This window comes from Crassostrea angulata, chromosome 2, assembly GCF_025612915.1.
Source record: "Crassostrea angulata isolate pt1a10 chromosome 2, ASM2561291v2, whole genome shotgun sequence".
Taxonomy (NCBI): domain Eukaryota; kingdom Metazoa; phylum Mollusca; class Bivalvia; order Ostreida; family Ostreidae; genus Magallana; species Magallana angulata.
Window position 1 is genome coordinate 60,204,198 of NC_069112.1, and position 139,466 is coordinate 60,343,663.

Genomic DNA, 139,466 nt, shown 5'->3' on the forward strand with positions numbered 1-139,466 from the left:
TAAAAAAAATCACATTAATCCTACTGAACTGCATGTAATTTAACATCTTTACCTTTATGTAGACATATACATTTAGTTTTAAGAAAGTAAGATGTTCATCAGAAATACTCGTAAGGATTTAATGACCGACAGATGAAATTTAATGAAATTATTAGATCGAGCCCATAGGGAATTTACTTACAAGTAACAATGCACAGATAAACCATATTAGGTCAACTACAAACTATGTTACAATTATATCCTATTGACTGCCTTTGCAAAGAAGAATGGAATATATATATATATATATATATATATATATATATATATATATATATATATGTGGTCTCCACATGACACCTGTTTCTTTACAAATTAGCAGGAGGTAATTACAAATAAGCAAGAGTTTAAAATAAACAACATCAATCAACCAGACTTGATATTGAATTATTAGGACCCGACACTCTAAACAACACCTGATTGTTGCATCATGATAATATTGAAGAAATACATGTAGTTATAATGGTAGTTGTAGAGTGTTTCGGCGGTAAAGTAAGCCTCATCATGGTGGCATAGGAGCATTGTGAAAAATGTACTGTCTTAAAAAAACCTCCAAGAGCAATTTCATTTTTAAGGTACTAGTAACCCCATGTTCAGTTACAACTTTCTTTATGTAATCGGAAAGCCGTTAATCCATTGGCTGGAGGATACTGGATGCCTGGTTAATAAAATTAGGGCAGAGGATTATTTTTTTTAAAAATCAAAATTTCAAAAAATCAAAGAAGTCGGGCCATTAATTAAAAAAAAGTTGGGCACAAATTAGATCTTTAATTCACATGAAAAACTTAAATGCAGAATAAAAGCCATAGCAGGGATATATTTTATTATTTTTAATAGTCACAATAGTACATGTATATAGATAGAAATTTTACAGTTAAGCTTTAACAATCACTAAAAAAAACCGAATTGTTGATACTCAATGCTCTTAAGAGGGCTCCATGGACGCTGCCATTTTTGGAATATTTTAATCTCCTTAATATTAACATAGAAGAGCTCTATACAAAGATAGAGGATATTGATTTTAACAGATAAATTATTTAGAAAGTTTCTTAAGCAAATGATAGTTTATAGCTAAACAAATCATATCTTAAGACTTAATGAAGATCTGATGGTTTTTTTGTTAACCCAGCCTCCTTAAATATGCATTCCAAATAAAAGTACCAATTTGTTGGCTTACCTCTCCTTTCAGGTGGTTTCTATGGTCTTTAACCTCTGGAAACTGAACATAAAAACGATGTTCTATATTCTTTAAAGGCCTGATCCTTAAATCTTCTTTAAGATTTGCTACAATTTTCTTTTGATGGTGAGGAGTGCATGTTGTGTTTTCTTCTCCTGTAAGCTTTTAATAAAATTGTACATTGTATTCCTGTCAAAAGTTGCGCATTTCCCCCAGAGCTTACAACCTTTCTTGAACCCTGCACGAACTGTAATGTGATTTTTCTCCTCTGGCTATAAGGTGATGTAAGTATGTCTGTGTACTAGAATGAAATGCATGTATGTTTATTTAATGGAATTTATGGATCTCTGACAAAAACTGTGTCTATATACTGCAAGAACAGTTATATGGGTGTTAAATTAAGGCCATATATAATTAATATTTAGATTCTCATCCTGATTTGCAAAAAATATGGGGCCTATGGGCGGATTTTACCCTTTTCACTGTTCATGATCTATAAATAAAACTGTTCTATTCTTTTAAGTTGTTGATACTACTTTGAGTACACAAACCCAGTTATAATCTTTTATTTTCATTTTATTTCTACTTAACTGTTAATACATGAAGATATTTGTATCCTTATGATAACAAACATGACTGGAATCCAAACGATTATTCTATATGGTCAAATACCAAATAACTTGCCATTCACCACAGCTTGAATGACTTGTTCAGGTGTAAGTTGACTTTGACCTGTTGACAATTTTCTCGAGATTACAATTTTTCAACTGAAGGTTGGTGCGAATACTGTAGCGAAAAGTGCATTTGATTCGCGCATTCGAGCTGAAAGCTCAAGTGAGCTATTCTGATCACATTTTGTCTGTCGTCCGTCTGTCTGTCTGTCCCCGTCTGTCTGTAAACTTTTCACATTTTCAACATCTTCTCAAGAACCACTGGGCCAATTTCAACCAAACTTGGCCCAAAGCATCCTTAGCCTCAGGGAATTCAAAGTGTGAAAATTTTGCAAAGGGAGATAATTAGGAATTTATGAAAATTTTCGAGAAATTTTCAAAAATCTTCTTATGAACCATAAGACCAGGAAAGCTAAAACTTGTGTGAAAGCATCCTCAGGTAGTGCAGATACAAAATTGTGAAATTCATGACCCCCGGGGGTAGGGTGGGGCCACAATGGGGGGTCGAAGTTTTACATAGGAATATAAAGAGTAATTCTATAAAAATCTTCTTCTCAGAAACAAATCGGCCAGAAAAGCTGAAACTAGTGTGAAATCCTCCTCAGGTAGTGTAGATTCAATGTTGTGAAAATCATAACCCCCAGGGGTAGGGTGGGGCCACAATGGGTGGTCGAAGTTTTACATAGAGATATATATCTTCTTCACATAAACTGATCAGCCAGAAAAGCTGACACTTGTATGGAAGCATCCTCAGGTAGTACAGATACAAAATTGTGAAAATCATGACCCCCGGGGGAGGGGTGGGGCCACAGTTGGGGGTTGAAGTTTAACATATGAATATATAGAGTAATTCTTTAAAGATCTTTTTCTCAGACACTAATTAGCCAGGAAAGCTGACACTTGTGTGAGAGCATCCTCAGGTAGTGTAGATTCAAAGTTGTGAAAATCATGCCCCCCGGGGGTAGGTTTGGGCCACAGTGGGGGGTTGAAGTTTAACATATGAATATATAGAGTAAATCTTTAAAACTCTTCTTCTCAGAAACTAATCAGTCAGGAAAGCTGAAACTTGTGTGAAAGCATTCTCAGGTAGTGTAAATACAATGTTGTAAAAATCATGACTCCCGGGGGTAGGTTTGGGCCACAATGGGGGGTCGAAGTTTAACATATGAATATAGAGTAAATCTTTAAAAATCTTCTTCTCAGAAACTAATCAGCCAGGAAAACTGAAACTTGTGTGAAAGCATCCTCAGGTAGTGTAGATACAATGTTGTGAAAATCATGACCCCGGGGGTAGGTTTGGGCCACAATGGGGGCTCGAAGTTTAACATATGAATATAGAGTAAATCTTTAAAAATCTTCTTCTCAGAAACTAATCAGCCAGGAAAGGTGACATTTGTGTGAAAGCATCCTCAAGTAATGTAGATTCAAAGTTGTGAAAATCATGCCCCTGGGGTGGAGGGTGGGGCCACAATGTGGGGTCGAAGTTTAAGATATGAATATATAAAGTAAATCTTTAAAAATCTTCTTCTCAGAAACTAATCAGCCAGATTATTCTTTATAATTGTTAAGACTTTGGCCCCAGGACAATTCTTTGGCCTCACAAGAAGGTTCAGAGTTTGATGTAGGTTTATATCCCATATATAAACTATTGTGAAGGATTTTTTTGAGAACTGCAATACTCAACATATGATATGACTATAAAATCATCCTGTTAGAAATGGGACTTGTTTATAAACATAAGGATATCTAGGGGAAAATGTATTTTATTTATACAGGATCTACATGTATTGTACATTATCTAGATAGTTTGTATTATGACTCCATTAAGCTGATTTTATCATACCTATTGTTCCTCAGGTGAGCGATGTGGCCCATGGGCCTCTTGTTTTCCGCTCATTTCGCTCCTTTTGTCAGTTAGCGAATTGTTAGCACTTGACAAATTCTAATGTCTCATTTTATCTTTCTTTTACCACACATTGTTGGAGCGAATTGAAGACAAGGCAAAACTATAAGTACAAGCAAAAATATTACGTGGCGAAAATAATACACTACATACTAGTGGCAAAGCATGTAAACTGGAACCGATGAATCTTGCATTGATAGTAAAACGTTGCAAGATAACATAGTCACCTTGAGCAACATTCTCATGGTCGTACAACAAATTTATTAAAACAATTTAATAAGAATATGTGCTTTTAAGTACCATTAAAACTTAGGGTCCTGTCCAGATTTACCTATGACTGTAAACCACTGGCTACGGAAGCGTATTAGTGCCAATATATATATATATATATATATATATATATATATATATATATATTAAATTCCAACTTTATAGTTGGAGTTTCAAACTTTAATCTTGGAATTTCCACCTTTAATTTTGGAATTTATGAATTCAAAACAATTAGTAAATGAGACAAAAAAGATTAATGAGATACAAAAAGAACATGGTATGAGTTAATAAAAAGTTTAAAGGTCCAGTTGCTGATGAAAACACCCTAAATAAGGTCACGTGCTAAGAGTTACAATGAGAAAGCCGAGAGTGGACATGTTGACAATGCTACTAAAAAAAACTTAATATATGGTTATTCTGAAGCTTGTGCCGATGTCCAGCTTACCGTGTCAGTATTGCTGGCCACGAGAACTTGCCAGTCGGGACCATCGATGTGTGCAGATGATCGGACCGACGTTAGCGTCCAACATTCAGGACATACGCGTTTATGCATGTGAAGTCCGAATGCTTATGATAAACTTAAAAGGTCCGTCAAGGAATAGAATGTACATTTTCTGAAGTCTGTAAACATTGGTAAACAGATACAGAAAGAAGACTTGTTTCTTGAAGGTTTTACAACATTAAATTTGAATATAAATCTTTTGTTATTTACACTTTCATCCTTCTTAAAAAGTGTTGCTTGTGAACTTGTGAAAGTGAGGGTTGAGGATCCCAGTAGAGATTGGGATGTTGATCCTAGTATTGATTGGGATGGGCGTTATGCGCCCCCTGGTGATGTGTTTGTTGATAGTCCAGCTAAGTGATGTGGACGGAGCGGGCCCACTAGTGAGTGTGGGCCGAGTCCCTTGAAAGAAAACGGAGGGGAATGTAGTGTTTGTCGACTCCTTTGGTGGACGACTTGACCATGATGACGGGCTGTGACGTCACCTCGCAGGAGCCCGTGGTGAAACCCCATCACTTAGACGGAAAGCCTGGACCAAGCCAGTAGTTTTAAGAGAGTCAGAGACCAAGCTATGAATCGGTAAGTTCAGGGGAACCCATATTCAATAATATCAGTGTAAAAACACTATATTGTCGCCCAACGTGGGACCCGAACCCACGACCCCGACAAACACTACACTTCAGCCATCGTGACAGTGACAAAAGTATCAGGATAACTATTATTTAATAGACAAACAAATGCTAAAAAATATCCTGATAAAACTATTTAAACATATAATTTCGTCTTGTACCAACTTGAAAAAGTATGAACCATAGAATTGTGAGCCTACTAATACATTCTAAAATGATTCATCTTTCTCATTGACCATGTTGACCTGAAAAATTTGTACACCCCCTGTTTTATGAATTCACTTTAAATTCAATTTATACATTAATGTGTTGTTGCCCGCTCTGGGAACAATAAAAATTAAAACAAAATAAAAAGACAAGCATAATTATAATATCAAAAAACAAAACTACAAATCTCTTAGTCTAACTTATTTAAATATATAAGTTTAGAAATTATTAAGTATTATTGTCAACGAAGATGGTAACCAATTGAGATAACGTTTGTAAACTGCATATTGGAGTAAATTTTATTCAGATTTAAAAACAAAATACATGTAATTCTTGTAGGAAAAAAATCCTGCTGTTGATACTCTTAAGAAGAAAACCTCCATGTCAACTTTTCATGTATGGGTGAAAATACTTTACAATAATATTGTATCTCCATTTCACATAAGATTATGGACACTTCAAAAGACAGCCAAGTCACAGAGGACATGATGCAGTTGCACCTCAAACTCGCTGTTATTTCAATTGCAGAAATCAAAGGGAGAAAAAGTGTCTGTAAGAGGACTAATGGACAACATAATTTAATTGCAAATTCTGCTGTACAGCACTATCATCCTAAAAACGTTATTTCCACTCATAATTTAGCAAACCTTAGCTTATATGATCACTATCTGACAATTGTCTGTCTATTTGTAAATAACTTTAACATTTACTTAATCAACTCCAACATAAAACTAACAGCAGAGTGTTTGTAGAAGCTTCTCTGAAGAATGTAGCACGAGAAAAAGATGCGCAAGAACGTTTAGGCTATCGTGACACTAAAAGAGCTGATTTTATGCCTCTGTGATAACAATGACGATACACTTTTCCTAGTAGGAAAAATTTGCTGTCGGGGAGAAAAAAAAGATCTTTTTTGTAATTTCATTTTTTTTCTCTAAAAACTCAGAAAACCGAGGGGCGGGTTTGTAAACCTAAAAATAAAATAATGCTGGCCATAATCCTTTAAAACTATTTAAAAAAAAACAACATTGTGCTTTGAACTCTTCCTACATTTTCAAGAGTACACAAAACATACCTTGGAAAATGCTTTTGATTGTCATATAGATGTGCAATAACTTCCAGAAATTTCAATTTTTTCCCTGATTTACATGCGCAGAAATCAAATCCAAATTTTATATAAACGGCCGCACGTGTATAATATACAATACAATATCCATGGAATATGAAATTCAGAAATATAAATCTCCTCTCAAGGAAAAGGAGAAAGAGCTTCATGATGTAAAGAAAAAAACCTAAAGAAGCGGAGAGAGAGAGAGAAGAGAGAGAGTTTGAAACTTTAAAGTCTACTTCATATACCTGTACATCAAGCCAACCTGGTAAGGAGTGTTTTAAATGGTTATAATTCTTATCTATAGCAATGACTTCTTTTTCATCTTTAAATCATATCTTCATATTCACAAATTATAAAATACATAATTTTAAAATATTGTGAACTTTTCATTTTCATAACATTCAATCAACAATTTAAAAAAAGTTTTTAAATTAATTGTTTTTAAACTTAGATCACACCCTCGATTTCAAAACACCAGTAGAAATCATTGATATGTTCCAAAGCATTTGTCAATGAAGATTCCTAAATTCCAATTATATTGTATATTAGTTTCTTGAAGGAGAATGGTAAACGCAAAAGGATGGCCTTACCAGAGCTAGTTTCATTCCAAAAGATTTGGCTGAAAGAGAGGTGCAAGTATTTTGTTGGTTAATTTCACATTTTTGCTCTACTCATGTTCAAAAATAAATGTAATGCTGAATTGAAAAAGGTGATAAACTCATTATCATATGCTAAGAAATAATCTCTGTGTTTTTTGTAACCAGATGATGAAGCGTATGCCAAACAGTGGTGTTTTTGTTTTTCCTGGTGTTTGTTTTTTCCAAAAGACATCAGGTTAGCTGGAAAGAAGGGAATTGGAACGGCATTTCCTCGATACCTAATGTCTGTTTTTTACACAAATCAAGAGTTGGTCACGAGGGGCAATCTCATGTGAATGAATGGAGAGGACGGTGTAAACCAACAGATAGTGAACACCATCATTGAAATGTATCTGTTCACTCTCTCTTTCCCAAATTTGTTATTTACCTGCGTAGAGCAATGGGTTGGAGAGTTCACTACGGACCTGTAAGTCATGAGTTCGAATCCCCCTGGGATTTTAAAATGTTTACTGTTCCAACAATTTAAAAGCTTATTTATCGTTTAATATAATGAGATTTGAAACTTCTAAACCAGTTAAAGTATTTTAAAGCAATACAAGCTGCCAAAATTATTATTTTGGTGTCCATAAAATTCAATCGAGAATTTGATAAAATGTTTCTTATACATTATCTTATCAATTAAACTTAAGTTATGATGTATTTTATGCATTAAAATTAAAAATTGTTAGACAATATGAAATTAGGTCTTCCCGTACTTTATTTCTCCGACATAATTTCCGTATGCAATGACCTTTGAGTTGAACTCATTCGGCAAATCAAATGCGCAAGCGCATATTTCCGGTAAACAGAAAAGATGTCGGACACGACAGGTTTGAAGCGAGGTAGAAAGCCGACTTTGACTGATTCGGGAAGAAAAAGACGACGGACGGAAATAAATGCAAAAAATAATAAGAACAGAATTTACATCGGTAACCAGTACGATCACTGGATGGAAGTAAAGTGTGCGCTTCGTCTTCAATCTAACGCTGAAGTGGCAAAGATACTGCTTGATAAGTAAGTTTGATCGTTGTCTTTACACTGATATTTTGTCATTATTTCTATCTTAATCGTATTTCGTGGTACACAGCAAGTAAATGAATATTTCAAGTCCAGACGTTAACAATAAACCAAGTAGAATTCCGCGTTGTGCATTTTTTGGGTGCAGTTCAATCTTTAAACTATGAGGCCCTCGGAGGGATAATCATGGTACATGGTAAACGGAATATTGTCATTTCATACTTTGCTATGAGGATTAAGCTATTGATCCACATGTAACATTATTTTTAAAACATCAAGAAACGAATTTCAAAATAAACTTATAGAAATGAAAATTAATATGTTCTTATAATTTTATTTACTATACACGAAGGCCTAGCCTATACGTATGAAGACATACACCATTATTGATAAACATGTAATTTGAAACGAATTTATTTGTTGTTTAAATTACTATATTACATAGAACTGATAGCATAAACAGAATATGTTACGAAAAATTATCATGATAGTATGATTAAAAAAAATTAATACAGGCAGTGTTGACGTTTCAGTTTATGAAGAAAAAAAGGGTTTGCACGTTTATAAATGTCAAATTTTACCGTTAAATTTTACAAAGGTTTGAACAACCAACCAGCCCTGCATCTACTCATGAAATTTCTGGGAAGACTTCCAACAACTTGATAACATCAACCCCTGGGCCAATTAAATCTACAATAATGATTAAGCCTCTCCATTTATCTGGTGTGTCTGAAATATCGTCATCAGAAAGCGAACTTGGAAGAAACTCTGTGTAAGTCCTAAAATATGTCATACTCAAATTAGGTAGGAGGGAGATGACAGTATACTTATATAACATAGGCGTCAGAACGGTTGAATCCCCCCCCCCCCCTTTTTTTTTTTTGCAAAGTTAGACCTAACCATCAGGCACATACATGTAGCATTATGGAGGGACCAGCCCGCCGCCCCCCCCCCCCCCCCTTTAATGCAACAAACATTTATGATTTTGTGACATACTAGAAGCCATTTTATTTTTTTTGCTCGTCAGTATTTCTAATGATTAGTCTAGCCCCCTCAGCTTCTGACGCCACTGTATAATCTGTACAGATATGGTGTGAATTACCATTCATGAAAAAATTAATGCATTATTTGAACTTTTAAAATGAAAATTTAAAAATGACATCCTTATTCAGCACTTCGGTTTTATTGATCAAAGCACTTGTACAAATTCTAATTACTTGTGATCATTTTAGAATCATGTTAATTAAAATTTTCAGGGATGAGACCCATATGTCTGGGATAGAGGAAATATGTAAAAAAGGAGAGTCTTTGGTGGAAAATACACAAAGCAGCTTTATAAATCCATTTGAGTAAGCATGAAAATAAACTATGATTAGTTTGAAATCCTTGGTTAAATTAATTGTTTTACCTTTTGTTTGATTTCAAACGTACCGGTACATTTTTGAAATTGGAAAAGGTGTTAATAAATAAAAAATTATATGCTGGATAAAATTAAGGCATGTTGATTGTTTTGGTAGTTCCTAAATAACTTACTGCATTATTTATGTTTTAATGAGAGACAAAGGTGATAGGGCTTAGTTTATTTAATCAGACTTCTAATCATCGTTTTTTTGTATTGTGTACAGCCTTACCATTTCTGAGGGTAATCATGAATCAGAAGATGACGATAATTATTCTTATGCAGACTTTTTTGTTTTGATTTGACTTATAGGTAATTTAGATATAATGGTAGTTGGTGGGGGTTTTTTTCCATTGACTTCACATAATGAATTTTTTTTAATTAGTTTTCATCTAAAATTCGCTTTAGCAAAAGAAATGTTGACAAATTGGTGTTGGGACAGCCTATAGTCTGGGACAGCTAGACTACTCAGCTATGTTAAGGGCGTCCATACAAAAATAGCGATATTTATCACATAAAATGTTAGCCTTTGAACAATCTTAGTATTCTACTCCAAACATTTGTTAAACAAAGTGATATTTTATCGATTATACATTTTAAATAATTTGTTATCGGATGAGCAATTTTTGAGTCTCTTGGGAATACCCTGTCACGTGGTACTGCTAAAAATAGATGAACCAGGAATAATACGAAAAAATGCAAAGTGCAAGGGCATAACATAAACAAATATAGTTATTTCTGTTTCTAACTTGTAAAATGAACCTTCAAAATTTCGAAAAGTGCTGGGAGCTTAAACTATTCAAGTAAGAACAATTATTAAATTCAATGTAAACAGTGTATGAACAGCAATTTACTGGGATTTCCCGCAATTAACGCTTATTTATATGAAATGCGTAGCGACTTCATACAGCTCCCAGCACTTCTTGATATGATAGGGATACAATTGTAATACATGGAAATTTTCAATATATTTGATCAAATGTATGCCCTTGCACTACTGCATTTTATCTGACCCACTTTACTTTCAGCGTCATTCGCGTGAAATTCAAACGCAACACTTACTAAGATAATGATTTTAATTTTTATTCTTAAAATAATTTAACGCTGTGAATTTCACTAAAATAATGTTAAAATGTTGTTTCTGTTCACACCAATCATCATTATAAAATTGTTGAAATTGGAAAAAAATAATTTCATCAGTTGCCTTTATGGGGGGGGGGGGGGGGGGGGGGGGTGTAAGTGTTGAGTTTGTAATTTACACATTTATGTTTCATAATAATTTATGTTACTATGCTAGTGAATAAATTCTTTTAATGTATTATCAGATTTACTTTTAATCATAATTGATATTTTAGTACTAATTAAAGAAAGCAAGAAGAAACAATATATCAATATTATCAAGAATTTATTTTGATAATCAACTTTACAAATACTATAGATTGCTTTTCTGTGACAAACTGTTCAACAAGATTAGTGTTTTCTGAATTTTAGTATTTTTCTGTCATAATGTGTAATTTATGGAAATTGACAATTCTTCTTGCACACTACATGTTCTTCTCTTCTGTCTTTTTGATATTAGGAGGTAGTCCAGTTGATAAGAAAACCAATACCTGAAATGATGAATATATATCAATTTCAAATTTCATTTCAATAAATATCAATGCAAATTATTATAATAGGTTACACAAGTATCATTATCAATATGATATTAAAAAACAACAAACTATGCATGAAGTTGAAGTTAGTGAGTAAAAGAAATATTTATATACATTTGTAGTACCTACTTTTTATCAACATCCCAAGAATTAAGTGTTTTCAGTGGACCATCTACTGCCTAAGTAACCCTGAAAATGAATAATGTGTCATAATTAGCAAGCTATTGTGTTAAAGATAACATGAAAATGAAACATTACACTATTATTGGACATATTAATGGCGGTTTCAATTTCAGTGATATTACAACAGGCATAATCAAATGTTTACTTGGAAATTCAGTTTGAACACACTTTAATTTTGTCTTAAATAATATTAATTAGATTTTCATAAAAGAAGGCTGAATAAAATAATACATTTCCATTTACTTAAACAACTTTACAATCTTGTCTATAATCATTCCAGATACTCACAGTAATCTTTGTAGTGCTAGCACATACAGTGTTTGGCCATGGCCTTTTTATTGTGTACTTTGAACATGGAGGAAATGCGATCTAATATTATCGCGATATGAGACCAGTAAAAAGCTACAATGAGCTTCAATGCTCTTTATGATCAAAACTAGCGAAACGTAGAACAATTACTTTGCCTGACTGAGTCACCAAACTGATGTTTGAACACAATATTACATGAAAAACAAATGTATACAAAATCGAAGCCGAGGAATTTCACCTCGTTTCCGTTCCATCCAACGATATTAAATAATATAAAACAATATCTAGGGGAAGTACAGATAAATCCTACCTTGTTCAGTTGAATCCTATGCCGATTTCTGTCCACGCTGGTTGTAAACGAGTTAAATTCCGAGATATATCACTGAAGTCCACATGTTTATTCTGATCACAGCTGCAAGCGTCGATGTGACGTAGTCAGCCTCGACACGTCATCAGACGACTTAGGAATTTCATGATTTCGCGAGATATAAAGAATAGTTTATGATTTTATTTCAGTACACCTTTCTTGAACCATTCAAACCCAATAATTAATCATTTTCATTTTGTTAGATGTTTGTTAATTACCGAAATACCCATAGCTCGTGAAATCTCATGAATAAGGGGCGGGGCTTATGCACATCTTTCTAAATCACACGTGGTAGAATTCTTAGACCTTCCTTAACATATCTGAGTGTAGGTCTTAACCTCAATCACTCTACGAATTAAGGGAATGTCCGTATGGTATCTGGTCACATGGACCACACTGACCGAAACAGAACTCATCTTTAATAATTCCAACAGAATCTAGCAAACGAATGAGAGCTGGACGGAAATGCGCTGCAATTTATCAACTTGGTACCTAAATGACCGCTGTTGCCTAGTTTCGGCAGCTAGATATGACGTCATTTTCAGTTATGACGTCAGAATCTTGTACTTGAGTCCGCGCTAAGAGTTAAGCTAGGCTCTTCTAGCCAGGCTACCATGACAAACGGGTTTAAGCAATGCTAACTTCATATAGAGTCTTATAGAGTGCAAAACATTTATTCGTTTTTTTTAAATGGTAGAAATAAAAAAAAAAAACAAGGGCACCGCTAAGCGGAGCATCCCCTTGCGTCATGAGTTATTGTGTAATAAGACGGGTACCCCAAGAGGGGGATAAACCCTGCTCCTGGGACAGTCGGGTACGGGGGTGACTACCAATTATCCCTAATTGCTGATTAGTAGTCAGCAAAAAAAAATGAAGTCAACAAAGATCAAAGTTTTAAATTGATAACAAATTTATTTGCAAAAGATGAATGTAGATGAGAAACTGGTACCTCCAGTTAAACAAATCAATGAAAAATATGTATGAAAATGTGACAAAAATTAACCATGAAAATATTACAAATTTTACTTTAGAGTTTAAATAAGAAACATGAAAATTTTCCTACACGTTTTTATTATAATTTAAATCGGGCTCGAAATTCAAAATATTAAAATAAACTATGGCGCCTAGTCTGAAGAAGATAAACTTCTGAGAGAAAAGAGTTAGCTTTTATTGAACACTGCCTTACCATCATTTATACCGAAGTCGGTATAAAGTGCTTCGAACGGGAGGATGAGCTTACCCGAGAAGTAGGCTGCTATAAGCAGTGGACGCAAGGCGAGCAGTCCGCCGAACTACTCGAAACACGCCTTTATATAGTGTGAGTACACGAAAGAAACGATCAGCCAACCATGAAATGTAACCATACCCCTTATTGGATAAAATTACAGGTGATAAACTTATCAGGTAAACCCTAGTGAAATCCGTTTTGAAATAGGGACCAATATGGCTGACCTGTATAAACAAAATAGCACTTGAACCGTAATGTAAGTGTAAAATAGCTTATTACAAGAATTGAAGTTACTATTTAAGTATCTTATATTGAATCTTATATTGAATTATCCCTAGCTTAGTTAATTGTTTATGCAATTTATGATTTTTAATAAAAAAAAAACATATGGTATAGGATGAGTTTTATCACATTCCTCCCCCCTTCAGACAATAACAATATATTTATTTTGTCAAAACAAAACATAATGTAAAACTCATAATAAAAAGTCAATCTATGAGCAATTCATCGTAATAGCCTCAAACGTTGTGCATTGCCATTTACATCGAACACCATCACTTTATCACGATTCACAGTTGCGTTTGTTCTGGTAGCCCTTTTTTCATCAAACAAGGGATTTCTCTCACACTCCTCTAGCAATCGTTTCCTCTTTTCTTTTCCTCTTCTCTCTTTCTTGACCTTTTCTCTGTCTGTGCCATTTTCCTCGGAAGGGGTGTGTCTCCAGATGAAATATAGGAACGGTTCTGTACCATGATGTCTACCAATAGACCGTCCACATTATTCTCTCGATGAGTGGCGCTTATGTGTTTTCTGGCTGATGCTTTTGTTCTAAAACATTTCTTGCACGATTTGCATTTGGCTAACTTTCTCTTCTCCTTGTGGATATCTATCCAGTGGTCAAGGAGTTGGCCGTATCTCCTGAAGTGAGTACTGTTTGGACACTCCTCCACTGGACATGTCATTCCAAGGGGAGGGAATAATGGACGCTGCTTCTCCTCAAAAGTCTTCAATTCACTTTGGAATTCATTCAAGTCGAATTCAAACTTCATGGCTAAAAATAATATATATAATCAAATATCGATGTCTTAGAACAATCGAATTTATATTTGATTCTTATTTTTAATATTGATTAAATCTCTTTATTTACAACATATAAATATCTAAAGTTTATCGGGGTTAAACATTTTATTTTTCCGGAAATTTTTATTCAGCGTTCTGGGTTTAAAAAATAACGAAAAGATCATGGTGAAAATAAGTCGTACCAAAAATATTCGATTTTTGTTGAGTCGTACTTAGACACATTCGGAATTTTTTTCTTAAGTCGTTCTTAAAATTGTTAAGGTTTTAGTGAATTCGTACTAAAAGCCATCCGCATTTTGTTAAGTCGTACCAAGATTTATTCCATTTTTTTTAAAATTTTTGAATTAGTTACTCTTGCATTTGGTTTAAGAACTCTGCCTTTTACAGGAACATCTAGTTTTACTCTCGAAATGAACGGAAGACCCACTCGTTGTTTTGCAACTAGCTTTGCTCTAGGTATTCTTTTTTTTTTCTTACCGATTTTGTGCAGACGATTTCTCGAAGATTGTTGAGTCGATTTCGTTCTAATTTTTAATATTAACGTGTTTTTATCTAAAGCTGATACATTGTTTTTAATTTTTGAAAATACACTTCCGGTCAGAAGTTATTGTGCGTTTACGATTTTAAAAAGTCAATTTTGTCTGTCAGGTTTCTCAAAAACGAGTAAAGATATAGGGCTGAAATTTTCAGAGATGATAGAACTACCGTTTTTCTGGTGCACCTCGGTCAAGAGAATGTCCGCCGTTACTTCCGGTCGTCATCGGAAGGAAATTTGAAAACAAATGAATGTTCGACTTTTTTTATTTTTTAATATTTTCTTTGAAATTTTTACACCTTATAGTGACCCTTTTACTAGTTCTGAATATGTTATATGTTGAAAAATCAATCAAGGCATTCTCGAGAAATTAAGCGTCAAAGTTCTGAAGCGAGAGTCCGAGTAGCTCAGTCGATAGATTCGTGGACATGGCTCAGGCGACCCGGGTTCAAGCCCCGAGTGCCGCAATTTTTTTTTTTTTTTACTTTTTTTGCTTAGATCTACGATTTTATCTTTAAATTGATAAGTTTAACCCATTTTTTTCAAAAAATCGGACGGAAGACCCACTCGTTGTTTGCAACGAGATCGTGTCTAGTTATATATATCTTTATAATTTAATTCTGGTTGTAATGCGGCATTTCATTGGATAAAAAAATTTAGTTAAATTTGTATAACCTGGATTGCACGTCACAATGCACCAACGTCAAAAAAAAATACTAATCCGCTTGACGTTACGTTTGAATTTTGAACAGATTAATATCATTTTCTAAAGTAAAACGGACTCAATTTGTACAGCAAATTACAGAAAATTAAATGATATGTAATGAACTCAATATCTACCCAAGTTTTACTCGTATAACCTGGGTTGGAGCAATTTACACTTTTTTATAATCCGCTTCGCTTCGTAAATTGCCCCAACCCAGGTTATACTCGTATAACTTGGGTAGACACCGAGTTCATTTCTTAAATATACTAACATTATATAATATGCACAAGATACCTATAACTCTGAATATAGGTGAAATATAAACGAATTTTAGTTGTTGGACAATACTAATAAAATCACTCAGAGTCCAGATCGAGTAAGAGACTCTGCACTTCCCTTTGAAACAATCATGAATAAAAGGACAGGATGTTTTAATATCTTTGGCTGGTATATATTCGTACGCAGTGGTAAAAAGATGCAATGCACAGCCAAGGGAACTTTCTTCCTTTTTCAAGTCTTGAGATTTCTGAACCCTTGCAAATGTTAACACTCCATCAATTTTTACTGCACCCTTGAATACACCATAGCATGACTCCTAAAAAGAAAATAAACACAGTTTATTGTAGAAATATATATGTACACAAGAGATTGCATCCTCGATATGTCATATATGCCCATCATTAGCTTGACGTAAATGGCAAATACTGTATATCCAGTTTTCACTTTTTCCGCAGTCATTTTTAGATCGCAAAATATGCAACACACAGAAATATTACCCGTATTGATTGCTGCAGGAAGATTTTAAATAGCAAACAATGATTGGTGCAAATTTTAAATAGTTACACATTTTTCCAATTTTAGCAAATTTTGGGACTTTTGTGACACACAAAAAAAAATCCTGGATTTACGGTAATGTACCTGAAGATATACAAAGGAACTCACATTATGCACTTTCTTGAACCATTTAGATGAATAATTATTGTTTAATTCTGCTTTGTTGGTGAATTTTATTAAATGTGCATTTTATGACATATGACCTCAGTACTTACACCACTGCTGTTAAGGCCGCGGGCAACAGTTTGCGAGCCGGTCTGACAGATCAACTGTTGCCCGAGACACAGTCAACAACTGTGTTGTTATACCCCTTTTAATCAATAACACGTTTTCGCGGAATGTGACGTCACCGGTCGACAGTCTTTGCTAATTGGACAGTGGACCCTCATCCTTGCGAGCCAAGGGTTTTCACTTGTCTCTGCCTCCAAAAGTAATAGATTTGGACCAAAAACTCTTTGATGACAACATGAACAGAGATGATTAACCCCTATCTTCTTAAAAAAAGTTTTTACATGATAACAAAGGTGTATGCCAGATATCCTGTAGAATCATTATTGTTCTGGGGAGATCAATGTTTGGGGATTTCATGGGTAACCGTTGCCAACGATTTAACATCACCACAAAAATAAACACAACCATTTGATTAATACTTTTCATAATAACCCCGATTACACTACCCAGTAAATTTCATTTTGGCTATCCACGAACATTGACTCCCACGAATAAAAATGATTCCACATTCCACAGAAAACTGTTTCTTTCTTTTTGCCATACATCCACCTTTTCCACGTTTTAAGGCATTTTGAAACTAAACTGATCACGTGTGAGGGAGCGGTGTTCGTCTAATCCGCGAAGTCCGAACAACTTGTAGTTATAATAGAAAACTGTATTTAACAAAGAATTTAAAGTTGCACCCCCTAACAAATCTTTTTCCCACAATAACTATTTGTCACCAGCCGAAATATTATCTGCTTGTTTTCTCTTGAGATCGATTCCTTTCGACGATATTTCTTTCATTCTCGCATCGAGTGTTTGTAAAATCTTTTATCATTATTATCCAAAAAATTCATGTTGGTAACCCCGTTGTTTAACATTTATCTCAAAATGCCCGCACAAATTTGGTACAAAGTAGCAGCTGGATTTTCAGACCCGACCTTCAGTCTACATTGTAACACAGAACACGACAAAAAATATCTGATTTCAACAATGCAATACAAACAATAAATCATATCAAAGATTCAATCACAGTCCATCCAGTTACACTATCACAACCAAACTTTTACTCGAACGAAGCAGCAGAAATAGATCAATAAATTTTCAAGTACGATTTCCGTAGCCATATAACGGTATAACTGCTACTTCTGGAATTCTCCGCTGTGTCATGTGGCTGGTTCTCGCGCCCTAGATCGAATGCAACAATCCTTGATTTTTATGATATCAGCCGCGCTCAGAGAAAGAGGATTAGCTGGTAGAATGAAAATAAACTCTTATCTTTGAGTTATTCTGTGGTACCTGTAAACCCTGTAAAATATACATTTATTATAAGAAATGAAGATTGAAATCGTGCTTAATATATGTTCATTACATACACATATCTAATAAACACGAATTTCTCTTCATTTTATGTAGTTCTACATCGTCATATGTTTTAATGGCGAACAGGTAAACACTCAAGGACTCGGGACTGTAATGTATGACAACTGGTCTATATCGCTGCTAGATTACTGGCCAAGTACGTAGAGGAAAAGCTTCTCAACCATAGCTTGAACATCTGCTGATGGGCGTTCTGGGAACTTGGTTCTGTATTCTTCATCTGTGATGAAGGAGGCAGTATCATACAGCGTGCTGACCATGATGGAGATGTTCATGTGGTTCAGTATGTCCGAATGGTTATGCCAATTCTTGAGATATCTTGTATGGATTTCATTGGTCTCTGTTTCCCGTTGATGGTCTTTGTGCATTTCTCTCATCAGTTGAATGATTTTTGTCTGTGGGGTCTTTCTCATATACACTGTGTTGTCTAATTCAGTTAGTATTCCTGATTTGTCATTTCTGTTGGTTTTGAACATTTTGGGTGCTATTTTTTCTCTAGTATAGAGTTCTCCGTTTTCAGGTTTATTATGCACCTCCTCCCTTAAAGGGACTTTGACACGATTTTAGATCAACAATTATGTTTATTTTTTATGTATAAAATGGTTTATATGTGCATTTCAAATTGTTTTCCAAAATATTGAATGTTAAAGACAAGTTACAAGCGAAATACAGAGGTAAGAATTGATTGTTATGTAAACTAAGCTCGAGTCTTTCTTTTATTACCACCGAAACAAGCCATATACGTTTCACAGCTACCTGGTGACAATAAAACTTCTAAAATTCATGAGTTACGTGAATTAAAAATGTTAATGATTTAACATGATTAATTTTATAAACAGCTAAATATGTACAGTATTCAAACGCTTTTGTCACCACCATTTTTTCTTATTTGAAATGAGCAAATGTTAAACGTTAAAAATATCTGATGACAATAAAAATATGCAACGCAGTTGCCGTTATTTGCAAATGTATTAAACATTCATTATTGCCTTTTAGTTAACGCATTCATTTGCTACCGTGAAACATTCCTGTATTGATTGCCAAATTTATATCTATAGGAGTATAAAACTTTCCAAAATACTAAAGTATAACTTACTGTTAAACACTGAACAACATTTATCAAGCCATTTATTTCTTGCATACAAAATTAAATTTTGCTGTACAGTGGACATCGACCCAGCCAACGTATTGGACATGTATAGCAGCACAGTGCTCAATGCCACCACCATTGTTGGGTTCCGTTTTATGCCAGTTGTTGTAGCCCAGTTCCTCTGCATTGGACATAGAAACATAACGACCTTCCTTCTGAATGTCACTGTATCCCAACCAGACACCTTGAGTATAACCTGGAATCAAACAGAGAACGGTAATTGTATTTTCCTTAAGTTTTCCATACATGTAATACAATTCATAACGTAGCCCTCTCCCGTTGAGGGGGTAAATTATCGAATATTCAGCAGTGAAGTTTTCTATGTCATATGTAATGTAATGAAATGTAATGTTTTAAACGCCCTTCATTAGCGCAAACCATGAGGTATATAAATCTCTAAAATACGATTTGATACATATTATTCATTTCACTTGCCATTTAATTTTTTTTTATAGTTCCTGTATATAATATACAAATAAATATTAAAAAACATTTTCAGCATGTCAGATGATTGTCAACAATAAATATGATCCTTAAATTTTATATTACCTCTATGTTTGATTTGTAAATCCACCCATGTCTCTTCTATTTTGTTTTGGAATTCCAGCAGACCAGCACCAATGGAGATACAGGATATCTGTTTATAAAATAATAAACTACTAGTTTACTTTGATTTCAGTTGAAAAATTTAGAAACATTAGGTCGCGCAGGTACACATTCTACTTAATGAACGAACTATATATAATGCATAATAAAATACTCATTCTCACCATGGCGTCTTTAAATGTTGCGTCCCCGGATGAAAAATAATAGCAGCTGTTCTTAAATTGTGCCCATCCTTTTTGACAAACTTTACCTTTAAATACAAATTATATTTATTTTGTTCAATATCGGTAATGAAAACTGACATTCAAATAAGGCAAATGAAACTGAAATATTAAGTATATGAACGCATTATGGTACGTGTTTTAAAATTCCGTAAAGAAATTTTTGTTACATTTCATTGATGCATTACATGTGCTTCCTTAAAGACCTTGCTAAAAGTAGAAGTGTCTAGTGAGCAAAAAAGAAAGGTTTAGGATAAACAAATTCAAAGACCATTTAAAACTATTTTACAATTTAAACACTTCATTAGATTCATATTTTGCATACGTGTTGAATAGAACGTGTCAGCAAATAAATACCTGCTGTAGTTTTCGCTAGGGCAATGGTGAACACAAATAACAAATGTCGTGAAATATCCATTCTGTAGATCTGTCACACTCTGTGAATTTCAGTCACTGATCGCACTAAGACAAGTCCTGTAGGTTATACATGTAAATGTATATAGGTCGCGTGTCTGGATGAACATTTTGGTTTTATATTACCAATAAATTGAGTACCATAGTAACACGTTTTTGGGTTATATTACTATATTTTCTGCAGACCTGCGGTTAATACGGGGATATCGTTTTGCAAATATCAAAGTAGAAATATTATTATCAAATTAGACAAGGATCAATTATAACAAAATATTTCGCTAAAGTTATTTCATCATAATATAACTTTGATATTAAAGCTGACATGAATTCATAAATACGCATTATTTCCCTTTTATCTCCGACTACCGCCATTTTAGTTGTCGATTTCTATTGTTCTGCTTATCGCTACACACCCCCTATAAAAGGCCGAGAGCCCTCGTCTTGCTTCACCGCATTCAGGAATTTCATACACCCGAACACGTTACCTTGGACGAAAAGACTTGTAAAAACGGTTTGAACAAAAATAATATGACAACCACTTCACTGGCAAGATATATCCAATAAACGACGAAACAAGGCGCAGATACTTAAAAAAATCCTCGATAATTGTAGACCGTTTCCCTGTGTATGTTATAACATCGCACATACGCAAGCCACACACTGTGGCAGATCGAGCAATGTCAATTATCGCATGGATTTTATAAACGGGGAATTTTTGTAGGAACGGATGGAAACGTTATTACTTTCTTGGATTTACTATCATTTATCTACTGTGTTGGACGTAGTGTCGCCAGGGTTTTCGAGAAGATGCAGACGTTATGCACTCTGTATGAACGACACACGTGTTCGATGTGCATGCGAAGTATAAGGCAGCACTGTCTGTGCAAAATAAAACGAATACCTTGGACATTCTTTCAAAGAATAAGTATATTTGTATTTCATTGATTGTTGTTTTCTTTATTCTTTATTACTACATTTTACTACAATGTGTAGTTCATGCATTTAGAAGTCCGTGCAACGTGAATGCCTCGATCGGAAAGCAACAGACCGTAACTTTCTCAACCGGTATATATACCCCAGTGGCAAGAGGAGCGATCGAAACTAATATGGCGACCAAATGCTTTTCTGAATTCATGTCAGCTTTAAATGACACGGTGGCTAAATGCCAATTAGTGTGGTCCCCTGAATTGACAGTCACATGATATGTCTTGATAGTTTTCCCGAATTGAGACCATAAACATATTATAAACATAATGTATTTTTTGTCGTTATCTAGAGTCTTTATATATATTACAATACATAAAAAATTTGAAAACAATGTTTTATTTAAAAAGAATCTAATGCGCAGAATTTAAATAAACAAAAACCCCGATATGATTTGAACACCCTTTCAACCGGGAGATACTGTTTAAAGTGCTCCGCCTATCACACTTAGCTACGTTGACACATGTACCGATCAGTGTGAATAACTTTAATAAATACATTTTTGAAGTTCTGTGAAAAATTCGAATGTTGACGTCATGTGGCTTTATTTAGAAACCTGTTTGCGAAAACACTTTTATGAACATTCGAACAAGTTCTTTTTTATTGATTCAAATGAGAGATGTGTATTGTCCCCCACAATCCTTTATCGATATATAAATAATATAAAAAATCATATTAAAACATAAAAACAAATTAAAGTAATATTTCTTGAAATAAAACATTTCATAAATTAACATTATTTGAGGTCTATTATTCACCTTTTGTTTTATTTCATCAACATAATGGCCGTCAATGGTGTAGGACAGCGAGGTGCAAGGAAATGACATGTAAGGTGCGTCGTTGTGGGGATAGGCATTATGCCTCACTGTCAACATACAGGAAACACTGGAGGAGGTGCCATGTGAGAAAAATGTTAATGTTCCATTGTGATTTGTGCAACCATCGGGAAATAGAGAATAATTTCAAAAGTTTTGCTGACTAACATAAAGTCAATGTTATCTATAATAGAATAAAACAAGATATAACATTGAAATGAATTTGTGATTGAATATGAATTTACATATTAAGTGATGAAAGAAAGAAGTATTATAAACAGACATCAAAGGCATATGCCAACCACGAAACATACCTGTCAATAATAATAGATGTCATGGACTAAAACAAAACATACCTGCGACACTTTCTATACAATGGAAAGTCCCTATCTAATATGTGGAAACTTCGTTTAAACCTATTGGAAGTCATTATTCATGGATAGGTAAACATAAATGTCGCACATTATGACATTCTTTTGTTGCCCTAATGTCTTTGTAAGATGACATCGTTTGAAAGTGTTACAAGATTCCTCCTAACTAAGTCAAGTTTCAGGCTTAATAACACAGAAGTAAAGTAGAGACTAGATTCGCGTAAAAGATTTTAAAAAAAAACCCATCTACTTTATAATGTTGTGACATATTCTTCCAATGGTCCCATGGTAGCAACCTTACAATATATGTCTGTTGCAATGTTTTCTGATGCTAGACACACTTCCAGATACATTGTATTTGCAAATGGACAATTGTCCTGGACAGAACAAAAATCGGTTGTTTTAAACTACACCAGAATAAATAAAATGACGAATTAATAAATAATTTCGTCTGATTTTTTCACATTATGATACATATGTAAGTCTATGCTGGTATAGTTCTAAAATTTTTGTGATCGGCTTCTGCCGATCACTGTTGTGTCCATATGAGGCATCCAGCAAATGCTTTAACGTGCGCACACATTCCGCTTCCATAAGTAATTCTTATAAAAACTTGAAGTTTGGTTTAGTATTTATGTAACATTTTACTCAGTTTTATTTCAATTCATTTATCTTAAGGGATGCAAACATACATAAAACACAGTTCGACCTGTTAATTCAAGAATGCACATTTTGTCTCACACGTAAGAATTTCGATCGAAAGATTCATTCAGTAATACAGTTGACCTCGATGAACTGACCTCAATCATAAGAATATGCTCCATGAACTGACCTCGATCTATTGATGTTGCATAATAGTTGCTAGGAAGACGGTTTGATTTATAAACAAGGTTACGTTATAATGCGACCGCAATAGCAAGTTATGATAGCATTCAATGTTTTTCAGTCGCATTAAATAATCTTAATACAACTCTTTCTTTGTATACGTGCTAATGCTCTTTTAAGAACCCTACTTAGTATTCTGAAGAAGAAGAAGAAGATACATTAACATTTAATAAGTACGTTAAAAATATAAAACTAGACAAGGAGTTCAAGAACGGCTTTCCCAAAATTTATTTCAAAATTAAATTTGTTGACGGTTTATAATGATGAAATTATGGTTTACAGATTCAAAATATTCTATATTTTGTAAAAATCAATACTTTTTTAATTATTTTACATCAAACTGATCATGTTGATTGCTTCTACCAATCAATATATAATTATTGCCGATCATTCCTTTAAAAGGAATACTTGTTTAATGATAATATTGGTGTACTTTAGTCAATGAAGATTGCGAATCTATCTATGTTTATGCAGGACATCATTACCATATTTATTGCAAGTAATAGTTTTTGTGGAGAGCCAGTCAAATTCTTAAGAATTCCATGCAAAAGTTTCAGATTATAACGAATCAGAATCCCATTATATACCAATCTTGGCAGTTAATGTTCCGCGGTCTCTAAAGTCTAATTCTAAAATTGACTTCATCCATCTAGATGTGTTCGTATACAGATAAATAAATTTGCATTATATTGACTGTGTCTGCTTAACGACGCCGTTAAGACATGAGACAACGGACGGACTCTCATTGGAAAATTAAATTCTCTTTGAGAAGTCAGTAACTTGCTTAAAATTCAAAGAATACTGCTGACTAACAAAACTAAATGTTACTTTTATAGGATAAAACAGGAAAAGCAAAAAAGAAATAAATAAGTGATTATGTACATAAATTTACACTTTTAGTGATGAAAGAAAAAAGTATTATAAACATGCATCTAAAGCAAAGGACAACCTAGAGAAATACCTGTCGATAATATAATACTATTTCTCAGCTATAGTTTTGGGTCATATACTTTTATTCCATGCATTTTTAGGAATAAGAACAGACAGAGTTTACAACGTTTCAGAGGCGTTGGACCTTGAAAATATATCAGGGCATTCAAAGCCACATGTTTTCAAAATTATAAGGGAAGAGGGGAAAACAACAATATTTTGGAAGAAATGGTCGACCGATCGGGTATGTGTGAAGATCAAAGCTACAGTTTTCAGCTGTTGCATAGATATGATTAAAATAACAAGAAAAAAGAACTATGATCATGAGTCTAAACAAATGATTACTATTAACTACAAGTGATATATAGTCAATTGCCTTGATACTTAAAATTGAGAGAATATTCTCCGCCACATGATTTTTTTTTTGGATAAAATTTCAGATCTGCCAAAAATCTGAAGGAAATCTTCTAAAAAGTTATAAATTAATCTTCAACAAAATTAGTCCATGTGTGGAGGACATTGACTTGGGGAGACTTGAGCGGGATGTGGGGGCTCATTTAAATATTTTGCCAAAAATGAGGACAAACAGTGGTTGGAAAAAATTTTTGCCGAAGGTATTCAGTGTAATTGATTTTAAACCACCAGATACATTAACTAAGCTTTCACATTATGATGATATATTTTAAAACTTTATTTTATGATTAAAAACAGAATTTATAAACAATCAAAAATGTTTCCAAAAGAGCCTTGCCTTTTTTAAGAGATGTGACTGTATTTAATGTAAACACCCGTCAGGTGGATGGGGAAGTGTATGGTTGTGGTGTTGTATTACGAGAGAGAGAGAGAGAGAGAGAGAGAGAGAGAGAGAGAGAGAGATAATCGTAATTGTTTTTAGTTGTCAATATTCGGTTGCATGATATAATGCATGGGCTGATCATGAATGCATAATTTCTACATGAAGTCCATGCTCATATAATTTTGAAGAAATTGAATTAAAATATTGATATAATTCAGTCGATGTAGATTAAGAAAATTCTGACGATGAAGATGAAGAGATTCAAAATCGGCTGTTACATAAAAAACGCCAAAACTCGTCAAACATAGAAGAAGATATAGAACTCGACATTTCAGACACAGAGGACCCTATATGAGTATTTCTCTCATATACTTGAAATGTTTGAACATATCATCAAAGATTCCTCCCAGAATTGATATAAATAAATTCTAATTTGATGCGTTCTACCTTAAATCTGACATAGAGTCATAAACATGCATTATTCCCATTACCTTTCGACTACTGTAAATTACTTAATATTTTACAAGAGTACTTAATTCTGCGATTCCGTTGTTTTGTATAAAATTACATGTATCTATATTTGAAAAAAAAATGAAGAATTTGTTGATACTTCATTTATTAAATATAACCCATCCCAATGTAGACATTTTACTCTGATTAATGGCATATACTTAGCTAGGATTAAGAGATTTTTAATAAAGCATACTTATACTGTTTTAGCAGAAAACGACATTTCGGCAACAGGACAACCGATTATCACTGTATGTTCCGAAAGATATACAATCTTAACCCCAAATAACATATATAATTTATTTATTATATGCCTATATTTATATTTATTTTGAATATGGTAGGTGGTCATTGGACGGAAGCAGTTCCCCCTACCATGGTTGGGATGATGGCATTGATGGATGTCCCTCGCTACGCCGGAGAATGGCCGCAGATAGGCCAGATACTATCCCATCAGGGAGAGGAGGTCACCATCCATTGGTATGGCGGGAGTAAAACATCTGCGTGGAAACCGTGTTAAAGAAGCTTGCGGAAGAGCGAGGAAGAACAGACTGGGTGGAAAAATGTTTAATGCCACAAATTATATCTACTTTCAAACTTACAGGATCTGGAAACATTCCATAAAATATCAAAGAAATTGTTGAAAATTATCATAATTAAATTAAACCATTGCTTGCATTTAAGTATTTCAGGCATATGTTTGGCCCTTCCGTTCAGTCCCGGTAACTTGGCCGCTCCGTCCAACTATCAGTATTTTTAATGTTGATTTTTTTTTTTTATATTACATGCTATTGATTCTAAACCATTGTAACCGGAGTGTTATACATCGGAGGCGGTAATTTGGCCGCTCCGTCTAACTGTCAGTATTTTTTATTATAAAATTTATTACTATATTACATGTTATAGATTATTGATCATTTTTACCGGAGTGTTATCAATCGGAGGCGGTAACTTGGCCGCTCCGTCCAACTATCAGTATTTTTAATGTTGAATTTTATTATTATATTACATGCTATATATTTTTAACCATTGTATCCGGAGTGTTATCAATCAGAGGCGGTAATTTGGCCGCTTCGTTCCAGTATGGGTATTTTAAAGATAAATTTAATCATTATATTACATATTATAGATTATTGACCATTATAACAAGAGTGTAATCAATAGGAGGCAATAATTTGACCACTTTGTCCTATATTATATGATGAATTTATATTGCATGTTATAGATTAGGGACCATTGTAAACGGAGTGTTTTCAATCGGATGCAGTAATTTGCCACTCCAATCTCAATATATGTATTGATTAATTTATTCCATAACATCAGTTATAATTATTACATGTATTTTAGACGTATTATGACTTCATCAAATAAAATCGGTTTGTTATGCATCGGGGGCGATAGTCTGGTCGCTCCACTGTTGTTCACTCATCATTTAACTTTTAACATGCAATTAAATCTTTAAATACTAATGTGACTAAAACAAAAAAGTTTTAAATGTGTTTTGAATTGTTTGAAGAGTAACGTTATAACAATTAATAATTGAACGTTGTATCATCATCATATTTTTTTTTCAAATTTAATTATTTTGATTTAATCTGTATTAGAGATTAATGAAAGTACTTCATACTAGCGATGATTGCTGAGTATGGGGATGGATGCCAATTCTGCACCAAATAACTCAAAACAAAAACCTTTCATATCGAACCCAGAGAATAAAATATTATCTTTAACCTAGAAATATTTGATAGAGAAGGGGAAAAAGAAAAAAGAAGGGTAGAGAGAAAAGGAGAGAAATAGATAATACTAGACCAAGTATTTGCATACACTGTAACTTCTCTGTAGGCACCGCTTAATGTGTCAAAACCATGCTTTAAGTCAAAGAGGTAGGCCTAGAAGCTTTTCAGAGGCGTCAACTCCAGAAAAGTTTCAACGTATTATGTTTTGACTTACACTTGTCCAATCAGATTGCAGTAAGACGGAGTTATGCCATTTTCGCTTGCGATTTTTACTTAATATGTGTAATTGTACACAATATATATTTCAAGAGGTAAAAGAAACTCGTAAAAACTATATGCAATTGCTATACATGTAAATATAAAATCTTTTTCTAATAATGTACAGTAATGAACATACAATAATGTACGATATACTGTCTTTTCCTAAAATACAAGGATGTTGATAATAAATCTTTTCCTAAAATTAATTATAGAATACAAATTGTTTCGACACAATCGTAGCTAAACAAAGATTATGCGAGAAATTCAACCCAAGAAACTTAATTAACCGATTTTCTGATTAAATGGTCTGAAAGATGGAGACTGGTTAAAAAAACATTAATGGGTTTGTCGTATGAAAAAAAAAAATTCAGTAGCACAAGCTAGAACCCCCAGTGTCAATAGTGCTTGGATTAGCTGGTTAGTGACCCATACACAAAAGCGCACACCATGCAGTTATGTTACAAAGCTAGCTAGCATACTACAGAGGGTGTTTCAGGATCAGAGGGTGCATATACTACAGAAAACTGAGCTGAAGATAAACAGATGAAGAAAAATTTAATTCAAAATGGAAATGTTGGAGTTTTGTAAAGTGCGTGTAATATACAGTATCTATATTGTGACATATAGAAGGCACATTTAGCGTAGTTATATAATAAAAGCATAAATTATTACACTGAAAACATGCATTTAAACCATTATACATGAACATGTAATATTGTGTAATGGTGCATGGTATAGATATATATTGTGCATATATTGTGCATGCCACATGTACAAGTTATAATTACAAACATGTAAAATTTATTCACATTGTAACAGTTTGAAAGTGACTTTAAGGTCAGTTGGGCCGGGTGTTATATTTGTAAAATGAATTTTGTAATCATGCTATATACACATGTCACTATAATAAATTATTTACTTACTTACTTACTTACTTACAATCAAGTACACACGCAATCTAAATACACAACATCATTCTGTTATACAAAATCTCTCTCTCTCTCTTTCACATGCACACAGGACATGTAATATGCTGAATATTGGTCTTAGGTTTTAGCCTCATGACGTAATAGTCGGTCCTATGTCATTTTGAAGTGGATTTTGTTAGACTTGCACACTGAAACCGGCGCTTTAAACGGCAATGAAATACAATGGCGGATCCTGAAATTTATAGATTTCAGATGGACTTTTCGAGCACAGGGGTTCTTAATTTCTTCAGATCCTTTATATATACGATGCTACTGGTGGTTGAAAACAAGTTTGTAAAAAAAAAAATAAAAATAAATAATCAATATACCGGTAACAAATCAAAGTTCTTTCCAGCCCCCTTTATAGTGGGGAGAGGGTTGTGAAACTGTATCAAAATAATTTTACCACCTTCCATCATCTGTGTAAACAAAACAAAACTCATATATACATACATATCTGCAAATATAAAAATGTGGCAGACCCTTAAATGTTAAATTTAAAATATTGGTATACAAGATCCACTCGTAACACAGTTGGATCCACCTATACTCTTTCAGTGCTTTGGGTGAATATGACGTCACAGCGGAAGTGATGCTACCTGTGGTCTGCAGTGATCGGAGGAGGAAGGATGCCTCCCCTAATGGCAGCCGTGAACATTGTATTTTTTCCGACATTTACAGTTACCTGAGCATTTTTTTTCCCCTAGCATAGTTCACGCGGTGGATGAAATGTGCAAGGTTAGTGAAATTGACATGGTAGAACTGCCAAGGCTTGACCTCGGAAGTTTTGGTAGGGAATGAACCGCGGAATGTGAAGCTTACGCTACCTTGTCAGGGCTTGTGATGAATTCTGCAATATTTTGGTTACATTGCCTGAGCAGTATTTAAAGGGGAAGGATATTTATTCCCTTTGGATCTTTTAACATAATTTCTTCGGCGACATTGAATAGGAAAAAGGGGGGGGGGGGTTAGTCATGCATGACTAACCCCTTATTAGGCGTGCGCCAAATGGGGTGGGGGTTAGACTAACTTATACTGCAGAAATAAAGAGAAATTGAAAAAAAATGAATAAAAAACAGAACACCAGCACATTCAATACCATAAAATAGAATAAATTGAACAAAAAAAAAACAAAAAAAAACACTTACACAAAATGAAATAAGAAAAGTCTCAACTGAATTTAATGAATAAAATAATCAGGGATGCTGAAATCATTCCTTTAGTTTCAACTATAGTCTGTATAACCCAATATTCATCAGGGAAATTCATGTTAGTTGACTAAGTTAGTTGGAACTAAAACAACAAACAATAAGAATTCAAGTTAGTTGTCTAAGTTAGTCTAACTAAGGGCAATTTTCTTGAAAGCTCTAAATTCGAACAATTAAAATAATTCCAAATAATACTCTGTTACTACTATAATCATGATAATATATCGTGATATACTGGTAATTTTTTTTATGGAAACATTGACTTGCACATTCAGTTTATTTGTTTGTTAATTCTTTTCAACTGTGCCCTATCGCATCATTTCAGGAATAACCTGATAATGAATGTGGTAGTGCTTCTGTCAAGTTTACCAAAACTGAAACCTCCAAGAAGTTTAACATGTTTAACATGTTTTTGTGTATATCTGTTCCTAAACTGTTAAACACTAAATTTGGATGAATTTCATTTACATATTGCTCAGGAGACCAGAAATCATCAGAAAAGTTAACATGGCGAACAAGGTGAAAACAAAGCAAATTATCTTTCTTCAGCATGTTTCAGGCCCATATGAAAGGTAGGTAGTGGAAATTGTATTAATATATACAGTGATCATGGTGATATATGCTTTTCTTGATGATGTTTATGGTCACATGTTTTAGCTGGTTTATAAGTTTGCGCTTTATATGCTTTGCATCAAATATTATTTGGCTTTGTGTTGTTGCAAGCAAGTGCTACCTATGTACAAACAATTATAAGAGCTTACATTGTTATATTTTTTTTTCAATCATATATTGCTACACTATTCAAATACTCAAAATGTGCCATAACTTATCAATGCTTCTGCTTTTGAAACTTGCATGACAAAGTTATGCTACATATTAAATAAAGAAAACAATTTTTTCCTACATATTAAATAAAGAAAACCAGTTTTTCCTATCAGTGATTTGTAAGTGGAGCCATTAGTTCCAGGGGTTTCAATAGAGGAACTTATCAAAATGGCATTTTAAAATGATAATCCACTGGTCAGAATAAATGCTTTTTTACCAAGTTTGATAGGCAAACAATGTTATCAAGAATTGTTTTCAGTTACATTTTCTCGATGGAGTTGCAAAAACAACTCTGGTTATTATTAACATTTTTCCCCCACTTGATCATTTACTTTTATCATGTTTATATAGGGCATGGAAGATAGGCATTGCAAATGTTATTTATATTTTCAACTTTAAACTTGTTGCACAATAGGCATTAGAGCATGCTTGTGATTTTAAAATTGTTTTCAAATTTTGTATCATGTGCATTGTGTTTGTTGAAACACTAACTATTTAAATTGCTATCTAGTCACTACTGTATCATCCCTAATGAGCGCCCTTGATGAATATAAATTTACAAAAAGGAGACTATTATATGGGTTTTGTACGAAAAATATTTTCTGTGAAGTTTTTACTCAGGAATGTTTGAAAAAAATTGGGTATTTAGAAAACTCATAAATGATTCTTTTACTTTCCTTCACAATATGATAAATAAACCACTCAAGTCATATTATTTGATTTATTTTCGCCCCATCAAAAAAATATAATTAAAAAAATTTGATCACTACACAACGGGAAGGTCACTCTCAATTACAGGAAATATTCATCATTAATTAAGTCGCTCATAATAGAATATCTGTCTACATTTTACTTTCAACACTAGAGCCTCTACTTTATGTACAAATATCCCAACTTCCTTAGTTTTGTGTTCTCTTTTTATAATAGCTGACTGTTGATTCATTTCCTTATGAACATTACAAACAATACAGACATTTGGATGATTTAGATGTATAGGTACTAGAAGTGTTATGTATTTTGATAGTCTTTTTCCTTTTTGGGGGGGACCAGCAACACAATAAACATGATAAATGAAAAACTTCTTTATAAGTAACAGGGTAGCAGGGGCGCTTATTAGGAATAATGTGGTATATGATGTATTTATCAGTGAAACACACTTATAGTGGAATGCCATGTTAAAAATGATTCATTATTATGATAAATAAATCAGAATGGATTTTAGTATATTTAACTGGGGATTGCTTGGGGAAGGGTGAAACAAATAGTGCTGTAAGTGTGATTTAATGATGGGCATGTTAGCTGTTAGAAGCCATGTTATTATTGTCCCCCGCCGCAACGCGGAGCGGGGACATAGAAATGCCGGGCGTCCGTCCGTCCGTGTGTCCGTGGGTCCGTGTGTCCGTGGGTCCGTGTGTCCGTGGGTCCGTGCGTCCGTGGGTCCGTGCGTCCGTCCGTCACACTTTTTGTAAGCGCTCTCATGCCTACAAATTTTGACAGATTTTCATTAAATTTATACCAAATGTTTATACCACTATTACCTTGGTCAAGTTCGAAAATCAGCATTGGTCGATACTTTTTGTTGGAGTTATGGTACTTTGACTGCAATAATGACTCTGTTTTATCCAAAAATTGACCTTGTAAGCGCTCTCATGCCTACAAATTTTGACGGATTTTCATTAAATTTATACCAAATGTTTATACCACTACTACCTTGGTCAAGTTCGAAAATCAGCATTGGTTGATACTTTTTGTTGGCGTTATGGGACTTTGACTGCAATAATGACTCCGTTTTATCCAAAAATTGTTCTTGTAAGCGCTCTCATGCCTACAAATTTTGACAAATTTTCATTAAATTTATACCAAATGTTTATACCACTAATACTTTGGTCAAGTTCAAAAATCAGCATTGTTCGATACTTTTTGTTGGTGTTATGGGACTTGGCCACAATCATGACTCCGTTTTATCCAAAAATTGACCTTGTAAGCGCTCTCATGCCTACAAATTTTGACGGATTTTCATTAAATTTATACCAAATGTTTATACTACTATTACCTTGGTCAAGTTCGAAAATCAGCGTTAGTCGATACTTTTTGTTGGCGTTTTAGGACTTTGACCGCAATAATGACTCCGTTTTATCCAAAAATTGACCTTGTAAGCGCTCTCATGCCTACAAATTTTGACAGATTTTCATTAAATTTATACCAAATGTTTATACCACTAATACTTTGGTCAAGTTCAAAAATCAGCATTGTTCGATACTTTTTGTTGGTGTTATGGGACTTGGCCACAATCATGACTCCGTTTTTTTTCCAAAAATTGACCTTGTAAGCGCTCTCATGCCTACAAATTTTGACGGATTTTCATTAAATTTATACCAAATGTTTATACTACTATTACCTTGGTCAAGTTCGAAAATCAGCCTTGGTCGATAGACTCGATACTATTATACTGCTTGACCGGCGGGGGACTCTGGAATTCTATTCTTGTCTTTCCGGAAATCCCCGCATTGCATGGTCTGTTATTATCTTTCCAGAAATCCCCGCATTGCATGGTCTGTTAAATTTCATGCTTTTAATGGTTATTACATTGGGCAAAAATTACAATCTGGTTTTTTTAACATGTTGAAAACCTAACCCTTGATTATGAATTGAATCAATTTTATGGTCAAATTTTAAATGTCAAAAAGATTGAACACATGATCTTCAGCATTTTCAGTGGATTAAAAATTGAAAAGTAATATCAAAATCAGAGAGGTAATCAATATGCAAAATTGATCATAAGTAAAAGCTAAAGGTAATTTTAATGAGCAATGTTTAATTGAATTTGCTTTATGTACATGTATATAAGCATTCGAATGATTTTTTTAGGAGGAGCTGAATAACAGTACTCATGATGTTGATGGACATGATCATGATGGAGAATTGGAACGTGTAAGTGTTATCAAGAATTTTTTAAGCAGTGCTTAAAATAAGTGAATTTAAAAAAAAAATATTTTATTTAGTTTTTCTTTTATCTATATTAGGGGACAAACCAGCAGCAGAACACAGAGTTATCTGTTGGTGCCTATGTGTAAATTTTTGCATGGCCAGGAAACCTTAAAAGCTGTGGTAAAAAAAAAACTTTCAATATATCTTAATGTACATTAAAAGTTCAATTTATGTTTATTTAATATCCCTCATCCTTGTGAAGGGATAAGTTTTATTTGGTCATTGGGTTTTGAATAGTTTTTTTGAATAGTTTACCTAATTTTGTTTATTCTAGTTACAATATAAACAGAGGGATATATTTAATGCTTTGCTAACTATGAATATAAAATTAATTATCAGCACCTGGTTAATACGAATATTTTTTTTTCAGACTGTAAGGCCATCTATACACCCAGTAGGATACTGGGTGTGCTTTTTCAAAAAAGCAACAACAACCAAGAAACCTTTGTTGAAACTGGAGGAGAAGGAGTTTTTTTTGTCTGTCCTAATGATCTAACCAGAGAAATCAAAGAACCCTGACTAGAGGCCTTTGGAAGCCGAATATATTATAACTTTAGTGATTAACCGTGTTAACTCTTTAAACATGATATATCCCCCCACTGTTCTCCCTAAAAACAAATTAACAGTTTAACACCCCCCTTTCCCCCTCCACCTACACAAGTGCAGTGCATTAGTTTTCTTTATGTTAGTTTGTAGTTTGATAAAGTTTCAGATAGATATATTTTGTAATAGATTTAATTGCAATATGTGAGTTTTAAGTGTGAATACATTACAGAGATTAAGTTAACAGTTACTATTAAAATTGAAACTGCTTTGTAAATCTTATTTGGAATACCTGTTGAACTGATTTACCTATTTGTATGAAGGTGGGTTTTTTTTTACACTTAATATGTATAACAAAGCGATACTGTTGTGAACATATGCTGTTCCTATTGTGAACATGGTGATGTTATGTTCTGTAGCTGTTCACAGATTTTGATGCCTTTATTTAGTACAGTTGACTGAATGTCTTTTGTTCAGTATGTTAGTAAATGTACATGTACATGTAACTTGCTGTAAAATTTGATCTTTAAAAACAACTTGAGCAAATTATATCAAATCAAAATAACTTGTTAGAGTTATTGATGAAAAAAAAGAATAATTGAAACTGCTTTGTAAATCTTTTTTGGAATACCTGTTGAACTGATCCACCTATTTGTATCAAGGGTTTTTTTTTTTTACACTTAATATGTATAATGATATGTATAACGAAGCGATACTGTTGGGAACATATGCTGTTCCTATCGTGTAACTTGCTGTAAAATTTGTTCATTAAAAACAATTGAGCGAATTATATCAAATCAAAATAACTTGTTAGAGTTATTGATGAAAAAAAACCCCATAACTTTTAAATAACTGGTTAAAGTTATGAGTAATAGAAAGAGAGTTAAGCGCAAAGAGAGGTAACTCGCTTTGACCTTAATAATAACTTGTTTGAGTTCTTCTAAAAAATAACCTGTTTGCATTATGCCCCTGACTGGTTGAGGCCACAATGGGGGATGAGGCCACAATGGGGGATGATTTATTACATAGGAATATATAGAGAAAATCTTTAAAAATCTTCTTTTTAAAGACTATTTGGCCAGAAAAGCTTAAACTTGTGTAGAGGCATCCTTGGGTAGTGTAAATTAAAGTTTGCAAAATCACAGGCCATAGTGGTAGGGCGGGGTGGTGATGGCGGTTTGAATTTTTACATAGGAATATATAGAGAAAATCTTTAAAAGTATTCTTGGAAAATTTTCGGTCCTAATCTCAGTACTTAGTGTGAAAGCACAGGTTATGCAGATTTAAGTTTGATGAAACCATGATTCCGTAGAGAAAAGTGGGGCCACGAAATGGGGGGGGGGGGGGGGTTATATAGGAATAGAGAAAAATCTTCTTACAGGTACAACAACAAAAGGGGCTTGGTATTTACCAAAAATAAAGGTGGATAAAAATTGGCAGATTTTCAATTATTTTTTAGCAAGATCTACTGTACTTAGTTGTCAAGATAGTTTGATACCGTAATGCTACTTTGGTCAGAATTAAGGCAGTTGTTGCTCAGGTGAGCGATGTGGCCCCTGGGCCTCTTGTTTTTAATATTATAAAAATCCACATCCAAGTGAACTGTTAATCATGCATTGCTATTGCTATTTATTATTTAAATTACAATTTCATTTTTTTCAATGGTTCAACACAAGAACTTGAAATTTAGCCAAAACAAACCACAGAAAAGACAATGAAGACTAGGAAATGTTTGTATTTCATATATATGATAACCAGAGCTGCCAATATGAAATGATGAAGTAGTACATGAAAGGCGGTGGGGAATTTAAGTAAATGGGCGAGCGATCAGAATAATTTGAAGCAAATTTCTGGTTCTTATTAAACTCATAAATATTCCTACTGTACAATCAATTTAATCAGATGTAATTTTTCATCAATTATTGCACATATTTATATGACTTAAATCTTTTTATCCATTATGACATTTATGTTAATCAAATAAATTTTTGCTGATTTGAAAATATTTCAAGAGTAGTGAGCCACCTTAATATAAACCCACTTTTAGCATTATGCCTTCATTTCAACCTTAGTAACCGGTTGACAAAATTGTAGTAAAATATTTCTCTGATTGTTTAGTAAAACAGTTTGTTTTCTGAATAGAATATTTATTTCATAAACCACCATTCCCTGTATATCAATTAATTTAAATAACCGATGAGGCATGGAAATGGTTGGAAGTCAATATGTCCCTGAATGGTAAATGAAGCTATCACGTTTCTTTATTGACTATTAACCATTACGTGTACATAAATCAAAATACATCTCACATTTTGCAAACATGTATTTGTTTGTCTTTATAAAGCAATGATTTTATTATGCAACATTCCATGTATATCAAAATTATTAGAGTTTTGCTTTAAAGGGGCATGGTTAGGAATTTTTTATTTTTTTTTGTTTAAAATACTTTAGAAATGTATTTCTAAAGATCAACCAAAGTTTCAGAGTCAGCCGTAAAGTCAAAAGCAAGATACAGAGCTCATAATAATGTGTTAAGTAAAAAAGGTGTGTGCCATGTTTGGTCCTCTAATTGCAAAACAAAACAAAAAAATGAGCCGAGCTTTGTTAACATAACAAAGAACTGTGAGTTCTGTAACTCGCTTATAACTCGACGACGGACAGTCCAAATCTTTAAACACCTTACTGAATCTTTGTAAACAGTAAAAACAAAAAACAAAAACAAAATAATAAATTTTAATCAAAAACGTGATAATGACCCTTTCAAGTTTTGTGCAGAATTTTCTGAAATTGTTTGACTATCAAATATCGATTTTTAATTCAATATACAATTCCTTGAAGACCAATCGAAATAAATTCGGGAAAATGCAATGGAAAAAAAATTCAGAATTTTATTTTCAACAACACGTTTTTTAAGATAAAATATTTATTTCGTGATATAAAATATACTATTAATCAATAAAATAACTCAATTAAGATGCAGATAACTGCAATGAAAGAATTATCTGGATGTTAAAAAAGATATACTATACGATTTGAGCCTTAAATCTTACACTTGCTGTAGCATCCTGATAATCAAAATCACTCTTTTATTTGAAGATAGTTATGAGTCATTTAATGAGTTTAATCAACCAAAATTTAAAAGTTCGTAGTCAAGTTAGAAGAGGTATACAGAGGTAAGTATTCATTGTTATATAAACAAAGCTCGAGTCTTATATTTGTTAACAATTGCAAATAATGAAAGATGTTGAATTACCATTTCTTTGACAAAATGACTCATGGCAAACAAGGTAAACTGATTCAATTTGTTCATAAATAATATTATCAACAAAAGAAAGCACCATTTGATTGAAACTTATACCAATAAAACTAATATGTAAACAATAGCAAGACTAGAGTTTTGTTTACATAATACAGAATTCCAAACTCTATATCTTGCTTAAAACTCAATAATTGACTTTGAAATTTTTACAAAGCATTAAAAATACCCATATAAACCATTCTAAACATTAAACTGGGAAAACAAAAATTGCAAATTTTGAGCTCAAATCGTGTCTAAGACCTTTTAATATTATATTTTACTTTATTAGATTTATTCAATTGTTAAAAAAATATTCTTATAGTCGAAAAGAATTTAAAGTATACGTGTATCAATTAATCATCATTACAAAATAACAATGTGTTGAAAAAATTCGAGGCTGTATGTGTGTATGAACCAGAAGAAATCAATATATCAGTGATGCTTTTTCATAATCACAGTTTTCAACAAAATACATGTAATTCAAAGAATCTGTGACCCCGCTTAAAGAAAAAAAAGTCTAGAACACTGGAAAAGCCTATCTGTAACCTTTCTTCTTCAATAAGTTCACTACAGTACATTTACATATAACATGCAATCTGTTTATTATTCGTCTATTTTTAATTAACTTGTACATAAACAATTTTAATGTAGATCTAGGATACTGATTTATGTTATCTATGGAAATAATTTATCAATAAATTTATCTTATAACATGCATCAAAAACTTATGATTGTAACTGCTATGGTTTTTCTTGCTTTTAAAATCTAGAGAATAAAATTGATTTTTTAAACCACAAATCAATATTAAGTCGATGTACCATCCCTTCCATATCATGAGTTATTTATCAACATATTATTATGAAAATGACAAATGTATACGGATTGGTTGATCTGGAATAATGACTGATCAAACTTTTGTATAAATTCTATGTTCATGTCAAATATCGTTCAAAACTATGATGAAATAAGAAGCTGCACAATGAACTTCTTTGCAGCGAGATCATATTTACTTTGTTTTATCTTGATGTATAGTTATGGACAACTGTTACCTTTAACTTCGGACTTTATCAAGCAAGGCTATGTGTCCGAGAGCATGGATGAAGGTGTTTTTGCTGTACACACCCTGGAAATCAAGTCTCTTATAGAGTGTGCATTGCGTTGTGGCATGAATATACTTTGTAACGCTGTGGACTTTTGCTTTCTTGATGGTTTATACACCTGCCGATTCCGTTATGGACATGCTAACCTTTCAAACACCATTACACAATGTGAAGTTTACGAAATCACAGCTGTAAGTACAATTATATTAAGAGTTTAGAACATAGATAGATAATTTTTGAGATGGAGTGCACCTTACTCACATTATGTGAATTTGGCGTAGCTTGTATCTATATGTCAATAATCTGCTGAAAAGTTATTGTCTTAGCCATTAGATTAAAAAAAAAATCATTCAACATAAAAATCTTCAGAAATATTTTGAACGTTTTAATATATTTTAATATATAATTAAGAAATAAAATAATCTCAGTCATAAGAGGAATTAAATCTGAGGAATAACATGTCGACTGAAAATCGTCATTTTATTGCAGACCTCTCACTCAAAAACTTTTTAAAAAAGCAAACGTTGGATAGATAATATGAAATTAGATTTTTTATCGACAATGTAGTAAGCACATCCAAATATGTTTCATTTTTTTCTTTAAATCTATTTGGTAGTGAAAGAAAAAATGTGCTGGATTTTTTTTTTAGTATTTTACTTTTCAGTGTTAAACATTTCTGAAAGGGAATGGAGAATGGGGAGTGGAAAATTAAAGAATCAGAATTTTCGGTTGGGCTTTGTGTCCATAATAATGAAAATAATAATAAAGGGTAGATTGAATAGTTATAAATCACGTTTGATCCTATTGGCGATAAATGGTTTAATTATTTTATTTTTAAATACATGTAAAGCAATCAAATATTATTAGTTTGTTAAAATCAAATTTATATTTACACTAAAATTAAGTCTATCATAATTATTCGTAAAGCGAATACTCGATCGAACGTCCGAGTATCGAATACTAAAATCGGTACTCGGTTACTCGGATGTATATTTATTAATTTTTCTAATTTTATTTAATAATGCATTAAAACATCGGTTTTAAAACTTAAAATGTCCATTGCACTTGTACATATAGTAATTAGGATTTCCTACGCCTCTAAATATGCTAAATGGCCGTTATCGCCTGTGGCAGTGTTTATTTAGTAATCATTATCGTGACCAAGCACCTGTTACCTTTGCCTCTTATACCCTATTTTTGGCTTACTTAAATAATGATTTGTTTTTCACTGAACATCGTTTATATAGTCTATCATATTAATTAGATAGCACACAGTAGAGAGAAATTGAACGGACCTAAAATGCCGCCATCGACTTCAAAGGTCTGGAAATATTTTAAGAGAACTGAAGTTTCAAAAAACGTAAAATGTCAGCTGTGCGAAATAAACTTATCCTATACGGGGGAACGACAAACATGTTAAATCACATTCGTCTTAAACATAAGGAGGAATTTCTACAAAAGTGACCAAGGTTTTACAGTTATCAATGTACTTGTTCATATTTATTTACACTCTTACCGAGTACCCGGGTACTCGATCGGAAAAACGTCCGAATAACCGAGTACTAAAAATTGACCGATTTACATCCCTAATATATAATATATATATATATATATATATATATATATATATATATATATATATATATATATATATATATATATATGAAATAAGGACAATATATTTTCTAGGTGTTTGAACTAAACTCAATGATACAAGCTAAAACGGGATCATTAACGTCTCATTTCCTTTTTTGTACTTTCTAACACACAACCACACAAAGAGCCTAAACCAATGATAAACATTCAAGACTGTCGAACCAGTTATTAAAACGATAAGAAGCTACGCCATTTTGTATGATTTCTTAATATACCATGAGGTTAAGGAATTCGATATGTTACATGTATCAGAGCTCTGTCGGAAGTTCTTTTAAGGGTCGACGACTGGATCAAGGTTTTTTAATCATGGCGTACAAATTCAATTTGTGATGTTGTCATACGCAAAAATGACATTGACATTAATTTTTCGTGATATGTTTTAATCAAGACAGAGCCTACACATGTACAATCCCATTGTTTGAGCTTATGTAATCAATGCAAAGCTATGACTTTATTCATTATTTGTGCGATACAATTCACTACTTAGCTTAAGCAGTGTTATCCTATGGAGTGAAGCCCCTCAAATAATCGAATGATTGCAGCTAAAATGACATCTATAGTGGTGCTAGAAATGAACATCTTTTCTCTAAATCTTTCATAGAATTCAGTTTTGAGGTGTTTGATATATGTTTTGTACTATTAGAAAGCATTTAACAGAGTATTAAGTTGTAGTTGCATACATTTATACTATGTTAACGACTTTCTCAATCATTATACTTGATTATTAAGGTTTTCCGCTGGGAGCGGAAAACCTTACTATTATTCTGAAAAAATTTCAAATTTCTTATTATTTTATTTTCTTCTAGACGCCAACTTTGATCCTTAATATCTCGCTCGTTTGTTCACCGATTGTTTTGAAATTTTCAGGACTGATAACATGCCGCGTGATGTTGTCGTTGCATATTTTAGTTGAGGAAAATCCCTATCCGGTTTTGAGTTATTCCCCTTTTAGTAAAATTTAACGACGTCTTTTGTCCAGGGGGTTTAGCTTTAACGATGACTGGCAGAGTCTCAAAGATGGGCTGGTTTGGAAGCTAATACATTGAATTTGTGCGAGATATATTTTATTTATTATTTAAATGCAAATAAAAGGGGTGGTATAGATGTTGAAATAAAGGTAAGAAAAAAAATCAAAAAAATTCGCGTATTTTCCGTGTTAGTTTTCTACCTGATACAAATTTGTCATAACATGTATTTTAAAAGTTCTTGGTCTTACTCAGACCTTTCATTCGGTATGCCGAAAAAGGGGCTGGCCCTTATAATTAGGGAGTTAGAGGCGTCCAAAGTTTCTTGTCAATAACTTTAAAAGGAATAAAAATTTCTAATGCATTATTGAAGCAAAGTTGTAAAGAAATTAATTTTAAATCCTTCTAAGTATTCAATTTAATTTTTTCGTAATTCATAGTCAGTATTTGCAGAAACAATTGTTGTCAGTTTGGTCCATTTTTGTGGGGTTGCGCACGTTTATGAGGTTATGAAAGGGCTTCTTGTAATGCACTAACGGATACATGTAGTGCGCAAAAATAATTTCACATAAAATTCCCAAATGTTTTTATTCATATGTACAATTTCATTTCATATAGATGAACCTCTTTGACCTTTTTTTTGTTGTTTGTTTCATAACTGTGCCCCTGTCTATATTTAGATGCATTACGAGACTCAGGTAACCGATCGATAGGAGAGTCGCTAGCTGTATTCAGGCCGTCACCTAGATGATAGTGCATGTGCTTGTAGAGCTGGACGTACACGTTTAACGCCCCACTGTGTTACTGTAACAGAGACATTTTGAATTGTTTCAGTACTGGGAGATGTGTTAATAAAATGGTTCCAATGCATGGTAATTAAACTCAACTTTTCTACAATACGTATACACGGCCGTCTTATAAAGCACAATGTGTATTACTGACATGACAAATGTACGCTGGCAATTTAAAGGAACGCGGGATTGCTCCCGATAGAACAATTCTTTTAAAGTAAAAAAAAAAATACTGATTTGCGATGGATATAATATAATTATCATCGTGGAGATGATTTTAAAAAGTGAACTTAATATTCTTATACGATAATATTTGAATCCAAAGCCGCTAGTTTTAAGTTACGGTTATTAGGGATATTAATTATGACTTGCCCCGCGTTTCAGGTTTTTTACTTGCAAAACATCTACAAACGAAAATACCAAACAACCTTCAGCAGCAACTTATAAATTATTTATTCCATACACAATTCTAAAGAGGTAATTCAATGAATTGTATAAATGCTTTATACTTGTATACATTCGCTATCTTCCATGGAAAAAAGTGGCATGGAAAAAATGTTGTTCAATGTTCATCAAATACGCTGTAGCCTTAGCAATCGAAAATAATTAACAAACTGTATATTGATAGATTGACATATCAACAAACATTCAGACCCGCAATGGGTTTTTTTTTTACAAGTTCTATAAAATGTAGACTCAATAACTGAATTCTTTACCGTTTTCCGTGTTGTTTATTTTGAATCACGTGTGTACGTTATGTATAGCCATATAGATGAACACTTTAACTGTTTAATTTTTAAAAGAAATTGTGTATAACAACAATGTATATGGTGAGGCCGGTCAGACTGATCCTGGTTCTGCTTGTTCTACAAATAGCGAATGTAAGACGAAGTATTTGGGTGTTATATTTTAAACAAATATAAGTATTGCTTTCTTAAAAGCTTGCATTACTCAACAAAGTATTTTATTGGAATCATTCTTAGTTACCTTAAATGCAAATATGTACCGCTCGGTCTGTATCCCGGAAAAATTGACTACCATCCGAAATTTTTCATACAAGGTCTACAGACTTGCAGCTAACATTACCTTTAAAAATACATTTTAGAATTTGCCGCTGTTTATAAATTCATTAAAAAGACGCGCAGAATCAAGTGGTAATATGTCGTTTGATATGGGATTTATGACGTCTTTTTTTATTGTTTTCATTAAAATTATTTCATTATTTCAAGCTTGTGGGTGGAATGAAATAAGTTTCACATGTTATATGACATAAAGATGTCCTCTCCCCACTTTTTCTCGCAGCAATTTTTTTTTTAAAATTCACATAAAAAATTGAATTATCATGGAGTTGCCCCCCCCCTCCCCCATTTTTGTAGCATGTAAAAAAAAAAAGTATAAAAATCATGAAATTATGAGTGAAATTTTGAAAATTTTGGAAAATTCTAAAAAAAAAATTTCTTTTTTTGCTTGTCAAGATTTGTTGGATGAGTTTGCCCCCCCCCCCCCCCACTTTCAAAAACGATGCTACGTATTAAATAAACAAAGCAAACTAACAAACATAACCGATCCAGATAAATATAATTACATGAATCAAAAATAAACTTCAAAAACAAACTACACATTCATCCTTCACCCACAATATTGCCTTCTCGATATTTGTCATCGTTGTAGACCCGTGTAATAATCTGTTACATTATATATGTAAGTAGGTGCTTGCGCGACAAAGAACCCCTTGCTGATCTACATTTTCATTAACGCATACAAAGAAAAAATATATTTTGATTTATTTTTGAATTTTTTTTTGATGTAAAAAAAGAAGAGAAGAAATTGGTTCTCTGTCTCTCTTTATGCCTGTTTGTTAGCGGTTAATCCAGGTTCATTTTGAATCTCCTTTTGTAATTTAAAAAATGCGATGTAAATTTTTTTTCATGCAATATTTCGGATAAAGCAATGAAGAGTTGTTTCTTAAAATTTTATTAGACCATAAAATTGTAAAATGCTAACATTAAAAATTGTGCCCGATTTCTTTCTCTTTTTTTTAAGGTAAAATTTTATTGATTTAAAAAAATGATTCTTTGAGACAAACAAATTGACATAATCAATAAGAGTTTGACAATCTCTAACTGCAAATCTGTAGCTTTTAGTCAGAAAAAGAAGCGAATGGACGACCTAGGACACAGATCGTCCATCCGAATTTCTTGAAAATTGCAATTATTTTCGTACGCGGACGCAATACTCACCGAGACTAAATGGTTCGTATCTTAAGTTTTAACTGCTTTGAAATGTAATATTGGTTTTCTGATAATTATGAACATGAATAATTAAATAAAAATGGTTAAAATTATAGTAAAATAACCGGCATCGGTCTTCTCCGTGCGCGGATCTAGAAGGGGAAGGGTTCCAGCCCCCCCTCCCCCCCCCCCCCCCAGCGAAATTTCTTTCAATTACGTGTACATTATAAACTTACCGAATATGCCTCGGACATCCCTTGGCAAACTCAAATAACCGTCTGACTTTTCAACCCCCTCCCCGGAAAAATTTTCTGATCCGCGCATGTTCCCCCTCCTCGAAATACAAAATTATTCTTCAAAACCCCTTGTAAAATTTCCAGGATCTCTGCATATATACTAAGAGATTCATTGGCGCTTGCGTTCGATAAAAATGCGTGTAAAACGTTTGCCAATGGTCTTTTTACCTTCGTACCGGGCATAACCACAGTCCCACTCTGTGAATAAAATGCGGCGAATCAAACTAGAGACAACGTGTTAAGATCTGCATTTGCTTATAAACATGTAGTATCATCGTGCAAAATGCACTGTTCAATAATTTTTTTTTGGACTTTACTTGTAAAATTCGTAATTTTTTCTCACAGTTTATTTCTTACAAAGTTACTTTTTTATTTAGTGATTGACACTTTTAATTTTAGACTTTATATGTGATTTCAAAGACACAGAGTATCATGTCTCAAGGACTGTTAATCTCTTAAAACAACATTGTGCAATTATCAGATTTTCATTTCTTGGACATCAAAGACTCATTGAGTTTATTTAATTATTTTATATCTATGAACCTTTCACTCAGCTTACTTATATCATTACCTGTCAATTTATACTCATTGTTAAGATTCTTATAAATAGTTATGTACAATTGTCAATGCGCAGTCTGGAATACGACGGCCAGCCCCGGCCACGTCCGACTCTCCCAGAGTCTTGAGTCCGGAGGCCACTACTGGCCATATCCGTATTGTTTGTAAAATGTCTGTCTGTTAAATTGTTATAATGTTGCCATCGTTGAGTCTCGTCCAATAATGTGGAATCCTGCATCAATTGCCTGTTTATTTCTCTGGAACTGTATACTGGTGGACCTTCGGGAATACGGCAAACCTACCCTTCGTTTTAGCTAACGGCCCACAGCGCGCCACAACCTTATACCTTATACACTTTACGCCAACATTCCCTCACCCGGTTCGTACTGCACACGACCGATGCAGATCCAGACGAATTCTCTATTGCCGTAAAATCTACGCGGTCACAGAAATATAATACTTTGTTTCTCAGTGTTTACACATCTAATATTGTACTATGGTCAGCTATCAATTTTTTTGTAATACGTCACAAGTATGACGCAGCTACCACGGAAAACCTAATCGTTGCTTGCAACGGGCTCGTCTGTAGTTAAATCTTACTTTTCGTGTCAGTTGCTGTAGTAGAGACGTTATATGTTTTCAGAACAAAATACACATGATAACAACATCCTGACATTAAAAGGTGTCTAAACTTGTAGCCACAGCAGGGTGTGTCGGGGATTCTCACTATTGTACAATGTAGTGCAATTCTAATACAATACGTAGGCCAACTACATTATACACTGTAATATTTCTCCTTTAACTCTCAAAAATGAAGTTTTATAATCCTTTTTTTTCTCAAAATAGACATCCAAACAATATGTAACTAAAATAATTGCTGTCTGCAAAGTTTGTTTACCTGACAAGAATCAGTTTTAATATCTAAACTCAAATTATATGACGAAAAACTTTAATATATCTCAGTGCTATATTTGATAACAATTTCTTCAAATAACAGTGATTAAACGTTTACCTGTCATTAAATTTTGATTAATTAATTAGTATTTCATTCGTTTATATATCTATGTTTAATGTATTGACATTGTTTCTATTTTTACAGAGCAAAGACTGCCCGGATGGATTATTCTTAAGAGCCCAAGGAATATGCAAAATCAGTAAGTGGATGCCACAAAGTAACAACACCATAATAAAAGTGATGTGTTTGTATTTAAATAGTTAAGTAACAAAACCATAAAAAACTATGTGTCTGTATTTCATATGGTTAAGATATATCTTAGGTCAATAATAAACTATCGGGGTTGCCGTTTCTGTTAAGAGAGGTTTAGCGGTTTATATTAGTGTCAGGTGTATGTATATATAATTTATATTTCACCTGTCTTTCATTTTGATATACCGGTATTATAGAAGCATATTATAGAAATACCATAGGTGTTAGCTGTTACTCTGGTTCTGAAATTTTTTTAGTTTATAAGCAAAACGTCTTAATTAATAAGAATTACCAGTCATACTTTTTAGCTCACCTGAGCCGAAACTCAAGTGAGCTATTCTGATCACATTTTGTCTGTAGTTCGTCTGTAAACTTTTAACATTTTGAACTTCATTCTAAAAACGTTTGACCAATTTCAACCAAATTTAAAAGAAAGCATCCTTAGGGAAAGACAAATATAAATTGCAGAAATAAAAGACCGATCTTTTTTCAAAACTCGAAACTATTCTGATCGCATTTTGTCCGTCGTTCGTCTGTAAACTTTTTACATTTTGAACTTTATTCTAAAACTGTTTGGCCAATTTCAACCAAATTTAAAACAAAGCATCCTTAGGGAAAGACAAATATAAATTGCAGAAATAAAAGACCGATCTTTATTCAAAACTCGAAACTGTAAAAAAAGGAGGGTATATTTTAAAAAAAAAAAATTCTTCTCAGGAACTACTGAGTCAAATTTAATGTAATTTAGCATAAATACTCCTTATGGAAAGGACAATTTAAAATGCAAAAATTATGGGCTAGTTCTGTTTCAACTTTGAGTTATTGTGAAAATATTAATAAAGGAAGGGCGTGTTGCAATCAGTTTATAGCTTCAGGTTCGGTATTCATAAGTCTAGCTAAATGGGTAGGCAAAACTGGGCCGGGGCAAAACCAAAAATTGGCAGTTGGCCCGGGGCAAAACAAATGATTGGCAGTTATTAATCTGCCAATCTCATTTAAATTTTCAGGAAATTTTAAGAACCAGTATATTTGTTTTCGCTATATATATTACTGCAAAACAAAGCGTATTTTGGAATTGACGATTGCCGGTCTATTTTTTTGGCCCGGCCCGGATTTGCTTATCCATTTTACCAAGACTCGTATTCCATACTTCTAAAACGAGGTTTTTTGTTTAAAGCAGCCATGACAATAATGCGAAAATGGTCGATCAGAAAATGATGAATTTGTTTGATATTGTTGTGCAGCAGTTCGCGTACGAAAGGAATCTTTGACACATGCAAAATACATTAGTGTCGATTTTGTAAAGTAAATTGAGGCTAAATATTTTAATGCGTTGACAGTTTTCACATATGACGGTGGTGTTACGTTGTTTTGATTTTCGTTCCGTTTTCATTATTTATGATATGTAACCTGGGAACTATCGCCTGTATTTCCTGGTTTTTACGTATCAAATCAAACAGAGACTTCGGTAAATTAGACAGTTAACTGTTTACCTGCGCAAATTTAAGCAAAATCTGAAGTATTAACAAGAGGCCAATTGGCCTTAACGGTCACCTGAGTAGCATATATCCCATACACAAACTTGTCATGGAGTCTATGCATCAAATTAATTAGGTTTCATACTGGAGTAGAAAAATCATAAATTTGTAATGACGACCACATTTCAAAAAGAACTATGAAACTAAACTAAACTAAAAGATCTGGTCTACAAAATCATGAATTCAGTTTTCCTTTCAGGTGTGTGGGAGTAAAGAAGATAATTTTTTAACATTATAAGCATTAACATCTATACATCCATTTTGGCCCTGCCCCAGAGTCAAAACCCATCTTTGAGGGGACATAAAAATTAAAATTTCAGTAGAGGACTTCCTGGTACACATAATTATTAGTCAGTGTTTTTTTTTATACAGATGTGTGAGAATAGAGAAGAAGATTTTTAAACATTATATGCATTAACACTATAATGCCCCCCCCCCCACCTCCTCATGTCATGAACCCCTGACCCAGGGGCCATAAATTTCACAATTTAGGTAAAGGAGATTGGGGATATCATAACCATGTATTCAGTAGAGAAGAAGATTTTTTAAGATTTAAAACATTTTTACTATTAGGCCATATTGGCCCCACCCTAGAGCCTGAACACCTGACCCAGGGGTCATGAATTTCACAATTCAGGTAGAGGGTCTCATGGACATCATAACCATGCATTTAGTTTTTAACAAATATATATGGGAGTAGAGAAGAAGATTTTCTAAGATTTAAAACATTTTCACTATTTGGCTATATTGGCCCCACCCTAGAGCCTGAACCCCTGACCGAGGGGACATGAATTTCACAATTTAAGTAGAGGGCTTCATGGACATCATAACCATGCATTTAGTTTTCAAAAAATATATATGGGAGTAGAGAAGAAGATTTTCTAGGATTTAAAACATTTTTACTATTTGGTCCTATTGGCACCACCCTAGAGCCTGAACCCCTGACCCAGGGGTCATGAATTTCACAATTTTGATACAGGGCCTCATGGACATCATAATCATGCATTTAGTTTTTAACAAATACCGGTATATATGGGAGTAGAGAAGAAGATTTTCTAAGATTTAATACATTTTTACTATATGACCATATTGGCCCCACCCTAGAGCCTGAACCCCTGACCAAGGGGTCATGAATTTCACAATTTAGGTTGAGGTATTCATGGACATTATAACCATGCATTTAGTTTTTAACAAATATATATGATAGTAGAGAAGAAGATTTTCTAAGATTTAATACATTTTTACTATTTGGCCATATTGGCCCCACCCTAGAGCCTGAACCCTTGACCTAGGGGTCATGAATTTCACAATTAAGGTAGAGGGCTCCATGGACATCATAATCATGCATCTAGTATATGGTAGTAGAGAAGAAGATTTTCCAAGATTTAAAACATTTTTACTAAATGGCCATATTGGCCCCACCCTAGAGCCAGAACCCCTGACCCAGGGGCCATAAATTTCACAATTTTGATACAGGGCCTCATGGACATCATAATCATGCATTTAGTTTTTAACAAATACCGGTATATATGGGAGTAGAGAAGAAGATTTTCTAAGATTTAATACATTTTTACTATATGACCATATTGGCCCCACCCTAGAGCCTAAACCCCTGACCAAGGGGTCATGAATTTCACAATTTAGGTTGAGGGATTCATGGACATTATAACCATGCATTTAGTTTTTAGCAAATATATATGATAGTAGAGAAGAAGATTTTCTAAGATTTAATACATTTTTACTATTTGGCCATATTGGCCCCACCCTAGAGCCTGAACCCTTGACCTAGGGGTCATGAATTTCACAATTAAGGTAGAGGGCTCCATGGACATCATAATCATGCATCTAGTTTTCAAAAAATATATATGGTAGTAGAGAAGAAGATTTTCCAAGATTTAAAACATTTTTACTATATGGCCATATTGGCCCCACCCTTGAGCCAGAACCCCTGACCCAGGGGCCATAAATTTCACAATTTTAGTAGACGGCTTCATGGACATCATAACCATGCAACCAGTTTTTTCCTCACATGCGTGGGAGTAGAGAAGAAGATTTTTGAAAATTTGGCTTTTTTGGCATATTTGGCCCCGCCTGTGGCACCCCAGGGGTGGTAGAGCCATGAATTTCACAATTTAGATTCTTCTTACCATAGAGATGCTTCACACCAAAAATGGTAACGATTGACCTGGTAGTTTTCAAGAAGAAGTTAAAATTGTAAAATTGTTAACGCACGACGCACAACGCACGACGACGGACGAAGACCAATTGCAATAGGTCACCTGAGTGACTCAGGTGACCTGAGTGACTCAGGTGACCTAAAAAAGTACTAAACTACAATTCATTCTATCGGTAAATCGGTATGATCTTTTGCGTAATGGTAGACTTTTGCAATATGTTTTGTTGAGATGCTTAGCATTTTCTCCAGTTTATTCAGTTTAAATAGAGATTTTCTCCAGTTTATTTAGTTTAAATAGAGTTTAATATCGCTGACAGAAATATGTAGTTATATACATGTATCTGATTCATTTTGAAAACTTAATTGTGCTCTTTATTTGTTATAGTGCATGTTTCTTATGATTAATTGTTTACAATTTCTATTTACTAACAATATTCGAGTGTTAAGTGTTAAGCTTCAAATTAAAAGCAAGATACAATTAATTGCTCACAATTCTATGTTTGTACACAGATCTGAGGCCATTCTTTTTTTTCTCATTTTAAATGCTGAATAGGAAATACCAAGTTAAAAATCTTAAACTGAATGTAAACAACTCATGTGAACAAAATGACTCAGAATTGTGAGCTCTGTATCTTGCTTATAATTCTACGATTGACGCTGATATTTTGGTTGATCATAAGACATTTTATATGAATAATAGTATATTAAATACTTGTACAAAAAAATTAAAGATTGATATGCTGTATATATAACTTCTCTCTGGGGCCCATCTTTATACAATGAATAATGTAAAATCTACAACAATTTTGATAGTTTTTTAGACACGAGTAAATAAAAACGACACCATTAAAACAGATTCCATAGTTCTGACACATTTTTGTTGCGTGGATAAAGGAATTATCGTTATTCTTAAGAAAATATTACTGCGAAAAATTATCCTGGTTTGTAACCATTTGTTTTTTATGAAATAAGATGAAAATAATAGATGGGCCTTAGTAAATTAGAGTGATGTGCCTGTCAATACTGTAGTTCTTTTTATGTCACGTGTAAACTTTTTTCATTCCAATGTATTCATCAATCAAGTGTGAATAAAGTTATAAAAGTCTCACGAGTTTACTCGAGGTAAACAACAGTCATTGAATTATAATAGAGAAGACAAATTAAATTTTTAAATGTTTTTAATTTGAGGAATTGATAGAATTGATGTACAATTTTCTTCTTTACATCTATAGGATTTTTTAAAAATGAAATACAATAACTATTATATTATATTTTTTTTAAAAAATGCAATAACTAGTAAGTAGTTGAGGAAGAAATGTTCACATTTGCATCTCGTATATTCTGATCGCTTTATAAAGTGTGGGGGGGGGGGGGGGGGGAGCAAAACAAAAAAAAGGGGAATATGAAGTTAACGGTGAACCCTTACTAAATGTTACGTTTTATTTCTTGCGTAGGATTTTCTTATTCTATGTAAAAATGGTATTCATTGAAGGTACAATGTCAAAAATTACGTGTATGCAAAAATAAGTGTAAAATTCCAATACAATACAATATTTTTTTTCTGTTATTCTACCGATGGGCTATATGGCGCAATATCTTTTAACGCCTATTGTTTCTCAGGTGAGCGATGTGGCCCCATGGGCCTCTTGATTTATTTATTTTTTCTTTTAAAATGGCCAAAATGATTATAATGAATCACGTCCAGTTAATTTTAACATTCATACATTTCAAGATACTGATGAGTGCCAGAATGACCCATGTCTTAACGGAGCCACATGTACGAACACATCCGGCTCATTCAACTGTACATGTGACGCCGGATGGACCGGGATAGTTTGTGATGAAGGTAAACGACAATAAAATGGGTAACTTTTCACGTTTGTTTTTTAAAATCAAATGTAAAATAAGCATGTCTATAGTTGTGGAGGCAGCAAATGTTAAAATGTTCCTTCCGTTAAAATAAAGATAATTTTTGAAATCCAACTTAAAACCAAATTCTCCTTTGCAAAATTGTTATACGTTTAAGCTGATATGAATGCATAAAGCATTTGTTCGCCATATTAGTTTCGATCGCTCCTCTACTGCCACTGGGGTATCTACAGTAGTTGAGAAAGTTACGGTCAGTTGCTTTCCGATCGAGGCATGTAGGTTAAACGGACTTGTAAATGCATGAACTACACATTGTAGTAAAATGTTTGTGATAAAGAATAAAGGAAACAACAATAACAAAATACATGTTTTATTTATTCTTCAAACGATTTCCAGGTATCAAGGTATCATTTTGCACAGATTGCGCTCCCTTATGCATATCGAACATGTCTGCCGTTCATACGAATGCATAACGTATGCGTCTTTTTGAAAACCCTGGCGGAACTATATCCAACTCACTAGCTAAATAATAGTAAATCCATGAAAGTAACACGTAACATCGTTCCATCGATTTCTACAAAAAGCTCAGTTTCTAAAATCCATCCTGTTATTGACATTGCTCGATCTGCCATAGTGTGTGGTTTGCGCATATGCGATGTTTAAACAGAAACAACACAGGAAGCGGTCTACAATTATCGAGGATTTTTTAAGTATCTGTACCTTGGTTTCAGTCTGTCTACTTCGTTGTTCGCTTAGATATACCTTGCAAGTTTAGTGGTTGTCATATTATTTTTGTTCAATACGTTTTTCTACACGTCTTTTCGTCCAAGGTTCGGGTATATGGAATGCCTGAATGCAGTTATATAGGGGGTGTGTATCGATGAGACACAACTAATATAGCGGTAGTCGGAGATAAAAGAGAAATAATGCGTATTTATGAATTCATGTCATCTTTAAATACGAGGACTATTACATGCATTTTAATGTATTAATTGATGTTGTTCTGTTGTATTTTTTAATTGAAAGTTTTGATGTAATATTGTTTTTCTAGTATTTATTATGGATAATATAACAGGTAAAAATCATAACTTTTAGATATCAATGAATGTCTTGACAATCCTTGTCAAAACGGAGGAACATGCAGCAACAGCGATGGATCTTTCACGTGTACATGCGCTGGTGGATTCACAGGGGCACTCTGTAATGAAGGTAAATGTATATTATTCTTCCTCCCTCTATCAATATTAATGTATATTTCTCTTTTCCCTCTATCAATATCAATATGTATGCCTTGCTCCTCTTTTTCTGTGTTTCTTGCCGACTCTCGTAATTTAAGTTGATGTTTATCAACTCTGATTGCTATTTTTGTGTATCTGCCCTCCTCTCTCATGTTTGTCATTATCTCTCTAAATCGATACTTATCTTTACAGTGTTCGTACTTTTAAATACCAACATGTTATTACATCTTTATCTTTTCTATACGTATAAAGAAAGAAACTGTTATTTGTAGATTATTTTTGTTGGATATAGTTTCATTTTTATATCAATACAGGCATGCTTGACGTTTATATTCTCTGTAAAGAAGAAGTCAGATCTAATTTTTAAAAGGTTTACAAATTCATAAGCTTTATTTGATTTTGACGTATTTGTAATTATACCTTATATTCAAACATTCAAATAGAAGGAAGTGTTGTAGAGTACATCAGGTATTTTCAAATTTAGGTCACTTCAGGCACTCTGATTACTTATTAGAATTAGTATTTCACCGTCGTCGTCCGTGTTAATGCGACGCTCACCGTGCCTTAACATCTGCCCGTTTATAACTTCGTAAAAAAAATTACTTTGGCCGTTTCTATTAAAATGTGGCATGATGCATCATAAATTGTACATTTTATGACTCTTTGCTTTGATTGCCTATGGGCAGGACCAAATTTGCTAAGTTTGACCATTTATAATATTTTACTTTTTCTCTGCGTATCTAAGAAAATCTACTTAAAATAATGCATTCATATCTATACAAAAATTGTAACTTTCATTTGTTCAAATTTATGGGTTTCACCTTTAGGTCCATGCAAAAATGCTAGTTTAATATCGTTGCATATCATGTTAAAAAATCTTCTTTTCACGTGCTGACACTGAGTAGAAACTGACTGTATATTAAGAAAGACATCAACACTTTTTTACATAATTTTTAACATTTTATGACCTCTGGGTTTAGGTTTAATAATCCAAGTCAGGGTAAAATGCTGATATAGTATGATTCTATACACACACGTATTAAATGTTTTTAGGTCACCGAGCTGAAAGCTCAAGTGAGCTATTCTGATCACATTTTGTCTGTCGTCCGTCTGTCTGTCTGTCTGTCCGTCTGTCTGTCTGTCCGTCTGTCTGTAAACTTTTCACATTTTCAACATCTTCTCAATAACCACTGGGCCAATTTTAATAAAACTTGGCACAAAGCATCCTAAGCCTAAGGGGATTCAAAGTTGTGAAAATTAAAGACCACGCACTTTTGCAAAGGGAGATAATTAGGAATTCATAAAAAATTTCGAGAAATTTTAAAAAATCTTCTTCTCATGAACCATAATACCAGGAAAGCTGAAACTTGTGTGAAAGCATCCTCCAGTAGTGTAGATTAAAAATTGTGAAATTCATGATCCCCGGGGGTAGGGTGGGGCCACAATGGGGGGTCGAAGTTTAACAAGGGAATATATAGAGTAAATCTTTAAAAATCTTCTACTCAGGAACTAATCATCCAGGAAAGCTGAAACTTGTGTGGATGCATCCTCCGGTAGTGTAGATTCAAAGTTGTGAAAATCATGACCCCCGGGGGTAGGGTTGGTGCCACAATGGGGGTCGAAGTTTTACATAGGAATATATAAAGTAAATCTTTAAAAATCTTCTTCTCAGATACTAATCAGCCAGGAAAGCTGAAAATTGTGTGGAAGCAACTTCAGGTAGTGTAGATTCAACGTTGTGAAAATCATGACCCCCGCGGGTAGGGTGGGGCCACAATGGGGGTCGAGGTTTTACATAGGAATATATAAAGTAAATCTTTAAAAATCTTCTTCTCAGAAACTAATCAGCAAGGAAAGCTGAAACTTGTGTGGAAGCAACTTCAGGTAGTGTAGATTCAAAGTTGTGAAAATCGTGACCCCCGGGGGTAGGGTGGGGCCACAATGGGGGGTCGAAGTTTTACATAGGAACATACAGAGTAAATCTTTAAAAATCTTCTTTTCAGACACTAATCAGCCAGGAAAGCTGAAACTTGTGTGAAAGCATCCTCAGGTAGTGTAGATTCAAAATTGTGAAATTCATGATCCCCGGGGGTAGGGTGGAGCCACAATGGGGGGTCGAAGTTTAACAAAGGAATATATAGAGTAAATCTTTAAAAATATTCTACTCGGAAACTAATCAGCCAGGAAAGCTGAAACTTGTGTGGATGCATCCTCCGGTAGTGTAGATTCAAAGGTGTGAAAATCATGACCCCCGGGGGTAGGGTGTGGCCACAATGGGGGGGGGGGGGTCGAAGTTTTACAAAGGAATATATAGAGTAAATCTTTAAAAAATCTTCTACTCAGAAACTAATCAGCCAGGAAAGCTGAAACTTGTGTGGATGCATCCTCAGGTAGTGTAGATTCAAAGGTGTGAAAATCATGACCCCCGGGGGTAGGGTGTGGCCACAATGGGGGGGTCGAAGTTTTACATAGGAATACATAGAGTAAATCTTTAAAAATCTTCTTCTCAGACACTAATCAGCCAGGAAAGCTGAAACTTGTGTGGAAGCAACTTCAGGTAGTGTAGATTCAAAGTTGTAAAAATCGTGACCCCCTGGGGGGTAGGGTGGGGCCACAATTGGGGGTCGAAGTTTAACATAGGAATATTAAGAGTAATTCTTTAACCAATTTTAACCAAACTTGGCACAAAGCATCCTAAGCCTAAGGGGATTTAAAGTTGTGAAAATTAAAGACCACGCCCTTTTGCAAAGGGAGATAATTAGGAATTTATGAATATTTTCGAGAAATTTTCAAAAATCTTGTTCTCATGAACCATAAGATCAGGAAAGCTGAAACTTGTGTGGATGCATCAAGATACAGGTACTGTAGATTTAAAGTTGTGAAAATCATGACCCCCGGAGGTAGGGTGGGGCCACAATGGGGGTCGAAGTTTTACATAGGAATATATAGAGTAAATCTTTAAAAATCTTCTTCTAAGAAACTAATCAGCCAGGAAAGCTGAAACTTGTGTGGAAGCATATTCAAGTAGTGTAGATACAAAGTTGTGAAAATCGTGACCCCCAGGGGTAGGATGGGGCCACGATGGGGGGGGGGTTGAAGTTTAACAAAGGAATATATAGAGTAAATCTTTAAAAATCTTCTTCTCAGAAACTAATCAGCCAGGAAAGCTGAAACTTGTGTGAAAGTATCCTCTGGTATTGTAGATTCAAAGTTGTGAAAATCGTGACCCCCGGGGGTAGGGTAGGGCCACAATGGGGGGGGTCGAAGTTTTACATAGGAATATAAAGAATAAATCTTTAAAAATCTTCTTTTCATGAACCATAAGATCGGGAAAGCTGAAAATTGTGTGAAAGCATCCTCAGGTAGTGTAGATTCAATGTTGTGAAAATCATAATCCCCGGGAGTAGGATGGGGCCACAATGGGGTAGAAGTTTTACATAGGAATAAAAAGTCAATCTTTAAAAATCTTCTTCTCAGAAACTAATCAGCCAGGAAAGCTGAAACTTGTGTGGAAGCAACTTCAGGTAGTGTAGATTCAAAGTTGTGAAAATCGTGACCCCCCCCCCCCCCCCCCAACAAAAAAATGGGGAATATGAAGTTAACGGTGAACCCTTACCAAATGTTAAGTTTTATTTCTTGCGTAGGATTTTCTTATTCTATGTAAAAATGGTATTCATTGAAGGTACAATGTCAAAAATTACGTGTATGCCAAAAAAAGTGTAAAATTCCAATACATTACAATCTTTTTTTTTGTTATTTTACCGATGGTCTATATGGCACAATATCTTTTAACGCCCATTGTTTCTCAGGTGAGCGATGTGGCCCCATGGACCTCTTGATTTATTTTTTTTTCTTTTAAAAGAGACAAAATGATTATAATGAATCACGTCCAGTTAATTTTAACATTCATACATTTCAAGATACTGATGAGTGCCAGAATGACCCATGTCTTAACGGAGCCACATGTACGAACACACCCGGCTCATTCAACTGTACATGTGACGCCGGATGGACCGGGATAGTTTGTGATGAAGGTAAACGACAATAAAATGCGTAAATTTTCACGTTTGTTTTTTTAAAATCAAATGTAAAATAAGCATGTCTATAGTTGTGGAGGCAGCAATTGTTAAAATGTTCCTTCCGTTAAAATAAGGATAATTTTTGAAATCCAACTTAAAACCAAATTCTCCTTTGCAAAATTGTTATACGTTAAAGCTGATATGAATGCATAAATCATTTGTTCGCCATATTAGTTTCGATCGCTCCTCTACTGCCACTGGGGTATCTACAGTAGTTGAGAAAGTTTCGGTCGGTTGCTTTCCAATCGAGGCATGTATGTTGCACGGACTTGTAAATGCATGAACTACACATTGTAGTAAAATGTTTGTGATAAAGAATAAAGGAAACAACAATCAATAAAATACAAGTTTTATTTATTCTTCAAACGAATTTTCCAGGTATCAAGGTATCATTTTGCACAGATTGCGCTCCCTTATGCATATCGAATAAGTCTGCCGTTCATACGAATGCATAACGTATGCGTCTTTTTGAAAACCCTGGCGGAACTATATCCAACTCAGTAGCTAAATAATAGTAAATCCATGAAAGTAACACGTAACATCGTTCCATCGATTTCTACAAAAAGCTCAGTTTCTAAAATCCATCCTGTTATTGACATTGCTCGATCTGCCATAGTGTGTGGTTTGCGCATATGCGATGTTTAAACAGAAACAACACAGGAAGCGGTCTACAATTATCGAGGATTTTTTAAGTATCTGTACCTTGGTTTCAGTCTGTCTACTTCGTTGTTCGCTTAGATATACCTTGCAAGTTTAGTGGTTGTCATATTATTTTTGTTCAATACGTTTTTCTACACGTCTTTTCGTCCAAGGTTCGGGTGTATGGAATGCCTGAATGCAGTTATATTGGGGGTGTGTATCGATGAGACACAACTAATATGGCGGTAGTCGGAGATAAAAGAGAAATAATGCGTATTTATGAATTCATGTCAGCTTTAAATACGAGGACTATTACATGCATTTTAATGTATTAATTGATGTTGTTGTGTTGTATTTTTTCATTGAAAGTTTTGATGTAATATTGTTTTTCTAGTATTTATTATGGATGTTATAACAGGTAAAAATCATAACTTTTAGATATCAATGAATGTCTTGACAATCCTTGTCAAAACGGAGGAACATGCAGCAACAGCGATGGATCTTTCACGTGTACATGCGCTGGTGGATTCACAGGGGCACTCTGTAATGAAGGTAAATGTATATTATTCTTCCTCCCTCCATCAATATTAATGTATATTTCTCTTTTCCCTCTATCAATATCAATATGTATGCCTTGCTCCTCTTTTTCTGTGTTTCTTTCCGACTCTCTTAATTTAAGTTGATGTTTATCAACTCTGATTGCTATTTCTGTGTATCTGCCCTCCTCTCTCATGTTTGTCATTATCTCTCTATATCGATACTTATCTTTACAGTGCTCGTACTTTTAAATACCAACATGTTATTACATCTTTATCTTTTCTATACGTATAAAGAAAGAAACTGTTATTTGTAGATTATTTTTGTTGGATATAGTTTCATTTTTATATCAATACAGGCATGCTTGACGTTTATATTCTCTGTAAAGAAGAAGTCAGATCTAATTTTTAAAAGGTTTACAAATTCATAAGCTTTATTTGATTTTGACGTATTTGTAATTATACCTTATTTTCAAACATTCAAATAGAAGGAAGTGTTGTAGAGTACATCAGGTATTTTCAAATTTAGGTCACTTCAGGCACTCTGATTACTTATTAGAATTAGTATTTCACCGTCGTCGTCCGTGTTAATGCGACGCTCGCCGTGCGTTAACATCTGCCCGTTTATAACTTCGTAAAAAATATTACTTTGGCCGTTTCTATTAAAATGTGGCATGATGCATCATAAATTGTACATTTTATGACTCTTTGCTTTGATTGCCTATGGGCAGGACCAAATTTGCTAAGTTTGACCATTTATAATATTTTACTTTTTCTCTGCGTATCTAAGAAAATCTACTTAAAATAATGCATTCATATCGCTACAAAAATTGTAACTTTCATTTGTTCAAATTTATGGGTTTCACCTTTAGGTCCATGCAAAAATGCTAGTTTAGTATCGTCGCATATAATGTTAAAAAATCTTCTTTTCACGTGCTGACACTGAGTAGAAACTGACTGTATATTAAGAAAGACAACAACACTTTTTTACATAATTTTTAACATTTTATGACCTCTGGGTTTAGGTTTAATAATCCAAGTCAGGGTAAAATGCTGATATAGTATGATTCTATACACACACGTATTAAATGTTTTTAGGTCACCGAGCTGAAAGCTCAAGTGAGCTATTCTGATCACATTTTGTCTGCCGTCCGTCTGTCTGTCTGTCTGTCCGTCTGTCTGTCTGTCCGTCTGTCTGTAAACTTTTCACATTTTCAACATCTTCTCAATAACCACTGGGCCAATTTTAATAAAACTTGGCACAAAGCATCCTAAGCCTAAGGGGATTCAAAGTTGTGAAAATTAAAGACCACGCACTTTTGCAAAGGGAGATAATTAGGAATTCATAAAAAATTTCGAGAATTTTTCAAAAATCTTCTTCTCATGAACCATAATACCAGGAAAGCTGAAACTTGTGTGAAAGCATCCTCCAGTAGTGTAGATTAAAAATTGTGAAATTCATGATCCCCGGGGGTAGGGTGGGGCCACAATGGGGGGTCGAAGTTTAACAAAGGAATATATAGAGTAAATCTTTAAAAATCTTCTACTCAGAAACTAATCATCCAGGAAAGCTGAAACTTTTGTGGATGCATCCTCCGGTAGTGTAGATTCAAAGTTGTGAAAATCATGACCCCCGGGGGTAGGGTTGGTGCCACAATGGGGGTCGAAGTTTTACATAGGAATATATAAAGTAAATCTCTAAAAATCTTCTTCTCAGATACTAATCATCCAGGAAAGCTGAAAATTGTGTGGAAGCAACTTCAGGTAGTGTAGATTCAACGTTGTGAAAATCATGACCCCCGCGGGTAGGGTGGGGCCACAATGGGGGGTCGAAGTTTTACATAGGAATATATAAAGTAAATCTTTAAAAATCTTCTTCTCGGACACTAATAAGCCAGGAAAGCTGAAACTTGTGTGAAAGCATCCTCAGGTAGTGTAGATTCAAAATTGTGAAATTCATGATCCCCGGGGGTAGGGTGGAGCCACAATGGGGGGTCGAAGTTTAACAAAGGAATATATAGAGTAAATCTTTAAAAATCTTCTTCTCAGAAACTAATCAGCCAGGAAAGCTGAAACTTGTGTGGATGCATCCTCAGGTAGTGTAGATTCAAAGGTGTGAAAATCATGACCCCCGGGGGTAGGGTGGGGCCACAATGGGGGGGTCGAAATTTTACATAGGAATACATAGAGTAAATCTTTAAAAATCTTCTTCTCAGACACTAATCAGCCAGGAAAGCTGAAACTTGTGTGGAAGCAACTTCAGGTAGTGTAGATTCAAAGTTTTAAAAATCGTGACCCCCTGGTGGTAGGGTGGGGCCACAATGGGGGGTCGAAGTTTTACATAGGAATATTAAGAGTAATTCTTTAACCAATTTTAACCAAACTTGGCACAAAGCATCCTAAACCTAAGGGGATTCAAAGTTGTGAAAATTAAAGACCACGCCCTTTTGCAAAGGGAGATAATTAGGAATTTATGAATATTTTCGAGAAATTTTCAAAAATCTTGTTCTCATGAACCATAAGATCAGGAAAGCTGAAACTTGTGTGGATGCATCAAGATACAGGTACTGTAGATTTAAAGTTGTGAAAATCATGACCCCCGGAGGTAGGGTGGGGCCACAATGGGGGTCGAAGTTTTACATAGGAATATATAGAGTAAATCTTTAAAAATCTTCTTCTAAGAAACTAATCAGCCAGGAAAGCTGAAACTTGTGTGGAAGCATATTCAGGTAGTGTAGATACAAAGTTGTGAAAATCGTGACCCCCAGGGGTAGGATGGGGCCACGATGGGGGGGGGGGGGGGGGTTGAAGTTTAACAAAAGAATATATAGAGTAAATCTTTAAAAATCTTCTACTCAGAAACTAATCAGCCAGGAAAGCTGAAACTTGTGTGAAAGTATCCTCTGGTAGTGTAGATTCAAAGTTGTGAAAATCGTGACCCCCGGGGGTAGGGTAGGGCCACAATGGGGGGTCGAAGTTTTACATAGGAATATAAAGAATAAATCTTTAAAAATCTTCTTTTCATGAACCATAAGATCGGGAAAGCTGAAAATTGTGTGAAAGCATCCTCAGGTAGTGTAGATTCAATGTTGTGAAAATCATAATCCCCGGGAGTAGGATGGGGCCACAATGGGGTAGAAGTTTTACATAGGAATAAAAAGTCAATCTTTAAAAATCTTCTTCTCAGAAACTAATCAGCCAGGAAAGCTGAAACTTGTGTGGAAGCAACTTCAGGTAGTGTAGATTCAAAGTTGTGAAAATCGTGACCCCCCTCCCCCCCCCCCCCCCCCCCCAACAAAAAAATGGGGAATATGAAGTTAACGGTGAACCCTTACCAAATGTTAAGTTTTATTTCTTGCGTAGGATTTTCTTATTGTATGTAAATATGGTATTCATTGAAGGTACAATGTCAAAAATTACGTGTATGCCAAAAAAAGTGTAAAATTCCAATACATTACAATATTTTTTTTTGTTATTTTACCGATGGTCTATATGGCACAATATCTTTTAACGCCCATTGTTTCTCAGGTGAGCGATGTGGCCCCATGGACCTCTTGATTTATTTTTTTTTCTTTTAAAAGAGACAAAATGATTATAATGAATCACGTCCAGTTAATTTTAACATTCATACATTTCAAGATACTGATGAGTGCCAGAATGACCAATGTCTTAACGGAGCCACATGTACGAACACACCCGGCTCATTCAACTGTACATGTGACGCCGGATGGACCGGGATAGTTTGTGATGAAGGTAAACGACAATAAAATGCGTAAATTTTCACGTTTGTTTTTTTTAAATCAAATGTTAAATAAGCATGTCTATAGTTGTGGAGGCAGCAATTGTTAAAATGTTCCTTCCGTTAAAATAAGGATAATTTTTGAAATCCAACTTAAAACCAAATTCTCCTTTGCAAAATTGTTATACGTTAAAGCTGATATGAATGCATAAAGCATTTGTTCGCCATATTAGTTTCGATCGCTCCTCTACTGCCACTGGGGTATCTACAGTAGTTGAGAAAGTTACGGTCGGTTGCTTTCCGATCGAGGCATGTAGGTTGCACGGACTTGTAAATGCATGAACTACACATTGTAGTAAAATGTTTGTGATAAAGAATAAAGGAAACAACAATAAAAAAAATACAAGTTTTATTTATTCTTCAAACGAATTTTCCAGGTATCAAGGTATCATTTTGCACAGATTGCGCTCCCTTATGCATATCGAATAAGTCTGCCGTTCATACGAATGCATAACGTATGCGTCTTTTTGAAAACCCTGGCGGAACTATATCCAACTCAGTAGCTAAATAATAGTAAATCCATGAAAGTAACACGTAACATCGTTCCATCGATTTCTACAAAAAGCTCAGTTTCTAAAATCCATCCTGTTATTGACATTGCTCGATCTGCCATAGTGTGTGGTTTGTGCATATGCGATGTTTAAACAGAAACAACACAGGAAGCGGTCTACAATTATCGAGGATTTTTTAAGTATCTGTACCTTGGTTTCAGTCTGTCTTCTTCGCTGTTCGCTTAGATATACCTTGCAAGTTTAGTGGTTGTCATATTATTTTTGTTCAATACGTTTTTCTACACGTCTTTTCGTCCAAGGTTCGGGTGTATGGAATGCCTGAATGCAGTTATATTGGGGGTGTGTATCGATGAGACACAACAAATATGGCGGTAGTCGGAGATAAAAGAGAAATAATGCGTATTTATGAATTCATGTCAGCTTTAAATACGAGCACTATTACATGCATTTTAATGTATTAATTGATGTTGTTGTGTTGTATTTTTTCATTGAAAGTTTTGATGTAATATTGTTTTTCAAGTATTTATTATGGATGATATAACAGGTAAAAATCATAACTTTTAGATATCAATAAATGTCTTGACAATCCTTGTCAAAACGGAGGAACATGCAGCAACAGCGATGGATCTTTCACGTGTACATGCGCTGGTGGATTCACAGGGGCACTCTGTAATGAAGGTAAATGTATATTATTCTTCCTCCCTCCATCAATATTAATGTATATTTCTCTTTTCCCTCTATCAATATAAATATGTATGCCTTGCTCTTCTTTTTCTGTGTTTCTTTCCGACTCTCTTAATTTAAGTTGATGTTTATCAACTCTGATTGCTATTTCTGTGTATCTGCCCTCCTCTCTCATCTTTGTCATTATCTCTCTATATCGATACTTATCTTTACAGTGCTCGTACTTTTAAATACCAACATGTTATTACATCTTTATCTTTTATATACGTATAAAGAAAGAAACTGTTATTTGTAGATTATTTTTGTTGGATATAGTTTCATTTTTATATCAATACAGGCATGCTTGACGTTTATATTCTCTGTAAAGAAGAAGTCAGATCTAATTTTTAAAAGGTTTACAAATTCATAAGCTTTATTTGATTTTGACGTATTTGTAATTATACCTTATTTTCAAACATTCAAATAGAAGGAAGTGTTGTAGAGTACATCAGGAATTTTCAATTTCAGGTCACTTGAGGCACTCTGATTACTTATTAGAATTAGTATTTCACCATCATCGTCCGTGTTAATGCGACGCTCATAGTGCGTTAACATTTGCCCGTTTATAACTTCGTAAAAGAAATTACTTTGGCCGTTTCTATTAAAATGTGGCATGATGCATCATAAATTGTACATTTTATGACTCTTTGCTTTGATTGCCTATGGGCAGGACCAAATTTGCTAAGTTTGACCATTTATAATATTTTACTTTTTCTCTGCGTATCTAAGAAAATCTACTTAAAATAATGCATTCATATCGCTACAAAAATTGTAACTTTCATTTGTTCAAATTTATGGGTTTCACCTCTAGGTCCATGCAAAAATGCTAGTTTAGTATCGTTGCACATAATGTTAAAAAATCTTCTTTTCACGTGCTGACACTGAGTAGAAACTGACTGTATATTAAGAAAGACAACAAAACTTTTTTACATAATTTTTAACATTTTATGACCTCCGGGTTTAGGGTTAATAATCCAAGTCAGGGTAAAATGCTGATATAGTATGATTCTATACACACACGTATTAAATATTTTTAGCTCACCGAGCTGAAAGCTCAAGTGAGCTATTCTGATCACATTTTGTCGGTCGTCCGTCTGTCAGTCTGTCTGTCCGTCTGTCCGTCTGTCTGTCTGTCCGTCTGTCTGTAAACTTTTCACATTTTCAACATCTTCTCAATAACCACTAAGCCAATTTTAATAAAACTTGGCACAAAGCATCCTAAGCCTAAGGGGATTCAAAGTTGTGAAAATTAAGGACCACGCACTTTTGCAAAGGGAGATAATAAGGAATTCATAAAAATTTTCGAGAAATTTTAAAAAATCTTCTTCTCATGAACAATAATACCAGGAAAGCTGAAACTTGTGTGAAAGCATCCTCAGGTAGTGTAGATTAAAAATTGTGAAATTCATGATCCCCGGGGGTAGGGTGGGGCCACAATGGGGGGTCGAAGTTTAACAAAGGAATGTATAGAGTAAATCTTTAAAAATCTTCTACTCAGAAACTAATCATCCAAGAAAGCTGAAACTTGTGTGGATGCATCCTCCGGTAGTGTAGATTCAAAGTTGTGAAAATCATGACCCCCGGGGGTAGGGTTTGTGCCACAATGGGGGTCGAAGTTTTACATAGGAATATATAAAGTAAATCTTTAAAAATCTTCTTCTCAGATACTAATCAGCCAGGAAAGCTGAAACTTGTGGGGAAGCAACTTCAGGTAGTGAAGATTCAACGTTGTAAAAATCATGACCCCCGGGGGTAGGGTGGGGCCACAATGGGGGGTCGAAGTTTTACATAGGAATATAAAGAGTAAATCTTTAAAAATCGTCTTCTCAGACACTAATCAGCCAGGAAAGCTGAAACTTGTGTGGAAGCAACTTCAGGTAGTGTAGATTCAAAGTTGTGAAAATCGTGACCCCCTGGGGGGTAGGGTGGGGCCACAATTGGGGGTCGAAGTTTTACATAGGAATATACAGAGTAAATCTTTAAAAATCTTCTCAGAAACTAATCAGCCAGGAAAGCTGAAACTTGTGTGAAAGCATCCTCAGGTAGTGTAGATTCAAAATTGTGAAATTCATGATCCCCGGGGGTAAGGTGGAGCCACAATGGGGGTTCGAAGTTTAACAAAGGAATATATAGAGTAAATCTTTAAAAATCTTCTTCTCAGAAACTTATCAGCCAGGAAAGCTGAAACTTGTGTGGATGATTTGATTTGAACATATTTTATTATGCAAAATAATATTTACATAATAGGATTGGGCAGCAGGCAAAGCCTATTTAAGCCTTCTCCACAAGCTGCTCTGAAACTTGTGTGGATGCATCCTCAGGTAGTGTAGATTCAAAGTTGTGAAAATCATGACCCCCGGGGGTAGGGTGGGGCCACAATGGGGGGTCGAAGTTTTACATAGGAATATAAAGAGTAAATCTTTAAAAATCTTCTTCTCAGACACTAATCTGCCAGGAAAGCTGAAACTTGTGTGGAAGCAACTTCAGGTAGTGTAGATTCAAAGTTGTGAAAATCGTGACTCCCTGGGGGTAGGGTGGGACCACAATGGGGGGGGGGTCAAAGTTTTACATAGGAATATTAAGAGTAATTCTTTAACCAATTTTAACTAAACTTGGCACAAAGCATCCTTAGCCTAAGGGGATTCAAAGTTGTGAAAATTGAAGACTACGCCCTTTTGCAAAGGAGATAACTAGGAATTTATGAAAATTTTCGAGAAATTTTCAAAAATCTTGTACTCATGAACCATAAGATCAGTAAAGCTGAAACTTGTAAGGATGCATCCTCAGGTAGTGTAGATTCAAAGTTGTGATAATCATGACCCCCGGGGGTAGGGTGGGGCCACAATGGGGGTCGAAGTTTTACATAGGAATATATAGAGTAAATCTTTAAAAATCTTCTTCTCAGAAACTAATCAGCCAGGAAAACTGAAACTTGTGTGGAAGCATATTCAGGTAGTGTAGATACAAAAATGTGAAAATCGTGACCCCCAGGGGTAGGGTGGGGCCACAATGGGGGGGGGGTTGAAGATTAACAAAGGAATATATAGAGTACATCTTTAAAAATCTTCTTCTCAGAAACTAATCAGCCAGGAAAGCTGAAACTTGTGTGGAAGCAACTTCAGGTAGTGTAGATTCAAAGTTGTGAAAATCGTGACCCCCCCACAGAACAAAAAAAATGGGGAATATGAAGTTAACGGTGAACCCTTACCAAATGTTAAGTTTTATTTCTTGCGTAGGATTTTCTTATTCTATGTAAAAATGGTATTCATTGAAGGTACAATGTCAAAAATTACCTGTATGCAAAAAAAGTGTAGAATTCCAATACATTACAATATTTTTTTTTGTTATTTTACCGATGGTCTATATGGCACAATATCTTTTAACGCCCATTGTTTCTCAGGTGAGCGATGTGGCCCCATGGACCTCTTGATTGATTTTTTTTTTCTTTTAAAAGAGACAAAATGATTATAATGAATCACGTCCAGTTAATTTTAACATTCATACATTTCAAGATACTGATGAGTGCCAGAATGACTCATGTCTTAACGGAGCCACGTGTACGAACACACCCGGCTCATTCAACTGTACATGTGACGCCGGATGGACCGGGATAGTTTGTGATGAAGGTAAACGACAATAAAATGCGTAAATTTTCACGTTTGTTTTTTTTAAATCAAATGTAAAATAAGCATGTCTATAGTTGTGGAGGCAGCAATTGTTAAAATGTTCCTTCCGTTAAAATAAGGATAATTTTTGAAATCCAACTTAAAACCAAATTCTCCTTTGCAAAATTGTTATATGTTAAAGCTGATATGAATGCATAAATCATTTGTTCGCCATATTAGTTTCGATCGCTCCTCTACTGCCACTGGAGTATCTACAGTAGTTGAGAAAGTTACGGTCGGTCGCTTTCCGATCGAGGCATGTAGGTTGCACGGACTTGTAAATGCATGAACTACACATTGTAGTAAAATGTTTGTGATAAAGAATAAAGGAAACAACAATAAAAAAAAGTTTTATTTATTCTTCAAACGAATTTTCCAGGTATCAAGGTATCATTTTGCACAGATTGCGCTCCCTTATGCATATCGAACATGTCTGCCGTTCATACGAATGCATAACGTATGCGTCTTTTTGAAAACCCTGGCGGAACTATATCCAACTCAGTAGCTAAATAATAGTAAATCCATGAAAGTAACACGTAACATCGTTCCATCGATTTCTACAAAAAGCTCAGTTTCTAAAATCCATCCTGTTATTGACATTGCTCGATCTGCTATAGTGTGTGGTTTGCGCATATGCGATGTTTAAACAGAAACAACACAGGAAGCGGTCTACAATTATCGAGGATTTTTTAAGTATATGTACCTTGGTTTCAGTCTGTCTACTTCGTTGTTCGCTTAGATATACCTTGCAAGTTTAGTGGTTGTCATATTATTTTTGTTCAATACGTTTTTCTACACGTCTTTTCGTCCAAGGTTCGGGTGTATGGAATGCCTGAATGCAGTTATATAGGGGGTGTGTATCGATGAGACACAACTAATATAGCGGTAGTCGGAGATAAAAGAGAAATAATGCGTATTTATGAATTCATGTCAGCTTTGAATACGAGGACTATTACATGCATTTTAATGTATTAATTGATGTTGTTGTGTTGTATTTTTTCATTGAAAGTTTTGATGTAATATTGTTTTTCTAGCATTTATTATGGATGATATAACAGGTAAAAATCATAACTTTTAGATATCAATGAATGTCTTGACAATCCTTGTCAAAACGGAGGAATATGCAGCAACAGCGATGGATCTTTCACGTGTACATGCGCTGGTGGATTCACAGGGGCACTCTGTAATGAAGGTGAATGTATATTATTCTTCCTCCCTCTATCAATATTAATGTATATTTCTTTTTTCCCTCTATCAATATAAATATGTATGCCTTGCTCCTCTTTTTCTGTGTTTCTTTCCGACTCTCTTAATTTAAGTTGATGTTTATCAACTCTGATTGCTATTTCTGTGTATCTGCCCTCCTCTCTCATGTTTGTCATTATCTCTCTCAATCGATACTTATCTTTACAGTGTTCGTACTTTTAAATACCAACATGTTATTACATCTTTATCTTTTCCATACGTATAAAGAAAGAAACTGTTATTTGTAGATTATTTTTGTTGGATATAGTTTCATTTTTATATCAATACAGGCATGCTTGACGTTTATATTCTCTGTAAAGAAGAAGTCAGATCTAATTTTTAAAAGGTTTACAAATTCATAAGCTTTATTTGATTTTGACGTATTTGTAATTATACCTTATTTTCAAACATTCAAATAGAAGGAAGTGTTGTAGAGTACATCAGGTATTTTCAAATTTAGGTCACTTCAGGCACTCTGATTACTTATTAGAATTAGTATTTCACCGTCGTCGTCCGTGTTAATGCGACGCTCGCCGTGCGTTAACATCTGCCCGTTTATAACTTCGTAAAAAAAATTACTTTGGCCGTTTCTATTAAAATGTGGCATGATGCATCATAAATTGTACATTTTATGACTCTTTGCTTTGATTGCCTATGGGCAGGACCAAATTTGCTAAGTTTGACCGTTTATAATATTTTACTTTTTCTCTGCGTATCTAAGAAAATCTACTTAAAATAATGCATTCATACCGCTACAAAAATTGTAACTTTCATTTGTTCAAATTTATGGGTTTCACCTCTAGGTCCATGCAAAAATGCTAGTTTAGTATCGTTGCACATAATGTTAAAAAATCTTCTTTTCACGTGCTGACACTGAGTAGAAACTGACTGTATATTAAGAAAGACAACAAAACTTTTTTACATAATTTTTAACATTTTATGACCTCCGGGTTTAGGGTTAATAATCCAAGTCAGGGTAAAATGCTGATATAGTATGATTCTATACACACACGTATTAAATGTTTTTAGCTCACCGAGCTGAAAGCTCAAGTGAGCTATTCTGATCACATTTTGTCTGTCGTCCGTCTGTCTGTCCGTCTGTCCGTATGTCCGTCTGTCTGTAAACTTTTCACATTTTCAACATCTTCTCAAGAACCACTGGGTCAATTTTAACCAAACTTGGCACAAAGCATCCTAAGCCTAAGGGGATTCAAAGTTGTGAAAATTAAGGACCACGCACTTTTGCAAAGGGAGATAATAAGGAATTCATAAAAAATTTCGAGAAATTTTCAAAAATCTTCTTCTCATGAACCATAATACCAGGAAAGCTGAAACTTGTGTGAAAGCATCCTCAGGTAGTGTAGATTAAAAATTGTGAAATTCATGATCCCCGGGGGTAGGGTGGGGCCACAATGGGGGGTCGAAGTTTAACAAAGGAATATATAGAGTAAATCTTTAAAAATCTTCTACTCAGAAACTAATCATCCAGGAAAGCTGAAACTTGTGTTGATGCATTCTTCGGTAGTGTAGATTCAAAGTTGTGAAAATCATGACCCCCGGGGGTAGGGTTGGTGCCACAATGGGGGTCGAAGTTTTACATAGGAATATATAAAGTAAATCTTTAAAAATCTTCTTCTCAGATACTAATCAGCCAGGAAAGCTGAAACTTGTGTGGAAGCAACTTCAGGTAGTGTAGATTCAACGTTGTGAACATCATGACCCCCGGGGTAGGGTGGGGCCACAATGGGGGGTCGAAGTTTTACATAGGAATATAAAGAGTAAATCTTTAAAAATCTTTTTCTCAGACACTAATCAGCCAGGAAAGCTGAAACTTGTGTGGAAGCAACTTCAGGTAGTGAAGATTCAAAGTTGTGAAAATCGTGATTCCCGGGGGTAGGGTGGGGCCACAATTGGGGGTCGAAGTTTTACATACGCGGCTATGTTAAGGCTGCCCGATTAATTTCACAGCGATATGTAAAAAGTCACTTGTCTGTACTTCATAAGATATGACGTCATAGTTAACTTAGACGTCACGATCTGCATTCCTTTCGATCGTTCTTAGGGAATGTATCGTAACGTAATAAGTGATATTCATTGTGCATAATAAAACCGCTTCATTCCTTTACATAGACACTGTTGTAAATACTAGTGATACTAAATTCAATATCATCGATATGGAGTATAAAAATATCAACAGTTTTAAAGCTTCGTAATAGGTAAATAACTATTCATAAACTAATGGTTTTGAGACTCCCCCTGCTACGTGTAATCTAATGAATGGTGATATGTATGTGCATATAAAAAACGGCTTGGCACAAGTGAAAGATAAAAACAATCTTAGTATATTTTACGTGAAATCGGGAGAGAAAATAAGTACCACTGTGAATCTTGCTGGGGGAAACCTACCGATTGACTCGATTTTGTGTAAATCGAGCCTTAAAGGTAAAAATGTGCCTAATTTCGATGACGGTGCGAAATGTTTTGACAATATTTCAAATAAACGAATTATTTATATGAACCCCCAGCAAGAACTGCAAAATACATTACTTATCGAAGGATTTTTCATAAAAATATTTTTGATTTAATGTCATTATTCACTTGTGCCGATGCGATTTTTATAGATTATTTACCGTGTTAGAATACACCCGTCACGTGCTTAAGAAAAATATATGACGTCACAAAAATACATCAAATATAGTGTTGGATGCCACTGTTAACTTATGTAATAAAAGTTTAAAGAAACTCACTCGGTTAAAGCATTTTTCGATAATTAAAATAGTATCATTTTTTATATATATATTTAGCTTCGGACAGCCTTAACATAGCCGCGTAGGAATATACAGAATAAATCTTTAAAAATCTTCTTCTCAAAAACTAATCAGCCAGGAAAGCTGAAACTTGTGTGAAAGCATCCTCAGGTAGTGTAGATTCAAAGTTGTGATAATCATGACCCCCGGGGGTAGGGTGGGGCCACAATGGGGGTCGAAGTTTTACATAGTAATATATAGAGTAAATCTTTAAAAATCTTCTTCTCAGAAACTAATCAGCCAGGAAAACTGAAACTTGTGTGGAAGCATATTCAGGTAGTGTAGATACAAAGTTGTGAAAATCGTGACCCCCAGGGGTAGGGTGGGGCCACAATGGGGGGGGGGGGGGTTTGAAGATTAACAAAGGAATATATAGAGTACATCTTTAAAAATCTTCTTCTCAGAAACTAATCAGCCAGGAAAGCTGAAACTTGTGTGACAGTATCCTCTGGTAGTGTAGATTCAAAGTTGTGAAAATCATGACCCCCGGGGGTAGGGTGGGGCCACAATTGGGGGGGGGGGTCGAAGTTTTACATAAGAATATATAGAGTAAATATTAAAAAATCTTCTTCTCATGAAACATAAGATCGGGAAAGCTGAATATTGTGTGAAAGCATCCTCGGGTAGTGTAGATTCAATGTTGTGAAAATCATAACCCCCGGGAGTAGGATAGGGCCACAATGGGGGGTCGAAGTTTTACATAGGAATAAAGAGTAAATCTTAAAAATCTTCTTCTCAGAAACTAATCTGCAAGGAAAGCTGAAACTTGTGTGGAAGCATCCTCAGGTAGTGTAGATTCAATGTTGTGAAAATCATGACCCCCGGGGGTAGGGTGGGGCCACAAAAGGGGGTTGAAGCTTAACATATGAATATATAGAGTAAATCTTTAAAAATCTTCTTCTCAAAAACTAATCAGCCAGGAAAGCTGAAACTTGTGTGGAAGCATCCTCAGGTAGTGTAGATTCAAAGTTGTTAAAATCATGACCTCCGGGGGTAGGGTGGGGCCACAATGGGGGGTTGAAGTTTAACACATGAATATATAGAGTAAATCTTTAAAATTCTTCTACTCATGAACCTTAATATCAGGAAAGCTGAAAGTTGTGTGAAAGCACCCTCAGGTAGTGTAGATTCAAAGTTGTGAAAATCATAACTCCCGGGGGTAGGATGGGGCCACAATGGGGGGTCGAAGTTTTACATAGGAATATATAAATTAAATCTTTAAAAATCTTCTTCTCAGAAACTAATCAGCCAGGAAAGCTGAAACTTGTGTGGAAGCATCCTCAGGTAGTGTAGATACAAAGTTGTAAAAATCGTGACCCCCAGGGGTATGGTGGGGCCACAATGGGGGGGGGGTTGAAGTTTAACATATGAATATATAGAGTAAATCTTTAGAAATCTTCTTTTCAGAAACTAATCAGCCAGATGATTCTTTATAATTGTTAAGACTTTGGCCCCAGGGCAATTCTTTGGCTTCACAAGAAGGTTCAGGGTTTGATGTAGGTTTATATCCCATATATTAACTATTGTTAAGGATCTTTTTGAGAACTGCAATACTCAACATATGATATGACTATAAAATCATCCTGTTAGAAAAGGGACTAATGATTATAAACATAAGAATATCCAGGGGGAAAAGTGATTTTTTTATACAGGATCTACATGTATTATAATACATTGTCCAGATAGTTTATATTATGACTCCATTAAGCTGATTTTTTCATACCTTTTGTTCCTCATGTGAGCGATGTTGCCCATGGGCCTCTTGTTTCTTCTTCTGCTGACACCTAGTAGAAACTGACTGCATATTAAAGGGGCATGGTCACGATTTTGATCAACAATTATTTTCCTGATTTTAAAGTTTACAGTTTAAAGCTTTGTGTAAATTAATATCATATTTTAATGCATTTTTCTTGAGATTTAAACTTTATACCGTGACATAATTATTCAATCATCTATTATATACAGTCCCATAATCATTCAATCATACTTAAATGCTTAATAAAATTTTAATCGGGAAGTACTCTAGCCTCGCCTATTATAAAAGTAAAATTAAGCTACATGTGTATTCGGAAAACAACAAAACATTGCAAATTATGCTATTTGATGCATGTTGTAGTTTCGGCATAACATTACCTTATTTCATAATACTGACAGTTTATATCAAATGCTGATTATTTCTTAAAAGGAATACTTTGTTGCTGTACTGTTTACCGACAACTTTACAATTATAGCACCTTTGAACTTATATGTGCATATGGCATGGAATCCCGATCCAGATTCAGATAAAGGTGTGCTAGCCTGGTTCCCTTAGCTAAACATTACGCACAGGAACCAGGATAGCTCATGCGCAGGTTGAATTTTCCCCATAGCATCCGGCTTGACCTCAGGGTCCATGCAATTACATGCTTATCAAAACATGATCGTGCAAGTTAAAGTTGATTTAGGTTTTTTCCAATAGAAATCATGTTTTGCTAACTGTATTTAATATTTTATTTAAATGGCGAATTTTAATATTGTACCAGTACTGAAACATCGTATAAAAACGTTATATATACATGTATTTTGTAACTAGTCGTCTTTTTTATGTAATACATACCTTTCTTCTAATTGTTAAAAATTAATTCAATCGTAAAAAGTACATTGCATATCATTTCTTCTACATTTTTATTTCATGAAAATACCTACAAGAGAGTTTTACCAATCACAAACAGTTTTAAGTAATGTAAAACACCTCAGTAGTAGTACGTATCAGGGTCTGTAAATTTTGTCAGCACGCAACAATTCTAAATTGCACATAGTCTTCAAAAATTTAGAAATATTTAGATAAAGAAGTTATTTAAGAGAAAAGGTTACGTGTTTTGTAGGCGGGTTCGGTTTTTAAAAATCACAATTCCTGAAATGAATCATGAGTACATACTGTTTTTAACAACGCATGCTACCCTCTGAAAATTTAACTCGCCAATAAACATCTAATTTTTTAAAGAGTGTTTGTTACGATTACATAAACTGTGTTCGACAAATAGTTTTCCTAAAAAATGTTCTTCCTTTTAAAAACACGTTTTATATACAGGCATTCAATCACAACACGTTTTTATAACAAAAAAGAACTGAAAGTTTAGTCATTATAATCATTTGACACCATATCACATATATTTTCAACTCGCAGCAACAACGGAAGACCTACTCGTGTCTTTGCCACGAGCGCTGCTCTAGTTTTTTTTAACAACTATATTATTAAATCATACTTTGCATCAAATGTTCAAAAGAAATGTTTTGAATTAATATATACATTTATACACACTTGAGTTGTAATTGCTTAATGCGCATTTAGTACACCTTTTAAAGATGAATGAACTCGCGAGATTGATCGAAAATCGAGTCACACCACGCTTCGGCAAATTCGTTCCTCCAGTAAATACTCCAGCTACATGAATACATATTGGTTGAATTCAAACTGATGATTCGTTGTTAGTGATGTTAATCCAACATCAATTATACTTGCTTTGTACATGTACCGTAATGTGTAACAACTTGTTCCGTTGACACCCCTGCCATATGGCAATCTATTTTTAAATCAGGATAACACCATATACACAAGTTCATGGTGTACAGCCCTTTTACTTGAAAATTCTTGCTCACTGTTGCCAATTACATCCTATATAACATTTTCACCGATTGCTAATGTAAACGTTGACACATTAAACATGCATTGGTTACTTTTTTTCATGAACAATATTGATATATTTGCTTGCTACCATTGCCTGCACTGTTTCGGAGAATGCAACTTTCAAACCTTAGATATGCCTGACGTCAGACAATAATGTTTATACTACTATATCTTATACCATGATACCATTTATGTTTAGAAATAAAATAGTTAAATGAAACCAAATTTAAGACAATAATAATTTTATCAAAAAATAATCGAGTAATGTAATAATAAAAATGTTTAATACTCTTTTGAACGAGGTAACTTAAATATATGTGCAACGGGAATATTAAATCGTACGCGGAGTGTAAACCATTACGTGAATGAACAGATAACCGATTACATTAGATATATGTATTATAACAAATAAAGCAGTAAAAGAACTTTTCTGTATTTTTCAACCCACATTTACATAATTTTTTCCCTAATTTATAGTAATTAAATGAGTTTAACCGTAATCGGCTGAGTTGTTCGGCGAAATATGTAAACACGATTTGAGAAAAACTATAACTACTTTATAAATCACTTTAAACAAATTGCATTTACAGAAAAATCGTTTGGATTTATTGCTAATCTAAAAAATTACATGGATCTTTAGTAAGCTTACATTTGTTAAGTTGATCTGTTCAGTTTATTGTCGAGAATGGATACGTTTGTATTCGGACATCGGAGGAATTAAATGAATCGTGAAAAGTACAAAAATACGACGCCCGTTTCTTTTTTTATAATTTTCTTTATAAACGTTTCGAATCGTTCGTTGATTGAATTCTTCTGTTTTAAACGACTGAAGTCTTTAAATGAATCAATAAATATATTTGTGTAGTAATTAATCGATGTATTGTGTAACTTAAAATTTTCACAGTAACTGCCTACTTACATATTTACGCCATTTTCAAATCGACAAAAATCATGAAAAAATTGCCTGTTTGGAAGTGTGACAGTTGAAGCTGACACCCCGAGAAAACCATTGTCAAGGAATGTATTACTTAAAGAAAACATTCCTACCTTTTTTCTTATCAATTATTCGCATCATATTTCTTCAAACATATATTAAATGACTTCTGTATAGGAATGATAAAAAACATAAAACGGTATCAATTTTTGAAGTCATAGAAAATAATAACTAAAATCGGACACTGCCTGCTCAGAAATGTGTACTTTAAATTCTCAAGGACTTAATTCTTCTTAAAATTATGTTTTATGTCTAATGTAAGTTTCCACCTTTTCGCTCGGGTTCTTTTCTCATTTGCTGTGACTAGCAAAGACCGATCCTATCATTTTGGAGTTCCGATTGAGAATAAATGAAAACGGACCAAACGATAAGTGAACGCACAGTGAACCCAATGTGAGCGTTTTGTAAACGGTGAGCGCGAACGGAGCGGAGCGCTAGTGAACGCAGGGTGAGCGCACTCTAAACGCACAAAAAATTGGGAAAGTAGAACGTAATCAACAACACACTGTAATCAACAACACAAAAGGCAATTAAATTGTTTTAACACAAATCTTGTCAACACATGAATTTAATTACTTGAGACTAATTTGACCTTTACTTTGACCTCTACGGAGATTATTCGCTCTATAAATTTTTTCAATCATTTGATCTAAAACTTCAAACTATATATCAATTATGTTCAATTGTTTCCTTAATTAACTGTCATGCATAATTTTTATTATAAGTACACATGTATTTAAACTGAACACATTTTATTATAACCCGGGCTTTGTTAAAATAATATGGAGGGTAATCGTGTTCAAAAATCCAGACATGTAATCTTGTAAATCCGAATATGCAATCGTGTTGGTGTGTGAACCTGAGTATGAATGTGTATAATTCTAATCGTGTAACCTTTATACCTCGGACATAAACACATGTAAGATTTGACTCGGTTCCTTCGTAAGATGCACATTTCGCAGCTTAATTGTTTTCATTAGTTAATTAAACCTTTAACTCTGCACACATTTAATCCGTAGTTTCTGCATTTGAAACTTCATGGTTGGCAATAGCACATCAGACGTGATACAAGTTGAAAAATGTAAAGTCTACAGGTTTGTCGAATTTTGACATAACCGTACATGGCATTTGCCTTGCTGCGGGGAAATGACATGCCGTAATCGCCAGAATGGACGAAAAACATGATATTCAGCTAAACTTTTGCACTAAGTTATTAATGAACGACAATTTTTCTATTGAAAATACCGGCATTATTTTTAGAAAATATTTGAGTTATAATTAAAACTAAACCAAACAAGAAGAGGTTCATGTATTTAAAATTCGTTTCGATATGACGAATGTGCTGATTTCTGTAATATAATTATAATGGTACTGTACGATAAGGGTTAAAAAGAAATATTTAATATCTTATTTCTTTAAAAAAAATTGACATGTAGACTTGAATATTATATTTTGCTGTTTTTTAGGTCAATACGATGATTTAGCTATCCGAGAAGTACAATATTCACCGAACCCGAGTACGATATTCACCGAGCCGGAGGCAAGGTGAATATTGTACTTCTCGGGTAGCTAAATCATCGTGTTAATCGAAAAAAAACGAGCAATAATTATTTTTTTATATAATTCATCGACGAATTGATACAGACATATATTAATTGAATGTCATCAAGCAAAGTTCTAGTTTAAAGCCAAAGCAGAACAAATTGAGAAATGCGATGTTTCATTTGGCTATCTTCTGTTAGTCCAATGTAGAGAAAATGAAATGTTATATTGACCTTCTTGGTTACGTGCAGGTGAAATAACGTTTTGTTTTTTCGATAAAGTTGGATATGAGCCAATCAGAAAGCTAGGAATTAATCAATTATATAACAAATGTTAATGTGTACTCCTTTCTAGAGATGAGACGGATCAATAGGTTTCATAAGGGGGTGAAATGTTTTGATCGGCATGGGGTGCGGAGACCGCCGTGAGGTCCCATGTAGCTCGATTGCTTCTACTGTGTTCTAAGAATTTTGAGAGAAAATTTTTAACTCGGTTTTCCGGTTATTGAAAAAGTGAAAACGGCGGGCGGGGGAGAGGCTGCCATAAAGGTATCCTTATTGTATCGATTACTCCTCGCACAGGATAACTCCTAGTACAGGATAACTCCTCGTACTGGATAACTCCTCGTACAGTTTTTTAGACGGAAGCTGATTAACAGCCTCCGTATATTGTGATTGGCTTGCCCGTGACGTCAAATAATGAGGATTCCTTAAGCACCATCTAGCGGTGGACAAAATAATGAATAATTATAAGATTCGATGAATAAACATGGTGTGCTTCTTTGTCTCTGTCGTATATCGTTTGCATATTATCAATTAATATCCCGCGGAAACGTATCTCTCGTTACAGCTCCCCCCCCCCCCCCAACCGAAAGTGATTTGGGAAGTCAGTGTGATTTACAGGCTGATAAGAGTGTTGCGCATGAAAAAAACCCAGATAGAATTGACAATAAAATCTTTTATATGATGCAAACAATAGCCGTAATATATATCATTAAAACTGGTACCTTATAACTGAACTTGAGTTCTCCGCAAATTCAAAATAAATAGCAAAATAAAGTACGTATGTTTATTGTGTCCATAGTCTTAACGAACGAGAGAGAGAGAGAGAGAGAGAGAGAGAGAGAGAGAGAGAGTTCTGTTGAGAAAAAAAAAGTATACGAACTAAACTTCACAAACACAAAATATCAATCTTTAGATCAAACATCATAAACAGTGTATAATACGTCATTGTTAAGTATGCTTCCTTTCTCTTATTTGAAATCAAACATCAGAAACAGTGTAGAATACATGAACTTCATTGTTATACATACTTTTTTTCTCTTTGCTAGAAATCAAGCATCAGAAACAGTGTAGAATACCTATACTTCATTGTTAGGCATGCTTCCCTTCTCTTTACTTGAAATCAAACATCACAAACAGTGTAGAATACTTTATTGTTAGGCATACTTCTGTTCTCCTTTCTTGATATGAAAACTATTAAAACTTTTTTCCCTTATCTTGGAAGGAACACTTGGTGCACCTCGCGTGTTGATTTGATTAACAGGGGTAAAACGTGGAATCGGACTGAAACTGCATGCTGGATTAAATCACATTGTACTATATTCTTTTGTGGATACTAATTTATAAATATAAAATATTACTATATTTCAAATGAATGTACGTAAAATTATGCCTTAAACGCGCGCTCTCGCTCTCTCTCATAACGATCATATTAAGAGAATATATAGATCGACGACACTCATTAATCAAGAAACCCCTTCTGTAGGATAACAAAGGAGAGGGGGGGGGGGGTGTACAGTTAGACAAAATAGTTTGCAATTTAGAGGTTATCTTTTGTCTTGAACAGGTGTGGAAACCTCTAGAATATGGCGTTTTCTACCTTGGGTTTGCAAATCATTATACACAGGAAATAATATCAACTTAAACTAAATATACACAAGAAAAGAAATGTGTACATAAATAGTTTGCATTGTATTTTTAAGTTCGATTGTAGGCATTTAATAACATGTACAGTTTCCCATTTTGTTTTTGTGATGCAAAATAATTTCCTCATTCCTTTTTGTAAAGAATAAACACCTTTAAGTAATAATATAACAGGTTAAAATGAGAGAACCGCACTAAATATTTTAATTTATCTACCTAACTCTGATGTCAACCTGAAACATATCCTCGCGACCTTAAATTGCCATAATACTAAACCGCTTCGCGTATATTCCAACATGAGAAGCGGTATGCGCGCTGTTTTTCCTTAAATAAAAAAAAATCATATACATTTTCATTAGTTAAATTTCCGCCGAAATGATGCCTCCGTCTATCAGTAGTTTCAGTACTTTGATTAAGATAGGAAGTTGTTCTTTTGCATATCAATTAAACACATATCAGAGGTATGCAGAATGCTAGGATTATGAAAAAATATCAGCTGTTTAACTTGGTAACTTTTGGCAAAAACATTGCATATAGAGTACCCCATTTTTCTGAATAGGTAGTTTGTATCAATTCAGTATGGACAAATGGATTATGGATACTGTTCACACAAAATTAAAACCCGGTTTGCTGTCACATTGACAGTTTTTCTCTTGTTTTAACTAATAACTAAACGATTTGCAAAGACTTGGTAATTTTTCGCTGAAAACGTTATGTATAACTATACATGTATTTATACTTTTTTAAATATCAAAATGATTTTGTTGTGCAAGTGAATGATAGATAGTAAAACAATCTAAAACTGTAAAAAATAGAAGTTTTATATTAGTTAATTAAAGCTCAAAGTACTACTACAAGCATGTTTACGTTTTTGTAATGATGATTTTGTTTTCTTCGGAAATTAGATTTCTAAAAGTATGGAACGGGGTTGGTCAGATGAGTTTGAGCGTATATGAACTGGTAGAGTTTTAATTATAAGATATTTTAAAATATATACTGTATTGACGATATTTTACAAAATTCAGTAGCTGCTTTATGTTAAACAGTTCACGTTCACAAGTGGCTGTAAAGTTGTATTATAAAAGCTCTCCGAAAATTTTTATTCAAAAAACTTCAATAAGTGATTCTGTATTGAACTGACATTTAGGACGTCATACTCTTATCCCGTAAAAATTGCTTGAAATAAAAAATGCCAATTTTAACGAGCATGATAACCCTTTTTCCTATGTATTGCCGACAATGCAAAATAAATAATTTTAAAAAATAATTCATACACATTTTAATATCACGACAGTTAACCTTAACTTTAGAATTTCTATTTATTTTTTAAAGAGGGGGTTTGCTTCTTATTTCTCATATTAATCAAAATCTCAAAACCAATGTCTTTATATATTTCGTTTTTCTTATCGATTACTTTGCAACTAAGTTATTTAATTGACTAGCTGGCCGCCTCCGTGTAATTCTTCGAGGGGGGAGGGGGTGTCTTGTTTCAACTTTGTGGTAGCGATTAGAAGCTTTTGGAGATATTTTCTTAATTCAACCTAGCTCTAGACTTTAACAATTTGTTGCATGTTTTTATATCTATATACATGTATATTCAAACAAAGTCATTATGTGTAGTTTTTTTCCAGTTCTTAGAAGATATCAGAAGCCGATCGAATTCTTTACTCGCATTTTTTATACATTCTCTTGTTAAAATGTACACCAAGCTCATAATTTATTTTTCCGAAAAATCATACTTCTTACGAAAGGTTGTTATCCAGAGATGATACGATTTTAGGCCTACCTAATATATATATTTTTTATTTATTCCGTCCCCATTCCGGCGATAACAGCATGCCTTTACCTGCAGCTAGCCTTTTCTATCGTTGACGTCACTGTTTCCAAATATGGTCATGTCAATATTCGACAAACTTGTAGACTTTACATTTGTTGATTTGTAACATGTCAGCCGTGCTATTTCGTAAAATTGATATACAAATGCAGAGACTACAGATAGAAAGTGTGTATTATAGTGGCAGGTTTCATGTAAATAACAGACAGCATTTTATAGCTGTAATTAAGCATAAGGAAACATTCGATTGAAGGCCTGCGGGGTCAACTCTAAAGTGTTTCTTCTTGTGTTTTATAGGTGACACGATCAAAATTGCACTCATTCATACTCAGGCATACACACCAACACGATTGCATATACGGATTTACAAGTTTACATGTCTGGATATTTGAACACGATTACCCTCCATTAAAAAAAACAGATTCATAAATTTTTCACTCTAATGCCAGTAAATTTTAGAATAGATGTTGACAAAGTTTGGATGCTAAATAATTTTGTATGTGTATTTTAATAATGTCTTAAGTCATATTTAATATGAAGTCATTTATGAAAGACTATAGTCTATAGCTTAATATTTCAAAAGAAATGAAATGAGACAAAATTTTGCAGATCGGCTTCATTTTTGATTAACAAACTGTTTTTTCATTCCATATTTAAATTGTATTGTTTTTTCGTTACGTAATCACTAGACATCGGCATTTTTCTCTGTTTTATTGTCAATAGTTCTACCGACCATCGCATTAGTTAAACCTGCCGAACAGTCGTCATCTTGCTATTTAATATATGGACTCATTGCGGCAGTAAATGGCTTAAATATTACATTTACAGTTCAGTTTAATAACTTAATAACAACTATCACAGCTATTTTTCTATTGTAGTTAATTATATCCTCATATCTTTATAACGCAAATATTATCATTTATTGTAATATCGTTGACAGTTCTGCCGAACATCGCATTAGGTAAACCTGCCGAGCAATCATCAACATTTAATGACTATAATGCCTCGTATGCAGTGGATGGTGACAACGGTACAGACGTTGGTGTAGACAAGTGTGCAGTCACACGTGATGGCGACAGAAATCCGTGGTGGAGTGTGGATCTGCAGGCTGTGTACAACATCACATCTGTCAGAATACTCAGTAGCAGAATGGACCGATACGGAAGAGGTAAGTGTAAAAAGAAACAACATTGCAAGGCTTGTTTGTTTTTATATCCAAACTTTATATATGTATAACATCACAACTGTCAGAATTCTTAACAAAGGAATAGACAGTTAAACACAGGTAAGCGTATCTAACAACAACATTACAGAATCGAAGTATAGCAAATGTAGAGGAAAAAGTTGTTTAAATTCTAGTTAATTGGTTCATAGCTTCGACCGAATAAAGCCCCCAAAATATTGATTTACTATTTTGTTATATCCAAAACTCTTTAAATTCCTCTTTTATTTTACACAGTTTCTATCTTAATCATGATAAGGGTGTCCTATAGATGTGCAATAAGGTTTCGGAAATTTAATTTTCGGCCAAGGGGTTAATTAAATGCTGAAAAGTGACGTTTATTTTGTTTTCAAAAAAATGTAGTTTCAATAAATTAACTAGTTTATGCATAGGCCAAACCAACTCCTGGCATATAATTGGAGGCGTCCTGTTAATGTATAAGGTCATTCAAATTTTATTTTAACCCTTGGGGTAAAAAAGGTGGGTCTTTTTTTTTTTTTACAAAAGAAATGGTTCCAAAAACTCCTAGAACTGAGTTTTCTTTGGAATTATGAAATGGGATATCGGTTAGATGCACAAAAACCTTTTGAAAAATTGTCATATTGATAAATAAATAAAAGTTAAAATGACATTAGTTCCCCCAAGATAAATTTTCTTTTTCAACACACAAATAAAAACAAGAGGCCCATGGGGGCCACATCGCTCACCTGAGTAACAATGGCTTTATATAGGTGTTCAAAGGATATCGTGCCATATGGCCCCTCGGTAGAAAAAGAAAAAAAGAATACCATAAATAAACTGTATCCAAATTTTACACTTATTAAGGTCTTCCGTTTCCAACGGAAGACCTTATTGTTATTCTTCGGATTCTTTTTTAGGGTCTTCCGTTTCCAACGGAAGACCCTCTTGTTATTCTACGGTTTCTTTTTATTATTATTCTACATTTTTCCTCTGACATTTTTCGAGAGCTATAACTCAAAAACTATTTGGTCGATTTTCACCAAATTGACAGGACTGATAGAACATAAAACGTCCTTGCGAATGTAAAATTTTGAGCTGATGACGTCACATCCGGTTTGAGATTTTGAGGATTTTGTGAATTTTTAAGGACCATTTTGTCCACGTAACTCCTCCGAAACTAAAGGGTATAGAAAAGTGAAACTTTCAGGAATATGTAGATGAATGTCTGTAGATGATCCTCTGTATTTGACATTGTGGAAAATGCGCACGGCGCCGAAGCTCGCCCGAGGTCAAAAATTGGCACCAACATTTTTGGCAAAATTTTAACACGTTTTGCAAAATATCTTTTAACCTGTTGATAATTTGTTAAAACATGTAATGCAAATGTTGTTAAGATTTACACGAGCTTTTGTTTTGTTTTAATAAAAAGGGGCTGGCCCTTTTAATTAGGGGCCAGGAGGGCTCTCAAGTCTTTTAATTTTAACTCTTAACTGAGCAATAATTTGTCATTAATTATAGAAGCAAAAAATGTTCATTGTACAGCTGTTGATCTACACAGTACCTTATTTTAAACATTTGTTACGTAATTAGGGGTTTCAAGGGGCCAGAAGACCAACACTTTGATCATTAATATCTTAATCAAAGGCCTGAAGGGCCATAATGGCTTACGGGTTTGATATGACTATATTTACATATAGTTTCATAGATCTATAAAAACTAACAGGACCAATATCAACATGCCCCATTTGTTGATTGATCGAACCTTAGTGACCGAAACAGACAGGATTGAAATCTAGACGCCTCTTTTATCAACTGATTGAAACCACCATTGCTTTTAGGAAAATCATAGACTGCATAAAATAATAATGATGATGTCAGACTCAAACTCCAATATGAGACAATTTGTTTCTTTCTTTTATCCAACGACTGAAGTATATTAACTGTAAATTCATTCAACTATATAGGACACAAAAACACTTAAAACCAACATGCTCTCAAATATATACCTTGTATTCCTAAGCACTATGAACTTGCGCGAGAGTTGGTGCACGGTGCGACGTAACAGCACCACAGCCAGCGCGAAATCACTACACGTAAAAATAATATAACCAAATGATGAAATGTACTGCATGTTATGTACTATAATTAATGAATTCTCATGAAATCTACACCAACAAGTATTATTCCATTTTATTTGTATTTCTTAAATGTATATTTATTCATATTTTTCTGGGTTTTTTCTACTTTTTTAAGAGGCTGACCTTCACAAGCTTTTATAAGAAATATAGATTCACAAGGCAGTTCTAACACCTTCTGTTTTATTTTTTTCCCTTTGTACAGAGATAAACTCTTGGGGGGGGGGGGGGGGGGGGGGGGCAAGAAAGGCAGAACTATGCAATTACAGCAAACTTGTTTTGACACCAAATTTAATTAAAATTAATTACTGCACTATAACTTTGCAGTCAGTCTCTCTTCACATGACATGTGTACACAGTCATTTTCAGAGGCATACTATACGATGTCTCTATGTTATAGTAATGTGACATCGCTTCCGTATATGACTTTCAATCAAGCTTAACTGCATATTGTTTTCTTATTTGAGTACATTTGGTCTCAAGTTTCCAATATTTTTACGACAAATAAACAGTTCAATCATAGCACAACCAAGGTAAGTCCATCGAGGGAACATTGTGCTATTTTTAGATCTTGGAAAATCCCCAACATTCGATAATGGCGGAGGTGTCGAAGAAGGCACATTATATTAAAACAAGTAGTAATTGCCCCTCTATGCATTTATTACCGATTTATAATCCCAGTTTCAATATATCTCAATCATAAGTTCAGTTCTTTAACCGTTAAACACTTTCCCCCCTTGCTGAGATCGATGTCGATCGAAGTTAGCGACGCTCTCTGCGGGTGCAAGCGTTTTTATGAAGATTGAACGAAATAACGACAACTTTACATTTACTTATCACTGTTAGGATCTGAAATAATTGGGAAAAGATTTTTTGCTTATAATACATGTAAGTATGCATCGCGGAAAGCATGGCGGCACTGTGTGATGCATGGCGGGGGCCTATCACTCTATGCAAAAACGGCCTAGGGAAAATACTGCAGTTAATATTCATTCGCGTTAGATTTCGAGTTTGTTTAAATAAAGTCAATTCATATTGGTTACAATAACATAAGTGATAATAACATATGGAAAATATAATCTTGCTTAAAGATATTTATTATGAACAACAAACAGTTAACTTTGCAACAATCGAATAGAACTATTTTTTGTCGCGCATGTTCAGATAACTGAACTCTTTGCCGTAAAGATTATCCGGCAACTAGATGGCCGTAAGCCATAAAAAGGAGAAATATTTTGAAAGGCAATGTTGAACAAAAGTTGCTTAAAATAATGTTCTTTAGAACATGGTATCTTAAAATTTATGGTTTGTGGCCCCAGTAAGGAGTTTAAGGGTCGGCCCCTGAAACACTGTTGTCAAGATATCTCCAAATCGGTCAACAATTTCTGAACACTTATTAAACAAAATATGTTTATATTAATAAGATCTTTTATTTAATATTAAGAAAAAGGGACTAGCCCCTCAAATTAGGGGCCAAGAGCGCTCTAAAATCTTTATATAATAACTCTTTACTGAAAAATAATTTGTTATTATTTATAGAAGCAAAAATGTTCATTGTACAGCTGTTCATCTATTCTGGACCATACTAAAGTCATATGTTACATAATTAGGGGTTTGAAGGGGCCAGAAGTCCAAAACTTTGATCAATATTATCTTGAAAAGGAGAAATATTTTGAAAAACATTGTATAACAAAAGTTGCTAAAAATAATGTTGTGAACAATGTGATACCTAAACATTTTTTGTTGGTGGCCCCAGTAAGGAGTTGAAGGGTCGGCCCCTAAAGCACAGTTGTTCCGATATCTCTATAACGGTTAATAATTCGTGAACACTTGTTGAATAAAATATGTTTATATTTGCGAGACCTTTAATTTGATATCAAGAAAAAGGGGCTGACCCTTCAAATTAGGGGCTAGGAGGGCTATGCTACAAAGTCTTTTTATAGTAACCTTTTTTAGAGCGATAATTTGTTATTAATCATAAAAGCAAAAATAAAAGCTTATTAAGTTTAATGTAAAACTGAAATCCGTTTTAAAATCGGCCGATGCATTACAAAGATATAGGTGTTTGAAAATTGACTTTTCTGGAAATTTTGATTCCACATTCTTGGTAAAGAAAAGAATGTTATGTTCATAGTTTAATTGACTCGTACCTAAAATATATCGATAATTGTTAAATCGTACTTAAACACATTCAGCTTTGTATTTGCTAAGTCGTTCTGTAAATTGATAATGTTATTGCTAATTCGTACCTAGAATCATTTTGATTTTGTGAACTCGTACCAAAAATATTTCGATTTTTTTTTCTTTTTGTTTTATTTACTTATACTTATTGGTTTAAGAACTCTGCTTCTTAGAGACAGTTTTAGCTTTACCTTCGACATTATCGGAAGACCCACTCGTTGCTTTGCAACGAGCTTTGCTCTAGTTATTCTTTTTTTTCTTTTTCTGACTTTTTTGGAACGCTATTTCTCAAAAACTCTGCAACCGATTCGCACAAAATTTTCAGCACGGATAAAACATGATCGGCACTACATATTATAAAATTTTTAAATGATGACGTCACTTCCGGTTTCAGATATTGACGATTTTGTAAAGTGTTAAGGGTCATTTTGTCCACGCATCTCCTCCGAAACTAATCAAGATAGAAGCTTGAAATTTTCAGGGATTGTAGATGAATGTATGTAGATGTACCCCCATGCTTCCAATGATGAAAATTTGTAAAGGCCTCTAAGCTCCCCTGAACCTGAAAATTGGCACCAAATTTGTTCACGAAATTTTTGCACATTTTGTGTGATATCTTTTGATGTATAAAAATTTTTTTAAAACATGTAACGCAAAAGTTGTTTCAAATTACACGGGCTTTCGTTTAATATCAAGAAAAAGGGGCTGGCCCCTCAAATTAGGGGCCAAGAGGGCTGTACCCTCTTCTTATAATAACTCTTTACTGAATAATAATTTGTTAATATTATAGAAGCAAAAATGTTCATTGTTGGGCTGTTTATCTATACAGTACCATACTTAAGTCATATGTTACGTAATTAGGGGTTTCAAGGGGCCAGTAATTCAAAATTTCGATCATTAATATATGAAAAAGGAGAAATATTTTGAATAGCGTTGTAGAACAAAAGTTGCTTAAAATATTGTTCTGTACAATATGCCACCCTAAGTTTTTTTGTTCATGACCCCATTTAGGAGATAAAGGGCCGGCCCCTAAAACACATTTGTAAAGATATCCTAAGAACGGTTAACCATTCGTGAACACTTGTTGAACAAAATATGTTTATATTTGCAAGACCTTTCATTTGATATCAAGAAAAAGGGGATGGCCCCTCCAATTAGGGGTCAATAGGGGTCTTAAATCTTCTTACAAGAACTCTTTACTGAACAGTAATTTGTTATTAATTATAGAAGCAAAAATGTTCATTGTACAGCTGTTTATCTATACAGTATCATACATAAGTCATATATTACGTAATTAGGGGTTTCAAGGGGCCAGAAGTTCAAAACTTTGATCATTAATATCTGAAAAAGGAGAAATATTTTTAAAAGCAATGTAGAACAAAGGTTGTTCAAAATAATGTTCTGAACAATATGATACCATAAATTTTGTTGTTAGTGGCCCCGGTAAAGAGTTAAAGGGTCGGCCCCTAAAATACAGTTGTTTAGATATCTCGATAACGGTTAACCATTCGTGAACATTTGTAGAACAAGCTGTGTTTATATTAGTAATACCTTTTTTTTGATATCAAATCTGACCCCTCAAATTAGGGGCCAGAAGGGCTATTAAGTCTTTTCATAATAACTCTTTTCTGACCAATAAGTTGATATAAATCATAAAACAACAGAGGACCTTTTATTTAACTTAATTTAAAACTGAAACCCGTTTTAAAATTGGACGATGCATTACAAAAATATTGGGATTTAAAAATTGAGTTTTCCTGAAATTTTGATTCCACGTTCTTGGTTTAGAAAATAGTGTTATGTTAAAAGTTAAATTAACTCGTACCTAAAATAATTCGGAAATTGTTAATTCGTACTTGAAGACATTTGGGACATTTTTTATAAAGTCGTTCTAGAAATTGTAAAGGTTTTTGTTAATTCGTTCTTGAAATCATTCAAACATTGTTAAATCGTACTAAGAATTATTCGATTTTTTAAAAATATTTTTTAAAATTTTCTTTGTATTTGGTTTCAAAATTCTGCTTCTTACAGGAACTTATATCTTTACTCTCGACACCACCGGAAGACCCACTCGTTGCTTTGCAGCGAGCTTTGCTCTAGTTATTATTCTTTTTCTTTTCTTCTGACTCCTTTTTTGCTTCATCACTCAAAAGGTTTTTAACTGATTTTGATGAAATTTTCAGAGATTTTTGCAAGTTGGCGTCCCTTCAGAATGTTAAAATTTGAAGAGAACGTCACCTCCGTTTTGACGTGACGTCATTTTTAAAAATTTAAAAAAATCATTTTGTCCCGGACTTTTCTCAAAAACGCTTTAAGATAGAGGCTTGGAATTTTTACTGGTTATGATTTGGTCGATTTACCTCTGTAATAAGGCTCGAAATGAAAATATGTCACTTCCGGTCGAAACCGGAAGTGAAACAAATTTTTCGAAAAAATGGATTTTCTGATCAAATCAAAAATGAATATGTGTTTTATAGAGCTTATCAAGCTGAATCTAACACTGAAAGCCGTTTTAAAATCAGACGATGCATTACAGAGATATCGGGGTTTAAAAATTGATTTTTCCGGAAATTTTTATTCCGCGTCCTTGGTTTAAAAAACAGCGTAATGTTAAAAGTAAAATTAACTCGTACCAAAAATAATTGTTAAGTCGTACTTGAACAATTCGGATTTTTTTTTTGTGAAGTCGTTCTTGAAACTGGAAAGGTGTTTGTTAAGTCGTACTTAAAATCATTCGGATTTTGTTAAGTCGTACCAGGAATAATTCGATTTTTTAAATCGTTTTATTCTAGTTACTATTGTTGTTAGTTTAAGAGCTCTGCTTCTTACAGGAACTTCCAGCTTTACTTCCGACATTAACGGAAGACCCACTCGTTGCTTTGCAACGAGTTTTGCTCTAGTCTTCTTCTTTTTTTTCTTAACACTTATTGTGCACGCGATATCTCAGAAATGGTTCGACCGATTTGCACGAAATTTTCAGATCTTACTACCTATGTCCTGAACCTTATCGGAAATGTTTTTGGTTGATGACGTCATTTCCGTTCTTGAGATATTGTCATTTTAAGGATTTTTAGGGTGTTGGTTTGTCCAAGAGTGTTCTCATAAACTACAAACGATATCGATTTCAAAATTTCAGGGATGATAGACAAAAAATTGTTTGTATGCACAAAAGCATTCATGTTAGCCTACCACAAAAAACGCCGGAGCTCGATAGGGCTCGGAAATTGAGATAAAAAAGCGTTGTAATTTTGCTTGGTTTTCTTAGTTTATCTCTTCTCTCGCAAATGTTTTGTTAAGACATGTAGAATAAAAAATATTTTAAGTTACAAGATCTTTTGTTTGAAATCAAGAAAAAGAGGCTGGCCCCTCAAACTAGGGACCTAGAACCCTTGAACGTTTTCACTTTATAACTCAAAAGCGGTTAAGATTTCGATATGTCTGTCGCTGCAAAAGTTGTTCATTATGACTTTATCAATGTCGTAACAATAATATTTTGTTCGGGTATTGCGTAATATGAGTGTAAAAAGCTAGACTTGTTACCATGTATTTGTGTTTTATTTGGCAAATAAACGGGGTATTTGTGCGTATAACTGATATAGAGGGTACCAGATTACATACGGAAAGTGTTTAAACATTTAGTTATTAAGTTATGGACATTATGGACAAAAGAACTGTTTCCGTGCAATGCATTTGAGTCGCATTTAAAATCTAGCTGGGTACTGAGCTGTGTGTGTGAACAATTACGTAACCGTTCTCTTGCCCGCGGCCGCATGACTATTTAAAAGAACAAAAATAGAGATGTGTACATTTGTACACAAATAGTTTTGAACTTTACATATTTATTTGTTATAATAGATCATATGAAAAGGACAGATGTCAAAGTCGTAATACAACCATACTAGCTACGACGTAAGGGGTCAGTTTATCGTGTGTTACTAGTTAGGTGTTTTTAGAGGTCAAATGTCTGTAAAATTAATCACCCATATATCAGAAAGTAAAAATCTTTTGAAATGCAGTATAGAATAAACATTTCGTTAAACAGCCCCTATAAGGGGATAATGGATCAGCCCCTAAAACATTTTTTCACATAAATTTCATGAGCAGTAAGGAATTTCCAAAGACTTGTTGAACCAAATATGTTTAACATTTAAAGACCTTTCATTTGATATCAAGAAAAAGGGAATGACTCTTCAAATTAAGGATCAAGATGATCCTAAAGTCTTTTATCTATATAGTCGTTTACTGAAAGATGTTTTGTAATAGGATATAAAAGCAAAATTAAGTATAATACGTTTATGTATCCTGATTTTCTCATGCATTACCTAACAAGGGTTTCAGATATGGTGGAATGCTGATCTATTTTTAAATCATGATTACACACGTGTACTCTATGGTGAACGTCCCTTTTACTTGAAAACTCTTGCTCGCTGTTCTTATTACATGCCATATAACATTTTCATCAATTGTGAATGTAAATGTTGACATCTTAAACATGCATCGGTTAATCTTCTTTGTGAAATATCATGATATTGCTTGTCCCATTGTTTGCACTGTTTCGGAGATTGCAACTTTTAAACCTTAGAAATGCCTGACGTCATGACGTCAGCCAACAAGCTACTAGCCGATATGGGTTTCAATAAACAACTTGTTAATGTTTACCTTACCACTTGTAGCTTTATTACTTTAGGACTATTGTTATTTTATATAATCTAATATGATAATTAGCATTGGATTTATGAACAAGCTAGCTTATTGCAAAAAAGAAAAATTTGATTAACTCGTGCATAAATTAGTCGGTCAGTTTAGAACATTCATCCCCATAAATCACAGACCAGATTGTGTTTTTGCTTTATTTAGCATAATTGATCGTGTATTCATGCTCATTCGCTATCACCCGTTCTTGCAGTAGTAAACCGGGTTTTCTCTTGTGTGAACATTTTTTTTTCTAAATTTTGAATTTCGAGCCCTGTATCTTGCTAATAACTCTACTAATGACTCCCAAATTTTATTTGATCATTAGAGAAATGCATTTCTAAAGCATTGTAAATAATGAAAACATTAAAAAATATAATTTGACCAAAATCGTGACCATGTCCCTTTAAACGTCGACCATGCGTGAGTGTATGATGATGGAGTTGATGCAGTCAAACTGAGGTTCAGGAGTTTGTTCACAACCAGGGTCAAGTTGGATAAGGCGAAGATTGGGAATCTTGACCGGTTGTTTGTCGGCCCAATGTGCTACGGTGCTGCTATCGTGAAAGTTGACAAAACTATCCTATCCTATCCAGTATCCTGCATCCTATCTTGCAAATAAACTCTATCCTATCATACCCTATCCCATACTTTCAAAATATAAGAATACAAGTTAAATGAAACGAAATTTAAGAATTAAATGATTTTATCATGTAGAACTCAACATGAACAATTTAATCTTCAAACCGAATATTCTTCGAGCGGGATAACTTACTTACCTGTGCAACGGTAAAGTTAATTCGTACGCGAGAGGGACACAATAACGTAAACAAACAGGTAAGCGATTCGATTTTTTATGCATAAAAAAACAGATAAATGACGTCGATGCACTAATTGAGGAACTGTTTATCACATATTTTTATCAAATTATTATCTTATCACATATAACTGAGCGTAATTATCATTATTCGAGCGATTCGTTCGGCGATAAATGTGTAATAGGAAAGGAGGAATATATATTTAAAACATATGGCTGGACCGGAAATCGAACCCGGGACCCCTGCACCTCTAGTCAGGAGCTCTAACTCTGAGTTATCCAGGCCGATATCCACGGTCCATATAGCCCCAACTACTACATTCCTCCCTCCTTAAATGATCTTCCCCCCTCGAATAATATCGGACAGTAATATGCGTCCCTATTATTGGGCATCGAAGAAATTATATGAAACATGAATCAATGTCTGATTCTTGAATACATGTTTATCTTTTAAAATGCCAAATTGGTCGTTTATAAATTCAAGCTTTTATTACTTTGCAGACTTTAAGTAAATAAATTAACACAGAAATCTATTTCTGACGTTGTCAAATGTTGCATCGAATTCTCGCAGTAACTCCGTACTTGCGTACGAATTGTAAAAGATGTAGCGCCGACATTTTAGCGCGCATCAATGTTATGCACCGCGTTCTTGATATAATAATTATTCTTAAATGGTTTAACTTGTAAAACATATTAAATTGACATTGAAAATACATTAAGCCAACTTCGTTTCGCAAAATAGCTCTGAAATTTATACTCGAATCCGATTGGCTACAGGATGCAGGATAGGATAGAATAGAACTGAACTTTTTTATTCCTATCATGTATCGTACATCCTGCATCCTATCCTATCTTGTCAACTTTCAGGATAGCAGCACTGTAATTGTAGAAATTGCTGTACCTTGGAACGAGGAAGCAAATCACATAGTATATTTTCTTTTGATGGTAACTGCACAGGGTCCAAGCCCGTTTTAACATTAATTTCAATGTAACCATAAATGAAGAAAGGGGTCTAACTCTGACCCAGATAATAAACTACCAGCTCGCTTCAAAGGCCTAATAATAAATCAATTATTTTTTTACAACACTTGCAATATGCATGTATTTTGCTGAAAACTAATGTCTAAGATACACTCATGCCGAATTTAAAGTTGATGGGTTTTAAAATAGCGGAAATATACGTCATTATACTCTCGAAGTTGCCAGTTTATTTTTACTCGGACATTTACCGGTTTAGGGCCCACGATGGGATTTTGCCTGTGAAAACAGCAGTATTGCAACACGTCGAGAAACATTCGCACTTATCTTTTAAAATCTCACAACAACCACACGCTACTAACATCCTTAAATTCCGATAAAATTCCTTAAATACTCTCCCAACTGAACTTTTGATCACTAAATAGACATTTCCAATGATGAAAGTGGCTTGATATTTTCTGAAAGCAAATTCCATCAAAGTTAATTGGAGAACGTTTTGGACTGTCTCTACTGGGTCGGATTTTGAGATTGATGTCCCGTGCTAATATTCCTCCTCTAAGTTTCATGCAAGAAGAGTTTTACTTTCGTTTGTAAAATGTAGCTACTATTGAATCGTTACTCCTAAACTTAAAGTGAAGTGGTCGCGTGTGTTTTGTAGGATCATAAATCCAGATCCGAACGTCGTATACATAATTGATGATGGAGACACTTGGCTGTAACGCAACAAAATCATCATCAAGCGTTTCGGCATTATTCTTTCGCAATTTGTCTACCACTTTACTGAAACACAAATCCATATCCTTGTGCGTGTAGCGTACAATCAAGAAGGGAAGATGGCCTTGAAATAACATTTGTTTAAATTAAATTTTAGTATTGTTTACGACTTTCGATAGAAGCACCAAAACTTGAAAAATTAGCAGACGCATGTTTCCTAGCACGACCGTTCTTTACAAGATTATTTTCAATATAAGTACATGTAATTGTTTTGATATTCATAGTTAAATGGCTGAATTTTTTTCAAGTTTTAAATCATCATTTATTCATCATGTATTTGATCTTTTTATTACTTATCAAAAGACCTTTACATAACCAACACTAAAAATTATTAAGATTATATATACAAAACGGTAATAACGGTATAAATATAAGATCTCTTATGATTTTCTGTGGCATATGACTTTTATCCCACATAATGTGTGTGTTTTTTCCCGATCTAGAGCCTTGGCGAGGGAATAGAAAACATATAACAAGTTGGATAAAATCATTTACATGTACCATTGCACATCATAAGGGAATTCTTTTTATTACGGATTTTACCACTTTTTAGGTCACATGAGTCACTCAGGTGACCTATTGCAATTGGACTTCGTCCGTCGTCGTGTGTCGTGCGTTGTGCATTACAATTTTATATCTTTATTGTTACCATTTTTGGCGTGATGCATCTCTATGGTTAGAAGAATCTAAATTGTTAAATTCACGATCAGGAATTTGGAGAAATACATTGTCAATTCATGACATCTTTGTTACACTTATATACGTACTAGTATTAAAATCCTTTTCTCTTTGTATTTTAAGTTTGGTACTCTTCGCAAGTAATAAAGTGTCAAGTTTAAAACAACTCTGTAATTTTGGTTTTTGATGTCGATGGTAAGGACACTTCATTATTGCGAAAAGTGTTGATGACAACATCCGTGATGTGAACATATTCTCCTGGTCTTATGTCTTTCTCGACAAAGCTGTGCCACAATGCTAATTTACAATTACTGGTTGTATCTTCTATGTATATGTTCTTTACATTCACTCGTTCCTTTCTTACAAACACCTGTTTTGTTTCTTCTTAAAATATTTAAGGAATGAATTTAATTTTGAGGTATGTTATACGATATAACATAACTTGCAGTTTACTTGGCAGTTTATTCCTTTAAACAAAACTAACTCCCCGTATCGTGTTCATGCTTTTGTTTCATTTTAAACTACCCGCGCATTAGTACAACATCCTGAGTTACAGGTGAACCAGATAAGAACGAAGCGAGAGGTGGCGGCCATATGTGAATTTGGTGATTGGACGTTAGTTTGCGACTTCACAGTTAGCTTCTCAAAGACGATGGGTGAATAATGCGTGTAAAAGTGCCCAGATGAGGAATGATTAGATATTACAAAATTAAAATATCATTAAATCTGATAATTTTATAAAAAAAAAAAAAAAATTAAAAAGTGTATATTTAACGTAACATCGGTTTAAAACCCTTATTTTTTAAAAAAAAAATACCTGTAATACGTTGATTTTAACTGGCAAGTGCGTGTCAAAACCTCCAAATAGTGTCGTTTTAATAACTTCGATGCCTTTTCTTTCATAGAGTGGGTCTGAGCTCCATATATTTCTCATAGTCTAAATGGGGTTAAATTGAATTTAAACCGATTTTAATCAACAAATATGTGGAGAGATGACCTATATACTTTAAAGTTGTCATCTTTAAGCACAACAATTGAACCTTTTAAAAAATAATACAAGTCCGTAAACTTGTGGCCAATGCCCCACTGGACATTTAACCAACGCACGCAGTTATGAATGATATGGCTCAGTGGTTAGAGCACTAGACATTCGGTAACTTTGTTGACCGGTCTTGGCCGTAACGTTCCCCGTGGTCCATCTTAATCCTTCCCTGTAATCACGGACGAGTAAGGGTTGGACATTGTTGAAACCTTGGATATTTGATCCAGCATGTTTCGGTACTTTATGTTGTTTCTGGGGGACAACGTCGGCAGTATTTTGTTTAACAAGGTCGAGGCTTGAACGAATGTTGCGATCATTTTCATTTGTAGTTGCATGTGGTGTTGTGCGGCACATATCCTAAAGAAGTAAAGCACCTAATTATGGCTCCCTTCGAAGAATGGAGGGCATATTGCGTTGCTGCTCTCGGTCGGTCGGTCCACTAACAGTTTCCGTTCATTTTCTTCGCAGAGGATGAACATATTGAAATGAAATTTGGTATACAGGTTTATCATGATAATATCTAGGTCAATTTTCGACAGAGTTATGGCCTTTGGACGTAGAAAAATTCCAGTTATTTGCAGTTTCCGCTCATTTTCTTTGCAGAGGAACAACATATTTGAATACAATTTTGAATACAGGTTTATCATGATAATATCTAGGTCAAGTTCGATATTGGGTACGATGGAGCAATTTTCGAACAAAGTTATTTCTCTTGGACATAGAAAAATTACAGGCGTATTTTCCGATCATTAACTTCTAATTAGTGATTGTATCAGGGGTATAGTTGAAGCTAACCTAAATCTCCAACTATCTTTCTTGTTTCCTTTTTGTAACGGCCGCCAGTTATTTGCAGTTCATTTTCTTTGTTGATGTTTCCAAGGGAGGGGGGGGGGGGGGCATACGTGTTTTACAAACATCTCTTGTTTTTAGTTAAGGGTTGTACATTTATCGTTGTCAGCACTTTTGATTGCTCGTTTTAAATACTGTACAAATTTTCACGCTTGTCCATTGGTGCGCGGGTGGTACGGTGCGGATGTTTCAGCTGTTTGTGCCTTATTCCATTCAATTCCATTAATTGTTTAAAATTTGTTGATATGAATAGTGAGCTGTTATTTGATACTACTTCATAAGTAATGCTTTGACGGACAAATAGAGTACGTAGAGTTTTTACAGTAGCTGATGTTGTGGTAGATGTCATCTGGAAAATCTTCGGGCCATTTGCTGTGAGCATCCACCACGATGAGGAACAATGTAACTTTGAAGGGTCCTGCATAATCTATGTGTAATCGATACCAAGGAGTTTTATGCCAACCCCGTTGACGTACATGTGCAGCAGTAGGTAGTTTTTGTACGGAAAGGCATCCTGCACATGAGCGACATGTTCGTTCTAAATTATTTTCAGTGAAAATATTCATCTTATGTCATTTACTGTCTCAGTTGTTTCTAGTCAAATTAGTACTCGTGTTCTGACTTGCATTTATATGTAGTATGAGTTTTTTTCTTCTTATTATTTGTACATGATAATATATTTTGAACATTGTTAATATAATCCAGATAGACAACATTTTTATTTTTAAAAATTCATCTAAGGGGAAGGAGTGATATATAGGTATTACGTCATAGGTTTTGTGTGTATTGTCTGTCTGTGTGTCGTATATTAAAGTAGAATCCAGAGCACTTGTCCTGCCTTTGGTGACTCAATTTTTTGTATACAACAAATAATATGTTATAATTCAAGCACTGCTGTACGATGTATCGTATCACTTCATTAACTCGAGATGCTTGCATATTTATAACTGATACTAAGGCATCTTTAACTGTTCAAAAAAAGATGGAATAAGTTTTCCATCAGTGATCCCAAAAGTGTATTGCCAGAATAATTGGATAAAGCTCCAAGGTCATGATATTCAATTTAACTTTTGCCATTCTAATGGAAAAGCACCACAAAACCACCCAGTTTAAGTGTGCTTGAGGACAATTTTTGTGTCTTGTCTCACGACACCCATTCCATCTACGTTCTCCTCTTTCCTCGCTTTTTCCCTCCATGCTTCTAATTTCTGACCACAGCGTTAAAAGTTTCTCCTTCATTTCCTTCCTGAAGTCTGCCATTTCAGTTGAAGCGGCCTCTGCATAAATAGGAACTTCTTGTTTCCTCCGCGCGTTGACTTCTATTTCAGCCCGGTCCTTAGGGAGAACCATTGCCTCTTTACGAAGTTCTGTAAAGAGTATAGCTGACTATTTAAGCATACATGTAGTATGTTTATTGTCCCTCTCAATAACATTTTTCCTCAAGTTTTTCAAGGGGAAAACGTTTCAGTCTCGTGTGCCAACACACTTGTTCTAGTCCTCATAGCCAGTTAATACATGTAAGTGTATATTTAACGGAATGAGTTTACAATTCCCTGTTTAATAAAACTTAAAAATGCTTTTAGAATGCACGTCATCATGAAACTGCAGAGTCAATCAATATTTTATCTTCGATTTCGATTGGTTTATTTCCATTTGCTCACAAAGAACGTAAATGAAAATTTGAAGAAAAAAAATCATACAATATTCAGTCGCGGCATTAATCAACATTTAAAAGTATATTGTTCTATTGAGTTTAGCTGTAGATTTATTCAAATCATTTGAATGAATTCGGGAAAGTACACTTTAAATCGTATAATTTACTTGCTACAGTAAAACTCTGTTATAGCGAAGTCCTAGGGACTAATGGATTTACTTCGTTATATCCGTAATTTGTTATATCCGTATAACGAATAATACGTATTGCGAATTCACTATACATGTATACATGATCTCTTTCGCCAGACAACAATTTTTGCTAACTGAGGCTTAAAACAAAACTACATCACTTTGATAACTTTAATAATCGGATTGTGAATTGAAATAATTATATGAAATTTAATTCATTCAAACAATTTTGTTAATGGTAGTGCAAACGTTTTTAAACTGTATTGAAATTGGCTATAAAGATGTTAAATTTCAATATTATTCACCTCTACAGGATTCAAAATAAGTCTGCTATTAATATCCGTAAATTTGTTATATTCGAATTCGTTAAAACCGTTAAATTTTGCAAAGATTTGTGAAGACTTTTGCCGGGGATTAAGAAAAACTTCGCTATATCCGTGTTCGTATACTAAACGAGTTTAACTGTATATTAAACTTTTCTAGTAAACATACAATAAATATCTATTAATTATTCACAAAAAAATTTGCTTTACATAAGTAAAGGTCATATTCAGTTCCTTTGTTTGGAAAGCACATATTGCTTAATCATGCATTTAATTTGCGAGATTTTGAGGAATCTTTTTTTTATTTTTATTTAAAAAAACGTTGCGTTCTATCAAGAGTTTTCTCAGTTTTCCACTAAATGTGTAATTTTTACGAGGTCTTCAAATTTGCATCATGAGCAGAACACTAGAAATCAACGAATGAATAAAAATCGTTTTGGTCTTAAGGTACCTTACTACACCCAGACTTATACTTTTTAAGACACTACGTCACAAGATGGCAATTTAACTCTTTTGTTGAATTAATTATATCTTTCGATTCGGTCGTCGTAGCTCAGTGGTTAAGATATTGGGCTACTGAACCACGGATCATGAGTTAGAATCCACCTGAATCTTTTGTTTATGTTTACTGAATTAAATTTTCGAAAAATTAATTATTCATCAAAGTTGCACTTTTTTGCCTATTTGACGAAAGTTCTTCTTATCCATTATAATATTTATCATAATTTTATCAATATAAAGTACTTCTTGAAATCAATACAATGATGAAACAAAAGCGCCATTTCATAAGGAATCAAACCCTCTAGGAGTACGTGCATTGGATCATGGGTTAAGCACTCAATAATATTGAAATTGACAAGGTTGGAAAGGAAACTTCTACCATTTATACGTACATCTACACCCATTGAAGAACAGTGAAACTTCATTTTTTTCTGCAAAGATACCATGTCTACCAACACCCTTTTTCTTCTTCTTTGAAAGAGACAGCCACTTTATGTTAAAAAATTTAGTTGAAATGATGGTCATCTCTCTGAGTCTTCCAAAATAAGAATTGGTGCATCAGTATTTAGAGACAAATTGCGTTTAAGTACATCAATGTTTTGATGTCAATTTTGACACAGTTCATGTAAAATTTCATGATCTTTGCATTTATAAGAAAAGTCTTTTATTATTTGACAGTAGCGACCTATTTTGGAACGTAGTTTTAAAATATTGGATTTACTAGGAATGCTTAGGTTTTGAATTTTTATACCCCCGCTAACGAAGTTTAGGGGGTCTGTCTGTAGACGCAACTCTGCCCCCCTTATTGAATTTTTTACTACTGCATGGAACAGTCTAAAAATTTGTACATATGTTGATAACCATCTAAAGATGTGCACCTGCAATTTTTTTAAGGTCAGACAAGATAAGAAAGGTAATCCTTACAGATTTTTATTAATGAATAGTATTAAAACACTCTAAAATATATTAATATAAATACATCCAGATGGAGGTTTTTTGTCTTTATGTCTTAACTAAATTTATTTTTTATAAGTATTCTATCAACTGACATTGCAAAATTTGTGTTTGTCAATGATAAATTCTTAGGAGCTAATAAGAACATCAAAGACAAGAGTGGCTGAATTCATTTGTCCCAAGGGGGGGGGGGGGGGGGGCATTATCTGAGACATGGTTTAGATGGAGCATGTGTTTAGAGAAAATTAACAATCTGTAAAATGGGCGGTGGTTTTGGGGCTATTTTAAAACTGTTTTATGTAAACCAAAAGTTTCTATCATTATAGGAAAATAAATAATATCAATATAAATAAAAAGGTGAACTATTTTTAGAAGCTGTTTAAATTTAATAGTCAAGTAAATTGTTGAAGTGACCCTATAGGGCATGTTCTATGCTTAGGTTTTGAATTTTTAAAATTTTCTTCAATGGCAGTTCCCATATTTGGTTGGTCATAATCTAACTGATTGATTTCCTCAACGCCAGTCATCAATGTGTCTGAATATAGTATAAAAGTGTTTGAAAACTATGTGATGTTTGCCTAGTCAGAACGATCACAGAATGGTACAGGGAAGTCTGTTGAAGAAAAGTTCAGTCTGTAAACCTCCGAGCTTCAAGGAGTTTGGCTCTTCACAAGAACATGTCCATCATCTAGTTGATCAATTTCATCTGGTGTGATATTGATAGACTCTTCCCATGTTTTATGCTTAGGTCTTGAATTTTTTTAAATTTTCTTCATTGGCAGTTCCCATTTTTGGTTGGTCATAATCGTACTGATTGATTTTCTCTCAATGGTTTTGAAATTGGAAAGAGTTGAATTCCATAAAAACATCGTTATTAAGAGTAAGAAATGGATTGTTTCTTTACTTCTCTGGTAGTTGTTCTCAACGCCAGCCATCTATGTGTCTGAATATAGCATAAAAGTGTTTGCAAACTATGTGATGTTTGCCCAGTCATAACGATTACAGGATAGTATAGGGAATTCTATTGAAGAAAAGTTCAGACTGTAAACCTGCGAGCTTCAAGGGGTTTGGCTTTTCACAAGAAAATGTCCATCATCTAGTTGATCAATTTCATCTGGTGTAATATTGATAGACTCTTCCCATGTTCTGAAACAGTGCTTAACTGCATTTGTTGGCATGTTTCACATAATATCTGGGATACATGCACTGAATGTATTTGCTTCCACTGCTGCTGACGGATTTTGCCCCACATTCCTGAATAACTCTCTTTTGTTGTTAGAATATTTGATATTAAAACTTTAAACATGCATTTAAACTTAATGCAATATTTCTTTTAAAAATACATTACAATTATTTTCATTGTATAAATTCTTCACTGTTGTAAAATTTTACTCTTCAAAATGTTACCTACTATTGGTAAGTAACAGGGAGAAAATCATTCCACAGAACAGTATGAAGATGTCAGAAAGACCTTGCCTTTTGGTGTCCAACTACTCATATTTTAAAGACTAAAATGGAACGCCATCACTGCTTTATAGCATAAAACTATAGGTACATTATGTCAAATTATCATTTCGTTATGGCAGAGTCCATTACGTCGTGTGAATATATCTTTACATATGGTCAAATCGTTATTACGTGACGGTAAAAGCACGTTAGGTGACGTCAAAATGTCATTACATTATGTTAACTTTTTATGTTGTGCTGTAAAATCATCCGGGTGCATCCACTCCTTTGTTGACTTTGACACATGTTTGCTGTCATTATCCTAAACACATGGTATAAAAAATATTTTTTTTTCATAATAGTGTAGTGAAATCAAGAAGAGAAATTATACAAGTACTAAATGGTTTTACATCAAAGAAATTTGCAATTGGTTTGTTAAATTGAATTACCTGATAGATTCTGAATCCATTTGGAAATTTCTTCTCTGCAAAAAGGAGAAGGTTCTTCTCTATGATCTCTTGGTATATGGCAGAATCCATTGTCCCTGTTAACATGCATATGTCCGTTCTCCCTTCGTTGGAAATACCTCCCCAAACGTGTACCTTAATGGATATAATTTACAGTATTAATCATTTTGTTTAATAAATGCAGTTTTAAAATATTTATATCTTTTACAGTGATTTAGATTTATAGACGAGTAAATTCAACCACAACATATGTAAAATGATATGAAAAAACATATGGAAACTTAACTTTTGCAATAACATAGCAACATAATTTTTTAAAGAAAAAAGAAGAAAATGAAAAAATTAGTCCGAATTTCCTCTGTTTTCAATATTAATCTACCTTTCTCGAAGCATATCTTCCTCAGATAAACAAATCATGAATATCAATATCTGTTAATAGCGCTGTTATTTTGTGCTTTTAAAACAACTTTGGACTTCAGATAGTGAACTCTGTAAAAATGTTTTTTGAAATCTCAAACCCTGAGTAAACGTAATCCTTAAATCACAATCCCTTTTTAAAAAAAAAAAATATATATATAAGTATATATATATATATATATATATATATATATATATATATATATATATATTTCGTTTTAAAACATACCAGACTGCAATATGGTTGCGTCAAACATTAAAAAGATGGTAGATACTAGTGGACGTAGTTAATTCTGTTGTTCCATTACTATCAGTTGTGATAGTACTTGGCGGCATGGTTGTTTTGGGGTCTTTTGGTGGAAGAAGATAAAGTTGTTGATTCCTAGGAGAATATGATACATATCATTATAACAATATTTAAACGTATCATTATCAAAATATTTGTTGTTTTTTAATTTTTTTTAAAGAATTCAGGAGTTATCCCGCTTGCTTTCGTTAGATAACGTTTTTTTTTATTGCTTACATAATACATTGTATTTACCGAGCTTTGTCCACATCTTTTCCTGTTAACTGTTATCGTTATGTTTTTATCCAAATTCTAGTCTTTAAAGCTGGTGCAAGTTATCTTAGGTGATTTTTCAATTGTGATGCTTTTCAGATTAGGAAGGTTTTCCCGTTTCATGTTCGAAGGCAACTTCTCTACTCTTCTTAAAACCATTCTCTCCTCGGTTCTCAAATCATGCAGTCGAGTTTCCTCGTTGAGCATGTTGCAAATTAGTAATCCATACTGTTGGATGCATCCATTGAGACCATTAGCGTTTGCTGTGGTGAATAAATACACCAATGCACAAGACATAAACAATCCGACCCACGCCGTTGTTGTTTACCCGCGAACTCAAATTGAGGCTCCTTAGGGGAATAAACTGATCCTCTTGTCTCTATCGTACAAATTGCCAGTCTACTTAGTGGAAGTACAGAGAATCAACATTATCAGTTATTGATAGTTAATAAAAGATTAATTCTTCATGTTATGAACTATATGTGCTTAAAAAAAATCATCAATACAAACATATGATATCATATGATAGAGTTAACTCACGGCCCTCTACGCTAAAAGCTGGGTAAGTACGCGCCTGGTTAACCTTTCCATTATCATGGTTTATTTCATTTGAGAAAATTCGAACTAAAATTGTGCTTATTTCATATACAAAACACTGACTGAATTAACAATGAATAATTTTTATGTTTGAACAACTTAGGATTATTGTTAAGCTATTCTGCATATAGGCTAGGCGATATTGTTTTCACGTGGATAATATACGAGCATAATAATCTCTAACGTTACATGTAACATAATACAATAGCACATGTCACGATAACACACCTACCATGCTTACTGCTTGCTTGCAAATGACAGGTTAAGATCACAGGGAACTGGTGAATGGTCTCGTCTTTTTTTAACTTCCTTTTTATGACCTCCGACATCGGTTTTTATTCGCTAAATAAGTCACACTCTAATGATATCCATCAGTTTTTTAGCTCATCTGAGCTGAAAGCTCAAGTGAGCTATTCTGATCACATTTTGTCTGTCGTCCGTCTGTCTGTCTGTCCGTCTGTCTGTAAACTTTTCACATTTTCAACATCTCAAGAGCCACTGAGCCAATTTCAACCAAACTTGGCACAAAGCATCCTTAGCCTAAGGGGATTTAAAGTTGTGAAAATTAAGGACCACGCCCTTTTGCAAAGGGAGATAATTAGGAATTTATGAAAATTTTCGAGAAATTTTCAAAAATCTTCTCCTCATGAACCATAAGACCAGGAAAGCTGAAACTTGTGTGGAAGCATTCTCAGGTAGTGTAGATTCTAATTTGTGAAAATCATTACCCCCGGGGGTAGGGTGGGGCCACAATGGGGGGTCGAAGTTTTACATAGGAATATACAGAGTAAATCTTTAAAAATCTTCTTATCATGAACCATAAGACCAGGAAAGCTGAAACTTGTGTGGAAGCATCCTCAGGTAGTGTAGATTCAAAGTTGTGAAAATCATGACCCCCGGTGGTAGGGTGGGGCCACAATGGGGGGTCGATATATTACATAGATATATATATATAGTAAATCTTTTAAAATCTTCTTCTCATGAACCATAAGACCAGGAAAGCTGAAACTTGTGTGGAAGCATCCTCAGGTAGTGTAAATTCTAATTTGTGAAAATCAGGAGCCCCGGGGGTAGGGTGGGGCCACAATGGTTGGTCGAAGTTTTACATAGAAATATACAGAGTAAATCTTTAAAAATCTTCTTATCATGAACCATAAGACCAGGAAAGCTGAAACTTGTGTGGAAGCATCCTCAGGTAGTGTAGATTCTAATTTGTGAAAATCATGACCCCCGGGGGTAGGGTGGGGCCACAATTGGGGGTCATAATTTAAAATAGGAATATTTAGAGTAAATCTTTAATAATCTTCTTTTCATGTACCATAAGACCAGGAAAGCTGAAACTTGTGTGGAAGCATCCTAAGGTAGTGTAGATTCTAATTTGTGAAAATCATGACCTCCGAGGGTAGGGTGGCGCCTTAATGGGTGGTCGAAGTTTTACATAGGAATATATAGAATAAATCTTTAAAAATCTTCTTCTAAGAAACTAATCAGCCAGAAAAGCTGAAACTTAAGTAGAAGCATCCTCAGGTAGTGTAGATTCAAAGTTGTGAAAATCATGATCCCTGGGGGTAGTATGGGGCCACAATGGGGTGTTGAAGTTTTACAAAGGAATATATAGAGTAAATTTTTAAAAATCTTCTCATGAACCATAAGACCAGGAAAGCTGAAACTTGTGTGGAAGCATCCTCAGGTAGTGTAGATTCAAAGTTGTGAAAATCATGATCCCCGGGGGTAGGGTGGGGCCACAATGGGTGGTCGAAGTTTTACGTAGGAATATATAGAGTAAATCTTTAAAAATATTCTTCTCAAAAACTAATCAGCCAGGAAAGCTGAAACTTGTGTGAAAGCATCCTCAGGTAGTGTAGATTCAAAGTTGTGAAAATCATGACCCCCGGGGATAGGATGGGGCCACAATGGGGGATCGAAGTTTTACATAGGAATATATAGAGTAAATCTTTAAAAATATTCTTCTCAAAAACTAATCAGCCAGGAAAGCTGAAACTTGTGTGAAAGCATCCTCAGGTAGTGTAGATTCAAAGTTGTGAAAATCATGACCCCCGGGGATAGGATGGGGCCACAATGGGGGATCGAAGTTTTACATAGGAATATATAGAGTAAATCTTTAAAAATCTTCTTCTCCGAAACCAATCAGCCACAAAAGCTGAAACTTGTGTGGAAGCATCCTCAGGTAGTGTAGATTCACAGTTGTGAAAATCATGATCCCCGGGGGTAGGGTGGGGCCACAATGGGGTGTCGAAGTTTTACATAGGAATATATAGAGTAAATCTTTAAAAATCTTCTCCTCAGAAACTAATCAGCCAGAAAAGCTGAAACTTAAGTAGAAGCATCCTCAGGTAGTGTAGATTCAAAGTTGTGAAAATCATGATCCCTGGGGGTAGTATGGGGCCACAATGGGGTGTTGAAGTTTTACAAAGGAATATATAGAGTAAATTTTTAAAAATCTTCTACTCATGAACCATAAGACCAGGAAAGCTGAAACTTGTGTGGAAGCATCCTCAGGTAGTGTAGATTCAAAGTTGTGTAAATCATGATCCCCGGGGGTAGGGTGGGGCCACAATGGGGTGTCGAAGTTTTACATAGGAATATATAGAGTAAATCTTTAAAAATCTTCTCCTCAAAAACTAATCAGCCAGGAAAGCTGAAACTTGTGTGGAAGCATCCTCAGGTAGTGTAGATTCAAAGTTGTGAAAATCATGATCCCCGGGGGTAGGGTGGGGCCACAATGGGTGGTCGAAGTTTTACGTAGGAATATATAGAGTAAATCTTTAAAAATATTCTTCTCAAAAACTAATCAGCCAGGAAAGCTGAAACTTGTGTGAAAGCATCCTCAGGTAGTGTAGATTCAAAGTTGTGAAAATCATGACCCCCGGGGATAGGATGGGGCCACAATGGGGGATCGAAGTTTTACATAGGAATATATAGAGTAAATCTTTAAAAATCTTCTTCTCCGAAACTATCAGCCACAAAAGCTGAAACTTGTGTGGAAGCATCCTCAGGTAGTGTAGATTCAAAGTTGTGAAAATCATGACCCCCAGGGGTAGGGTGGGGCCACAATGGGGGTCAAAGTTTAACAAAGGAATATATAACAGTTTCATGAACGACTTGTCTATTACTGTTTAAGACATTTTACGAGTTATCATTCTTTGTTATTTAAAGTAAACTAAACAGTGCACACGCTATTATGTACATGCAACCTTAGCGGCTAAATTACGGTCTAGCATAGAGTAAGTTAAATTAACATCAGTTACCACTTATCATCACCTAAGTTTAATGTGTTTTACCCAGTTTGTGATGTTCATTGTTTGTGTAACGAGATGAGGTCCTTCCCCTGGCAGGAGTTAACCTGTCAGTTCCAGGGGTTGGTCACGGCACCAAATGTAACGGGATGAGAGAAATAATGACAGACCAGACCGGGATTCGAACCCGGGCCCCCTGAATCTCTAGTCAGGTGCTCTACCAACTGAGCTATCTGGCGCCGGTATTCGAACCGGTCTGACCGTCACATTTGTTTATTGTAGTCTTTTATCTCTTCCAAGAGATTGTTGAATAAAACGCTTAAAATAGTTATGCATCACAAAATAGATAAAACAAGAGGCCCAGGGGCCACATCGCTCACCTGAGCAACAATTGCCTTAATTCTGATCAAATTAGCATTACAGTATCAAAATATCTTGACAACTAAGTACAGTAGATCTTGCTAAAAAAAAAATTGAAAATCTGCCAATTTTTATCCACCTCTTTCTATTGGTAAATACCAAGCCCCTTTTGTTGTTGTACCTGTAAGATGATTTTTCTCTTTTCCTATATACCCCCCCCCCATTTTGTTGCCCCACTTTTCTCTAGGGTATCACGGTTTCATCAAACTTATATCTGCATAACCTGTGCTTTCACACTAAGTACTGAGTTTTGGACCGAAAAACTTTCCCAGAATATTTTTAAAGATTTTCTCTGTAAAAATTCAAACCGCCATCACAGCCCCGCCCTACCACTAGGTACTGTGATTTTGAATTTACACTACCCGAGGATGCCTCTACACAAGTTAAAGCTTTTCTGGCCAAATGGTCTTTAAAAAGAATATTTTTAAAGATTTTCTCTATATATTCCTATGTAAAACTTGATCCCCCATTTGTGGCCCAACCCTACCCCCAGGGATCATCATTTGAACAAACTTGAATCTACACTACCTGAGGATGCTTCCATTCAAATTTGAGCTTTCTGGCCTAATAGTTTTTGAGAAGGAGATTTTTTATATATATATTTCTATGTAAAACTTGACACCCCATTGTGGCCCCGCCCAACCCCCAGGGACTATGATTTGAACAAACTTGAATCTACACTACCTGAGGATGCTTCCATTTTAATTTGATCTTTTCTGGCCTAATAGTTTTTGAGAAGAGGATTTTTAAAGATTTACTCTATATATTCCTATGTAAAACTTCGATCCCCCTATTGTGGCACCACCCTACCCCCGGGGACCATGATTTGAACGAACTTTAATCTACACTATCTGAGGATGCTTCCACTCAAATTTGAGCTTTCCTGGCGTAATAGTTTTTGAGAAGAAGATTTGTAAAGAGTTTCTCTATATATCCCTATGTAAAACTTTATCCCCTTTTTGTGGCCCCTCCCTACTCCCGGGGACCATGATTAGAACAAACTTGAATCTACACTACCTGTGGATGCTTCCATTTTAATTTGAGCTTTCCAGGCCCAATAGTTTTTGAGAAGAAGATTTTTAAAGATTTTCTCTATATATTCCTATGTAAAACTTGATCCCCTTCTTGTGGCCTCTCCCTACCCCCGGGGACCATGATTTGAACAAACTTGAATCTACACTACCTGAGGATGCCTCCACACAAGTTTTAGCTTTTCAGGCCAAATAGTTTTTGAGAAGAAGATTTTTGAAAAATACCAACAAATTTTCAATAATTCTCAATTATCTCCCCTTTAAAGAGGGGGTGGCCCTTCATTTGAACAAACTTGAATCCCCTTCACCTAGTGGTGCTTTGTGCCAAATTTGGTTGAAATCTGCCCAGTGGTTCTTGAGAAGAAGATGAAAATGTGAAAAGTTAACGATGACAACGACAGACAACGGACAAATTGTGATCAGAAAAGCTCACTTGAGCCTTTGGCTCAGGTGAGCTAACAAGAATTACAGGACTAACTTGTTATATCAAAGCTGCCGATGCAGACACAGACGCCAAATATGACAATTTGTTGACACACACACACAATGCTGATTAACTACATAATCTTTACAATTCATAGAATTAAAAAAATAAACTAGAGGTTCTGTGAGCAAGCTTACAATTGATCCCCCCCCCCCCCCCCCCCCCCCGCTAAGATATAAATCATAATGCGTGAATTTACCAACTATAGAATTTTGCACTTTTTCTACCCTTGACCTTGCCCAAATGACCTTGGGTCAAGGTCATGACACACCATTAGGTCATAAGCAAAAAAGTAAGAACTTTCAATAATTCTCCATAAAAAAGATATTGACCGGACACGAATTTTGTATTTTTTTGCCAGTGACCTTGCCCAAATGACATTGGGTCAAGGTCATGACATACCCTTAGGTCATAAGCAACCTGTGTGTGAAGTAAGAACTTCCAATGTTTTTCCATAAAAAGATATGGACCGGACACGATTGCACAGACAGACGGACGGACAAGGTGATTCCTATATACCCCCCCCCCCCCAACTTCGTTTGCGGGGGGTATAATAACACGTAAAGTACTACATAGTGTCAAGTCGGAGTTGTAATAAGTTTGCCTAAATACCACATGCGCAGCTGCTCCACTCCGTTCTATTACTAGAGATTTCAAAATTAGGTTATGTGGTTTAGAGCGCAATTCGGAAAAATTCTTTTCTCGGGCTGCCGAAATATAACTTTGCTCTCCGTAGAACTGTAGTTCAAGTGGGTGTCTAATGTCGTTGTGACTTTATCTCGGAGTTTGCGTCACCGAATAAGGTGTGCCGTCCGACAAAAATTGTGGAGTCTCATTTTCGATGGTTTCGTCAATCTCGGTTAGGTTCAATTTTCTACAAACAGAAATTATTCTCGGTATGTTTTTATTAAATAGATTCATGTATCATGTCAGTGCTGATCTTTTCGTGATCGGCTTCGGCCGATCACTGTTGTGTCCATATGAGGCATCCGGCAAATGCTTCCACGTGCACACACATTCCGCTTGCCTAAATAGTTCTTATAAAAACTTGAAGTTTGCTTTAGTATTTATATAACATTTTACTCAGTTTTATTTCAATTCATTCCATACATAAAATACAGTTCGACCTGTTGATTCAAGAATGCACATTTTGTCTCATGCGTAAGAATTTCGAATTGACCTCAATGAACTGACCTCAATCATAAGAAGATGCTCCATGAATTGACCTCGATCTATTGATGTTGCATAATAGTAGCTAGGAAGACGGCTTGATTTATAAACAAGGTTACGTTATAATGCAACCTCAATAGCAAGTTATGATGGCATTCAATGCTTTTTAGTCGCATTAAATTATTTTAATACAACTCTTTCTTTGTATACGTGTTAATGCTCTTTGAAGAGCCTACTCAGTATTCTGAAGAAGAAGAAGAAGAAGATACATTAACATTTAATAAATACGTTAAAAATATAAAACTAGACAAGGAGTTTACGAACGGCTTTCTCCAAATTTATTTCAAAATTAATTTTTTTGTAAAAATACAGTCCTTTTTTAATTATTTTATATCAAACTGATCATAATAATTGCTTCTAGCTAGCAATATATTATTATTTCCGATCATTCCTTTAAAAGGAATACTAGTTATACTATTCTCTCTTTCGACGTAAAATACATTTAGTAAGTATTTCAACATGTAATTCAATCCTTCGGTCAAGTCAGTTTTGCATACGTTTGTAATCAGTCTATATCAAGCATCTGTTGTATCCTGACACATAATTTCAATCATATTAGCAGGAGAGACACATTGAATGAAAGCTTACCCATTCCCCGTTTAAAAGTACACAGTTATCCCCGAAGTGTTCATTAAAATGAGAATACGATACACATTCACATCTGGTACATTGTATACACGTTCCGAAGGAATTCAATCTATTTAGACGCCTTAGAATTTCCAATACATTCAATTAAACAAGTGAAAAGCTGTCAATGTGACAGCAAACCGGGTTTTCTTTTATGTAAACTGTATCCATAATCCATGTCAACACTTATCCAGTGAAATGGAGTACCCTACATGTATATGCAACATTTTGCCAAAAAATGACTAAGTTCAAAAGCTAGTATTTTTTTTATAAATTATCAGAAATCAAAATCCTAGCAATATGCACACCTCTGATATATGTACAATTGATCTGCAAAAAAACAACTTCCTATCTTGAGAACTGTAGGAGGAGTTATCCGTACAATGAGGGTACCATATATGCAATATTTTGCCAAAGAATGACTAAGTTCAAAAGCTGGTATTTTTTCGATAAATTATCAGAAATCAAAATCCTAGCAATATGCACAGCTCTGATATATGTACAGTTGATCTGCAAAAGAACAACTTCCTATCTTGAGAACTGTAGGAGGAGTTATCCGTACAATGAGGGTACCCTATATGCAACATTTTGCCAAAAAATGACTAAGTTCAAAAGCTGGTATTTTTTCGATAAATTATCGGAAATCAAAATTCTAGCAATATGCACACCTCTGATATATGTACAATTGATCTGCAAAAGAACAACTTCTTATCTTGAGAACTGTAGGAGGAGTTATCCGTACAATGAGGGTTCCCTATATGCAATATTTTGCCAAAAAATGACTAAGTTCAAAAGCTGGTATTTTTTCGATAAATTATCGGAAATCAAAATCCTAGCAATATGCACACCTCTGATATATGTACAATTGATCTGCAAAAGAACAACTTCCTATCTTGAAAACTGTAGGAGGAGTTATCCGTACAATGAGGGTACCCTTTTGGAAGCCGCCCGCCCGCCATTTTCACCATTTTAATAACCGGATTTTTCCGTTGGAAAACCCGGTCAATTAATTATTTACCGTAATTAAGAAAATATGGAATGTGTTAAATCGAAACTCCTTTGAACAAGGTAACAAATTTATATGTGTCTCGCATATATAAATCGTACGTAGAAGAATTGGATTACATAAATATCAACTTGTATGTTAAATAACTTTGTTTAGTATTTTGTTATGTATTATCTTCCTTAAAAAACTGATCTTTAAATCTGCATGCAGTTGTTTTCTTTCGTGGTTTCGGAGCATCTTTTAAGTTCCCTTACACTTCTTTTTAGTTCTTTAAATTCTTGTACTGCAGTATTACATGTACATATGGCAAAAATAAACAGTAACGGTCGTGAAATTTACGACTTTATAGCTGATAACTTTACAGCTTTGAATTACAAATAATGAAAAGAAATATTTTAATCCAAAGAAGACACGGAACAGTTCATAATTTATTAATTAATTGGCATTTTTTGCTTAAGAATGTCTTGGGGGATTAGCGCATCACTCCCCTGGACTACAAGAGTGGTTAGCAGATGCCTCATCCCGTAACTGACCGTGCTTTGAGCAAATATTATTTTCTTAACCAATTTGAAAATTTGATGTTTTGCAGATGTAGATGTAGACAGTTTGTTGGCGGCTGGAATGGCGTCTCACCGACCCCAGAGTACAAGGAGTTGTTGTACATGCCGTCGCACTGCACGTCTATAGACTACGGTGACTCTAGTCCAAATCTTTGTTTCTGGTATTTTGGAGGGACTTACAGGTGGGGGCAGGAGTGTTAGTGAAAAGCAGTATTTTCTTCATCCCATCATTACCAAGGCGTGTTTGGCTCAGCCCGACCTGAAGGGATTAATTTAGAGAAGCTGGTTTAGAGGTGCACTAGTCTCTACTTCTGTAAGGAAGTTGTGTCTCTTAGACGTGAATGGACACACGCCGCACTTGATCCCCATCCTTGTGGCAAGCCCTCGCCTTTCCTCGGTGGCTAGGTTCTAAGTCAGGAATCCATTGCAGCCTGTATTCTGCTCTTGATGGCTCCGAAAGGCTTGGTTTCACAATGCACCGGTCTTCCCCAAGTGCAGTAATCTAGAAGAATCTGCTTTGCAATATTTATACCCCCGCAAACGAAGTTTAGGGGGGTATATTGGTTTCACCTTGTCCGTCTGTCTGTAGACGCAACTTTGTCCCCCCTATAGAATTTTTTATTACTGCATGGAACAGTTTGAAAATTTGTACATATGTTGAACACCATCTGAAGATGTGCACCTGCAATTTTTTTTTAAGATCAGACAAGATTTAATGATTTTATGACAATTTTCATTTTCCTTATTCTATATATTGTACACTAATGTTGAAAAGTAAGGGAGGTAATCCTTACAGATTTTATTAATTAATTAATAGTATTAAAACACTCTAAAATATATTTATATAAAAACATCCAGATTGAGGTTTTTTGTCTTTATGTCTTAATTAATAAAAAAAAAATTTTTATAACTAGTATATCAACTGACATTGCAAAGTTTTTGTTTGTCAATGATAAATTCTTGGGAGCTAATGAGTACATCAAAGACAAGTGTGGCTGAATTCATTTGTCCCAAGGGAGCCATTATCTGAGCCATGGTTCAGATGGAGCATGTGTTTAGGGGAAATTGATAATCTGTAAAATGGGTGATGGTTTTGGGACTTTTTAAAAACTGTTTTATGTAAACCAAAAGTTTCTATTATTATAAGGAAATAAATATCATTATTTATAAAGAAGTTAAACTATTTTAAGAAGTTGTTTAAATTTATTAGTCAAGTAAATTGATGAAGTGACCCTACTGAGCATTAATTTAAATGAAATTCAAAATTACAGATATGATTGAGGTGTTTTGGCAATTTTAAAATTGTTTGTAATATTATTTTTTTTTTCTACATATTTGTACAAAATATGGTAATTATGGTAATGTTTTGGGAGTGTATTAAATTTAACAAGCTCATCAAAGAAAATCATAGTCCTATGGGATCAATTTTCTGATATGGAGTTCCATTGTGCCATAAGAGAAAGTGAGGAAAATTTGAAACAACTAATTGCATCTGTCAAGACTGTTATTAGAAAGATATTGAAAGTGTTATCAACAGAAGAGCCTTGCTTGGCTACTGGTATTTCCATTTACTGCAAAGGGAGGGGTTATTGTCATTTTGTTGGTATTTCTTTAAATCAATTAAAATTTACAAAAAAAAATATCATCAGATACATAAATTTGTAAATGTATTACTGTTATAGATATGTATTTACCGTGAAATTCTGACAATTTTGATTTTAATTTTTCTTTGTTTACTAATTTTTTTTTTTTTTTTTACAATTCTAGAAAATTTCTTTTGTATGTGTTCCAAACCTTTATTATTCAATTCAATTATTTGTCCCATTTGAAATTAGCCTAGCGGGGGTATTAGTCCCATTAGGACAGTTCTAGTTGTAACTGATGTCTACATAGTGTGTAACTTTATGTGTTGTAAAGATGGTGAAAATTTTTTTTAGAGTAACCCCCCTAAATTAGATTTAAATTTTGTAAATTCTTGAAAAAAATATTATTTTACATAAACTGCTTTGAAACAATTTTTTCTGATACATATGAGGTGAATGATTTTTAAATAATGTTTAATCACTCCAGATTACATGTAGTGACCGGTAGCCACTTGTAAAAAAAAAATTGGACATGATTTATGTAGCAAAAGATGGGGCTCAGAGATAAGGGATGATTTGTTCATCAGCTTTCCAAATAGTAAATAATTCATAAAAATACAAATTTTTAGTACAAACCAACACATTCATTTAAATGCATAATGTATTTTTTATATCTATATACCAATATTTATAATAATAGTATAATGATCAGAACTAATCTATATTATATTAATTTATCATAGGTACTAGAACACATGTTATATGTGTTGGCTTTATATATTTAAATCTGTGGCCATTGGCTTCTATTTATAGCGGATAACCTGTAGAACAGGTATTCAAGCACGATTTTCACTCATTCGGAGCCTTTTCTTTGACACATTTACACAATCCCCACCCACCAAATTTTGAAGTGTGTTTGAAAGTTTGAAGAATCTTTATATGTATTTGTACGTGTAAATAAATGCAGCAAATAAGCGCTTCCTTCACTAATCATGTGTTTTGTTATTATTGTAAATAATTTATGTTCGGTTGAGTGGAACGAAGAAGAACATAAGTGTACTACCTTGGTTACGAATTGTGCAAAATTTATTTTAAAACATTTTTTATTACCAGCTGTTAATTACCTTTTGAAGGTTGGTATAGAATTTTCAATTCTAAAACGTTACATAATTATGGAAATTTTTGGCATAGATTTAAATTTTTATAAATAATTTTCTTTAGAATGAACTTAAAATTTTTGGTTATTTTTTTCTGAATGAACTGATTACCCTTGATTTGGTCATTTTTTTGTAAAAAAATCAATAATCATGCAGCGTTTTAAAAACAGAACTACAAAGAAATGACAAATTTCAATATAGTAAAGGGGGGGGGGGGTGATCTGATATATCATGGAAGAGTTTACTTGAGAAGCAGATTTGATTGGATAAAAGAAGGAAAGAGTGTGAAGTTAAAAACCGTCGTAAGCAAAGACAAAGATGCATTTTAGGTGAGTTCATTGTCACGACAGCCGTCGTTTGTCCAATTAGTCAAACAATAAAAAACACCAATAAGTAGTTACAATCTTTATTTAGATACATTAAATCAATAAAAATCGTGCCTCCGCTAAATCTTGACATGGTTTGTCAAGTTTGGGGTTTGCAGCGTAAGGCTTGATTCGTTGTTTTGATTTAGATTTTTTTTCCGTCTATTAAAACGCCTTGCCATTTTAATAGAGGAGTTCACTGACGAGTTCGTAATAATATTAAAGCTGTAGCATAAGTTCCGTCTATCACACGTTTTAACGTTGTAATAGAGGACTGTCAGTGATTAAGTGAAACAACCCGTCTAAGTATCAGAGTGTTATAAGATAGAGGGTTTTGAAAGTTTTACTAATACACGAATCTACACAAATTTTATATTATAAAATGGAGTGTCACGTGATCAATGACACTCCTTCCAAGTGTGACATTAAATGAATTATTCAGCAAAAAAAGGATATACAAGAAAAGTTACGTTGCAATATATTTAATAAAATAAACTATACAGAACAATTCTCAATCTCATTTATGCACTGTAAATATCCAATAGTTAATACGGTTTGTTGCGCTGTGTCTGGTAACGATGGCCTTTGTAATTCACCGAGTAATGGCGGCACTGATAGTTTTGTCTGCGGTCATGTCCGGGTTTTCCTTGGGATGACCGGTAACTGTCCTGTTTCCGTGGTTTGTCAGTTGTAGTTGGAATGGAGTGTAATCTGTCCCGAAAGTTCTGCAAATCTTTCAGATGCTTAGTGTTTGTATTCAAAATAATCTCGTCAAAGTTTTTTTGTTCACAGTTGAAGTTAAAGGACGTATTCCTAATCCGTTTTAGAGCTGATACTCTTAGATTGTGAATAACTCCCTCATTCTCTCTAATTTCGTTATCAATGAATTTCACTACTGCCTGGGCAGTTTTCATTGTTTTATTTTCAGCTATTTGTTTGAAGAGGACTTCAAACTTTTCATTGTCTTCTTTTCCAAGGTTTAATGTACATGTTAACCTTGCCAACAACCATGAGGGGTATCGTCCTGTGCGTAAACAATGGTTTATGCTTTCTTTTCGTTTTGAGAGAATTAAACGCTTCTTCAACGCTTCCTGGATTTCGTTAAACTCCTGTGGAGGTGGAAGATTGCAATGCGAATTAACGCTTGTATCCTCCGGCAAACTATCGTAAACAATGAAATTCTGATAAAATATCTCAGCTGTAGTTTTAGCTGTCATATTTTTTGTAGGTATTGCCATTGAAAACCTAGAAAAATGATCAGTTATGACCAATACATATTCGTAACCACCCTTTGAGCGTTCAAGAGTTGAAAAATCAAGACATACATGTTCTAATGGTTGCGACGTATTGATATTAACAAGAGGAGCTTTCATATTGTTTGGAGTTTTCCTCCTGATACATCTACCACAATGACAAATATGGTTTTCAATGTCACGGTTCATTCCATACCAATAAAGTCTATCTTTGGCAAGTGAAAGAGTTCTATCTCTACCTTGATGACCCATTTTATCATGAATATGATGTAAGACTAGACCTATGAAAGATGATGGTAAAACAAGTTGATGTACAATATCTGTTTCTGTTCCTATGTCTCTCAATAATTTGTCATCAATAATTCTGAGTTTGTCAAAACACTGAAACAATGCTCTACTGTAAGGAGTTGGTGGTATTTCATTCTTGGTGGTATTTCATCCTTATGTGGTTTGTATTTGTTATAAACTTGATCAAACCAATATGATGTCTGGATCTTTAATTTGTTTTTGAATTACATCAATACTTTGAAAGCTTTCATTATGTAATGCACTGATGTTCATTTTGATAGCATCTTCAGTGACAGGTAAAGTTCCAATAAATGGACATATGTTTGATGCATTACATATTGCAGTGACAGAATTTCCCCAGTCTGTGTAATTTCACTAATCTTGATACATAGTTGCAAATTCTTCTCCTTTGATGATACAGTAGTCACATCTTGTTTCGGTAGTATAGATATACCTGGTAAACGAGACAGTGCATCTGCATCTATCTGCATTTGTTTTACCTGGTTTATACCTAAGATCAAAATTGTAAGCTGACAAAGCTGCAAGCCATCTATGGCCAGTTGCATCTAATTGTGCAGTTGTAAGTACATAAGTGGATTATTATCCGTATATACTGTAAACTTGTGGCCATATAAATATTCTTTGAATTTCTCCTTGACAGACCACTGCAGTGCAAGAAACTCTAATTTATGAGCCGGATAATTTCTCTCAGCCTTGCTTAGACTTCTACTGGCGTATGCTATGACATGTTTCAGTCCATCCTCCTTTCCCTGATATAAGACAGCACCTAAGCCATGTAACGAGGCATCAGTGTGTAATTCAGATGATTTTGAATAATCAGGATAGGCTAATATTGGATAAGAAGACAACTGTTGTTTCAGAAATTTAAAGAACTTTCTTGCTCTTTTCTCCATTTAAAATCTGCCTGTGGATGATTAATAGGTGTTTTCCCTCTACTTCGGCTTTTCTTTTGTGTTGTAGGCATAAGATCTATTAAAGCAATATGAGCTGTATTTCTTAGAATTTTATTTTGCTGCAAAAACCTGCTAGTATGCTAAGCCTGTATGTAACTTAAATTTTTATGATAAATAAGATTTGAAAAAATCATTTATTTTTGTCTGAAGAAAGATGTCTCTTATAAAGAATATATAGCAGTTTAATTTTTGTACAGGACGACAATGATTCAATTTTGCTTCAATTAAGGCTTCTTAACCAGCTGTTAACGGCTTTTCCCACAAAAATAAGGTAACAGAAATTAATGAACCAAGATATTTTTGGTCATTTAAGTAGAAAATAACATTTTTGTGAGAAAAAAATTTCAGCATGAAAATTGCAGCTCATATTGCTTTAAAGGTCTGGCTATTTTTGAAAAATTCTTGATAAATTTCCTATAATAGCCTACAAAACCTAAAAATTGACGGATTTCTTCACGTGATTTAGGTTGAGGCCATCCCAGTACCTTTGATACCTTTTCTTCATCAGATTCAATGCCTTTTTCTGAAACAATATGACCAACATATTTCACACGGGTTTTTAATAAAAAAAACATTTCTTTGGAGAAAGTTTAACTCCAGCTTCCCGCAACTTTTGAAAGACTAAGTACATGTATAATCGGTCTAAATGTTCTTCATAAGTCTTGGAAAATATAATAATGTCAACCAAGTATATAAAACAAACTGTTAGGTGTAATTCTCAAAGACATTGTTCCATGAGCCTCTGATAAGTAGCAGGTGTATTTGCTAAACGGAAAGCCATTCTGTTGTATTCATAGAATCCTAGTGGACCAACAGTAAAAGCAGTACGTTCTTTATGTTTCTCTTCAATTTCAATTTGATGGTATCCTGATTTCATGTATAAAATTGAAAAATACTTATTTCCAAAAAGAGAATCTAAAATCTCATCAATTCTTGGTAAAGAATAACTATCTTTGATGGTTCTTTGATTTAATTCTCTGAAATCTATGCATTGGCGTAATTCACCTGTTTTCTTTTTGACAAGTACAACATTTGAAGCATAAGGAGAATGTGAACGTCGAATTATACCTGCACTTAATAACTGTTCCAAGTGATTTCTCACCTCATGAAACATTGATGGGGGAATTCGATGATACATTTACTTAAATGGAATTTCATTGGATAATTCTATATTATGCTTTACTGACTTGCTTTAGCCAATATCTGTTTCACTTTTTGAAAAGATGTCATTGAAGTTATATATCAACTCAGTCAGTTTTTAGCTCACCTGAGCTGAAAGCTCAAGTGAGCTATTCTGATCACATTTTGTCCGTCGTCCGTCTGTCCGTCCGTCCGTCTGTCCGTCTGTAAACTTTTTACATTTTGAACTTCTTCTCTAAAACTGCTTATCCTTTTTCAACCAAATTTGGCACAAAGCATCCTTATGGGAGGGCGAATATAAATTGCAAAAATAAAAGTCCGATCTGTATTCAAAGCGGAGAAAACCTTGAAACTGTAGAAAAAGGGGGGTGCATTTTTAAAAATCTTCTTCTCAAGAACTACCGAGGCAAATGCAACGTAGTTTAGCATAAATTATCCTTATGGGAAGGAAAATATAAATTGCAAAAATTAAGGAGTAATTCTGTTTCAAATCTGAGTTATTACGAAAATAATAATAAAGGAAAGGCGTGTTTCAATCATTTTAATAACTTCGGGTTCGGCATCCGGAAAATTGGGTAGGCAAGACTTGGCCTGGGCAAAACAAAAGATTGGCAGTTAATAATCTGCCAATCTCATTAAAATTTCAGGATATTTGATGGACTAGTATATTTGTATTCGCTGTAAATATTGCTGCAAAATAATGCGTATTTGGAATTGACAATTGCCGATCTGCCCCGGCTTTTATTTTGCCACGGCCCGGGTTTGCATACCCATTTTACCAAGACTCGTATTCCATACTTCTAAAACGAGGTTCTTTGTTTAAAGCAGCCATGACATTATACGAAAAAGGGTCGATCTGACTATGATGAATTTGCTTGTTGTGCAACAGTTCGCGTATGAAGGGAAATTTTGAAACATGAAAAATATATTGGTGCCGATTTTGTGAAGTAAATTGAGGCTAAATATTTCAATGCGTTGACAGTTTTCACACATGACCTTGGTGTTAGCTTGTTCTGATTTTCGTTTCCTTTTCATTATTTATGCTTTGTAACCTGGAAACTATCGTCTGTATTTCTTGATTTTTACGTATCAAATCAAACAGAGACTTCGGTAAATCAAACAGTTACGTTAACTGTTTACCTGCGCAAATTAAGCAAAATCTGATGTAGGGGTACTGAAATACAATTCATTCTATCGGTAATTCGGCATTATCTTTTGCGTAATGGTAGATTAATGCAATAAGTTTTGCTGAGATGCTCGGCATTTTCTCGAGTTTATTCAGTTTAAATAGAGTTTGATATCGCTGACGGAAATATGTAGGTATATACATGTATATATATGATTCATTTCGAAAAAATAGTGTTCTTTATTTGTTATACATGTAGTGCATGTTTCTTGTGTTTAGTTGTTTACAATTTCTATTTACTAACCATATTTGAGTGTTAAGCTTCGAATTATAAGCAAGATACAGAGATTTGCTCACAATTCTATGTTTGTACACAGATCTTAAAAGCTAAAGATTAAAAAAGTAAAAAATTTGTCAATATTTATTACGAAAATTTTCAAAATCTGTTCTTCCAGAAACCAACTTATTGAATTGTAAACTTAAGCTTTTTAGCTCACCTGAGGGTGGGGCCACAATGGGGGGTCGAAGTTTAACATATGAATATAAAAAGTAAATCTTTAAAAATCTTCTTCTCAGAAACTAATCAGCCAGGAAAGCTGACACTTGTGTGGATGCATCCTCGGGTAGTGTAAATTCAAAGTTGTGAAAATCATGACCCCCGGGGGTAGCTTGGGGCCACAATGGGGGGTCGAAGTTTAACATAGGAATATATATACAGTAAATCTTTAAAAATCTTCTCAGAAACTAATCCGCCGGCAAATCTGGAACTCGTGTGGAAGCATCCTCAGGTAGTGTAGATTCAAAGTTGTGAAAATAATAACCCCTGGGGTAGGTTGGGGCCACAATGGGGGTCGAAGTTTAACATAGGAATATATACAGTAAATTTTTAAAAATCTTCTTCTCAGAAACTAATTAGCCAGGAAAGCTGAAATTTGTGTGGAAGCATCCTCAGGTAGTGTAGATTCAAATTTGTGAACATCATGACCCCTGGGGGTAGGTTTGGGCCACAATTGGAAGTCGATGTTTTACATAGGAATAAACAGAGTAAATCTTTAAAAATCTTCTTCTCAGAAACTAATCCGCCGGCAAAGCTGGAACTTGTGTGGAAGCATCCTCAGGTAGTGTAGATTCAAAGTTGTGAAAATAATAACCCCTCGGGGTAGGGTGGGGCCACAATGGGGGGTCAAAGTTTAACAAAGGAATATATAGGGTAAATCTTTAAAAATCTTCTCAGAAACTAATCAGCTAGATGATTCTTTATAATTGTTAAGACTTTGGCCCAAGGACAATTCTTTGGCCTCACGAGAAGGTTCAGAGTTTGATGTACGTTTATATCCCGTATATAAACTATTGTTAGGGATCTTTTTGAGAACTGCAATACTCAACATATGATATGACTATAAAATCATCCTGTTAGAAAAGGGACTAATGATTATAAACATAAGAATATCCAGGGGAAAATGGATTTTATTTATACAGGATCTACATGTATTATTGTACATTGTCCAGATAGTTTGTATTATGACTCCATTGAGCTGATTTTATTATACCTATTGTTCCTCAGGTGAGCGATGTGGCCCATGGGCCTCTTGTTGTAAATTGTCTCTTGAAAGTTCATCTTATGGAATGTTAATTCCATGATATCAACCTCTTTGGACACACAATCATCTTTAAGAGATGTAAAATTCTCAACACTGACTGGTTGAACTTCACAGAGTAAAGCACGTGGAGTCAAAGTAACAGTTCTTGTAGTAAAATTACTAATATGTACAGGTACTACTCCATTCTGTCTATGGTGATATGATATATGTACAGGAGACACATATAAGTCTTAAGGTATCTTTGATTTAGATGCTGTCTGTAACAACGCACAAACTGGTTGATATGGAAGTTCTTTATGTAGATACCCTTTGACTACAACATCTGTATTTAGGGGAATAGTAACTCAGCTAGTCTAACTAAAGCTAAAGCATTCTTGTGTCTTTGTAATTCTTTGTCTCCTAAAGAAACACATCTAAATGCAAGGTGCCATGGAGCAAAAAAATGTGCTTCTTGTAAGTACCTAAGACCATGCGATTCCTTAACTAGATTCATTAGAACAGAGATAATGTTACTACCGATTAAAACGGGAACACATTTGTTATATGATGTGTTTGGTACAATAAGGAATAAACCATCTACAAAAACTTGATTGTTGTCGATACCTTTAGCTTTCAGAGAACACTGAATATAACCCAAGGAAGGTAATGATTGACCATCTGCACACTCTACATGAAAAATATTTGACAAAGATTGCAGTGGTATATTATACAAATTTTTTGCATAAAAACTCTGACAAATTGTTGAAATTAAAGATCCAGTATCAACACGTGCTGTTGTTTGATAATTATCAATAGTAACAGAGACCTCATTTGTTGAACCAACTAAAGTACATTTATTGATGTTTTCTAGACAAGATTTTGATTTTGAAGTTTCCTGGTTGCAAAATGACTTTAAATGATCTGTTCCAACTCTACAGTATAAATCTGAATGTCCAGTTTGCCTACAATTTGCACACTTTTCTCTTGCTGGATCATTTGCTATGCTTTTAAAATGATTTTCAATATTGATGGAGCTTGGTTCTACTCTTGTGTTTGCTATCTGCTCCTCAGTGCAGACATAATCTAGTTTTTTTCTTTTTGAACTGTATGCTCCTCGGTTGGAATATCCTCTATTGGAATATCCTCTGCTACGGTATCCTCTGCTGTATTGACCTGGAGTCTCATATGATCTGTTACTGTTCATGGAATCTGTACAACTCGACCATTGTTGATATCCTTGCGGAGTTTACTGTCTACCATATTGTTGTGGTTGATAGGAAGTTGATCGTTGCTTCTGGCTGTTGTACCTTCCTTAATTACCTCTTCCTCGCCAAAATGGACGTTGACCTCTTCCTCCTCTGTTGGGTTGCTCTCCTCTCTCTTCGCGGGGGTGTTAAGGAAGCATATGGGTAATTTAGCTTCTTATTTTGACTGTTATATTCAAAATCGTGAAATCAAATAATTATTTTGAATAAGATCGAAAACTTAGTATTATCCTTTAAAATAGATGTCAGTGTAATAAAATCGGGTAGTACATAACTGTCACATTGGTGCATTATCACGTGACAACTATAATTAGCTTACGTATATTCCTTAACATAAAATGAGATAGAACAACACTACCCCGCGGTTTCAAAAATAAAATAAACATACCAAGTGAAAGCAAAACATCTCCGTTTAATCAAAACCGCTGCTAGAATCCTATGTTTTTCCTTATTAAAAAGTTATTTATCCGGTTCTCGTAAAACCTTCCCAACTTTTATATAGTTTGCACGGAAAACGGCAAATTGCATCAAAACAACACACAACATGGTATTCTAGCAGCACTTTTCAATTTAAGCATTGATCAAACTAACGATACGTATAAAATTTCAAGTTCAATATATACGGGGTAGTGTTGTTCTAGTCGGATTTTTATATCGTAAACAACGACAGAGGAAAGCCTGGCCGAGAAATAAAAGCAAATTTACATACCTTTTAGCGAATGATTGATAAAACTAACATCTCCCCCAGTGTTCTTATGTTCAATTCTCAATAAATCACACCACAATACTTTATTAGAGTTCTTAGATTAGTTATATTTTGAATATGTTTACAATGCTTTCCGATCAAATTCACACGACATTCAACTTTTAGTCATGACGTCATCAATGTGTAAATCTACGTAATACAAGCTAATTTCTGGAAAAAAATTGTCTTCAGTATTTTTTATTTGTTTTTGATCTACGTTTAGTTGCTTAGATATTTGAATATGTACATAATAATTAAGATTTGTGATTGCACGGAATTACATGTAACTCAGATTCCATATGCTTCCTTAACACCCCCGCGTTGTTTGATTTCTGATAAGGTGTTCTCAAAAGTAGTCATCTTTGCATCCATTTTTTCAATTTTCTTTAAGATATTCTCTAAGGTAGTATCAGTGGAACTTGTAATTGGATTATGAGGAACAGAGGTCCTAGAACTTGCTTTGGAATTTGAAATCTCTACTTCAATAGCTCTGATTTCTTTTCTTTAAGAATCAAAGTCCTTGGTAGTTTCATATTTATACCTACTGGCATTTTTAAGTTCCAAATCTCTGAGACCTGACCAAAATTTGGTTCGAAGCAGGTCATTTCTTGCCGTCTGGCTTATGTGACCTTTTTCTACAGCAGATTGTAATATTGTTTCTAACTTCATTCCATATGACTGCTTCACTGTCATAAACATTACCAAAAACACCTTCCAATTTATAAATAATCACTTCAGGAGTTGCTTCCTCAGACAATGATAGTAATAAGGATCTAGCTTTTCCTTTGAGAGAATTCCATATTGATTGTAACGATATTGGAGTGGAGTAATTTTTCTCTCTAAAAATACACTTGACTTCAAATTTCCAAACCTCAAATGATGAATCATTTTTCTCTTCCCCTGAAAATATTTGGATTCTTGGGGAGGATAAGGTAACTGGGTTAGGAGAACTAATTGGAGGAGGCAATATGGGAGAACGGTTTAAAAGAGGGAAAAGAGACTTTGGTGTGGATGTTAAGGTGCGTGGAATACCTTTGGAATCTTTGTCTGTTTTAGACTGTGTTAAATCATGGTATTCTTCCATTGTCAAATTTTATACTTTGTATCTAACCATTGTCTTAACTCATCTTCAGACATCTTTGGTTCTTCTTTGACAGTTTTCTTACCATTCTCTGCACTCTTTGCATGCGTAGTTTAATGTCTGAAATGTATTTACTTTAAATATATAGATACAAGTAGTAAATTAAATGACTCATAGTCTGTACAAAATATAAAACACTAACATGTATTTCTAATCAAGTAAGAGTTTGGCAGATATCTGTCAATTAAAGTGAATGTTAATTAAAAGAATAATAGAATTGAAAAATATATTCACAATCCTTAAATTAATTACAGGATGAAACAATAAATTTAATTCATTCCTCTGGTTCACTTTCCTCACTGTCACTTGAATTGTCGGAGTCATCGACTAATGAAGCGTCACTGATGAACTCACCCCAGTCTCTCACACCCAGTTTACCCTCCTTGTGGTGACGAGCATAGCTAACAAACCACTGAATAGCTGCCACATGGGCACACATTCCTACCACTCGTGCACCAGCTCTACATTTACAGTACCACCCACAGATCTCACCTGCTTCGTATCTTATCCACAATAGGTAGGATTTAGAGGAGACATGGCGGCTCTGCAAACGCACTCATAATAGACATGACTCCTCTTTGTGTACTTGAATGGCGCAGTCACCTTCAATGTGCTCCTGGGCATAACTAGGCGATAACCTTAACTAGTATGTACCACATGTCAGGGATCTGAGTTGCTCCTCATCAAAGCAGGGAAAATCAGTAAGATCCTCAACTTCCTCCCAGAAAACTGTTCGACGATCTAGTTTATTAAGTTCCACATGCTGCTGCAGTGTGTTTACCTGCTTGGAAAGGTAAAACATCGTCGAGCCAAGAGCCAGGTCTTCTTCGGCATAACAAGCAGGAATAGGTTTCAAATACCTAAGACAAAATACATGGATGAACAATTGTAATAATGTAAATAACAATCAAATAAAATATGAATATTTAACCAGTTTTGTATTGTCATAGAAATTAAAGTAATTTTAAATGTATAATCTTACAATTAAAAAGCTTATAACAGTATAGAATATATATGCATATTTTAATTAATATCTTTATATAAATACATGTACTATTATATGTAAGTAGTATATAGTACAGTATACAGTCACTTTGCAGTCATGATGACGTCATAGGGTATTCCAGACTCCACCCATATGTCATAATGTGGGTCACAGTTAAAGGGTGGGTCTACAGTCACTGAGGTCATAGGGTATGCCCATGGGTCATAATAGAGGTCAACCAAACGGGTGTGTAATGTTACACCCAAATGACAGATATCAGCAATGCCCTATCAATAAAATGGGTGTGTAAAGTTACACCCAATGAACATCCTATAAAAACGGGGGATGCTAACATTAGATTTAAAAAAAAAAATGGAAACCCAGGGAAGTCAATACAAATGGAAAGTTTTAGCGTGGAACTCTTTAAGAAGAAACGAGAAGAAATGGACATTGCAAGAGGGTCAATGGTTTGACAAGAAAGAGGACTGCATAGCTGATTTTAAAGACAAAATGAAAAAAGGATATTCCATAGCTGACTGTTGGGGATCTGAAGAATACTTATTAAAAAGACGTGTTATGCCACAAAAATACTTTCCACAGTTTAAAACATACCAGAGATGAAACCTAAAAGTGACTGTCTCAAAAAAAGCGTTAAATTTAATGACAATGTACAAATAATTTTAATACCTTACGAAGAACGAAGAGGAATTTGGATGGAACATGCCATAGATAGAGCTCATTTTAAGAGAAGAATTCAACAAACGGAGAACATTTTATTACCTGTACTTCTTTGGAAATTGAAACAATGTACACTTAACAGTGAGACGAGCATAAAATAGAAAAATCTTGGAAGTCTTGCTAGAAGTCAAGATGGCGTTATGTGGTTTTTCAAAATCCCTCCTACATAAGTAATAATAGACGTTAAAAAGCGAGTATACAGTCAAGAGGTGAAAAATGTTACACCCACAATCAACACATGGTAAACAGTGCATTATACAGTCAGTGTTCTAGAAAGTTAGCATTTTACAGTCAATAGCCACGTGACGTTGACCATTTATAAATGGGTAATTTTAAAGAAAAGTTTTATCATTTCTGAGCACATCTCAGAGAAAGAGGATACAACTATACATTTCCCCCCCGGTGTAAGATCCTTGTTTTAAAAAACAGTGATGGAACAGAAACATCAAAACGTTATAAAGGCAAATTATTCGACACTGGTGAAGAAAATGGTGGCTGTTTCTGTTGCAGGACACCTTTACAATTCAAACATAATTACCGAAGAAATGAGAGAACAGATAGAGGCAGAAAAAACCAATTATGACAAAAGCAGAAAATTGATCAGAATAATTTTAGGCAGAGGTTCAAGAGCATTTATGGGACTGAGAACAGCATTAATGAAAGCTAATCAAGCCGACTTGTCCCGGCTCCTAATGAAAAAAGACGATGACACAAAGACTGAGTACGAAAGGAAGCTGGATATGGCAAGATCATTAGTCATTTGTACGAAAGAAAGAGGGGGTTCCTTAAACGAAGCAAAGAAAACTGATCAACACTCTCATGAGCCAAGATGTAGGATACCTTTGGATGATTTTAACGACGTATTTCTTACCGTAATGCCTTTTAAAGGGGAGATTTACGTTCACATCCGTCATTTCACAGAATCACGTGGTCGTTTTATTGCCACCAAGAAAGGAGTTACCTTTCCATTAGCCCGATGGTTAAAGTTTGAATCTCTTTTACCAGATATTCAAAACTACATCGACAATACTGAAAAAGAAAATGAAGAAGTACAGTGGCATGTTGGTGGAGGTGTGTTCATTTCATTATCACCAGGCTATTCAACAGTAGACATACGACACTTTTGGAAACCAGACAATGTCCAAGAACCTACACCTACACGAAAAGGTGTTACTCTTAACAAAAAGAAATTTTTAAGACTTAAAGATGTCATTGAGGAGTTGCATGAATATGTTCCAGAACTGGAGGACATTGAACATTGCATTCTTAGCGAGTCCCATCAAAATCAGCTTGGAATGTTAAGTTGCCCTGAATGTACACCCTTTGGCTACGATCCACAAGACAGTATTTCATTGGAATACAACGTATATGACTTACAAGACCCGGAAACCATAGAGAGTGATCTTGAATGACAATGAACACTAATCTAAAAATAATTAATGAAACGGATTTGTTATGGAAATCTATTATTTATTGTATATATGTTCATATATGTTCTATGTAAATATTTTTTCTTCTAACAATATATTAAAATAAAATAGTTAAAAATGATACTTTTACTTAGTGTTTTTCATGTTATAAAAGTAACAGTCGAAGAAAAATTATTATTTTGTTAAAGTATGTCAAACCATACGGATTATTTAAGAGAGCTCTACTACACACCTGGTAAACCGGGGGCATATGCCGGGCCTGAAAAATTATATCAAGCTGTTAAACAGGAAGGCAAATACAAGATTGGTAGACAGAGAATAAGACAATTCTTAAATAATGAAGACTCATATAGTCTGTATAAACCAATTCGAAAAACATTTCCGCGTTCAAAGGTGATAGTGAACACCATTGACTCTATGTGGGATGGTGACTTGGCAGACGTTTCAAACATTGCATCCCATAATGATGGTTATAAATTTTTATTAGTACTCATTGACATATTTAGTCGATATCTATTTATAGTTCCCCTAAAAAATAAGCACCATCAGAACATTGTTGATGGTTTAAAATTAGTTTTTCAAAAAAGACGAAAACCAAATACCCTTAGAACTGATAAGGGTAGTGAATTTAAAAATCGTTGGGTAAAGGCATTTCTGAAGAAAGAGGAGATACACGCCATATACACACAAAATGAAACAAAAGCAAATTATGCAGAGAGAGTTATTCGCACCATGAAGAACCTGATGTATCGTTATTTCATGAAGAACCGAACCTATCGTTTTATAAATATTTTACAAGACTTGGTAAAAAGTTACAACAAAAGACCTCACAGATCATTGGGTGGGAATGCTCCAGCTAATGTGAACAAAGAAAATGCCGATGAAATAAGACTAGAGTCTTATCTTTCTGGGAAAACCAAGCTAGATGTTAACCAGTCCAAAACATTAGGCAGATCAAAGGAGAAAAAAAGAGCAAAACCCTTTTTCAAATTTAAAATTGGAGATGATGTCAGATTATCACAACTCAAACACCCTTTTCAAAGAGACTATCAACAGAAATGGACAGAAGAGTTTTTTAAAGTAAATGAAAGATACAAAAGAGGTCAAATACCGGTGTACAAATTAAAAGATTTGGCAGGTGACCCTATAGAAGGTACCTTTTACGAGTCTGAGCTTCAGAAAGTCATAAAGTCAGAAGACGTTTCTTATAGAGTGGAGAAAATACTTAAAAGAAGGCGTCATGGTAAAACCCAAGAAGTGTATGTCAAATGGGAAGGATGGCCAAAAAAATTCAATTCATGGATTCCAGAGAGTTCCCTGGAAAAACAATAAAAGCTGCTATGATTTTACAAGTCCTCTCTATTCAAGATGAGCCTACGAATGGTATTGACGTCTACGGACAGCTCTGAATATTTTGAAAATAAACCCAATTGCTTCCGAGTACACTTAAGTAAACAAATTCAATTTGATGGATATTGGACTGTTGCCCTGACGGAATTTTCTACAGAGAGTTGGACTACGTCCAACAAGACAAAATCAGAGTTATTTGTTTGTTGCGATATCTGCGAGGAAACAATTATTGGTGGAAAAGAGGCACCCCTCCTACGACGCATATCCCTTGGAGAGAAACCTGAAAATATCACTTACACACTTCCTTATTATATTCCAGTTAAAATTGGCCAATTACAGCAGATCGCTGTATATATAACGGACAGAGAGGGAAACTTAGTTTCATTCTTAAATGGACCAGTGACTGTAACACTTCATTTCAAGAAGTTCCCTTTTGTTTTATGATGAATAGTCAGACTTACGTCAGTGATCCCAGAATATGGGAATCATTTTACAAGAATATGGCAGAGAAAAAATTTAATCCTTACAAATACAAACCACAACAAATTGGGAAAGGTGCGAGAAGTTACAAGTCTTATGTCATACCATTGAGACCCCACTCTCAATTAAAATCTGAAGAAGAAGGAACCAACACTCACGTGACTCCAGTAGCTGCAGTGGAAGAAAGAGCGAAAGTGGAACATTCCAAGGATGTCAAAGAGGGTGTTCCATTTGTCAGAGTTCAGGGGGGTATAAAGAGACCACGTTCGCAATCTTTTGCCATTTCGTCAAAGAAATTGAAACGTGCAACACCTAAAACTCAGACAAAGAAGTCATCTAAACCTGCAACAAGAAAAAACTCAACTCAGGCAATCAAAACGAAATCTGTTAAAAAGCAACAACAGCGAGTAGTAAACAAGAAAAAACAGACAAGAAAAAAGAAACAATTTCAAATTGACAGTTACAGAAGTATCTTTAAATTGTAAAAAAAAAAAAATGGCATTTTTAAGCAGTGATAATCAAGACATTGCCCAACCAATGGAACTCTCTCTTTTTGCATCTCCAACAAACCAAGTAGCGGTTGAAAAAGTATATTTTACAGAAGCAAGACCAATTTCTAGCATTGGCGTATCTGACACTCCGATCGAGATTGTAGTCTCGGGTTCTGGTGCAGAATATATTGATTTCAAAAGAAGCAAATTGTACGTTAAGGCCCGTATATTGAAAGCAGATGGATCGACAATGGCTGCAAACGAAAAAACCGGTATCGTTAACTTACCTCTACAAAGTATGTTCTCCCAGATGGACGTCTACTTGAACAACAAGTTAGTCTCTTTTAATACCAATAACTACCCTTGGAAGGCGTACCTCAAAACAATCTTATTCAGCGGAAAAGACGAGCTATATTCACAGAAACAATCTGAGCTATTTTATAAAGATGAGGGAAATATTAACGACGCAAATGCATATAACGGAGGCAATGCAGGACTGGTCATGCGATATGCTTACACACAGCAAAGTAAAGTCTTTGAATTGGAAGGAAACCTAATGGAAGATATCTTTGATACAGATAAATACTTAATAAATGGGGTAGACGTCTACATCAAACTATTTAGATCCAGTGCTCCTTTTGTCATCATATCTGCCAATAGTACTCCGGCATATAAAATAGAATTACTAGACGTCGTGTACAAGGTGGCCAAAGTGCGGGTAGATCCTGGTGTTTTGCTAAACCACAGTAAACAGATTGAAGCCACTCCTGTAAAGTATACCTTAACCAGAAATGAGCTAAAAATGAATACCATACCAAAAGGATCCACAGAGTTTTATTGGGACAATATATTTCCTCAGGCGATACCCGATCGCATCGTGGTAGGTCTGGTGGACCAAAAAGCTGTGAATGGGGATTACACAACTAATCCCTTCAACTTTGAGCATATGGGATTAACAGATGTCGGGATATATATTAACGGGGAAAGCGTACCCGGTAGACCATTAAAGACAGACTTTTCAGCGGGACTTTATTCAGATGCCTTTGTACGTTTATTTGAAGCCTCTGGGAAATGGAACAACGATGCTGGACTGATCATCTCCCGTGATGACTTTGGAAAAGGATATTCACTCTTTGTATTTACAGTAGATCCGTGTGGGTTTGGAGATGAGTATTTAAATCTGATACGTCGGGGCAACACCAGACTGGAGTTGAAATTCAAACAAGCAACAAGCAAAGCCGTCAACGCCATAGTATTTGCAACCTTTTCATCTCTACTAGAGATCGACAAATCACGAGACATCAATTACATTCAGCCATGAATTCATCACAACTGTTAAATATGGTGAAATCAGATCCTTGTTTAAGACAATATGTGAAAGGTGTATTTGCTAGTAATACATTACCTCAAATCATTACACAGTACCCAAGTGCCTTCATTGTTAATACGCAACCTGTACCATTTCCTGGAGAACACTGGCTGGCACTAATCATATACAGTCCAGCCCAAGCAGAGTTTTTTGACAGTCTTGGAAAATCACCAGTTCAATACAATCAAGACATTCAAAACTTTTTAAAGAAGAACAGTGTACAATGTAATTTTAAAGCCATACAACTTCAACCTCGTAATTCCGATTTGTGTGGTCTTTATGTCTTAGTATTTTTAATTGCAAGATTGTGCTTTAAAAAATCATTACATTATGTGTATACTTTATTTTCCAATGACATTCAGTCCAATGATGACTTTGTGAAACGTTTTATGCATGAATATTTAAAATATTTTTAGAAAATAAAATTTAAGAAAAGCATATTCACCGGAGTTTTCTTATTCAATCACTGATAAAATTTAACTGCATATATATATGGGTTACATTGCATTTGACTTTATTTTGAGGAATCTAACGACTGTTATAAACATGGAAAAAGAGAGCAGGAATGATTGGTGGAACACTGATTCCTTACTTCCGTTTTCTGCACCTACCACAGTGCTTATATGTGGTAGTACACAGAGTGGTAAAACACATTTTACTAAAAAACTTTTACAAAATGCCAATGGCTTGTTTTCTATGCCTGTTAATAAAATAATATATGCTTATTCTGAACATCAACCCATGTTTGACGAAATGGAGCAGACTATACCAAACCTTTCATTACATCAGGGGTTACCCTCTAAAGAAGACATAGAGCAGTACACAGAGGGTGTCAATCACACTATAGTTGTATTGGATGATCTCATGTTACAAGTTGCACAATCACAGGATTGTGTGCATTTGTTTACGGTTACATCTCATCATAGAAACGTGACCACCATAATGTTATCCCAGAACCTGTATCCACCGGGAAAGTATGCCAGAACCATATCTCTGAATTGTCTAAATGTCATTTTATTTAAGAATTATCGCGATTCTAGACAGATCATCACTTTTGGATCTCAGATATTACCAGGCCAAAATTCTTTTTTCAAAGCAGCATACGAATCTGCAACTCGGCCCAATTTCGGTTACTTGCATGTTTGTTTGGAACCTACACAGAACAAAGAATATCAATTAAGAACTCATATTCTTCCAGGTGAAGAGATGGTTATTTATCAACCTATATAAAAAGGTGCGGTTTCCATTTTTGTTCTCATTTTCAAACATGAAGCAAAGGGTGAAGAAACACGAATCGTTCTTAAATTTTCTCGTGTATGCAGACAGTACCCAGCAGAAACTAATCATTAAAGCATTGAGTAGTGAACAGTACGATGTGCTTAGTGAAATAGCACTTAACATTTACACCGGAACATATCCTCTGAGTAAAAAGTATATAAATCACCTGAAACCTTACGAGTCATACATTCGATTATTGGGATCAAGAGAAGTCAGCAACAGGGAAAAACGTCGAATATTGCTGAAAAACAATTCTTTAGTATCGCTTCTATTAAAACCTATTGTTCAACATATCAAAGACAAATGGCGAAGGAAATGATACTTGTGCCGAAACTAAAATATGAACGTTTACTTAAACAAGTGGACCCTGTTAAAGAACCGTTGACCCAAGATACGACAACAATCGAACAGACGTTGAAACAATCTCCAGAAAAGCAACAGCAAACTGTCAATGACTTCGAATTCGCAGATACGACTAACTTGTTACAATCTGGTACGGGTTTTGTCAGCAAAAAAAAAAAGGTCGGGAAACCTCCAGGAATATCCGATATTCGACAAAAGGAAAAAACCGTTCACTGGCTTAAATATTGACAATGTAACAACAATAAACAATATTTTTATGTATATCAATTTTTTATTTGTATAAATTATTATTCAATAAAATATGAACATCAAAACTGTTTCTTGATTTTGTTTCTTTATCTTAAAATCCAAATGGCAACGTGTCTAAATTAGGAAGAATTCTCCTTTTAGTGTAAACCATTTTATAGTTTTTACTTTCAACTTTGTTTAACAGTTTGCTTTTTTTGTTGTCCCTCGATATTTTACAAGGATTAATGATTTCGATTTGTCGGTCGTGTGAAGTACAGATAATAGATTTAATAGCATCGAAATTAATCAATTTCGAATTAACCCAGTTAAGTGTAAATCCCCTAACTTTACACTCTTCTTTTCCCGACAGTGTACGGTAGGCATAGTTCTTAGGACCACCCGAAACAAATTCAGTGATGTATCCTTCTTCTGCGGATATCTCGTTAGTTAATTCACCGAGATAATTACCAATAGGAAGATAATTCAAATCGTTCGACTTTTTAGCCTTAAAAATGACACTGTCTGTATCAAAATACAAGACATTTTCGTTCAATTTGTCAAGAACATTGTACAATTTCAGTCGCGCCCACATGGTGGTAAAAGAGGCTAAGAATATGTTTGTTTTGTTGTTGAATGCTGGAAATAAGGGGCTGTTACTCCATTCTAAATTAAGTATGTCTCTCGAAACGATGTGAAAGTTGCGAGGTACTTTTGTTGGATCTGAAAGCATTTGAAAAAATTTTTCTGCTTCTGATTCGTGAATGAAAGTAGACTGTTGCATGTCTAATTTCTGACCAAATTTACCCCAAAAACTATTCAAACAGAGTTTAGCTAAGCATCGCAAACCAGGATTTTTTTTAATTTTATCATACTCTAATTGAACCCCCTCCTTTTCTTTGTACTCATTGATGTATTTTCTTTTCGTCTCTTCCGTGTTGCATTCAGTTGGAAATCCCGAAGCCTCCTGCTTTATTTTTAAAAACATGTTCACGTATTGCGCGAACAATCCACCTTCACACGACTCGACATCGTATTTAGACGACTCGGTAAAATGGTAGACCTCATAAATTTTCAAAATTTTGTATCCTTTGGACGTTGCCATCTGAATTTCAGGGGTACACCATGTACCCGTTATTGCTCTCTCAACTACAGAACATGTACATTCATTCTGATTTTCATTGTCCGCGCATGTTTTACATAGTGGAAACATTAGTTTTCCTCTAGATTTATAAGGAAGTACAGGGTGATACAGTTTTTTAGGAGGTAGAATTTTAATTTTTGCAAGTCCAAAGTATTGTGAAATGTCTTGAAAATTGTCCGTGACGATGCTTGGATGGCCGATGGGGTAACGACAATACTTGTTGGTCCAGGGATAGAGACTGGTAAAGTCGTAGTATTGAATTGTTTCATCTTCTGCAGCCTTGTAATGTAGTTTGATGGCATTGGTCCGACCACCAAAAAAGCTCTCACGCGGGTTGAGTCTCTCTTGTAGATCTAAGGTGGAAACGAATTGTTGTAATGTCACATTTTTGTCTAGTTGATACCTAAACTGATGCTCCCAGATGGAAATCACTTTGTAGCCCATAGATTTCAGTTCTTTTTCACGTTTTTTTGTTGCATCGTACAATTCCTTTATCGTCTGACTGGTGGAAGGATGCTTTATGCTGTTCCTATCGTCGGGGTAACAGAAGGGACAGCCGTGAAACACGCAACCTGTACCGAAAATAAGCAATATTTATCATTAATATTTTTTTTGGTTAAGTCCAGATACGCCAGCTGCTGCCGCCGCCGCCGCCCCCCCCCCCCCTAGTTTAGGGGATAAGGGGGGCAAAATGTTTTTTTTTTAATAAAAATTTTGTGTCAACTCTTACCATAGAATTCGTAAATTGTTCCTTTTCCAGTGGGATTTACAACAAATCCGTCACATCTGTAATTGGTGTCGGGTACACGATATTCACCCCCATTTAGAGCATGAGAAATAATTAATGGGTTTCCTCGCTGACGACTTGTTTCCATTAACCATTCTAACCACTGGATGGAAATCTTGCTGAAGTTATCACGTTTTGTATAACCTTGAGAAGGCACCACTGCTATGGGACTCTTGAAATGTCGTCTCCCTAACTGAACACTTTCGTCATTTACTAAGTCAGTAACTGACATCAAAGAGTCATCAAAATTGACCACCTCTAGTCCCTCCAAATAGTTAACGGCATACCAATGAGATTTTTCATCTCTGGTGATTTCAATTTTGTATTCTCCCTTCAAAAATAAGGATTTGAATATCCCCATGCATACACTTGCAATGGTAATATAGTCAAACGGGTCGATCCCCAATGCAGTTGATTTCTTAACAGTTCCATCTGCTTGGGCAATTGTCTCTTCAATGGACGTCACTTTGATCATCAAATTTCTAAATTCCAGGCAACCCCGTCTCAATATGTCAACATCCGAGCGACAATATTGTAACATTTCCTCTCGAAAGTTAAAAGTTTCATTGCGTTTCGATGCATGCCATTCAGTAAGCTTTCTTCGCTCACCACTTGACATGAAATCATATCCGTAATATTTTAATTCTGGATACGGACCCACGTAATTTTGATTGGCTTTGGTATTGAAAAAGTGGGGGAAGTATCCTTTGCAGAGTTCCTGCAGACCAAAGGCTTCCGGTATTTTGGCAAGTTTCATGGGAAGAAAATTTAGTGAATCAACAAAAGTTAAATTAAGTTTTTGGGCAATGTGCATATACATAATTTTTGAACCATTGTAAATGATCTTGCTTGGTCGAATAGAGTGTCGATCGATCAGAACTTCTAAAACAGGGTATAAATCGAAACTTTTGGCATTATGAGCTATTAAAATTGAGTCTCTGCAATGCTTGCTGGTAACATATGCACAAAACTGTTCGGCTGCTTCGTCACCGGAAAAAACTAGTTCCCTTTTTCCGCAAGTGGTGTGACACGGGGGACTCACGTATTCACCTTTCTGGGTTTTCGAACATTTTATGCATCGATTTCCACAGTTGGAACAAGTGACGCCCTCCTTGAGTTCCTCGTCTTCACATTTGTGACAAGTGGTCTGTAGGACGGCAAAGTTGACTTTATGTTGCTGCAGACCACATGAGGGATCCCTACAGTGTTGACATAGTTTACAGTCTAAGCATCGCTGTTCTTCTCTAACGCAGTGACTGCATTGGATGCGAGATGGTCTAAACCCTTGCTCACATTGATATATGTCGTCTTGGCGGGTCTCAAAATCGTAAAATATGAATTTCTTTTTTCTCTTTTCTATTTGAGATGCAAACGGTTTCTGATAGCAGTGATGTTCACCAACGTGGTATTCTCGACAGTTGGGGCACTCCCATTCCTGACAAACATGTAGCTCAGGCGAGCGCTTAGCACGTTGTAGAGTAACTCTACATTTTCTACATTGATAAAAGAGCTCACAGGCAGCGGGGTAAGACTGCTTTTTGACCATGCGTTGTGTTTTATGCCGTTGGAAACACGTAAGAGATCGACAAATACGATTACAGGAATGACAACCTATTTGTACGTCTGTTTTCTTACAGTTGTCATGTAAACAAACATCACAAGAGGTGGCGCAAGAGTGACTGGCCTTATTTTTGTAAGGTTTTAAACATGTATGGCAAAAATAAGATGCCTTAAAAAATCCTTGTATGTTGGCAACGCCGTGCCAGTGATGAATATTTTTCGACTCAACGTGATAGAGATAAAGGCGAGGTTTTTCCCGATCATCTGTCACTCTGACAAATTTGTTGCCTACTCGATTAGACAACACGTTAATGCTGACCCCGAGTAGATTTTCAAAAGGTTCGATATCATTCAGGCCTAAATATCTGTTGATAGATACCCTTGCTTTCCCACACAGACGCATGGCCATCTCTTTTTGCATTTTTTTCCTGGAAATTTTCAATATGTTGTCATAGTACGTCTGAGGAACTACTCTGTGTTTTATGGCATGATCCAGCACCATTCCCTTATCATCTCTCACTAAAAGTCCCCAATTTTTTGCATCAACTTTCTTACATGTTTTTAGAAAACACAGACCGATAGCAATTGGCATACATAGGTTGTTGTCATTTTGCACATGAAAAAGTGATTTTTTTCTTTCTATACTATTCTTTGGACCAAATAGAGATGTAATGGGTAGTTTTCTAGGGTTACCTCACCCTTTGGGTATGTCTATAGACCCAACAGTGACGATCATATTTTCGTCTACCGGTAAACTCTCGTTGGAGTTCAGAACTTTGGTTATCTCCTCCATGACGACGTCTGCGTTGAGATGTTCCCAGGACTGCAAAGGAACAACGATTGGGTTGCTTAAACTTGGATGACTGAGAACTACTCTTCCCAAATCTGCATCATGCCCCCTGGCCTGCGACAATAGATCGTCGAACATATTATGTAATTTGGTTTGTATGTCTACCAATTTATCACCCCTCCACTGTTCATTAAATTTAACTTTGAAAGTGGTTTCACGGGCCATGTCTTTTTTAAAGGTTCGAACATCCCTTTTCCAGATATAGTAGGGTTTCTCAGATTCATCCTCTGACTCAGAACCCAACCCGCCTCCACCATACTGTCTGTTATCATCTGTTGAGGGGGATTGTGGTGATGAAAGAACCTCCTTTCGTTGTTTCTTTCGAGGTGGTTCGGAAGTCGAAAGAACGTCATATCCACTTGTGGATGGTTTATCATCATCATCATCTAAAGAATCTTGAAGTCTCTTTAATGAAGGCTGAATTGCTGGGAGAACTTCCTGCCATAGGTTTTCAATGTGCTCATTCCATTCTAATTCCTTCAATCGATGTTCCACCTCTGAATTGCCAACAAGTCCATGGACTGCAGCAAAAAACTTTACCGTATCAGGGTCACTTAATGTGTCGAGTATCTCCTTTAAAAGACTGTTTTCAGCCATTGCTAAACAAATAAAATAAAATAAAATAAAATTTGATGTCTATAGAAAACCATACCTGGTGTATTACAGTTAAATGTCTTTACCTTTTTATATAAAAATTAAGTTTTATATCTCACCCTAATAACATGCGAATTTCAGTGCATTTAGATATATATTTATTAATTTCCCATTTTCTGTGGGTTGTGGTGACCCTCAGAAAATATAAGATGTAATCTGCCATATGTGTTTTATGCAACACTCGAATATATACATATGAAGATCCAACATCTCTAAGTTTTTTTAATATATCACCTTTTACAATAGAATGTATTGATTTTTCTCTTATATCAATCAATGCAAACACAAGATGGACTGATTCAGAGCAAGAAATGATAATTTTAAAAAAAAACAAAAAAATGTAATATCAGAAAAAACTTTTTATTAAATCCAAAAAAACACTTAACACTCTACATGCTACTTTTCACCGGAGACAGAATATTTACATCAACAACCGTGAAAATCAACAATCATCATAACCCTCACACACATACACTCCAAAATACAATGTGAATGACAAAACCTCTCATAATAACAAAAAAAACTATCTACTTTACAATACAGCAAATCTCTCTTCTTGTAAAGATACAATATAGTCTGAAAAAAACTGTAATTTGCTTTCCCCTCCATATATAAAAGGAAAAAGAAAAGAATAGTAATAGCGCCTACTTTTTCAAAAAATTAAAAAAAGAAAAGAAAAGAAAAACTGAAAAATTCAAAAACATACTCAATTTTTTTTCAAAAAATGCACTCTCATCAGAGGGTAAAAAACAAGATTATCTACCTTGTTCCCATACAAAAAAAACTAAAAATAGCTCTTTCGTAGATCCTACATGTATGTAGTTTATTTTTATTTATTTTTTGTTTAAAGATATATGCTATTTAAACTTATCTTTGAAAAATAAAAGAAAACACCCATTTTCATAAAATATTATAAAACATCTCACATCTTTACAACCCAT

General features: G+C 34.5%; 5 protein-coding genes, 1 long non-coding RNA gene and 1 other non-coding gene across 7 annotated transcripts; 4 read left to right on the forward strand and 3 right to left on the reverse strand.

Moving 5' to 3' along the window:
• The first annotated feature begins 7,958 nt into the window (after nt 1-7,958).
• LOC128173325 (uncharacterized) lies at nt 7,959-9,865 on the forward strand. Its single transcript, XM_052839026.1, has 4 exons — nt 7,959-8,158; nt 8,760-8,933; nt 9,418-9,510; nt 9,787-9,865. The coding sequence occupies exons 1-4, from the start codon at nt 7,959-7,961 to the stop codon at nt 9,863-9,865; spliced, it is 546 nt and encodes a 181-aa protein (XP_052694986.1).
• Nucleotides 9,866-11,055: 1,190 nt separating this feature from the next.
• LOC128173356 (uncharacterized) lies at nt 11,056-12,242 on the reverse strand. The gene is made up of 3 exons (XR_008242483.1): nt 12,018-12,242; nt 11,345-11,404; nt 11,056-11,170 (listed from the first exon to the last, which is right to left on the reverse strand). It is a non-coding gene; the product is annotated as an uncharacterized LOC128173356 (long non-coding RNA).
• Nucleotides 12,243-19,178: 6,936 nt separating this feature from the next.
• On the reverse strand, nt 19,179-20,473 carry LOC128173330 (perlucin-like protein). Its single transcript, XM_052839030.1, has 4 exons — nt 20,385-20,473; nt 19,971-20,056; nt 19,750-19,837; nt 19,179-19,396 (listed from the first exon to the last, which is right to left on the reverse strand). Exons 1-4 carry the CDS (start codon nt 20,443-20,445, stop codon nt 19,179-19,181), a joined length of 453 nt encoding a protein of 150 aa, XP_052694990.1. The 5' UTR covers nt 20,446-20,473.
• Nucleotides 20,474-38,357: 17,884 nt separating this feature from the next.
• Nucleotides 38,358-82,427, forward strand: LOC128173340 (fibropellin-1-like). Its single transcript, XM_052839035.1, has 11 exons — nt 38,358-38,850; nt 46,256-46,310; nt 51,810-51,923; nt 53,042-53,155; nt 57,105-57,218; nt 58,341-58,454; nt 62,078-62,191; nt 63,314-63,427; nt 66,985-67,098; nt 68,216-68,329; nt 82,092-82,427. Exons 1-11 carry the CDS (start codon nt 38,488-38,490, stop codon nt 82,385-82,387), a joined length of 1,626 nt encoding a protein of 541 aa, XP_052694995.1. The 5' UTR covers nt 38,358-38,487; the 3' UTR covers nt 82,388-82,427.
• Nucleotides 82,428-107,012: 24,585 nt separating this feature from the next.
• Trnas-aga (transfer RNA serine (anticodon AGA)) lies at nt 107,013-107,087 on the reverse strand. The gene has a single exon. It is a non-coding gene; the product is annotated as a tRNA-Ser (tRNA).
• Nucleotides 107,088-126,975: 19,888 nt separating this feature from the next.
• Nucleotides 126,976-127,956, forward strand: LOC128173299 (uncharacterized). The gene has a single exon (XM_052839012.1). The coding sequence runs from the start codon at nt 126,976-126,978 to the stop codon at nt 127,954-127,956; it is 981 nt and encodes a 326-aa protein (XP_052694972.1).
• Nucleotides 127,957-130,545: 2,589 nt separating this feature from the next.
• LOC128174605 (uncharacterized protein F54H12.2-like) lies at nt 130,546-131,616 on the forward strand. The gene has a single exon (XM_052840119.1). It carries the CDS (start codon nt 130,546-130,548, stop codon nt 131,614-131,616), a length of 1,071 nt encoding a protein of 356 aa, XP_052696079.1.
• Nucleotides 131,617-139,466: the final 7,850 nt, after the last annotated feature.

Coding starts and splice junctions, on each gene's coding strand:
- LOC128173325 (XM_052839026.1), top strand. CDS start 7,959: ATGTCGGACACGACAGGTTTGAAGCGAGGTAGAAAGCCGACTTTGACT. Junction 8,159..8,759: donor GCAAAGATACTGCTTGATAA/GTAAGTTTGATC, acceptor AATTTTACAAAG/GTTTGAACAACCAACCAGCC. Junction 9,511..9,786: donor AGCTTTATAAATCCATTTGA/GTAAGCATGAAA, acceptor TATTGTGTACAG/CCTTACCATTTCTGAGGGTA.
- LOC128173330 (XM_052839030.1), bottom strand. CDS start 20,445: ATGGATATTTCACGACATTTGTTATTTGTGTTCACCATTGCCCTAGCG. Junction 20,057..20,384: donor CCTAGCGAAAACTACAGCAG/GTATTTATTTGC, acceptor TTGTATTTAAAG/GTAAAGTTTGTCAAAAAGGA. Junction 19,397..19,749: donor TTTACAAATCAAACATAGAG/GTAATATAAAAT, acceptor GTTTGATTCCAG/GTTATACTCAAGGTGTCTGG.
- LOC128173340 (XM_052839035.1), top strand. CDS start 38,488: ATGTTCATGTCAAATATCGTTCAAAACTATGATGAAATAAGAAGCTGC. Junction 53,156..57,104: donor AGGGGCACTCTGTAATGAAG/GTAAATGTATAT, acceptor ATACATTTCAAG/ATACTGATGAGTGCCAGAAT. Junction 63,428..66,984: donor AGGGGCACTCTGTAATGAAG/GTAAATGTATAT, acceptor ATACATTTCAAG/ATACTGATGAGTGCCAGAAT.
- LOC128173299 (XM_052839012.1), top strand. CDS start 126,976: ATGGAACAGAAACATCAAAACGTTATAAAGGCAAATTATTCGACACTG.
- LOC128174605 (XM_052840119.1), top strand. CDS start 130,546: ATGGCTGCAAACGAAAAAACCGGTATCGTTAACTTACCTCTACAAAGT.